Source organism: Hemiscyllium ocellatum, chromosome 8 (genome assembly GCF_020745735.1).
Source record: "Hemiscyllium ocellatum isolate sHemOce1 chromosome 8, sHemOce1.pat.X.cur, whole genome shotgun sequence".
Classification (NCBI taxonomy): domain Eukaryota; kingdom Metazoa; phylum Chordata; class Chondrichthyes; order Orectolobiformes; family Hemiscylliidae; genus Hemiscyllium; species Hemiscyllium ocellatum.
The window spans coordinates 35,239,335-35,383,513 of record NC_083408.1 but is presented as its reverse complement, the minus strand read 5'-3'; the positions used below and the strand labels follow the sequence as shown (position 1 = coordinate 35,383,513).

Here is a 144,179-nt window from a genome sequence, read left to right as displayed (position 1 = left end):
TAGGAAACTTTCCTTCCCTCTGAACTTCCTACTCACTCACTGGGGACACCGTAACTGCTCTCCTGCTTCTCTATCACAAAAGAGACCGGCACTATCTAACCTCAGCTCTACCTCCACCTCTGACGAGGAAGCCACTCATCCCTCAGAGGATGCACTGACAAGGCTTTGACCTGTTCCCTCCACCAGCTCAGAGACTTTCTCTTTCTAGATCAGACGTGGGAACACAGTTGAGTAAGCACGTCGTTGCCACATTTCTGCAGCTACTTCAGAAGGAAAATGCCCAGATCGCTGGCACTCTGAGAACTGCCATCAATCAGGCACCTGCTTAGCCCCAGGACAGGACTTGACCCATGGTCTCCACCATTAGTGACTTATTCAGAGCGCACAGAGAGTCATAGAGATGTACAGCCCAGCATGGCCATGCTGATCAGATATCCTAACCTAATCTAGTCCCATTTGCCAACACTTGGCTGATATTCCTCTAAACCCTTCCTATTCAAGGACTCGTCCAGCTGCCTTTTAAATGCTGTAATTGTACCAGCCTCCCCCACTTCCTCTGACAGCTCATTCCATACTTGCAATATCCTCTGTGTGAAAAAGTTGCCCCTTAGGTCACTTTTAAACCTTTCCCCTCTCACTTTAAACCTATGCCCTCTAGTTTTGGACTTCTCTCCTCTGGGAAAAAAAGACTTTGTCTATTTACCCTATCCATGCCCCCTCTAGATTTTATAAACCTCTAGAAGTTAACCCCTCAGCCTCTGTCACTCTAGGGGAAACAGTCCCAACCTATTCAGCCTCTCCCTATAGCTCAACCCTCCACATATCCTTGTAAATCCTTTCTTCACCCTTTAAAGTTTAACAACATATTTCCCGTAGCAGGAAGGGCAGAATTGACAATGGTATTCCAAAAGTGACCTACCAATGTTGTGTATAGCTGCGACATGACCTCCCAACTGGGTTCAGAAATATCAAGCAGGTTTCCATCGAGATGGTGAACTGGATTGAAGGATGGAAGAGCCCACTAGTGTCACTTGGCCTGTTGCATCCAAGAGAGAGCAAGATTGAACATAATTAGCGTCCGCTGGATATGCACAAAGACCTGCTCCAACCTGCTGAGCATCAACTGCAAGATGAGAGGGGGATAGGGGAGCTCATCTTCTATCTGTCTCTCTCTCTCTCTCTCTCTCTTTCTCTCTCTCGATCTATCTATCTCTCTGTCTCTGTCTCTCTTTCTCTATATGTCCCCCTTCCCAGGGAGATAGTGGAGCTGCCAGTAGGACAACAAATCCTTTCCCTCCCCCCACCAGAAGCTTCCTCCCAGGAAACTTGAGAGGGACCCAGAATCCTTCTTCAGTGCAAATAATCCAACACTTTTGGAGAAAGATGTTTACTCACACTCCTGCTCTAGTGTCTTTGAGTCACATCCATGAAAAAGATGCGAGCAGTTTCTTCATATGTCCCAAGGATCGAACAGGTTGCTATGGCCAAACATTGCTCACGTCTCACAAGCAACTGACTCCTTGATTGCGGATAGCATCAGAGTTGAAGAGTGTGGTGCTGGAAAGCATCTGCAGTTCTTACATTCTCCTCCTCATCTCCAGGATCTGCAGTCCTCACTTTCTCCTGATCTCGAGTATCTGCAGTCCACACTTTCTTCTGATCTCCAGTATCTGCAGTCCACACTTTCTCCTGATCTCCACCATCTGCAGTCCTCACTTTCCCCTCCTGATCTCCAGTATCTGCAGTCCTCACTTTCTTCTGATCTCCAGTATCTGCAGTCCACACTTTCTCCTGATCTCCAACATCTGCAGTCCTCACTTTCCCCTCCTGATCTCCAGCATCTGCAGTCCTCTCATTCTCCTGATGATCTGCAGTATCTGCAGTCCTCTCTTTCTCCCCGATGTCCACCAGCTGCAGTCCTCACTTGCTCCAGATTTCCAATATCTGCAGTCCTCACTTTCCCCTGATCGCCAGTATCTGCAGTCCACACATTCTCTGCCTGATCTCCAACATCTGGAGTTCTAACTTTCTCCTACTGATCTACAGTATCTGCAGTCCTCACACTCTCCTCCTGATGTCCAGTATCTGCAGTCCTTACTTTCTCTTGATCACCAGTATCTGTAGTTCTCACTTCGTTCTGATCTCCAACATCTGCAGTACACACTTTCACCTGATCTCCAGCATCTGCAGTCCTCACTTTCCCCTCATGATCTCCAGCAACTTCAGTCCTCATTTTCCCCTGGTCTACAGTATCTGCAGTCTTCACCTTCTCCTGATCTCCAGTATCTGCAGTCCTCACTTTCACCTGATCCCCTGTGTCTTCAATCCTCACTTTTTACTCCAGATCTCCAGCATCTGCTGTCCTCACTGTATCCTGATTTCCAACATCTGCAGTCCTCATGTTCTCCGGACCTCCAGTATCTGCAGTCCTCACTTATTACACCTGATCTCCAACATCTGCAGTCCTCACTTTCTCCTCCTTATCTCCAGTATCTGCAGTCATCACGTTCTACTCCTCATCTCCTATATCTGAAGTCCTCAGTTTCTCCTGATCTCCAGTATCTGCAGTCCTCACTTTCTCCTCCTGATCTCCAATATCTGCAGTCCTCACTTTCTCCTGATATCCAGTATCTGTAGTCTTCACTTTCTTCTGATCTCCAGTAACTGCAGTCCTCACATTCTCCTCCTGATGTCCAGTATCTGACAACCTCACTTTCTCCTCGTGATTTCCAGTATGTGCAGTCCTCACTTTCTCCTCCTGATCTCAGAAACTGCAGTCCTCACTTTATCCTGATCTCCAGTGTTTGCAGTCCACACTTTCTCCTGATCTCCAGTATCTACAGTCCACATTTTCTCCTGATCTCCAGTATCTGCCATCCTCACTTTCTCCTCGTGATTTCCAGTATCTGCAGTCCTCACTGTTTCCTCATCTCCAGCCACTGCATTTCACTTCCCCCGATCTCTAGCATCTGTAGCCCTGACTTCCTACTGTCCACCAGCATCTGCAGTCTTCTTCTTCTCCTGATCTCCAACATCTGCAGTCCTCACTTTCTCCTGATCTCCAGTATCTGCAATGATCACTTTCTCCTCCTCATCTCCAGCAACAGCAGTCCTCACTTTCTCCTCTTCATCTCCAGTATCTGCAGTCCTCACTATCTCCGGATCTCAATGTCTGCAGTCCTCACTTTCTGCGGATCTCCAACATCTGCAGTCCTGACGTTCTCCTCCTGATTTCCAGTGTCTGCAACCCTCACTTTCTCCTGATCTCCAACATCAGCAGTCCGCTGTTTCTCCTGATCCCCAGTATCTGCAGTCCTCACGATCTCCTCCTGATCTTCAGCAACTGCAGTCCTCACGTTCTCCTACTCCACAGTATCTGCAGTCCCCACTGTCTCCTCCTGATGTCCAGTATCTGCAGTTCTCACTTTCTCTTGATCACCCGTATCTGCAGTTCTCACTTCATTCTGATCTCCAATATCTGCAGTCCTCACTTTCTCCTCCTGATCTCCAATATCTGCAGTCCTCACTTTCTCCTGATCTCCAGTATCTACAGTCCTCACTTTCTCCTCATCTCCAGTATCTGCAGTCCACACATTCCCCTCGTGATCTCCAGTATCTGCAGTCCTCACTTTCTCCTGATCTCCAGCATTTGCAGTCCTCACTTTCTCCTCATGATTTTCAGTATCTGCAGTCCTCACTATCTCCTCTGGATCTCCAGCAGCTTCAGACTTCCCTTTCTCCTGATCTCCAGTATCTGCAATGATCACTTTCTCCTCCTCATCTCCAGCAACAGCAGTCCTCACTTTCTCCTCCTTAACTCCAGTATCTGCAGTCCTCACTATCTCCGGATCTCCAATGTCTGCAATGGTGACTTTCTCCTCCTGATTTCCAGTGTCTGCAGCCCTCACTTTCTCCGGATCTCCAATGTCTGCAGTCCTCACTTTTTCCTGATCTCCAACATCTGCAGTCCTCTCTTTCCCCTGATCCCCAGTATCTGCAGTCCTCACAATCTCCTCCTGATCTTCAGCAACTGCAGTCCTCACTTTCTCCTCCTCCCCAGTATCTGCAGTCCTCACTGTCTCCTGATCCCCAGCAAATGCAGTCCTCACTGTCTCCTCCTGATGTCCAGTATCTGCAGTCCTCACTTTCTCTTGATCACCAGTATCTGCAGTTCTTACTTTCACCTGATCTCCAGTGTCTTCAATCCTCACTTTCTACTCCAGCTCTCCAATATCTGCAGTCCTCACGTTTTCCTGACCTCCAGTATCTGCCGTCCTCACTTACTACACCTGATGTCCAACATCTGCAGTCCTCACTTTAACTTCCTGATCTCCAGTATCTGAGTCATCACTTTGTCCTGATCTCTTGTATCTGCAGTCCTCACTATCTCCGGATCTACAATATCTGCAGTCCTCAGTTTCTCCTCATTATCTCCAGCATCTGCAGTCATTACTTTCTAATCCTTATCTCCAGTATCTGCAATCATCACTTTCTCCTGATCTCCAACATCTGCAGTACTCACTTCCTCCTCCTGGTATCCAGTATCTGCAGTCCTCACTTTCTTCGGATCTCCAGCATCTGCAGTCCTTACTTTTTCCTCCTGATCTCCTGACTCTGTTGCGCTCACGTTCTCCTGATCTCCAGTATCTGCAGTCCACACATTCTCCTCCTGATCTCCAATATCTGCAGTCCTCACTTTCTCCTGATCTCCAGTATCTGCAATCCCCACGTTCTCCTGATCTCCAGTATCTGCAGTCCTCACTTTCTCCTCCTGATCTCCAATATCTGCACTCCTCACTTTCTCCTGATATCCAATATCTGCAGCCGTCACATTCTCCCCCAGTATTTGCAGTCCTTACTTTCTCCTGATCTCCAGTATCTACAGTCCTCACTTCCTCCTGATCTCCAGTATCTGCAGTCCTCACTTTCTCCTCCTGATGTCCAGCATTGGCAGGCCTCACTTCGTTCTGCTCTCCAATATGAGGACTGCAGATACTGGAGATCCGGACAAAGTGAGGACTGCAAATACTGGCAATCAGGAGAAAGAGAGGACTGCAGATATAGGAGATCAGGAAAACGTGAGGACTGCAGATGTTGGAGATCAGGTGAAAGTGAGAATTGCAGATACTGGAGATCCGGATACAGTGAGACAACAGATACTGAAGATCGGGGAAGAATGTGAGGACTGCAGATCCTGGAGAACAGGAGGAGAAAGTGAAGACTGCAGGTGCTGGAGATCAGGGGAAAGTGAGGACTGTGGATACTGGAGATCAGGTGAATGTCAGGGCTGCAGAATATTGGATATCAGAAGGAGAAAGTGTGCACTGCAGATGTTGGAGATCAGGGGGATGTGAGGATTGCAGTTGCTGGGCATCAGGAGAAAGTGTGGAATGCAGATGTTGGAGATCAGGTGAAAGTCAGGATTGCAGATTCTGAAGATCATGAGGAGAAAGTGAGGACTGCAGATTCTGGAGATCAGCAGAAAGTGAGCACAAGAGATGTTGGAGATCAGGAGTAAGTGAAGACTGCAGATACTGGAGACCAGGAGGAGAAAGTGAGGACTGCAGGTGTTGGAGATCAGGAGGATGTGAGTACTGCAATTGCTCGACATCAGGAGAAAGTGCGAACTGCAGATGCTGGAGATCAGGAGAAAGTGTGAAATGAAGATACTGGAGATCAGGAGAAGATGAAGACTACAGATGCTGGTGATCAGGAGAAAGTCAGGACTGCAGGTACTGTAGATCAGGAGAAAGAGAGGGCTGAAGTTGTGGGAGAATAGGGTAATGTGAGGACTGCAGATGCTGGCGATCAGGAGAAAGTGCATACTACAGATATTGGTGATCAGGACGAAATGTGGATTGCAGATACTGGTGATCAGGAGAAAGTGAGGAGTGCAGATACAGGAGATCAGGAGAAAGTGAGGGGTGCAGATACTGGAGATCAGTTGGAGACAGTGAGGACTGCAGTTGCTGGAGATCAGGAGAATACGCGTACTGCAGACATTGGAGATCAGGACGAAGTGATGCTTGCAGATACGGGTGATCAGGAGAAAGTGAGGACTGCAGATACTGGTGATCAGGAGGAGACAGTGAGGACTGCAGATGCAGGACATCAGAGGAGAAAGTGAGGACTGCAGGTGCTGGAGAACAGGAGGGGAATGTGAGGACTGCAGATGGTGAAGGTCAGGAAGTGAAAGTGTGGACTGCAGATGATGGAGATCAGGAGAAAGGGAGGACAGCAGATGTTGGAAATCAGGAGGAGAAAATGAGGATTGCAGATGTTGGTGATCAGGAGAAAGTGAGGACCGCAGATGTTGGAGATCAGGAGGAGACAGTGAGGACTGCAGTTGCTGGAGATCAGGAAAAAGTGAAGACTGCAGATATTGGAGATCAAGAGGAGAGAGTGAGGACTGCAGATGCTGAGATCAGGTGAAAGGGAGGACTGCAGATACTGGAGATCTGAAGAAGATGAAGACTACAGATGCCGGTGATCAGGAAAAACTGAGGTCTAAAGATACTGTAGATCAGAAGAAAGAGAGGGCTTAAGTTGCAGGAGATCAGGGGAAAGTGAGGATTGAAGATACTGGAGATCAGGAGAAAGTGAAGACTGCAGATGCTGGAGATCAGGAGGAGAAAGTGAAGACTGCAGATGCAGAAGATCTGGTGAATGTGAGGACTGCAGATACTGGAGATCAGGAAGAGAAAGTGAGGACTGCAGATGGAGGAGATCAGGAGTAAGTGAAGACTGCAGATACTGGAGATCATGAGGATAAAGTGAGGACTGCAGATTATGGAGATCAGGAGGAGAAAGTGAGGACTACAGATGTTGGAGATCAGGAGAAAGTGAGGACAGCAGCTACTGGAGATCAGGAAGAGAAAGTGTGGAATGCAGATGCCGGAGATCGGGGGAAGTGAGGACTGCAGATGGTGGAAATCAGGGGGAGAAACTGAGGACTCTGGGTGCTGGAGATCAGCAGAAAGTGAGCACAACAGATGTTGGAGATCTAAAGAAAGTGAGGACTGCAGATACTGGAGATCAGTACAAAGTGCAGACTGCAAATACTGGAGATCAGGAGTAAGTGAAGACTGCAGATACTGGAGATCAGGAGGAGAAAGTGAGGACTACAGATACTGGAGATCAGGAGGTGAAAGTGAGGGCTGCAGATGCTGGAGATCAGGAGAAAGTGAGGACTGCAGTTTCTGGAGATCAGGAGAAAGTGAGGACTGCAGATACTGGAGATATGGAGAAGATGAAGACTACAGATGCTGGTGATCAGGAGAGACTGAGGTCTGATGATACTGTAGATCAGAAGAAAGAGAGGACTTAAGTTGCTGGAGATCAGGGGAAAGTGAGGACTGCAGATACTGGAGATCAGGAGGAGAAAGTGAGGACTGCAGATGCTGGAGATCAGGAGGAGAAAGTGAAGACTGCAGATACTGGAGATCCGGAGAAAGAGAGAACTGCAGATGTTGGTGATCAGGAGAAAGTGTGGACTGCAGATTCTAGAGATCAGGAGGAGAAAGTGAGGACTGCAGGGGCTGGAGATCAGCAGAAAGTGAGGAGTACAGATGTTGGGGATCAGGACAAAGTGCAGACTGCAGATACTGGAGATCAGAAGGAGAACGTGTGCACTGCAGATGTTAGAGATCAGGGGGATGTGAGGATTGCAGTTGCTGGACATCAGGAGAAAGTGTGGAATGAAGATGTTGGAGATCAGTGGGAGAAAGTGAGGACTGTAGATACTGGAGATCAGGAGAAAGTGAGGGTTGCAGATACTGCAGCTCAGTAGGAGACAGTGAGGACTGCAGTTGCTGGAGATCAGATGGAGAAAGTGAGGACTGCAGATGCTAGAGATCAGGAGAAAATGCGTACTGCAGATATTGGACATCAGGACGAAGTGAGGATTGCAGGCACTGGCAATCAGGAGGAAGTGAGGAGTGCATTTACTGGAGATCAGGAGGAGACAGTGAGGACTGCAGTTGCTGGAGATCAGGAAAACGTGAAGACTGCAGATACTGGAGATCAGGAGGAGAAAGTGAGGACTCCAGATGCTGGAGGTCAGGTGAAAGGGAGGACTGCAGATACTGGAGATCTGGAGAAGATGAAGACTACAGATGCTGGTGATCAGGAGAAACTGAGGTCTGAAGATACTGTAGATCAGAAGAAAGAGAGGGCTTAAGTTGCGGGAGATCAGGAGAAAGTGAAGACTGCAGATGCTGGAGATCAGGAGGAGAAAGTGAGGACTGCAGGGGCTGTAGATCAGCAGAAAGTGAGGAGTACAGATGTTGGGGATCAGGAGAAAGTGAGGACTGCAGCTACTGGAGATCAGGACAAAGTGCAGACTGCAAATACTGGAGATCAGGAGTAAGTGAAGACTGCAGATTCTGGAGATTAGGAGGAGAAAGTGAGGACTGCAGATCAGGAGATCAGGAGGAGAAAGTGAGGACTGCAGGTGCTGGAGATCAGCAGAAAGTGAGGACTACAGATGTTGGTGATCAGGAGAAAGTGAGGACAGCAGCTACTGGAGATCAGGAAGAGAAAGTGTGCAATGCAGATGCTGGAGATCAGGGGGAAGTGAGGACTGCAGATGGTGGAAATGTGGGGGAGAAACTGAGGACTCCGGGTACTGGAGATCAGCAGAAAGTGAGCACAACAGATGTTGGAGATCTAAAGAAAGTGAGGACTGCAGATATTGGAGATCAGGACAAAGTGCGGACTGCAAATACTGGAGACCAGGAGGAGAAAGTGAGGACTGCAGATACTTGAGATCATGAGAAGAAAGTGAGGACTGCAGTTGCTGGAGATCAGGAGAAAGTGTGGACTGCAGATGTTGGAGGTCAGTATGAGAAAGTGAGGATTGCAGATGCTGAAGATCAGGAGGAGACAGTGAGGACTGCAGATGCTGTAGATCAGGAGAAAATGAGGACTAAAGATACTGGAGATCAGGAGAAAGGTAGGCTCACAGATACTGGAGATCAGGAGGAGAACGTGAGGATGGCAGAAAATGGACATCAGGAGGAAAAAGTGAGGACTGCAGATGTTGGAGATCAGGAGGAGAAAGTGAGCACTGCAGATGCTGCACCTCAGGAGAAAGTGAGGATTGCAGTTACTGGAGATCAGGAGAAAGTGAGAACGTCAGATACTGGAGATCAGGAAGAGAACGTGTGGACTGCAGATATTGGAGATCTGAAGAAAGTGAGGACTGCAGATGCTGGACATCAATAAAAATTGAAGACTACAGATACTGGAGATCAGTTGAAAGTGAGGACTGCAGATACTGGAGATCAGGAGAAGATGAAGACTACAGATGCTGGTGATCAGGAGAAAGTCAGGACTGCAAATACTGTAGATCAGGAGAAAGGGAGGGCTGACGTTGCTGGTGATTGGGGGAAAGAGATGACTGCAAATATTGGCGATCAGTAGAAGATGAAGACTACAGATGCTGGTGATCAGGAGAAAGTCGGGACTGCAGATTTTGGAGATCAGAAGAGGGTAAAGACTACAGATTCTGGCGATCAGGATAAAGTGAGTACTGCAGATGTCCGAGATCAGGAGAATGTGAGGACACAAGATATTGGAGATCAGGAGGAGAAAGTGAGGACTGCAGATACTGGAGAACAGGAGAAAGTGAGGACTTCAGATACTGGAGATCCGGATACAGTGAGGACAACAGATACTGAAGATCAGGAGGAGAAAGTGAGGACTGCAGATGCTGGAGTTCAGGAGAAATGGAGGGCTGATGTTGCTGGAGATCAAGGGAAAGGGAGGACTGCAGATACTGGAGATCAGGGAGAGAAAGTGAGGGCTGCACATGCTGGGGATCAGGAGGAAGTGAGGACTGCAGATACTGGAGATCAGGAACAAGTGCGGGCTGCACATGCTGGAGATCAGGAGAAAGGGAGGACAGCAGATGTTGGAGATCAGGAGGAGAAAATGAGGATGGCAAATGTTGGTGATCAGGAGAAAGTGAGTACTGCAGATACTGGAGATGAGGAGGAGACAGTGAGGACTGCAGTTGCTGGAGATCAAGAGGTGAAAGTGTGGACTGCAGATATTGGAGATCAGGACGACGTGAGGACTGCACATACTGGCAATCAGGAGAAAGTGAGGGCAGCGTTTATTGGAGATAAGGAGGAGAAAGTGAGGACTGCAGATAGTGGCGATCAGGAGGAAGTGAAGACTGCAGATACTGAAGATCAGGAGGAGAAAGTGAGGACTGCAGATGTTGGAGATCAGGTGAAAAGGAAGACTGCAGATACTGGTGATCAGGAGAAAGCCAGGACTGCAGATACTGGAGATCAGGTAAAAGTGAGGTGTGCAGGTTTTAGAGATCAGGAGAAAGTGAGGACTGCAGATACTGGAGATCAGGAGGAGAATGTGAGGACTGAAGATACTGGAGGACAGGAGACAGTGAGGACAACAGATACTGGAGATCAGGAGAATGTGAGGACTGCAGATGGTGAAGGTCAGGATGTGAAATTGTGGATTGCAGATGATGGAGACCAGGAGAAAGGGAGGACAGCAGATGTTGGAGATCAGGAGGAGACAGTGAGGACTGAAGATACTGGAGGACAGGAGAAAGTGAGGACTGCAGATTCTGGAGATCAGGAGAAGGTGAAGACTGCAGATACAGGAGATCCGGATACAGTGAGGACAACAGATACTGAAGATCAGGAGGAGATTTGAGTTCTGCAGATGCTGGAGAACAGTAGAAAGCGTGGACTGCAGATGCTGGAGATCAGGTGGGGAATGTGAGGACTGCAGATGCTGAAGGTCAGGAGGTGAAAGTGTGGACTGCAGACACTGGCAATCAGGAGAAAGTGAGGACTGCAGATACTGGAGATCAGGAGGAAATGTGAGGATTGCAGATACTGGACATCAGGAGGAGAAAGTGAGGATGGCAGATGTTGGTGATCAGGAGAAAGTGAGGACAGCAGATGTTGGAGATCAGGAAGAGAAAGTGTGGACTGCAGATGGGGAGGAAGTGAGGACTGCTGATGTTGGAGATCAGGAGAAAGTGAGGACTGCAGATACTGGAGATTAGGAGAAAGTGAGGACTGCAGAGGCTGGAGAACGGGAGAAAGTGTGGACTGCAGATGCTGGAGTTCAGGAGGGGAATGTGAGGACTGCAGATGGTGAAGGTCAGGAGGTGAAATTGTGGACTGCAGATGATGGAGACCAGGAGAAAGGGAGGACAGCAGATGTTGGAGATCAGGAGAAAGGGAGGACAGCAGATGTTGGAGATCAGGAGAAAGTGAGGACTGCAGATACTGGCAATCAGGAGAAAGTGAGCACAGCATTTACTGGAGATCAAGAGGAGACAGTGAGGACTGCAGATAGTGGAGATCAGGAGGAGACAGTGAGGACTGCAGATAGTGGAGATCAGGAGAAGATGAACACTACAGATGCTGGTGATCAGGAGAAAGTCAGGACTGCAGATACTGTAGAGCAGGCGAAAGAGAGGGTTGAAGTTGCTGGAGATCAGGGGAAAGTGAGGACTGCAGATACTGGAGATCAGGTAAAAGTAAGGTGTGCAGAATTTGGAGATCAGGGGAAAGTGAGGACGACAGATACTGGAGTTCAGGTGGAGAAAGTGAGGACTGCAGATACTGGAGATCGGGAGAAGGTGAAGACTGCAGATACAGGAGATCAGAATACCGTGAGGACGACAGATACTGGAGATCAGGAGGAGGATGTGAGTTCTAAAGATGCTGGAGAACAGTAAAAAGTGTCGACTGCAGATGCTGGAGTTCAGGAGGGGAATGTGAGGACTGCAGATGGTGAAGGTCAGGAGGTGAAAGTGAGGACTGCAGACGATGGAGATCAGGAGAAAGGGAGGACAGCAGATGTTGGAGATCAGGAGGAGAAACAGAGGATTGCAGATGTTGATGATCAGGAGAAAGTGAGGTCAGCAGATGTTGGAGATCTGGAGAAAATGAGGACTGCAGATACTGGAGATCAGGAGGAGACAGTGAGGACTGCAGTTGCTGGAGATCAGGAGAAAATGCATACTGAAGATATTGGAGATCAGGACAAAGTGAAGACTGACAGATACTGGCAATCAGGAGGAGAAAGTGAGGAGTGCATTTAGTTCAGATCAGGAGGAGACAGTGAAGACTGCAGATACTGAAGATCTGGAGAAGATAAAGATGACAGATGCTGGTGATCAGGAGAATGTGAGGTCTGCAGATACTGTAGATCAGAAGAAAGAGATGGCTTAAGTTGCTGGAGATCAGGGGAAAGTGAGGACTCCAAAAATTGGAGATCAGGAGGAGAAAGTGGACTATAGATACTGGAGATCAGGAGAAAGTGGAGACTGCAGATACTGGAGATCAGGAGGAAATGTGAGGATTGCAGATACTGGAGATCAGGAGGAGACAGTGAGGACTGCAGTTGCTGGAGATCAGGAGAAAATGCATACTGCAAATATTGGAGATCAGGACAAAGTGAGGACTGCAGATACTGGCAATCAGGAGGAGAAAGTGAGGAGTGCATTTAATTCAGATCAGGAGGAGACAGTGAGGACTGCAGATGCTGGAGACCTGGAGAAGATAAAGACGACAGATGCTGGTGATCAGGAGAATGTGAGGTCTGCAGATACTGTCGATCAGAAGAAAGAGATGGCTCAAGTTGCTGGAGATCAGGGGAAAGTGAGGACTCCAGATATTGGAGATCAGGAGGAGAATGTGAGGACTGCAGATACTGGAGATCAGGAGAAAGTGAAGATTGCAGATACAGGAGATCAGAATACAGTGATGACGACAGATATTGAAGATCAGGAGGAGAATGTGAGTTCTAAAGATGCTGGAGAACAGTAAAAAGTGTGGACTGCAGATGCTGGAGTTCAGGAGGGAAATGTGAGGACTGCAGATACTGGAGATCAGGAGGAGAAAGTGAGGATTGCAGATGTTGGAGATCTGGAGAAAGTGAGGACTGCAGATACTGGAGATTAGGAGGAGACAGTGAGGACTGCAGTTGCTGGAGATCAGGAGAAAATGCGTGCTGCAGATATTGGAGATCAGGACAAAGTGAGGACTGCAGATGCAGGCAATCAGGAGGAGAAAGTGAGGAGTGCATTTCATTCAGATCAGGAGGAGACAGTGAGGACTGCAGATGCTGGAGATCTGGAGAAGATGAAGACTACAGATGCTGGTGATCAGGAGAATGTGAGGTCTGCAGATACTGTAGATCAGAAGAAAGAGATGGCTTAAGTTGCTGGAGATCAGAGGAAAGTGAGGACTCCAAAAATTGGAGATCAGGAGGAGAAAGTGAGGATTGCAGATGCTGGAGATCAGGAGGAGAAAGTGAAGACTGCAGATACTGGAGATCAGGAGGAAATGTGAGGATTGCAGATACTGGAGATCAGGAGGAGAAAGTGTAGATGGCAGATACTGGCAATTAGGAGGAGAAAGTGAGGAGTGCATTTCATTCAGATCAGGAGGAGACAGTGAGGACTGCAGATGCTGGAGATCTGGAGAAGATGAAGACGACAGATGCTGGTGATCAGGAGAATGTGAGGTCTGCAGATACTGTAGATCAGAAGAAAGAGATGGCTTAAGTTGCTGGAGATCAGGGGAAAGTGAGGACTCCAAAAATTGGAGATCAGGAGGAGAAAGTGAGGACTGCAGATACAGGAGATCAGGAGAAAGTGAAGACTGCAGATACTGGAGATCAGGAGGAAATGTGAGGATTGCAGATACTGGAGAACAGGAGGAGAATGTGAGGACTGAAGATGCTGGTGATCAGGAGAAAGTGAGGACTGCAGATACTGGAGAACAGGAGGAGAAAGTGAGAACTGCTGATACTGAAGATCAGGAGAAAGTGAAGATTGCAGATATTGGAGATCAGGAGAAAGTGAGGACTGCAGATGCTGTAGATCAGGTGAAAGCGAGGACTGAAGATATTGGAGATCAGGAGAATATGAGGACTACAGATGCTTGTGATCAGGAGAATGTCAGGACTGCAGATACTGTAGATCAGGAGAAAGGGAGGGCTGATGTTGCTGGAGATCAGGGGAAAGGGAGGACTGCAGATACTGGAGATCAGGGAGAGAAAGTGTGGACTGCCGATGCTGGAGATCAGGAACAAGTGAGGGCTGCACATGCTGGCGATCAGGAGGCAGTGAGGACTGCAGATACTGGAGATCAGGAACAAGTGCGGGCTGCACATGCTGGAGATCAGGAGAAAGGGAGGACAGCAGATGTTGGATATCAGGAGGAGAAAATGAGGATGGCAAATGTTGGTGATCAGGAGAAAGTGAGGACTGCAGATGGTGGAGATCAGGAGAAAGTGAGTACTGCAGATACTGGAGATGAGGAGGAGACAGTGAAGACTGCAGTTGCTGGAGATCAAGAGGTGAAAGTGTGGACTGCAGATATTGGAGATCAGGACGACGTGAGGACTGCACATACTGGCAATCAGGAGAAAGTGAGGGCAGCGTTTATTGGAGATAAGGAGGAGAAAGTGAGGACTGCAGATAGTGGCGATCAGGAGGAAGTGAAGACCGCAGATACTGAAGATCAGGAGGAGAAAGTGAGGACTGCAGATGTTGGAGATCAGGTGATAAGGAGGACTGCAGATACTGGTGATCAGGAGAAAGTCAGGACTGCAGATACTGGAGATCAGGTAAAAGTGAGGTGTGCAGATTTTGGAGATCAGGAGAAAGTGAGGACTGCAGATACTGGAGATCAGGAGGAGAATATGAGGACTGAAGATACTGGAGGACAGGAGACAGTGAGGACAACAGATACTGGAGATCAGGAGAATGTGAGGACTGCAGATGGTGAAGATCAGGATGTGAAATTGTGGATTGCAGATGATGGAGACCAGGAGAAAGGGAGGACAGCAGATGTTGGAGATCAGGAGGAAGTGAGAACTGCATTTACTGGAGATCAGGAGGAGACAGTGAGGACTGCAGATAGTGAAGATCAGGAGGAGAATGTGAGGACTGAAGATACTGGAGGACAGGAGAAAGTGAGGACTGCAGATTCTGGAGATCAGGAGAAGGTGAAGACTGCAGATACTGGAGATCCGGATACAGTGAGGACAACAGATACTGAAGATCAGGAGGAGATTTGAGTTCTGCAGATGCTGGAGAACAGTAGAAAGCGTGGACTGCAGATGCTGGAGATCAGGTGGGGAATGTGAGGACTACAGATGCTGAAGGTCAGGAGGTGAAAGTGTGGACTGCAGACACTGGCAATCAGGAGAAAGTGAGGACTGCAGATACTGGAGATCAGGAGGAGCATGTGAGGACTGAAGATACTGGAGGAGAGGAGACAGTGAGGACGACAGATACTGGAGTTCAGGAGGAGAATGTGAGGACTGCAGATGCTGGAGATCAGGAGGTGAAAGTGTGGACTGCAGATGATGGAGATCAGGAGAAAGAGAGGACAGCATATGTTGGAGATCAGGAGGAGAAAATGAGGATTGCAGATGTTGGCGATCAGAAGAAAGTGAGGACGGCAGATACTGGTGATCAGGAGAAGATGAAGACGACAGATGCTGGTGATCAAGAGAAAGTGAGGTCTGAAGATACTGTAGATCAGAAGAAAGAGATGGCTTAAGTTGCTGGAGATCAGGGGAAAGTGAGGACTCCAGATATTGGAGATCAGGAGGAGAAAGTGAAGACTGCAGATACTGGAGATCAGGAGAAAATGCATACTGCAGATATTGGAGATTAGGACAAAGTGAGGACTGCAGATACTGGCAATCAGGAGGAGAAAGTGAGGAGTGCATTTAATTCAGATCAGGAGGAGACAGTGAGGACTGCAGATACTGGAGAACTGGAGAAGATATAGACGACAGATGCTGGTGATCAAGAGAATGTGAGGTCTGCAGATACTGTAGATCCGAAGAAAGAGATGGCTCAAGTTGCTGGAGATCAGGGGAAAGTGAGGACTGCAAAAATTGGAGATCAGGAGGAGAAAGTGGACTGCAGATTCTGGAGATCAGGAGAAAGTGAAGACTGCAGATACTGGAATCAGGAGGAAATGTGAGGATTGCAGATACTGGAGAACAGGAGAAGATGAAGATGACAGATGCTGGTGATCAGGAGAAAGTGAGGTCTGCAGATACTGTAGATCAGAAGAAAGAGATGGCTTAAGTTGCTGGAGATCAGGGGAAAGTGAGGACTCCAGATATTGGAGATCAGGAGGAGAAAGTGAGGACTGCTGATACTGGAGATCAGGTAAAAGTGAGGTGTGCAGATTTTAGAGATCAGGAGAAAGTGAGGACTGCAGATACTGGAGATCAGGAGGAGAATGTGAGGACTGAAGATACTGGAGGACAGGAGAAAGTGAGGACAACAGATACTGGAGATCGGGAGAAGGTGAAGACTGCAGATACAGGAGATCAGAATACAGTGAGGACGACAGATACTGAAGATCAGGAGGAGAATGAGAGTTCTAAAGATGCTGGAGAACAGTAAAAAGTGTCGACTGCAGATGCTGGAGTTCAGGAGGGGAATGTGAGGACTGCAGATGGTGAAGGTCAGGAGGTGAAAGTGAGGACTGCAGACGATGGAGATCAGGAGAAAGGGAGGACTGCAGATGTTGGAGATCAGGAGGAGAAACAGAGGATTGCAGATGTTGGAGATCAGGAGGAGAAAGTGAGGTCAGCAGATGTTGGAGATCTGGAGAAAGTGAGGACTGCAGATACCAGAGATCAGGAGGAGACAGTGAGGACTGCAGTTGCTGGAGATCAGGAGAAAATGCATACTGCAGATATTGGAGATCAGGACAAAGTGAGGACTGCAGATACTGGCAATCAGAAGGAGAAAGTGAGGAGTGCATTTAATTCAGATCAGGAGGAGACAGTGAGGACTGCCAATACTGGAGATCAGGAGGAGACAGTGAAGACTGCAGATACTGAAGATATGGAGAAGATAAAGATGACAGATGCTGGTGATCAGGAGAATGTGAGGTCTGCAGATACTGTAGATCCGAAGAAAGAGATGGCTTAAGTTGCTGGAGATCAGGGGAAAGTGAGGACTCCAAAAATTGGAGATCAGGAGGAGAAAGTGGACTGCAGATACTGGAGATCAGGAGAAAGTGAAGACTGCAGATACTGGAGATCAGGAGGAAATGTGAGGATTGCAGATATTGGAGATCAGGAGGAGAAAGTGAGGATTGCAGATGTTGGTGATCAGACGAAAGTGAGGACAGCAGATGTTGGAGATCTGGACAAAGTGAGGACTGCAGATACTGGAGATCAGGAGGAGACAGTGAGGACTGCAGTTGCTGGAGATCAGGAGAAAATGCGTACTGCAAATATTGGAGATCAGGACAAAGTGAGGACTGACAGATACTGGCAATCAGGAGGAGAAAGTGAGGAGTGCATTTAGTTCAGATCAGGAGGAGACAGTGAAGACTGCAGATGCTGGAGATCTGGAGAAGATGAAGATGACAGATGCTGGTGATCAGGAGAATGTGAGGTCTGCAGATACTGTAGATCAGAAGAAAGAGATGGCTTAAGTTGCTGGAGATCAGGGGAAAGTGAGGACTCCAGATATTGGAGATCAGGAGGAGAATGTGAGGACTGCAGATACTGGAGATCAGGAGAAAGTGAAGACTGCAGATACAGGAGATCAGAATACAGTGAGGACGACAGATATTGAAGATCAGGAGGAGAATGTGAGTTCTAAAGATGCTGGAGAACAGTAAAAAGTGTGGACTGCAGATGCTGGAGTTCAGGAGGGGAATGCGAGGACTGCAGATACTGGAGATCAGGAGGAGAAAGTGAGGATTGCAGATGTTGGAGATCAGGAGAAAGTGAGGACTGCAGATACTGGAGATCAGGAGGAGACAGTGAGGACTGCAGTTGCTGGAGATCAGGAGAAAATGCGTGCTACAGATATTGGAGATCAGGACAAAGTGAGGACTGCAGATATTGGCAATCAGGAGGAGAAAGTGAGCAGTGCATTTAATTCAGATCAGGAGGAGACAGTGAGGACTGTCGATACTAGAGATCAGGAGGAGACAGTGAGGATTGCAGATACTGGAGATCTGGAGAAGATGAAGACTACAGATGCTGGTGATCAGGAGAATGTGAGGTCTGCAGATACTGTAGATCAGAAGAAAGAGATGGCTTAAGTTGCTGGAGATCAGGGGAAAGTGAGGACTCCAAAAATTGGAGATCAGGAGGAGAAAGTGGACTGCAGATACTGGAGATCAGGAGAAAATGAAGACTGCACATACTGGAGATCAGGAGGAAATGTGAGGATTGCAGATGCTGGAGATCAGGAGGAGAATGTGAGGATTGCAGATACTGGAGATCAGGAGGATAAAGTGTGGATGGCAGATAATGGAAATCAGGAGGATAAAGTGAGGACTACAGATGTTGGAGACCAGGAGGCGAAAGTGAGTACTTGCAGGCGCTGCAGATCAGGAGAAAGTGAGGATTGCAGTTACTGGAGATCAGGTAAAAGTGAGGTGTGCAGATTTTGGAGATCAGGAGGAGAAAGTGAGGACTGCAGGTGCTGGAGAACAGGAGGGGAATGTGAGGACTGCAGATGGTGAAGGTCAGGAGGTGAAATTGTGGACTGCAGATGATGGAGATCAGGAGAAAGGGAGGACAGCAGATACTGGAGATCAGGAGGAGAAAATGAGGATTGCAGATGTTGGAGATCAGGAGAAAGTGAGGACAGCAGATACTGGTGATCTGGAGAAGATGAAGATGACAGATGCTGGTGATCAGGAGAAAATGAGGTCTGCAGATACTGTAGATCAGAAGAAAGAGATGGCTTTAGTTGCTGGAGATCAGGCGATTTGAAGACTCCAGATATTGGAGATCAGGAGGAGAAAGTGAGGAGTGCTGATACTGGAGATCAGGAGGAGAATGTGAGGACTGAAGATACTGGAGGACAGGAGAAAGTGAGGACTGCAGATACAGGAGATCAGAATACAGTGAGGACGACAGATACTGAAGATCAGGAGGAGAATGTGAGTTCTAAACATGGTGGAGAACAGTAAAAAGTGTGGACTGCAGATGCTAGAGTTCAGGAGGGGAATGTAAGGACTGCAGATGGTGAAGGTCAGGAGTTGAAAATGTGGACTGCAAACGATGGAGATCAGGAGAAAGGGAGGACAGCAGATGTTGGAGATCAGGAGGAGAAACTGAGGATTGCAGATGTTGGTGATCAGGAGAAAGTGAGGACAGCAGATACTGGAGATCAGGAGGAGACAGTGAGGACTGCAGTTGCTGGAGATCAGGAGAAAATGCATACTGCAGATATTGGAGTTCCGGACAAAGTGAGGACTGCAGATGCAGGCAATCAGGAGGAGAAAGTGAGGAGTGCATTTAATTCAGATCAGGAGGAGACAGTGAGGACTGCAGATACTGGAGATCTGCAGAAGATAAAGACGACAGATGCTGGTGATCAGGAGAATGTGAGGTCTGCAGATACTGTAGATCAGAAGAAAGAGATGGCTTAAGTTGCTGGAGATCAGGAGAAAGTGAGGACTCCAGATATTGGAGATCAGGAGGAGAAAGTGGACTGCAGATACTGGAGATCAGGAGAAAATGAAGACTGCAGATACTGGAGATCAGGAGGAGAATGTGAGGATTGCAGATACTGGAGATCAGGAGGATAAAGTGAGGATTGCAGATGTTGGAGACCAGGAGGAGAAAGTGAGTACTGAAGGTGCTGCAGATCAGGAGAAAGTGAGGATTGCAGTTACTGGAGATCACGTAAAAGTGAGGTGTGCAGATTTTGAAGGTCAGGAGGAGAATGTGAGGACTGAAGATACTGGAGGACAGTAGACAGTGAGGATGACAGATAATGGATATCAGGAGCAGAATGTGAGGACTCAAGATGCTGTAGAACAGGAGAAAGTGAGCACTGCAGATACTGGAGATCAGAAGAAAGAGATGACTTAAGTTGCTGGAGATCAGGCGAAAGTGAGGACTCCAGATATTGGAGATCAGGAGGAGAAACTAAGGATTGCAGATGTTGGTGATCAGAAGAAAGCGAGGACAGCAGATGTTGGAGATCAGGAGAAGGTGAAGACTGCAGATACAGGAGATCAGAATACAGTGAGGACGACAGATACTGAAGATCAGGAGGAGAATGAGAGTTCTAAAGATGCTGGAGAACAGTAAAATGTGTGGACTGCAGATGCTGGAGTTCAGGAGGGGAATGTGAGGACATCAGATGGTGAACGTCAGGAGTTGAAAGTGTGCACTGCAGACGATGGAGATCAGGAGAAAGGGAGGACAGCAGATGTTGGAGATCAGGAGGAGAAACTGAGGATTGCAGATGTTGGTGATCAGACGAAAGTGAGGACAGCAGATGTTGGAGATCTGGAGAAAGTGAGGACTGCAGATACTGGAGATCAGGAGGAGACAGTGAGGACTGCAGTTGCTGGAGATCAGGAGAAAATGCATACTGCAGATATTGGAGATCAGGACAAAGTGAGGACTGACAGATACTGGCAATCAGGAGGAGAAAGTGAGGAGTGCATTTAATTCAGATCAGGAGGAGACAGTGAGGACTGCTGATACTGAAGATATGGAGAAGATAAAGATGACAGATGCTGGTGATCAGGAGAATGTGAGGTCTGCAGATACTGTAGATCAGAAGAAAGAGATGGCTTAAGTTGCTGGTGATCAGGGGAAAGTGAGGACTCCAAAAATTGGAGATCAGGAGGAGAAAGTGGACTGCAGATACTGGAGATCAGGAGGAAATGAAGACTGCAGATACTGGAGATCAGGAGGAAATGTGAGGATTGCAGATGCTGGAGATTAGGAGGAGAAAGTGTGGATGGCAGATAATGGAAATCAGGAGGATAAAGTGAGGACTACAGATGTTGGAGACCAGGAGGCGAAAGTGAGTACTTGCAGGTGCTGCAGATCAGGAGAAAGTGAGGATTGCAGTTACTGGAGATCAGGTAAAAGTGAGGTGTGCAGATTTTGGAGATCAGGAGGAGAAAGTGAGGACTGCAGGTGCTGGAGAACAGGAGGGGAATGTCAGGACTGCAGTTGGTGAAGGTCAGGAGGTGAAATTGTGGACTGCAGATGATGGAGATCAGGAGAAAGGGAGGACAGCAGATACTGGAGATCAGGAGGAGAAAATGAGGATTGCAGATGTTGGAGATCAGGAGAAAGTGAGGACAGCAGATACTGGTGATCTGGAGAAGATGAAGATGACAGATGCTGGTGATCAGGAGAAAATGAGGTCTGCAGATACTGTAGATCAGAAGAAAGAGATGGCTTTAGTTGCTGGAGATCAGGCGATTTGAAGACTCCAGATATTGGAGATCAGGAGGAGAAAGTGAGGGCAGCATTTATTGGAGATAAGGAGGAGAAAGTGAGGAGTGCTGATACTGGAGATCAGGAGGAGAATGTGAGGACTGAAGATACTGGAGGACAGGAGAAAGCGAGGACTGCAGATACTGGAGATCGGGAGAAGGTGAAGACTGCAGATACAGGAGATCAGAATACAGTGAGGACGACAGATACTGAAGATCAGGAGGAGAATGTGAGTTCTAAAGATGCTGGAGAACAGTAGAAAGTGTGGACTGCAGATGCTGGAGTACAGGAGGGGAATGTGAGGACTGCAGATGGTGTAGGTCAGGAGGTGAAAGTGTGGACTGCAGATGATGGAGATCAGGAGAAAGGGAGGACAGCGGATGTTGGAGATCAGGAGGAGAAACTGAGGATTGCAGATGTTGGTGATCAGTAGAAAGTGAGGACAGCAGATGTTGGAGATCTGGAGAAAGTGAGGACTGCAGATACTGGAGATCAGGGGGTGACAGGGAGGACTGCAGTTGCTGGAGATCAGGAGAAAATGCATACTGCAGATATTGGAGATCAGGACAAAGTGAGGACTGACAGATACTGGCAATCAGGAGGAGAAAATGAGGAGTGCATTTCATTCAGATCAGGAGGAGACAGTGAGGACTGCAGATGCTGGAGATCTGGAGAAGATGAAGACGACAGATGCTGGTGATCAGGAGAATGTGAGGTCTGCAGATACTGTAGATCAGAAGAAAGAGATGGCTTAAGTTGCTGGAGATCAGTTGAAAGTGAGGACTCCAAAAATTGGAGATCAGGAGGAGAAAGTGAGGGCTGCAGATACAGGAGATCAGGAGAAAGTGAAGACTGCAGATACTGGAGATCAGGAGGAAATGTGAGGATTGCAGATACTGGAGAACAGGAGGAGAATGTGAGGACTGAAGATGCTGGTGATCAGGAGAAAGTGAGGTCTGCAGATACTGTAGATCAGAAGAAAGAGATGGCTTAAGTTGCTGGAGATCAGGGGAAAGTGAGGACTCCAGATATTGGAGATCAGGAGGAGAAAGTGAGGACTGAAGATACTGGAGGGCAGGCGAAAGTGAGGACTGCAGATACAGGAGGTCAGGAGGAGAATGTGAGGACTGAAGATACTGGAGGACAGGAGAAAGTGAGGACTGCAGATACAGGAGATCAGAATACAGTGAGGACGACAGATACTGAAGATCAGGAGGAGAATGTGAGTTCTAAACATGGTGGAGAACAGTAAAAAGTGTGGACTGCAGATGCTAGAGTTCAGGAGGGGAATGTAAGGACTGCAGATGGTGAAGGTCAGGAGTTGAAAATGTGGACTGCAAACGATGGAGATCAGGAGAAAGGGAGGACAGCAGATGTTGGAGATCAGGAGGAGAAACTGAGGATTGCAGATGTTGGTGATCAGGAGAAAGTGAGGACAGCAGATACTGGAGATCAGGAGGAGACAGTGAGGACTGCAGTTGCTGGAGATCAGGAGAAAATGCATACTGCAGATATTGGAGTTCCGGACAAAGTGAGGACTGCAGATGCATGCAATCAGGAGGAGAAAGTGAGGAGTGCATTTAATTCAGATCAGGAGGAGACAGTGAGGACTGCCAATACTGGAGATCAGGAGGAGACAGTGAGGATTGCAGATACTGGAGATCTGGAGAAGGTAAAGACGACAGATGCTGGTGATCAGGAGAATGTGAGGTCTGCAGATACTGTAGATCAGAAGAAAGAGATGGCTTAAGTTGCTGGAGATCAGGAGAAAGTGAGGACTCCAGATATTGGAGATCAGGAGGAGAAAGTGGACTGCAGATACTGGAGATCAGGAGAAAATGAAGACTGCAGATACTGGAGATCAGGATGAAATGTGAGGATGGCAGATAAAGGAAATCAGGAGGATAAAGTGAGGACTGCAGATGTTGGAGACCAGGAGGCGAAAGTGAGTACTGAAGGTGCTGCAGATCAGGAGAAAGTGAGGATTGCAGTTACTGGAGATCAGGTAAAAGTGAGGTGTGCAGATTTTGAAGATCAGGAGGAGAATGTGAGGACTGAAGATACTGGAGGACAGTAGACAGTGAGGATGACAGATAATGGATATCAGGAGCAGAATGTGAGGACTCAAGATGCTGTAGAACAGGAGAATGTGAAGTCTGCAGATACTGTAGATCAGAAGAAAGAGATGGCTTAAGTTGCTGGAGATCAGGCGAAAGTGAGGACTCCAGATATTGGAGATCAGGAGGAGAAACTAAGGATTGCAGATGTTGGTGATCAGAAGAAAGCGAGGACAGCAGATGTTGGAGATCAGGAGAAGGTGAAGACTGCAGATACAGGAGATCAGAATACAGTGAGGACGACAGATACTGAAGATCAGGAGGAGAATGTGAGTTCTAAAGATGCTGGAGAACAGTAGAAAGTGTGGACTGCAGATGCTGGAGTTCAGGAGGGGAATGTGAGGACATCAGATGGTGAACGTCAGGAGTTGAAAGTGTGCACTGCAGACGATGGAGATCAGGAGAAAGGGAGGACAGCAGATGTTGGAGATCAGGAGGAGAAACTGAGGATTGCAGATGTTGGTGATCAGACGAAAGTGAGGACAGCAGATGTTGGAGATCTGGAGAAAGTGAGGACTGCAGATACTGGAGATCAGGGGGTGACAGTGAGGACTGCAGTTGCTGGAGATCAGGAGAAAATGCGTACTGCAAATATTGGAGATCAGGACAAAGTGAGGACTGACAAATACTGGCAATCAGGAGGAGAAAGTGAGGAGTGCATTTAATTCAGATCAGGAGGAGACAGTGAGGACTGCCGATACTGGAGATCAGGAGGAGAAAGTGAGGTCTGTAGATACTGTAGATCAGAAGAAAGAGATGGCTTAAGTGCTGGAGATCAGGGGAAAGTGAGGACTCCAAAAATTGGAGATCAGGAGGAGAAAGTCAGGACTCCAAAAATTGGAGATCAGGAGGAGAATGTGACGACTGCAGATACTGGAGAACAGGAGAAAGTGTGAACTGCAGATGCTGGAGATCAGGAACAAGTGAGGGCTGCAGATGCTGGAGATCAGGAGGAAGTGAGGACTGTAGATACTGGAGATCAGGAGAAAGTGAGGGCTGCAGATACTCGAGATCAGGAGGAGAAAGTGAGGACTGCAGATTATGGACATCAGGATACAGTGAGAACTGCAGACGCTGGACCTCAATAAAAAGTGAAGACTGCAGATGATGGAGATCGAGAAAGTGAAGACGTCAGATACTGGAGATCAGGAGGAGAAAGTGAGGACTGCAGAAATTTCAGATCAGGATACAGTGAGGACTGCAGATACTGGAGATCAGGAGGAGAAAGTGAGGACTGCAGATACTGGAGATCAGGAGGAGAAAGTGAGGATGGCAGATAATGGAAATCAGGAGGAAAAAGTGAGGACTGCAGATGTTGGAGATCAGGATACAGTGAGGACTGCACATTCTGGAGATCAGGAGGCGAAAGTGAGCCCTGCAGATGCTGCAGGTCAGGCAAAAGTGAGGACTGCAGTTACTGGAGATCAGGAGAAAGTGAGAACATCAGATACTGGCGATACGGAGGAGAAAGTGTGGACAGCAGATGTTGGGGATCATGAGAAAGTGAGGACTGCAGATACTAGAGATCAACAGGAGAAAGTGAGGACTGCAGATGCTGGAGATTGGGGGAAGTGAGTACTGCAATTGGTGGAGATCAGGAAGAGAACGTGAGTACAGCAGATGTTGGAGATCAGGAGGAGAATGTGAGGACTGCCGATGGTGGAGGTCAGGAGGAGAAAGTTGGACTGCAGATGATGGAGACCTGGAGAAAGTGAAGACTACAGATACTGGAGATCAGGAGAAAGTGAGGACTGCAGATACTGGAGATCACGAGAAAGTGAGGACTGCAGATGCTGGACATCAATAAAAATTGAAGACTACAGATACTGGAGATCAGTTGAAAGCAAGGACTGCAGATACTAGAGATCAGGAGAAGATGAAGACTACAGATGCTGGAGATCAGGAGAAAGTGCGTACTGCAGATGCCCGAGATCAGGAGAATGTGAGTACACAAGATAATGGAGATCAGGAGGAGAAAGTGAGGACTGCAGATACTGGAGAAAAGGAGAAAGTGAGGACTGCAGATGCTGGAGATCAGGAGGGGAATGTGAGGACCGCAGATGGTGAAGGTCAGGAAGTGAAAGTGTGGACTGCAAATGATGGAGATCAGGAGAAAGGGAGGACGGCAGATGTTGGAAACCTGGAGGAGAAAATGAGGATTGCAGATATTGGTGATCAGGAGAAAGTGAGGACGGCAGATGTTGGAGATCAGGAGGATACAGTGAGGTCTGCATTGCTGGACATGAGGTGAAAATGCGTACTGCAGATATTGGAGATCAACGAAGTGAGGACTGCAGACACTGGCAGTCAGGAGAAAGTGAGGACTGCATTTACTGGAGATCAGGAGGAGTCAGTGAGGACTGCAGATACTGGTGATCAGGTGAAAGGGAAGACTGCAGATACTGGAGATCTGGAGAAGATGAAGACTACAGATGCTGGTGATCAGGAAAAACTGAGGTCTGATGATACTGTAGATCAGAAGAAAGAGGCTGAAGTTGCTGGAGATCAGGGGAAAGTGAGGAGAGCAAATATTGGAGATCAGGAGGAGAAAGTGAGGACTGCAGATACTGGAGATCAGGGGGATGTGAGGACTGCGGATGTGGGAGACCAGGAGAAAGAGAGGACTGCAGATACTGGAGATCAGAAGAAAGTGAGGACTGAAGCTACTGGAGATCAGGAGAAGATGAAGACTTCAGATGCTGGTGATCACGAGAAAGTAATGACTGCAGATACTTGAGATCAGGAGAAAGTGAGGACTGCAGCTACTGGCCATCAGGAGGAGAGAAAGACGACAGATGCTGGTGATCAGGAGAAAGTCAGGACGAACAGATACTGTAGATCAGGAGAAAGAGAGGGCTGAATTTGTCGGAGATCAGGGGAAAGTGAGGACTGCAGATACTGGAGATCAGGAGAAAGTGAGGACTGCAGATACTGGAGATCAGGAGGAGAAAGTGAGAACTGCTGATACTGAAGATCAGGAGAAAGTGAAGATTGCAGATATTGGAGATCAGGAGGAGACAGTGAGGACTGCAGATGCTGGAGATCAGGTGAAAGCGAGGACTGCAGATATTGGAGATCGGGAGAGTATGAAGACTACAGATGATGGTGATCAGGAGAATGTCAGGACTGCAGATACTGTAGATCAGGAGAAAGGGAGGGCTGATGTTGCAGGAGATCGGGGGAAAGGGAGGACTACAGATACTGGCGATCAGTGGAAGACGAAGACCACAGACGCTAGTGATCAGGAGAAAGTCAGGATTGCAGATTCTGGAGATCAGGAGAAAGTGAGTACTCCAGATATTGGAGATCAGGAGGAGAAAGTGAGGACTGCAGATACTGGAGATCAGGAGGAGAATATGAGGACTGAAGTTACTGAAGTTCAGGAGAAGGTGAAAATTGCAGATGCTGGAAATCAGGAGGGGAATGTGAGGACTGCAGATGGTGAAGGTCAGGAGGTGAAAGTGTGGACTGCAGATGATGGAGATCAGGAGAAAGGGAGGACAGCAGATGTTGGAAACCAGGAGGAGAAAATGAGGATTGCAGATGTTGGTGATCAGGAGAAAGTGAAGACTGCAGATCGTGGAGATCAGGAGAAGAAAGTGAGGACTGCAGATAATGGAGATCAGGGGAAGTGAGGACTGCAGATACTGGAGATTTGAGGAGAATGTGTGGACTGCAGACAGTGGAGATCAAAAGAAAGTGAGGACTACAGAGACTGGAGATCGGGGAAGTGAGTACCACAATTGTTGGAGATCAGGAGGAGAAAGTGATGATTGCAAATGCTGGAGATCAAGAGAAAGTGACGACTGCAGATACTGGAGACCATGAGAAAGTGAGGACTACTGGTACTGGAGATCAGGAGAAAGACAGGACTGCAGATACTGACGATCAGCAGAACGAGAGGGCTGAAGTTGTGGAACATCAAGGGAAAGTGAGGACTGCAGATAATGGAGATCAGGAGGAGAAGTGAGGACTGCAGTTGCTGGAGATCAGGAGAAAGTCAGGAATGTGGATACTGGAGATCAAGAGGACAAGGTGAGGACGGCAGATGTTGGAGATCAGGAGAAAGTGAAAACGTCAGATACTGGAGATCAGGAGAAAGTGAGGACGGCAGATTCTGGAGATCAGGAGGAGAAAGTGAGGACTGCAGCTGTTGGAGATCACGAGGAGAAAGTGAGGATGGCAGATACTGGAGATCAGGAGAAAGCGAGGACTCCAGATACTGGAGATCAGGAGGAGAAAGTGAGGACTGCAGATACTGGAGATCAGGGGAAGTGCGGACTGCAGATACTGGAGATTTGAGGAGAATGTGTGGACTGCAGACAGTGGAGATCAAAAGAAAGTGAGGACTACAGAGACTGGAGATCGGGGAAGTGAGTACCGCAATTGTTGGAGATCAGGAGGAGAAAGTGATGATTGCAAATGCTGGAGATCAAGAGAAAGTGACGACTGCAGATACTGGAGACCATGAGAAAGTGAGGACTACTGGTACTGGAGATCAGGAGAAAGACAGGACTGCAGATACTGACGATCAGCAGAACGAGAGGGCTGAAGTTGTGGAACATCCAGGGAAAGTGAGGACTGCAGATAATGGAGATCAGGAGGAGAAGTGAGGACTGCAGTTGCTGGAGATCAGGAGAAAGTCAGGAATGTGGATACTGGAGATCAAGAGGACAAGGTGAGGACGGCAGATGTTGGAGATCAGGAGAAAGTGAAAACGTCAGATACTGGAGATCAGGAGAAAGTGAGGACGGCAGATTCTGGAGATCAGGAGGAGAAAGTGAGGACTGCAGCTGTTGGAGATCACGAGGAGAAAGTGAGGATGGCAGATACTGGAGATCCGGAGAAAGCGAGGACAACAGATATTGCAGATTAGGATACAGTGATGACTCCAGATACTGGAGATCAGGAGGAGAAAGTGAGGACTGCAGATACTGGAGATCAGGAGGAAAAAGTGGGGACTGCAGATACTGGAGATCAGGAGGAAATGTGAGGATTGCAGATACTGAAGATCCGGAGAAAGTGAAGACTGCAGATACTGGAGATCAGGAGGAGAAAGTGAGGACTGCAGATGTTGGAGACCAGGAGGAGAAAGTGAGTACTGCAGATGCTGCAGATTAGGAGAAAGTGAGGACTGCAGGTGTTGGAGATCAGGAAGGGAAAGTGAGAACATCAGATACTGGAGATAAGGAGGTGCAAATGAGGACTGCAGATGTTGGGAATCAGGAGAAAGTGTGAACTGCAGATACCGGAGATCAGGACAAAGTGAGGACTGCAGATACAGGAGATAAGGAAGGGAAAGTGTGGACTGCAGATGCTGGAGATCAGGGGGAAATGAGGACTGCAGATACTGGAGATATGGAGAAAGTGAGGACTGCAGATGCTGGACATCAATAAAAAGTGAAGACTACAGATACTGGAGATCAGTGGGAAAAGTGAGGACTGCAGATGTTGGAGATCAGGATACAGTGAGGACTGCACTTCCTGGAGATCAGGAGGTGAAAATGAGCACTGCAGATGCTGCAGGTCAGGCAAAAGTGAGGACTGCAGTTACTGGAGATCAGGAGAAAGTGAGAACATCAGATACTGGAGATAAGGAGGAGAAAGCGTGGACAGCAGATGTTGGAGATCATGAGAAAGTGAGGACTGCTGATACTGGAGATCAGGACGAGAAAGTGAGGACTGCACATACTGATACCATTAGAAAGTGAGGACTGTGGATACTGGAGATCAGCAGGAGAAAGTGAGGACTGCAGATGGTGGAGATTGGGGGAAGTCAGTACTGCAATTGGTGGAGATCAGGAGGAGAAAGTGAGTACAGCAGAAGTTGGAGATCAGGAGGAGAATGTGAGGACAGCCGATGGTGGAGGTCAGGAGGAGAACGTTGGACTGCAGATGATGGAGATCCGAAGAAAGGGAGGATGACAGATGATAGAGATCAGGAGGAGAAAATGAGGACTGCAGATGTTGGAGATCAGGAGAAAGTGAAGGCTGCAGATACTGGCGATCAGGAGAAGAAAGTGAGGACTGCAGATACTGGAGATCAGGGGGAAGTGCGGACTGCAGATACTGGAGATTGGAGGAGAATGTGCGGACTGCAGACACTGGAGATCAAAAGAAAGTGAGGACTACAGAGACTGGAGATCGGGGAAGTGAGTACTGCAATTGTTGGAGATCAGGAGGAGAAAGTGAGGACTGCAAATGCTGGAGATCAAGAGAAAGTGACGGCTGCAGATACTGGAGACCATGAGAAAGTGAGGACTGCTGGTACTGGAGATCAGGAGAAAGACAGGACTGCAGATACTGTAGATCAGCAGTACGAGAGGGCTGACATTGTGGGACATCCAGGGAAAGTGAGGACTGCAGATAATGGAGATCAGGAGGAGAAGTGAGGACTGCAGTTGCTGGAGATCAGGAGAAAACCAGGAATGTGGATATTGGAGATCAGGAGGAGAAGGTGAGGACTGCAGATGTTGGAGATCACGAGGAGAAAGTGAGGACGGCAGATACTGGAAATCAGGAGGGGAAAGTGAGGACAGCAGATGTTGGAGATCAGGAGGAGAAAGTGAGGATTGGCAGATACTGGAGATCAGGAGGAGAAGGTGAGGACTGCAGATGTTGGAGATCAGGAGGAGAAAGTGAGGATTGGCAGATACTGGAGTTCAGGAGAAAGCGAGGACAACAGATATTGGAGATCAGGATACAGTGATGACTCCAGATACTGGCAATATGGAGGAGAAAGTGAGGACTGCGGATACTAGAGATCAGGAGGAAAAAGTGGGGACTGCAGATTCTGGATATCAGGAGGAAATGTGAGGATTGCAGGTACGGGAGATCCGGAGAAAGTGAAGACTGCAGATACTGGAGATCAGGAAGAGAAAGTGTGGACTTCAGATGCTGGAAATCAGGGGGACGTGAGGACTGCAGATACTGGAGATCAGGAGGAGAAAGTGAGGATGGCAGATAATGGAAATCAGGAGGAGAAAGTGAGTACTGCAGATGCTGCAGATCAGGAGAAATTGAGGATTGCCGTTACTGGAGATCAGGAGAAAGTGAGAACATCAGATACCGGAGATAAGGAGGTGAAAATGAGGACTGCAGATGTTGGGGATCAGGAGAAAGTGAGGACTGCAGATACTGGAGATCAGGGGGGAAATGAGGACTGCAGATACGGGAGATCAGGAAGGGAAAGTGTGGACTGCAGATGCTGGAGATCAGGGGAGAAATGAGGACTGCAGATACTGGAGACAAGGAGAAAGTGAGGGCTGCAGATATTGGAGATGTGGAGAAAGTGAGGACTGCAGATGCTGGACATCAATAAAAAGTGAAGACTACAGATACTGGAGATCAGGAAGAGAAAGGGTGGACTGCAGATCGGGAGGAAGTGAGGACTGATGATGTTGGAGATCAGGAGAAAGTGAGGACTGCAGATACTGGAGATCAGGAGGAGAAAGTGAGGACTGCAGATACTGGAGATCAGGAGGAGAAAGTGAGGATGGCAGATACTGGAGATCAGGAGAAAGCGAGGACTCCAGATACTGGAGATCAGGAGGAGAAAGTGAGAACTGCAGATACTGGAGATCAGGGGAAGTGCGGACTGCAGATACTGGAGATTTGAGGAGAATGTGTGGACTGCAGACAGTGGAGATCAAAAGAAAGTGAGGACTACAGAGACTGGAGATCGGGGAAGTGAGTACCGCAATTGTTGGAGATCAGGAGGAGAAAGTGATGATTGCAAATGCTGGAGATCAAGAGAAAGTGACGACTGCAGATACTGGAGACCATGAGAAAGTGAGGACTACTGGTGCTGGAGATCAGGAGAAAGACAGGACTGCAGATACTGACGATCAGCAGAACGAGAGGGCTGAAGTTGTGGAACATCCAGGGAAAGTGAGGACTGCAGATAATGGAGATCAGGAGGAGAAGTGAGGACTGCAGTTGCTGGAGATCAGGAGAAAACCAGGAATGTGGATATTGGAGATCAGGAGGAGAAGGTGAGGACTGCAGATGTTGGAGATCACGAGGAGAAAGTGAGGACGGCAGATACTGGAAATCAGGAGGGGAAAGTGAGGACAGCAGATGTTGGAGATCAGGAGGAGAAAGTGAGGATTGGCAGATACTGGAGATCAGGAGGAGAAGGTGAGGACTGCAGATGTTGGAGATCAGGAGGAGAAAGTGAGGATTGGCAGATACTGGAGTTCAGGAGAAAGCGAGGACAACAGATATTGGAGATCAGGATACAGTGATGACTCCAGATACTGGCAATATGGAGGAGAAAGTGAGGACTGCGGATACTAGAGATCAGGAGGAAAAAGTGGGGACTGCAGATTCTGGATATCAGGAGGAAATGTGAGGATTGCAGGTACGGGAGATCCGGAGAAAGTGAAGACTGCAGATACTGGAGATCAGGAAGAGAAAGTGTGGACTTCAGATGCTGGAAATCAGGGGGACGTGAGGACTGCAGATACTGGAGATCAGGAGGAGAAAGTGAGGATGGCAGATAATGGAAATCAGGAGGAGAAAGTGAGTACTGCAGATGCTGCAGATCAGGAGAAATTGAGGATTGCCGTTACTGGAGATCAGGAGAAAGTGAGAACATCAGATACCGGAGATAAGGAGGTGAAAATGAGGACTGCAGATGTTGGGGATCAGGAGAAAGTGAGGACTGCAGATACTGGAGATCAGGGGGGAAATGAGGACTGCAGATACGGGAGATCAGGAAGGGAAAGTGTGGACTGCAGATGCTGGAGATCAGGGGAGAAATGAGGACTGCAGATACTGGAGACAAGGAGAAAGTGAGGGCTGCAGATATTGGAGATGTGGAGAAAGTGAGGACTGCAGATGCTGGACATCAATAAAAAGTGAAGACTACAGATACTGGAGATCAGGAAGAGAAAGGGTGGACTGCAGATCGGGAGGAAGTGAGGACTGATGATGTTGGAGATCAGGAGAAAGTGAGGACTGCAGATACTGGAGATCAGGAGGAGAAAGTGAGGACTGCAGATACTGGAGATCAGGAGGAGAAAGTGAGGATGGCAGATACTGGAGATCAGGAGAAAGCGAGGACTCCAGATACTGGAGATCAGGAGGAGAAAGTGAGAACTGCAGATACTGGAGATCAGGGGAAGTGCGGACTGCAGATACTGGAGATTTGAGGAGAATGTGTGGACTGCAGACAGTGGAGATCAAAAGAAAGTGAGGACTACAGAGACTGGAGATCGGGGAAGTGAGTACCGCAATTGTTGGAGATCAGGAGGAGAAAGTGATGATTGCAAATGCTGGAGATCAAGAGAAAGTGACGACTGCAGATACTGGAGACCATGAGAAAGTGAGGACTACTGGTACTGGAGATCAGGAGAAAGACAGGACTGCAGATACTGACGATCAGCAGAACGAGAGGGCTGAAGTTGTGGAACATCCAGGGAAAGTGAGGACTGCAGATAATGGAGATCAGGAGGAGAAGTGAGGACTGCAGTTGCTGGAGATCAGGAGAAAACCAGGAATGTGGATATTGGAGATCAGGAGGAGAAGGTGAGGACTGCAGATGTTGGAGATCACGAGGAGAAAGTGAGGACGGCAGATACTGGAAATCAGGAGGGGAAAGTGAGGACAGCAGATGTTGGAGATCAGGAGGAGAAAGTGAGGATTGGCAGATACTGGAGATCAGGAGGAGAAGGTGAGGACTGCAGATGTTGGAGATCAGGAGGAGAAAGTGAGGATTGGCAGATACTGGAGTTCAGGAGAAAGCGAGGACAACAGATATTGGAGATCAGGATACAGTGATGACTCCAGATACTGGCAATATGGAGGAGAAAGTGAGGACTGCGGATACTAGAGATCAGGAGGAAAAAGTGGGGACTGCAGATTCTGGATATCAGGAGGAAATGTGAGGATTGCAGGTACGGGAGATCCGGAGAAAGTGAAGACTGCAGATACTGGAGATCAGGAAGAGAAAGTGTGGACTTCAGATGCTGGAAATCAGGGGGACGTGAGGACTGCAGATACTGGAGATCAGGAGGAGAAAGTGAGGATGGCAGATAATGGAAATCAGGAGGAGAAAGTGAGTACTGCAGATGCTGCAGATCAGGAGAAATTGAGGATTGCCGTTACTGGAGATCAGGAGAAAGTGAGAACATCAGATACCGGAGATAAGGAGGTGAAAATGAGGACTGCAGATGTTGGGGATCAGGAGAAAGTGAGGACTGCAGATACTGGAGATCAGGGGGGAAATGAGGACTGCAGATACGGGAGATCAGGAAGGGAAAGTGTGGACTGCAGATGCTGGAGATCAGGGGAGAAATGAGGACTGCAGATACTGGAGACAAGGAGAAAGTGAGGGCTGCAGATATTGGAGATGTGGAGAAAGTGAGGACTGCAGATGCTGGACATCAATAAAAAGTGAAGACTACAGATACTGGAGATCAGGAAGAGAAAGGGTGGACTGCAGATCGGGAGGAAGTGAGGACTGATGATGTTGGAGATCAGGAGAAAGTGAGGACTGCAGATACTGGAGATCAGGAGGAGAAAGTGAGGACTGCAGATACTGGAGATCAGGAGGAGAAAGTGAGGATGGCAGATACTGGAGATCAGGAGAAAGCGAGGACTCCAGATACTGGAGATCAGGAGGAGAAAGTGAGAACTGCAGATACTGGAGATCAGGGGAAGTGCGGACTGCAGATACTGGAGATTTGAGGAGAATGTGTGGACTGCAGACAGTGGAGATCAAAAGAAAGTGAGGACTACAGAGACTGGAGATCGGGGAAGTGAGTACCGCAATTGTTGGAGATCAGGAGGAGAAAGTGATGATTGCAAATGCTGGAGATCAAGAGAAAGTGACGACTGCAGATACTGGAGACCATGAGAAAGTGAGGACTACTGGTACTGGAGATCAGGAGAAAGACAGGACTGCAGATACTGACGATCAGCAGAACGAGAGGGCTGAAGTTGTGGAACATCCAGGGAAAGTGAGGACTGCAGATAATGGAGATCAGGAGGAGAAGTGAGGACTGCAGTTGCTGGAGATCAGGAGAAAACCAGGAATGTGGATATTGGAGATCAGGAGGAGAAGGTGAGGACTGCAGATGTTGGAGATCACGAGGAGAAAGTGAGGACGGCAGATACTGGAAATCAGGAGGGGAAAGTGAGGACAGCAGATGTTGGAGATCAGGAGGAGAAAGTGAGGATTGGCAGATACTGGAGATCAGGAGGAGAAGGTGAGGACTGCAGATGTTGGAGATCAGGAGGAGAAAGTGAGGATTGGCAGATACTGGAGTTCAGGAGAAAGCGAGGACAACAGATATTGGAGATCAGGATACAGTGATGACTCCAGATACTGGCAATATGGAGGAGAAAGTGAGGACTGTGGATACTAGAGATCAGGAGGAAAAAGTGGGGACTGCAGATTCTGGATATCAGGTGGAAATGTGAGGATTGCAGGTACGGGAGATCCGGAGAAAGTGAAGACTGCAGATACTGGAGATCAGGAAGAGAAAGTGTGGACTTCAGATGCTGGAAATCAGGGGGACGTGAGGACTGCAGATACTGGAGATCAGGAGGAGAAAGTGAGGATGGCAGATAATGGAAATCAGGAGGAGAAAGTGAGTACTGCAGATGCTGCAGATCAGGAGAAATTGAGGATTGCCGTTACTGGAGATCAGGAGAAAGTGAGAACATCAGATACCGGAGATAAGGAGGTGAAAATGAGGACTGCAGATGTTGGGGATCAGGAGAAAGTGAGGACTGCAGATACTGGAGATCAGGGGGGAAATGAGGACTGCAGATACGGGAGATCAGGAAGGGAAAGTGTGGACTGCAGATGCTGGAGATCAGGGGAGAAATGAGGACTGCAGATACTGGAGACAAGGAGAAAGTGAGGGCTGCAGATATTGGAGATGTGGAGAAAGTGAGGACTGCAGATGCTGGACATCAATAAAAAGTGAAGACTACAGATACTGGAGATCAGGAAGAGAAAGGGTGGACTGCAGATCGGGAGGAAGTGAGGACTGATGATGTTGGAGATCAGGAGAAAGTGAGGACTGCAGATACTGGAGATCAGGAGGAGAAAGTGAGGACTGCAGATACTGGAGATCAGGAGGAGAAAGTGAGGATGGCAGATACTGGAGATCAGGAGAAAGCGAGGACTCCAGATACTGGAGATCAGGAGGAGAAAGTGAGAACTGCAGATACTGGAGATCAGGGGAAGTGCGGACTGCAGATACTGGAGATTTGAGGAGAATGTGTGGACTGCAGACAGTGGAGATCAAAAGAAAGTGAGGACTACAGAGACTGGAGATCGGGGAAGTGAGTACCGCAATTGTTGGAGATCAGGAGGAGAAAGTGATGATTGCAAATGCTGGAGATCAAGAGAAAGTGACGACTGCAGATACTGGAGACCATGAGAAAGTGAGGACTACTGGTACTGGAGATCAGGAGAAAGACAGGACTGCAGATACTGACGATCAGCAGAACGAGAGGGCTGAAGTTGTGGAACATCCAGGGAAAGTGAGGACAGCAGATAATGGAGATCAGGAGGAGAAGTGAGGACTGCAGTTGCTGGAGATCAGGAGAAAGTCAGGAATGTGGATACTGGAGATCAGGAGGAGAAGGTGAGGACTGCAGATGTTGGAGATCAGGAGAAAGTGAAGACGTCAGATACTGGAGATCAGTCGAAAGTGAGGACTGCAGATTCTGTAGATCAGGAGGAGAAAGTGAGAACTGCAGGTGTTGGAAATCACGAGGAGAAAGTGAGGATGGCAGATACTGGAGATCCGGAGAAAGCGAAGACAACAGATATTGCAGATCAGGATACAGTGATGACTCCAGATACTGGCGATCAGGAGGAGAAAGTGAGGACTGCAGATACTGGAGATCAGGAGGAAATGTGAGGATTGCAGATACTGAAGATCCGGAGAAAGTGAAGACTGCAGATACTGGAGACCAGGAGGAGAAAGTGAGGACTGCAGATGCTGCAGATTAGGAGAAAGTGAGGACTGCAGGTGTTGGAGATCAGGAAGGGTAAGTGAGAACATCAGATACTGGAGATAAGGAGGTGAAAATGAGGACTGCAGATGTTGGGAATCAGGAGAAAGTGAGGACTGCTGATACCGGAGATCAGGACAAAGTGAGGACTGGAGATACAGGAGATCAGGAAGGGAAAGTGTGGACTGCAGATGCTGGAGATCAGGGGGGAAATGAGGACTGCAGATACTGGAGATATGGAGAAAGTGAGGACTTCAGATGCTGGACATCAATAAAAAGTAAAGACTACAGATACTGGCAATCAGGAGGAGAATGTGAGGACAGCCGATGGTGGAGGTCAGGAGGAGAAAGTTGGACTGCAGATGATGGAGATCCGAAGAAAGGGAGGATGACAGATGATAGAGATCAGGAGGAGAAAATGAGGACTGCAGATGTTGGAGATCAGGAGAAAGTGAAGGCTGCAGATACTGGCGATCAGGAGAAGAAAGTGAGGACTGCAGATACTGGAGATCAGGGGGAAGTGAGGACTGCAGATACTGGAGATTGGAGGAGAATGTGTGGACTGCAGACACTGGAGATCAAAAGAAAGTGAGGACTACAGAGACTGGAGATCGGGGAAGTGAGTACTGCAATTGTTGGAGATCAGGAGGAGAAAGTGAGGACTGCAAATGCTGGAGATCAAGAGAAATTGACGACTGCAGATACTGGAGACCATGAGAAAGTGAGGACTGCTGGTACTGGAGATCAGGAGAAAGACAGGACTGCAGATACTGTAGATCAGCAGTACGAGAGGGCTGACATTGTGGGACATCCAGGGGAAGTGAGGACTGCAGATAATGGAGATCAGGAGAAAGTGAAGACTGCAGACACTGGAGTTCAGTAGAAGATGAAGACTGCAGATGTTGGTGATCAGGAGAAAGTCAGGATTGTGGATACTGGAGATCAGGAGGAGAAGGTGAGGACTGCAGATTCTGCAGATTAGGGGCAAGTGAGGACTGCAGTTACTGGAGATCAAGAGAAAGTGTGGACTGCAGATACTGGAGATCAGGAGGAGAAAGTGAGGACAGCAGCTAATGGAGATCAGGGGAAAGTGAGGACTGCAGATACTGGAGATCAGGAGGAGAAAGTGAGGACAGCAGATACTGGAGATCAAGAGGAGAAAGTGAAGACAGCAGCTAATGGAGATCAGGAGAAAGTGAGGACTGCAGAAATTGGAGACCAGGATACAGTGGGGACTGCAGATCCGGGAGATAAGGAGGACAACGTGAGTACCACAGATGCTGCAGATCAGGAGAAAGTGAGAACTGCAGATGTTGGAGATCAGGAAGGGAAAGTGAGAACGTCAGATACTGGAGATAAGGAGGTGAATGTGAGGACTGCAGATGCTGGTGATCAGGAGAAAGTGAGGACTGCAGGTACAGGAGATCAGGAAGGGAAAGTGTGGACTGCAGATACTGGAGATCAGAGGGATGTGAGGACTGCAGATGCTGGAGATCAGGAGAAATGAGGGCTGCAGATACTGGAGATCAGCAGAAAGTGAGGACTGCACATGTTGGAGATCAGGAGGAGATAGTGAGAACTGCAGATACTGGAAATCAGGTGAAAGGGAAGACTGCAGTTACCGGAGGTCAAGAGAAGATAAAGACGACAGATGCTGGTGATCAGGAGAAAGTGAGGTCTGCAGATACTGTAGATCAGAAGAAAGAGATGGCTTAAGTTACTGGAGATCGTGGGGAAGTGAGGACTCCAGATATTGGAGATCAGGAGGTGAACTTGAGGACTGCAGATACTGGAGATCAGGAGAAAGTGAAGACTGCAGATATTGGAGATCAGGATACAGTGGGGATTGCAGATCCGGGGGATAAGGAGGACAAAGTGAGTACCACAGATACTGCAGATCAGGAGAAAGTGAGGACTGCAGATACTGGAGATCAGGAAGAGAAAGTGTGGACTGTAGATGCTGGAGATCAGGAGAAAGTGAGGACTGCAGATACTGGAGATCAGAAGAAATTCAGGACTGCAAATGTTGGAGATCAGGAGAAAGTGAGGGATGCAGATACTGGAGATCAGGAGAAAGTGAGGACTGCTGATACTGGAGAACAGGAGAATGTGAGAACTGCAGATCCTGGACATCAATAAAAAGTGAATACTGCAGATACTGGAGATCAGGGGGAAAAGTGGGGAGTGCAGATGTTGAAGATCAAGTTAAGGTGAGGACTGCAGATATTTGAGATCAGGAGAAAGTGAGTACTGCAGATGCTGGAGATCAGGAGCAGAATGCGAGGACTGCAGATGATGGAGATCAGGAGAAAGGGAGAACTACAGATTTTGGGAATCCGGAGAAAGTGAGGACTGCAGATACTGGAGATCAGGAGAAAGTGAGGACTGCAGATAATGGTGATCAGGAGGAGAAAGTGAAGACTGCAGATACTGGAGATCAGGAGAATGTGAGGACTGCAGATACTGGACATCACTTAAAAGTGAAGACTGCACATACTGGAGATCAGGGAGAAAAGTGAGGACTGCAGATGTTGAAGATCAAGATACGGTGAGGACTGCAGATGGTGGAGATCAGGAGAAAGTGAGGACTGCAGATACTGGAGATCAGGAAAAATTGAGGATTGCAGATACTGGCGATCAAGAGAAAGTGAGTACTGCAGGTGCTGCAGATCAGGAGAAATTGAGGATTGCAGATACTGGAGATTAGGGGCAAGTGAGGACTGCAGATATTGGAGAACAGGAGAATGTGAGGACTGCAGATACTGGACATCACTAAAAAGTGAAGACTGCACGTATTGGAGATCAGGGAGAAAAGTGAGGATGGCAGATGCTGGAGATCTGGAGCAAGTGAAGACTGCAGACACTTGCGTTCAGGAGAAGATGAAGACTGCAGTTGCTGGTGATCAGGAGAAAGTCAGGACTGTGGATACTGGAGATCAGGAGGAGAAGGTGAGGACTGCAGATGCTGGAGATCAGGAGAAAGTGAAGACGTCAGATACTGGAGATCAGGAGGAGAAAGTGAGACTGTAGATGTTGGAGGTCAGGAGGGGAAAGTGAGGACTGCAGAAATGGGAGACGTGGATACTTGGAGAACTGCAGATACTGGAGATCCGGAGGAGAAAGTGAGGACTCCAGATACTGGACATCAGGAGGAGAATGTGAGAACTGCCGATGTTGCAGATCGGGAGGAGAAAGTGAGGTCTGCAGATACTGCAGACCAAGAGAAAGTGAGGACTGCAGATACTGGAGATCAGGAGAAGAAAGTGATTACTGCAGATGCTGGAGATCAGCGGGATGTGAGCACTGCAGATGCTGGAGAACAGGAGATAGTGAGGACTACAGATGTTGGAGATCAGGAAGGGAAAGTGAGGACTGCAGATTTTGGAGATCAGGAGAAAGTGCGGACTGCAGATACTGGAGATCAGCAGTCCTCGCTTTTTCCTGGTCTCCAGCATCTGCAGTCCTCACTTTCTCCTGATCTCCAACATCTGCAGTCCTCACTTTCTCCTCCTGATCCCCAACATTAGATTGAGGCCAGGCCTGCCCTGCACAGAACATCCATACATCCACCTGTTCCGTGACTGATGAGCCTTCACATCTCCGCAGGCAATGGCCCAGTCTGTCTCTCAAAGATGCACGTGGCCATTCCACATGGGAAGTGGGGAGTTCATTCCTCCACTCTCACTCACGGCTCAGTCACTTGCTGACAGAAGCTGCGCTAAACACTGCCTCTCTCAGGTTAAACACAGTGCTCCAGTATTTCAGGGCAAATCAGTAATCTACCCGAGGTCTCTATTGTTAAAGGTTAACTGATGATGGAGGTGCCTCAGGATTATTCTCAGCTGCCTACGTGTCATGAGAGATCTCCCTACTCAACACTCAAACACCATATACTGACTGTAGCCTTAAAGCACCTAATGTTAGCATCATACAATGTCAGAGTTCTCCTCTTCTACTTTCTCCCATATAGTGAGGAAGATCTGTAACCTGTAAAATGCACATTTTTTAAGATGAAATCAGCTGAAGATAGCATGTACTCATTGAAATAGATGATACACCTCCTATTAGATGGTCTGAAGGTACACAGTCTATTGGATGTCTCTCCTGCTTAATGTCCTGATCCTCATTCTCATAGGAACGCTATCAATTTTATCTGCATCCAGGGCATCACCATTTTGTTGAGTTGTGAAGGGAACAGCATTCCACAATCCTTTCTGATCACTGTGATCCCCCCTCTACAACTCTCTGAGGGAGAGAATTCCGAACACTCACAACTCTCTGGGGGAAGATATTTCATCGCATCTCTGTTTTAAATGAGTGTTCCCTTATTCTGTAACTATGTCGCCCAGTCCAAGATGTCCTTACTAGTGGAAACATCTTCTCAACATCTTCCCTGTCAAGTCTCCTCAGAATCTTGTATGTTTGACTAAGACCACCCCTCATTCTTCAAAATTCTAATAAATAAAGGACTAACCTGTTTAGTCATTCATGACAAGTCAATCTCTTCATCACAGGGATCATTCTAGCAAATTCCTTCTTAATTACCTCTGACATTGCCACATCCTTTCTTAAATACAGCAACCAAAGCTGTATACAGCATTCCAGGTGTGGCCTCACTTCTACAGCTACACCAAGAACTTACTGTTTGCAAACTCCAGCCTGTCGACAAGAGACGACAAAATGCCACTTTCCTTCTTAATTACTTGCTGCAGCTGCATGCTAATCTTGTCATGTTTTGGGTATGAGAAGACCTAGATGTGTGCAGGTGCTATATGAATTCAACGTGTTGTGGTTGGGACTCAACATAGCTAAAAGCTAAGGAGCAGATCATTCACATTGGGAAGTGGGTCTGGGAGCTGTATAAAAATGGCTTTCTACTTGCAGTGAGGAGGCGTGAGTCAGTATTGGATACAAGAGAACCATATTGGATGCTTCCCTGGAGTGCCAGAAAAATTGTACTGAGTTAAGAACTTTGCTCCAAGTGGGCACTCCATTATATTGGTTTCTCACATACTCTGCTAGATGACACCCTGAGAGCGATAAAGGTCAGGAATGTTGATAAGAGATTCACCTCCATGAGACAGAAACCAGAAGTAAGATTAGATCAGTTATGGCAACCCACTGAATTTAAACATATTACTAAGTGGAGGAAAATAAGCTAACTACTCTTGTAGCTCTATGCAAAATTCAGAAGCAACATTAACCTTGAAATCGATGGCAATTGAGCAGTTAAATTTCACCGGTCACACTTCAATCGATTGAATGATTTAACATCCTGAGCTGTGCAGCTATTACAGATTGCTTTAGAAAATTGTAATTTTTAAAAAAAGTTTAATTTTAGTTTTCTAAAAAAGCAGACACATCATTTTGCTCATGATTACTGGATTGTCTTTTCCAGGTTTGTTTGACCTACAGCTCCATTTAATTGACGAAAACATTTCATTGTTTGTATAAAGGTAATTATTTTATTGGGAAGATAAATTTTGCAAGTCAGAATGGACAGTTAATACTTTTAATTCCTAATTTTGTTTTGCAGTGGCCCAAGGAGGTCTTGCACTTGACTCTGTCAGGGTGAGACCACATACAACTCATCAGCAACTTGCATTCCTATGGTGCCTGTCTTGAAAATTGGATCATTCTCTGAAGAGAATGAAAAATCTTGCAGGGTTGCAGGGAATTTAATTGAGTTGCTCTTGCAGAGATCTGGAACAGTGATGATGGGCTGAATGGTCCCGTATTGCACAGTAATCATTCTAGGATCCCATGTGAAACATCCCAAGCTGTTTCACTGGAACACTCGCAAATTGACATGGAGCCAAAGTTGGAGATATTAGGACTAATAATATTTGTTGTTACGTACCTAAGCACAGTGAAATGTTTTGTTTTATGTGCAGTAAAGGCAGATCATTCCATACAGCGTACATTAGGGTAATGGAACAGAACAAGGAATACAAAGTTACAGCTGTGAAAAAGGTGCACAAAGAGCAAGATCAACATTTAACTTTAAAATCCACCCAGAAGTCTGACAACAGTGCAGTAGAAGCTGTTCATAAATCTGTTGGTACATGTGTTTACGCTTTTGTATCTTCTGCCTGTCAGATTATAACCAGGGTTGAAGGGGTCTTTGATTATGTTAGCTGCCTTCCCAAGCAAGAAGTATAGATGGAGTCAATGGCAGGTTGGTTTGTGTGATGGACTGGGCTGCGTTCACAACTCTCTGTAGTTTCTTAAGGCCCCGTGCAGAGCAGTTGCCATATCAAACTTCTGTGTAGAATCCTTTCTATCGTGCATCTATAAAACTTGGTGAGAGTCTTTACAGACATGCCAAATTTCCTCAGCCTCCTAAGGAAATAAAGGCATTGTTGTGACTACTTGACCATAACATCAACGTGGGTGAACCAGATTGTCAGTGAACATCATTTGTAGGAACTTGATGCTTTCAACCAAGTCTGTCTCACCACCATCAATAGGGGTGTGCCCTCCACTCTGATTCGTGAAGTTAATGACCAGATTTTTCATCTTGCTGATTTTGAGGAAGAGATGATCATCTTTGTATTGTGTCACCAAACGCACCACCTCTTTCCTGTATTCTGTCTTGTCATTGTTTGAGACGTGGCCGACAATGGTCATGTCATCAGTGAACTTGTAGATAGAGTTAGGACTCATCATGAATTAAATACAGAAAATCCAGTCTGAGAGAGGAAATTAGAATTTATACTGCATGGGAAGAATGTGCTGATTGATTGGATTCTGCTTGATCAGAAAGTGCAGCCAGGAACTGCTAACTGTCAATTTTAGTTCCCTGATCCTATTTAAATCAGTCAAATTGACTTTGATTGGTCAGGAGAAAGTGGGGACTGCAGATGCTGGAGATCAGAGCTGAAAATGTGTTGCTGGAAAAGCGCAGCAGGTCAGGCAGCATCCAAAGAGCAGGATGCTCTTTGGATGCTGCCTGACCTGCTGCACTTTTCCAGCAACACATTTGATTGGTCAGAGTACTATTCTGGAAAGGTAGCAAGAATTGTCTGTCACCATAGCCTTTCTCTTATTGATAAAGGTGCAATGTATGGCCATATTCCTTTGCCTCACATAAAAGAGGACTAGCTGTATGAATACTTGATGCTTTTAGCATCTCTCAAGCCTGACTCAAGCCTCTCTTAAATAAGTTTGGAGTGGCATTAACAGCACAGTCGGGATTGTTTACTAAATGCTGTCCATTAGCAGAATTACATATGGATCAATTCCCTCATGTAGTGAAATGGCAGATCTCACGTGGAATGGCAGAAAAGATGGCTCAACCTCCTGGACAAGGAAGGAAATTTTAAATAATGAAATAAGCGATGCTACTGGCTTCCACCAAGGAGAGAATGTCTCTGAATTCCAGCTGGGAAAATAAAGTCATTGAGATGTACAGCACAGAAATAGACCATTCGCTCTATCTTGTCCATGCTGACCAGATCGAAATTAATCTAGTCCCGTTTGCCAGCACTTGGCCCCTATCCCTCTAAACCCTTCTTATTCATGCACCCATCCAGATGCCTTTTAAATGTTGAAATTGTACGAGCCTTCACCACTTCCTCTGGCAGCTCAACCCACATATGCACCATCCTCTGGGTGAAAAGGTTACCCTTTAGGCCTGAACATGACATCCCAACCCTTATACTCAATGCAAATACAGAACCGGCTAAAACCAGGCATGAGGCCTTCAGATCAGGAGATCCATTCAAATATAAGGAATCCAAGTATGACCTTCGCAGAGCCATTAAGACAGCCAAGGACCAATATTGATCCAAACTAGTCACCCAAACAAACACCCGGCGACTATGGCAAGGACTGAATGACATCACAGGTTCTAAAAAGTGCAAGATAGCAGACAAGGACACATTCCTCCCAGATCATCCCAATGGTTCTATGATTGTATTGAGCAGAATTTCAGCGGAGAGGTAACACCTATTCCGACAAGTCCTGATGAACCTATCCCAACAATCACTGCACAATAGGTCAGACAGTTTTCCTTCATGTGAATCCAAGGAAAACAATGGGACCAGATGAAGTATCAGGCCGTGCACTCAGAGCATGCGTAGACCAACTGGCATCTTCAACCTCTCCCTGCAGCAGATCACTGTCCCTGCCTGTTTCAAGCGGGCCTACATCATCCCTGTGCCTAAGAAGGCTCATGCAGCATGTCTCAATGACTGCAGCACAGTGGCCCTAACTTCAGTGGTCATGAAGTGCTTTGAAAGGCTGGTCATGGCATTGATCGACTCCAGTCTCCCCACTCCTTGACCCACTCCAATTTGCCTATTGGACCAACAGATCTATGTCAGATGCCATATCACTTGCCCTTCACTCCTCCCTAGAACATCTTGTCACCAAGAATCCTACTCATTGACTACAGTTCAGATTCAACACTATTATCCCCTCGAGACTGATTACTAAACTTAATGATCTCAGACTAAGCCCTACTCTCTGCAACTGGATCCTCAGTTTCCTGACCCACAGGCCACAATCAGTGAAGATTGGGGACAATATTTCATCCTTACTAATACTCAACACTGGAGCCCCCCAGGGGTGAGTATCCAGCCCCTTACTGTACTCACTGGAGAGCCGTGACTGCGTCGCCAAATACCTGACTAATGCCATTTACATGTTCGCTGATGACACCACCATAGTCAATCGAATCTCAGATGGCGGTGAAACAGGCTACAGATGGGAGGTGGAAGACCTGGAAAAATGGTGCACTGAGAACAACCTAGCTCTCAATGCTGGCAAAACCAAATAACTCATTATTGACTTTCGGCAGGATGTTACTCATGTCTCCCTACATATAACAGCACAGAGGTGGATCAAGTGGAAAGTGTCAAGCTCCTGGGAGTGGTCATCCACAACAAGCTTTTTTGGACTCTTCATGTGAACACACTGGTTACAAAGGTCCAACAATGTTTCTTCTTCCTCAGGCATCTGAGGAAATTTGGCGTGACGGCAAATATCCTTACCAACTTTTATAGGTGCGCCATTGAGAGCATTCTGTCTGGATGTATCACTACCTGGTATGGCAACTGTACCATTCAAGATCGGTGACGGTTACAGAGAGTGGTGAACTCGGCCCAGACAATCACAAAGGCCAACCTCCCATCTATCAGGCCCACTGTCAAGGAAAGGCCGCCAGCATTCTCAAAGATCCAACCCACCCTGGCAATGCTTTTCTTCAACCACTACCATCCGGGAGAAGGTACAGAAGCCTGAACACATGCACCAGCCGGTTTCGAAACAGTTTCTACCCTATTGTTGTTAGAATATTGAATGGATTCACAAACTCTGAACATTTGCCTGTACCTACGTTTTTGTTTTTGCCACTGTTTACTTATTATTTACTTATCTATGCTGCTTAACTCTGTGATCTGCCTGTAATGCTCACAAAACAAAGCTTTTTAGTGTACCTCAGTACACGTGACAATAAATTCAATTCAATTCAATTCAATGCAAATGATTGAGCTCCCTGAGTGAATGGTTTGCTTACACTCATTTCTGAATTCAGGCAAAGAGAGTTTAAACTAGGTACCTGGAAAAGCACTACGCAAAAGTGAGGACTGCAGATGCTGGAAACCAGAGTTTAGATCAACGTGGTGCTGGAAAAGTGAGCCTCCTCCACCGCCGATCCCTCACCACCCGACGCCTGGAGGAAGAACGCCTCATCTTCCACCTCAGAACACTTCAACCCTGGGCATCTATGTGGACTTCATCAGTTTCCTCATTTCCCCTTCCCCTACCTTACCTCAGTTCCAACCTTCCAGCTCAGCACTGCCCCATGACCTGTTCTACCTGCCAATCTCCCTTCCCACCTATCGACTCCACCCTTCCCTCTGACCTATCGCCTCCATTCCCAATCCCATTCACCTATTGTACTCTTTGCTACCTTCTCCCACCCCTCTCTCTGACCTATCACCTCCATCTCCACCCTTAATTCACCTATTGTACTCTTTGCTACCTTCTCCTCAGCCCCCACCCCTTCCCATTTATCCCTCTATTGCTGGTGAAGGGCCTTTGCCCGAAACGTTGATTTTCCTGCTCCTGGAAAAGCACAGCAGATCAGGCAGCATCAGAGGGGCAGGAGAATTGACGTTTCAAGTATAAGCCGTTCATCAGGAATCCTTGTAGAGGGAGGAGCAGAGTCTCTTCAAGGTATGCATCCTATATTTTGGAGACAACTATGGAATTGTACACAACGGTGTGCTGCAACCTTGAAGAGAGAGAGAGAATAATGGAAGAGCAGATCAATTAGAATTATCAACCTACATGAGCTGGCAGACAGCTGCAGTTTCATTGCATAGATGTCAATCTCTCCAGGTCTTAGCCTAATGGGTCTGTGCGTTCCTGACCTGAAAGGTAAGGTTTGTGGAATATCCTGTCTACTCTGAATGCTTTCATCATCATGATGACGGTTATTGGTTGCTCAGCCAAACTTACTAGTGTCAGCTACAGCTCCCCACCTCGCAATTAAAGGCACCGCTCCACAAAATCCAGGCTGCCCCTCTGGGCCATAGGGGAAGCTGTCCTCTGGATGACTTAACAAAGCAAGTGTCTGCCCTTTTGTGAAATATCCCAGAGCACCCTTCATCAGAGAGCATGGACATTCTGCATGGTGTACCCTCAATCAAAATCAGCCAAAGAGATGTTCATATTGCTGTACACAGAAACTTGCTGTGCACAGCTTGTTTCCCATCTTGCAACGGTTGCCACATTTGCTTTTCATTGGCTGCAGAGTGTGGAATAGTCTTCAGTGTAGCATTGCTGAGCCATGGAACCTACAAGAAGTTGTGATGGAGTCGGTATTTTCTGGATGATTGAGCTATGAGCAGCTAGCTAGCGTTCCCCGTCTCCATCTCGCCTTCATCTAACACTTTGGAAGTGTCTGAGAGCTGGAAGTAATGCCATGCCGTAGACTTTTCTCAGCCTCACGAACACTCTTGGCCTCTGAAACAGAAGAAAAGAGGCTCAAACACCACAAAATTAGCCAACGGTTTCCTCCCACAGTCCAAAGATGTGTGGGTTGGCTGGATTGGCCATGCAATGGAATTAGAAATGCAGGGTTACAGGGGGAGGGTAAAGGGGTGGCGCTGAGTGGGATGCTGTTTGGAGGGTCGCTGGGCTTGATGGGCTGAGTGGCGTGCTTCCACTCTGTAGGGATTCTATGATTAGCATAGACTATTTACATCTGTGAGCGATGCAAAAAGGACGCTAATATTTATGTGTTTAACAGATTTCATTTGCTGCTTTAAAATGTCTGCTCCATGTGCACATCTCCAGCTGCAGGCATCTTCTATAATTCATATATTTTGCTTCACACTCGAACCTACTGAGAGTCAATAGTGAACAGCCTCACATAGTTAAACACGGTGCAGTCAAACACTGTAGTCCTGAAGTGGTGAAAATGTATGTCATTGTGATTCCTGCTGGAAAATATATGTGTAAGGGTGATATGTATGGAGGCCTAGATGAATCTCAACTTTATTTGCAGACACCTGAATGGCTGATGCACTGGAGAGCAATGGACAGCTCCATGTAGGGGCCAAAGGAACCTACGGCCACAACAAAAACATTGCGCAAAAAAAACGGAAGAACTGCAGAAGCTGGAAATCTGAAACAAAAATGGAAATCACTAGGATGTCTCAGTCGGTCTGGAAGCATCTGAGAAGAGAAATCAGAGTTAGCGTTTGGAGTCCAGAGACCCTTCTCCAGAACTGATAGTAGCTAGGAAAAGGACGATTTTTATGTAGAAGACAGAGTGGAAAGAGATAGAGCAGAAAGAAAGACAAAAACAGCTGGACAGACAAAAGAGTGGATTAAGGTCAGCCTGGGTGAATGAATAGCTGCTACAGGGGACAATTAGTGGCTAATAATGGGTTGTGTGTAATAGAACATTTGATAACAAGTCCAGACGTGTGGGGTTTAGAGTAAAGACATGGGAAAGCTCAAATCTTAGAGTTGGTGGACTCGATGTTGAGTCCAGAAGGCTGTAGATTATTCAAGTGGAAGAGGAGCTGTTCTTCCAGATTGCACTGAGCTGCACTGGAGCATTGCAGCAAGCCTGAGACAGAGGTGTTGGCCAGGGATCAGGGTGGTGCATTGAAGAGGCAGGCAATTGGAAGCACAGGGTCATTTTTGTGGGCAGAACGTAAGTGTTCTGCAACGTGGCCACTCAGTCTACGCTTTGTTTCCCCAGTGGAGAGGAGACCACACTGTGAGCAGCGAATGCAGTAGACCAGATTGTGGGAAGTGCAGGTAAAGCTCTGCTTCACCTGGAAGGCCTGGTTTGGGCGCTTGGATACTGAGGAGGGAGGAACTAAACGGGCAGGTGTGACACTTTCTGCTGTAGCGGGGGAAGGTGCCGTGGGGGTTTGGTGTTGTGGGGGACATGTTGAGGAGGAGTGGACCAGGGTGTCCTGTCCTTGCAGAAGGCTGACTAGGGAAGGGAGGGGAACATGTGTCACATGGTGACAGCTGGAGGGGGCGGAAATGGTAGCTAATGATCCTCTGAATGTGGATGCTGGTGTGATAATGAGGACAAGGGGGACCGTATCAATGTGGCAGGAGGGAAAATAAGGGGTGAGGGCTGAAGTGCAAGAGATGGGTCAGACCCAGCTGAGTGCCCTGTTAACTATGGCACTGGGGAATCATTGGTTGAGGAAGAAGGTGGACATTTCGGATGGTCCCTTGTCGAAGGTCTTTTCATCAGAACAGATGCGATGGAGATGGAGGAACTGGGAAAATGGAATAGAGTCTTTACAGGAAGCAGGGTTCAATGATGTATAATCAAGGTAACTGTGGGAGTCAATGGGTTTGTCGTGGATGTTAGTGACCAGTCTATCTCCAGAAATGAAAACAGATGTCGAGGAAGGGAAGGGAGTACTCAGAGATGAAGGTGAGAGCTGGGTGGAAATTGAAAGTGAAATAGATACATTTTTCCAATTCCAGATGAGAGAGGGAAGCAGCACCAATGATATATCAGAGAAAGATGTGTGTGAATGCAGGGCTGGAGTAGGAATGGAAAAACGAATGTTTTACGTATACCCCGCAAAGAGACAGGCATAACTGGGGCCCATTGTGGCATTTCTACAGTGATTTTAACATAGTAAGTTACGTCGTCCTTCACAGAAATGTTATGAAACAAAATCAATATCAAGTCACATAAGGAGGTGATCAATGAGGTGTCTTAACGTTGGGGAAGAGGTGTCTTGGAAATCTCTAAAGCATGAATGTAGAATCCTGGAGACCTTCTCTGTAAGGTGAATAAAATCAGAGCTGCACAAGAGGACAGAATTGGAGGCGGACGGTGTTGTTGGAGAGTGTTGGGGCTCGAGGAGGTTCCAAAGATAGAAAGGGAGAAAAGAGTTTGATGGATTGAAAACCAATGACGAGAATTTTAAAATTGAGGCTTTGCCAACCAAGAGGGAATGCGACTCTGTAGGCACAGGGTTGGTGAGTGACAGGATTTTGTGCATGCTGGGACAAGGGCAGCTAAGGTCTGGATAACCTCAGGATATTGTTTCGAGTGCAAGGTTGGAGGGCCTGCGGGAGAGGAGAGAGAAAAGCGAGCACTGTGCTTAAACGTGATGGAGCAGAGTACTTCGATGGAACTGACGGGGTTAACTGTGCCTGTCAGATAAACGGAAAATTCTGCTGCTGTTATTTTTAGCGATAGAGGGTCCCTAATGATTAATGAAGGAATGAAGTACAAGGCCTGCATTGTTTTCTCTGTCTGTCTACACGTGTCCTGCCCCTGGGCCTGAAACCTAATCCCCAGCTGCAGCTTGACCTTTGTATGAGCTGAGGTCAGCAGAATATAGAGATATGCCTAGACTCCTCAACTTCACTTTAACCCTTCAGATACTCAGCTTACTAATGGAGCTCTGAAGAGCAGCCAAAGAACTGGTGTTAAGGAAGTAACAACATTTATCAACCGATCTAGTTTTTGAAAAGTTATTTGCTCCTGGGATAAATGTATTTATTACCAAGTGACATCAACTATATCATGGGTGAGAAACAGAGTTTTATCGCCAATTTCATCACCATGACAATGAGCCTTGAAACTCCCTCCCAACTTTTCTGGTTCTCTACTTCCTTCTCCTCTATGACACACCATTCGATGAAAAGCAAATGTGGATTTATATGGTGTGTTTCATGAGCTCATGAAGCAAATTACTTCAGAACAAATAGTGAAGTATAGTTGCTGTTACAATGTAGAAAATGTAGCAGCTAATTTGCACACAGCAACTCCCCACATACAAGAATGTGATATGAGTATATATATAATCTGGCCGACAGTGGCAATGTCACTGGTACGAGTAACACAAGTGGTTTCAAATCCACTGTGGTCGCTGGTGGAATTTAAGTTCAAGGGATAGTAACCCTGTCAAATGTAATGATTATTGTTAATTATAATACACTGATTGTTGTAAGAAACAGTCTCATTCACTGATGCCCTTTCGGGAAGGAAATCTGCAGACCGTATGTGGTGCGGCCTACACGTGACTCCAAACCTACAGCAATTTAACTGCCTTCTGAAATGGCTTAGGAAGACAATTAGGGGGTGGGCAACAAATGCTGGCCCTGCCCATGACACCCACATCCCCTGGACGAATTAGTCACGCACTCCTGCGAAAGCGGCGAAGGCCCTACTAATTGCCAGGACAGCACGGAGAGAGAAATCGACGGCTCTTCAGGTCATGGGGAGGGCAGATGGGTGTAATATTAGATTAGATTAGATTACTTACAGTGTGGAAACAGGCCCTTCGGCCCAACAAGTCCACACCGGCCCGCCGAAGCACAACCCATCCGGACCCATTCCCCTATATTTACCCCTTGTCAGAGAGGGCAGTGCAGCACTCCCTCAGCGCCCCCATTGGGAACCGCCGGCCCAGATTCTGTGCCACCCTGAGTGAGACTGAAACACACAATCTTCTGGACTGGGAGGCTGACTGTATCGGCCGGACTGAGTCAGGGTGAGAAGAATCTCCGTCTGCTCCTTTTAAAAAATAAATCCGATGCCGCCTTCCGGCGTGTGTCCCCTCCTCCTCTGCAGGCATCGCTAACCCACATTGAGATTATTCACCCTCTAGTGCCTCGTCTCCGTGAGTCTAGCTAGGTGGGCTGTTTGGCAAGGGGGTGAGCAAGCTTATTAGCCCTGCCTTCTATCCATGGCTTAGTTGTCTGTCACCGCTTGCAAACTTGGCTTGTTTGTCAAAGAAGGGCTACACGTCTGTGGTGGCGCAAAACCAGTGGAGTCGGATTCCAAGAAAGGAGAGAGAAAGTTTAAAAAAAAACTCAGGGCAAAACAATAACAACCAGTCCCATTAATGTCCAAGAATTAGCAGTGCACGTATCCCTGACAGCAGCTGTGTACTGGCTCTGTGAGAGAGTGTAGAATTGGCCCATTGAGCTCCTCGAGGTTTAAGACTGCTGCACAGCACTAGCTAAAACCGTGCTATCAAGTTGCATAAATTGTCAAGCCAGACACAGAAGTCATTTTCCACCCTGCTTCCATTCAGCATTGGTTGAGGTGCAGGTGGCAGTCTGTGAGTTCTCAAACTGGTCAACACTGTCCCCTGTTGGACTCTTGTTGCAAGAGCAACTCATTCAGCATGGAATAGGCCATTCAGTCCCTTGAGTCTGTGATTCATTACGATCATTTTTTTTAGATTAGATTAGACTTACAGTGTGGAAACAGGCCCTTCGGCCCAACAAGTCCACACCGACCCGCCGAAGCGCAACCCACCCATACCCCTACCCCTACCCCTACATTTACCCCTTACCTAACACTACGGGCAATTTAGCTTGGCCAATTCACCTGACCCGCACATCTTTGTGACTGTGGGAGGAAACCGGAGCACCCGGAGGAAACCCACGCAGACACGGGGAGAACGTGCAAACTCCACACAGTCAGTCGCCTGAGTCGGGAATTGAACCCGGGTCTACAGGCGCTGTGAGGCAGCAGTGCTAACCACTGTGCCACCGTGCCGCCCTCTAATGGTTTATCTGTTCATGGCTTTAAACCCACTTTTACTGCGTGTACTCCATGACCCCTGACACCCTTGTCAATCCCAGAGATGAGAAACATTGATAGCTGGATGAGTGAAGCAACTGGACAGAGGCCGGTATCCTATCACCAAGTCACCCTTTATTTACTTGTGCACAGTACACTGGAAGAGGTACACAGTTTCCTGGAGGGGAAATTAACATGAACACCACAAGAGGGAAAGAGAACATCTCCAATTTTGTTCTCTTCAATAACCAAGAGCATTGGCTCCACACTGGCTGCAGGGTTGCACAGCACTTGTCCATCATGTACTTATAACTGTCACATGCTTGCTAGTACAGCTGTAATCCATGAAGAGGGATTTACAAAACCATATCGAATTATGAAGGGAATAATTCATAATTATTGAATTATTCATAAGCAGTGAGATTATTTCCACTGGTGGGTGAAACTAGAACTAGCAGGGATAGCCTCAAAAGAAGGGAGAGCAGATTTAAGACTGAGTTGACAAGCAACTTCTTCACCCAAAGGAATGTGAATTCCCTGCTCAGTGAAGCAGTTGAGGCTATCTTATTGAAGGTTTTTAAGGCAAAGGTGGATAGATTTTTGAACTGTGAAGGAATTAAGGTTATGGAGTGAGGGCAGGTAAGTGGAGCTGAGTCCACAAAAAGATCAGCCATGGTCTTAAGGAATGGCAGAGTACGTTCAAGGGGCCAAACTGCAGCTAGTTTGCAAATCTCTGCACTGAGGAAGCTATTGTTGTAATGTAGGAAATGTGGCATGCAATTTGGGTGCAGTGAGATCCCAGAAACCTAAGTTGATAACGAACAGATCGATTACAATTGTTACACGCAGTTGCAAAACCAAAAGCTAAATTTGCGGCTCAGGATCTATGGGTTTTTTGGATTTGGTGGGGAGGACTGTGTTGGGGGGTGGGGTGAATGGGAAACTGTTGCATTTTTCGAATAGCGACTTGACCTAGTCCAGGAGGGTGACAATTTATCTGCAGAACTCCACTGGTGCATTGTTTTGAAGCCAAGATATTTGTATTTGACGGCATTCCCAGGCTGTACCCATTTCCGTAAAATTTGACAAAGAATACTTGGATGATTTGAATGGGGAGCATAACCACCAGCGGGAACCTGTTGACCTGTTCTGGGACGTTTGTCAGGTAAGTCTTGGTAATAGAGAAGCTGAATTAGGAAGGAAAGGTTGTTCTTGTGTGGACAAGTAGAGTGGGAAGGACAGGGTGCAAATTACTTCGAAATGTTGTGACCTACACCTCTTATCCTGACATCTATGGGCAGGAAAGACCACTGCCTTCCTACTGAAGTTAAATGGGAATCATTCAGTTTTCGGACCCTCCTGGTGTCTTGTTTTATACAAGTGGGGGATGCCTTTGATTTGTTTGTTGGATAGGGTTAAATTCCAACGTTTGCTTGTTTTTTCTCATATACCATTGTATCAAACTGTGTTTGTGACTTTGTATACATAAATATAAAGAGATTTTTAATGAATAGAGTATATTATTGAAAATAAAAGAACCCATAACCGGAGGGCTTGCCTTGCAGCATAACCACAACAGAATTAAGCCCTTCCCCAAATCCAGCCTGCAGGCATTCAGTTAACACCACTAACATCTTCCCATAGAATTTCAGTTTCTCCTGAGTGAGAAGTTAAATCAAGATCATTTTACCCAGCTTTAATATTTGTGATCCCACTTTGAGGAAAAGACCCGAGACTTCTTGGGGTGATACGTAAATCAAATGCATGGAAACACTCAGCATCCTAATTTGCAACTATAGAGAGAAAGTCAAGTGTTGGTGTTTCAGGTGTGGGACCAGACATCAGATGGCCTGCCCAGGAATCCCAGCACTTACTGTTTTTATTTCAGATCTCCAGAATCAGCAGCAGATTGTCACTGACCCACACAAGCGGTTTCACTCATAACAAATCAACATGGTTGAAACGCTTTGAGATATATTAATACAGTAAAGCTCAAGATAAAGGTTTGAGCCAATATTGCCCTCTGCTGGAAGAGGGAAAGACCTGTTGAAAAGAGATACTACAAAGAGTGGTGTGCTTCATATGATTACTTTGAATGGTGTAAAAGTTGTGTAAAATCGGGAAATGGTCAGTGACTATTTTGGCCACTTTTATGGATACTGGGAGAGGATGGCTACCCATCCCCTCATGTTACAGGTCCCATTCCAGTAGCAAGCTTCATTTTGACAGTCTCCTGGGATATCCCAGTCTGCAGCTGCACTGAGAGAGAGTGAGGTTGGAGATCCGAGTCGGAGACTGTGACGCTGGAAGAGCACAGCCGGTCAGGCAGCATCTAAGGAGCAGGAGGGTCGACAGTTCAAGCATAAGCGCTTCAGCAGGAATGAGGGTGTGGCGCAAGGGGGCTGAGAGATAAATGGGAGGGTGGGGGTGGCTGGGGGTAGGGCTGGGGGGAAGGTAGCTGGGAATACGATAGGTAGATGAAGGTGGGGGTGAAGGTCAGAGAGGAGGGTGGAGCAGATAGGTGGGAAAGAAGATGGACAGGATGGACAGTTCAAGAGGGTGGTGTCATGTTGGGATAAGGTGAGGTGAGGGGAAATGAGGAAACTAGTGAATTGATCCCATGTGGTTGGAGGGTCCCAAAGTGGAAGATGAGGTGTTCTTCCTCCAGGAGTCAGGTGGCTAGGGTTTGGCAGTGGAGGAGGCCAGGTCTTGCATGTCCTTAGCGGAATGGGAGGGTGAGGGGTTAAAGTGTTCGGCCACAGGGCGGTGGATATGTTTAGTGTGGGTGTCCCAGAAATGTTCTCTGCAATGTTCCACAAGTTGGCGTCCTGTCTCCTCAATTGAGAAGAGACCACATCGAGGGAAACGGACACAGTAGATGACATGTGTGGAAGTACAGGTAAATCTCTGTTGGATGTGGAAAGAACCTTTGGGGCCTTGGATGGGGGTGAAGAGCCAAGTGTGGGCTTAGGTTTTGCACTTCTTGATTTGGCAGGGGAAGGTGCCGGAAGTGGAAGGTGGGCTGGTGTGGGGCATGGATCTAACAAGGGAGTCGCGGAGGGAATGGTCTCTGCGGAATGCAGACAGGGGTGGGGAAGGAAATATATCCCTGGTGGTGGGTTCTGTTTGTAGATGGTGGAAATGGAGCTGCACTGAGTCTTGCTCATAGAGTCATAGATCATATATCATAGGTCGCTTAGCACAGAAACAGAGTCCTCAGTTCCTTTGCCGAACATAATCCCAAACTAAATTAATCCCAACAGGCTTCTGTTGGCCCATATCCCTCCAAACCTTTCACATTAATGTACTTATCCAAATGACTTTTAAATGTTGTAATTATACCCATACCCATCACGTCCTCAGGAAATTCATGCCACACACAAACCATCCTCCTTATAAAATGTTTGTCCCTCATGCCACTTTTGTATCTCTCTCCCCTCACCTTAAAAATATGTTCCCTAGTCTTGAAATCTAGAAGAAATGGCACTGACAACTTGCTTTTAGGAGTTGGTGATCACATAATAGGGTAGGGGAATGGGTCTGGGTGGGATGCTGTTTGAAGGGTCGGTGTGTACTTGTTGGCCCGAATGGCCTGTTTCCACACTGTAGGAATTCTATGATCACATTTAGGCAATATTTTGAAGTAATATAGGTCATGAGTTTGTGAAGAAGCGATAGTTTAGATATGAGACATTAGTTAGATAAAGTATACATCAGTGACACCTGGGGATGGTTCACTGGACCCAAATGGGCAGTTGGCGAGGAATATTTCGATCATGTTAAAGTGGTGGGGGCAACATCCTGTTCTCCAACTGAAATGTTAGGAAACCTTTCCCTTGATATTCCACCTCTCTTTCTGGTCTGTCTTCCATCTGTCTGATGAAGATTGCTCTCTGGGGAAACTGTCCCTCCAGCCCTGAGTCTACTTCATCATTGGTCCCTGTGCAGATTCTCCACTGTGGATTTGTACCCAGCCCCTGTGTGGTTACTCCATCATGGAATCTGGCTCCTGAACTCTCTTGGTTTCTGCACTACTCTTGCGTGCAGATGTGGCTTCTCTATCTTGTTGGTCCCAGCACAGGTCTCCCAGGTCATTTTCAGCCTGCAGAAGCTTTGAGGAAATGTCATTGAGAGCAATATTTTGTGGACCTCCTGTAACCTCCTGCACATGCTGGCAGAACCATCAGCTCTAAGCTCTTCATTTGGAAACTGTGTGGCACCTACTAGAATTTGGCCCAGGGGTTGCTGGTGCATCTTTTGCTGCTCAGTCTCTCCATACCTTTGTTGCATATTTGCCCATATATATTGTCATTGATAATGCCCCCTTGACTTCGAGAGAGCTGACTCCCAAGGACTGATTGTGGTTCACCTCCTCCTCCAACATTCCCCCCTCTCCAAACCAACTTGGGCAGATAGCCCCAATTAATATGCGACCAGACTCCTGACTGATCTGTGCGCAGCACCCTGACTGAATTACTCAGAATCTCAATGCAGATTAAAATGGATATAGAGGGCTGAAGATGGTCTAACCCTGAAATGCAATGATTTAAACCCCCTTGACCCTGCTGAGGATCACTCCCCTTAGACTTTGAGACATGATCATTCAGTTTAAATGCGTGCAGGATGTTTTCCATGTACGCTGCTGGCATGTAGCACAGAGCAGTACAAAAACATGTTAACTCCCTTGACTGATTGCTGCTGATAATCATGAAAAGCTGCCTGACTTTCTGTCTGCACCGAAAGGCGAGGCAAGACACAAGTACTGTGAGCCGGTAAGGTCTAGCTGAGGGAGCAAAGCACAAAATGGCAAGGCATGACAAAGATGCTGTGAACATCCAAACAGATACAAAGTGGGTAAGGGCTAAAAGAGCAAAGTGAGGAACTCTGACATGCATCCTGTTCTAAACCCTGAAATGCAGCCCATTCCAAACTCTGACATGCACCCAGTTCCAAATCAAGTTCGATTCTTGCTCCTGCTGGCAAAGTGCCCTGACACCAGCTTTTCAATGAGAGGTGCCAATGCCCTGCAGTGTTGAATTGCAGAACTGGACTGTGAGTTGGGGATGTGACATGAAGATACATTGAGACTGGTGGTTGTCTGATGGTATTGTCTGTGGACAGGGGACTGGGGTTGGGGAGGTTGCATGCTCTGTGATGTTGCTGATGGGGGTTGCAGGGTGTTGCATACCATGGAATATTGCTGCTTGGTGTCCAAACAAGTCTCTGGAATCTCTAAGTTACCGCTCTGACATTCATGTTGGGAATTGTTTGTTGCTGTCTAGTTTCTAACAGGCAGATGGGAGAACGGAAAACTGCATTAACAATGAAATGACATTAGCTAAAAATGAGACGCTCATGCAAGCTAATGGTTGCATGTTAAGTCTCCTGCTACTCACTTGGTTAGAGAATCAGATATTTTAATTCTAGAAGTCAGGAATCACATTTCTGTGAATTTCTCCACGATTTCCCAAATTTCACATCAAGTGCCCTTTCATCAGAACTGAAAGCAGCTGGGAAATGTTAGTATTTAAGCTGATGGCAGGAGGTGGAAATGGGGGGCAGTGAGGGGTGAATTGAATTGTTGGAGACAATGCCCTTAAAAGGAAAATAAAAGAAGCAAAGGGACTGCTAATGAAAGCTAGCAGAGATACATACTGAATGGGTGCAAACAGGAAGCTTGAATAGTTGAAACCACGGAGCATCCCATATAGATCAGGACCTGGCAGTGGATAATGAACGTGGAGGAGGATGTTCGTGCTCTGAAATAGTTAAAAAGATACCTAGGCAGATGATGAGGTGCAGTTCCTTCAGCTTCGCTGGAGCAATCTGGCCTAAGACAGAAACATTGATATAGTAAGACGGAAGCTTGGGGTTATTTTTACAGATCTGAAAAGCGGTCACCCAATCCATGTTTTATCTTCTCATTGAAGAGGAGACCACATTGTGAACATTGAATACTGTAGACTAGGTTAAATGAAGTGCAGGTAAATCACTGCTTTACCTAGAAGGTGTGTCTGAGGTAATGGATAGGCAAGAGGGAGAAAGTAAACGAGCAAATGTTGCACCTTCGGAAAATGCATGGGAAGGTGTTGACAGCAGAGGAGGCATTGTCCCTGCAAAATGCTGGCAAGGTTCAAAGCTAAAAATCACACATCAGGCTATAGACGAACAAGTTTATTTGGAAGTACAAGCTTTCAGAATGCTGCTCCTCGGTTGTGTGATTTTTAACTATGTCCAACCCAGTCCAACACTGGCACTTCCACATCAAGATTCAAAGTGAAGAGTGTGCAGCAAGCGAGCTAAAGGAACAGCAGCCCCTCAATCACATGAAAACAAAATATGGTGGATGTTAGGAATCTGAACCAAACGCAGAAACTCAGCAGGTCTGACAGCATGTGTGCGTGCGTAAAGTGAGAAAAACAAAGTTCAAATTGCTGCAGGTACTACCCTCCTTGAGGAGTCAATCCCTGCAACCACCTGGAGGGCATGGGGGAAACAAACTACATCTACCAGAATGCACCGCGCCGTTAGCCCCGCCTTTCCTCAGCAGCAGCCAATCAGAGGCAGGAAAAGCAAAGAGGGCGGAAAGTGGCAATTTACAACAGGAGTTGTAAAGTCGGAGAGCAGGTAGGATTGAGAATTGAGTGTTGGATGGTGCGCGTAAAATATATTTTTTTTTTAAAAAAAGAAAGAATTGGTTTGGTGTCAGGGTGGGTAGGGCTGGAGGGAAAGTCTAATCCAATCAGAGAAGAGGATACTGGCGGGTGAGTGACGGTTGGGTTTTGAATTGTCGGCGCGAGCGGCTCGGACACACAGAGAGAACACATAGACAAACATACACAGAGAGGCAGAAGGACAGGGTAAGGGGACCGAGACAGCGGAAAGGCAGGTGTGCAGGAAGGTGGGCGAAGTGTTCGTGGCCGAGCGGGGTCGGGTCGGGGCTGGGCTGGGAGGGGAGGTGAGGTGGGTGTGTTTGTGGGGTAGGGGTGCCTGGGAGAGAGTGTGTTGTGGGGGTGTGCTAAGGAAGAGCGGGGGGGTGTGTGCCAGGGAGGGAGCAGGGTGGCGTGGGTGCGTTCCTGAGAGGTGGGGTGCGGGGGGGGGGGGTGACGTCTGTGAGCGAGTGGGATTGGGGGGAGCTGGGTGTGCGCCAGGGAGGGGTGTGTGTGGCTGGGTGTGTGCCAGGGAGGGAGGGAGGGAGCGGGGGGTTGGGTGTGCGCCAGGGAGGGAGCGGGGGGGGGGGGGGTTGGGTGTGCGCCAGGGAGGGGGAGAGGGGGGGGGGGGTTGGGTGTGCGCCAGGGGGGGGGGGGGGGGGGGGGTTGGGTGTGCGCCAGGGAGGGGGAGGGGGGGGGGTTGGGTGTGCGCCAGGGAGGGAGGGGGGGGTGGGTGCTACAACTGATGTGTTTGTAACCTCATGGATCACAATATGTTAATTTGTATATACTGGTAGATAATAGCTAGGGCAGTTGCTTTTAGAATATAAAAGTTGTCCATCTGGAGGATCCACATTGCATTTGATATATATTGTGCCTATGCATGTAAAGTCAAATAGGTTACAAGCAGATGGCTTATCATATGTGGGCAGTACTAGTTTCTTGAAGACCCAGCAATGGTACTTGTCTTGGCACCAATATTGATCTTGGCATTTGAGATCATCATGTAGAGGTAGTAGGCTTATTTGGCCCATTGTGTCTGCTCTGTCATTCAGTGAGATCATTGCTAATCTGATAATCACCTCCACGTCAACTTCTTTCCAGTACTAAGGAAACGTCCTTAACTTGGTACTGGGCTGGCCACATAGTCTTTGAGGCTTGCAATCAAGTTTGGATGGAACAATATCTATCTTGCTAATTACACTGTCTGCTGTCTTCCATATGGCTTTAAAATCTGAACTACATGTAGATTCTTTGAGTTGGATCTTCCACATCAGCTGGGAGGACAGGTGTACTAATATTGACATGCTCAAAGTAATCAGTACCACCAGCATTGAGGGCATAATCATTCAAAATCAATTCTGCTGTGCCGACCTCCTATTAGGATGCCTGAGTTCCAACTGCCAAAGCAAATCATCTTTACCCAACTCAACGAAGACATTTGAATAAGAGGAGTACAAAGGGAGCATTTGAAAGGCTCCCCTCGAAATGCAAAAAGAATGTCAACATGTGGGAAACCCTTGTTGAGAAGAAACTGATTTGGAGGAAGCTCCTGTATGAACAAGGCAATTCTTCAAAACTTGTCAACAAGAGTGCAGAAAAGGAACCAGATAAAGGAATACCAGCAAATTCAAGGCCAAGGACCAATTCCACACTCGGGAAACATCTGCCAGATGTGTCAGTGATGCAGCTCCAGGACTAGGATAATCAGCCACTCAAGGATCTACAGAATCCATGACCAGTGATCCGGAGTTTCCCAAAGTGGGCATTCATACATTTTAATGAGTGATTGCTGATGACTGTCTCATAAGACCCAGCATATATTCCAATTTCCTCTCCACATAATTGACTTCCTGTACCACAGTGCTGCAAGCTGTTTGCTCATCTTTCCCACAGCTCCCACTTTCATCCACACAGCTTGCAAGAACCTTCCATAGTTAATGGGCAATTGCAGGGGCTGAAAATCCTCGAGCACTACCCTAAGGTGTTCATGCTTGCCTTAACTATTGTCATATCCACCTGGAGCAAAGTGTAAATATAACATACCCCCTATCTGAGGTGGTGCAATGTCTTCAGCTTGTTAACTTTTTATCCAAAGTTCCTCAGGCTGCAAACAGTGCAGATATATTCATTATGGATCACCATGTCCAGCAACAACACGACTTGTCCACATCCTGACCTATTTAATCTAGTCATTGCTCTTTACAATGCATATTTCTTTCTGGGGCATGTCACTTGGATATAGGTAAAGTCTTTCAGCTTTCTGACTGCTTCTATGTGGTGTGTCAATTTCAGACATGTCTGATTCCAGTCTGTAAGCTGTTATTGCTATTTCCCTTTGCCATGCAACAATGTTGACTGTTCATAGACAAAAATTTGGAAGTTTATTAAGCACTGTTCTTTGGTCAGATCTTTGCATTTTTGTGGAACATTGTATTTATTTTGGATTTTTCCAGATGGTTAGACTTCACAGTTTAGAAGCTTTTTCCTCTTTTGGAAACACAGCTCTCATAGGTCATGAAATGCTGGAGACTGTCTCGCCCACAAACTACAACTCGTACAAGATTTGGATGTTTGAACCTGTTAAAGGCCATGATAGTTTTTCCAGGGTCAAACACTTGCAGATGCTTCTGACTTCACTTGGCTTCAGGATTTGTTTTCCAAGACACTTCAGTCATAAATTGCAAACTATTGTTTAACTTGTAAAAATGTAATATTCTCATTAACCAGTTTCTGTATATCCGTGAGTATGATTTGAGATTTTTTTAGGATGTGTGAGAGAATAAGTAATCCTCTTTATTTTTAACCCATGAGAATGTTGTCAATTATTCAATTGTCCCCACACTGTAGGCTTAAGATTCCTGGACCACTTCATTTTCCAAAACACATTGGAAACAGATGTTTGTTTTTCTCCCATCATTGTCTATAACAGTGTAGAATCTGTTTCCACAAGCCTTTTGAAACATGGATCCCAGATAATAACAGCTTGGTCTGTTAAAAGCCCTTCCATTTGTAAGTGAAAAGTTACGGTTGTTAGTGTGGTCTCTTGTAGTGATGTAACTGTAATCAAAAGATTAATTTTGTAACTGGATATATATTTTTGGCATTAACGAAAATTGAATTTAATAATTCAAGGTCTGACATTTAAATTGTATAATTACACCAACTTTCTGACTCTCAGGCTATTGGTGTGTCATGACATTTTCAGTAATTTCTCTCTATCTATTACCCTACTAATCCTTCATAAATTTATCTTAATTATTTAAATGCGTATGTTGTGCTTTTAATTTTCAAGGTTCTGCTGTTAACACTGTCTAACGTGATAAGATGGCAGAGGCAGACTGGGAACTGAGTAAGGAGAATGTCCAGCCTTTGAAACAAGGCCGGGATGTGAATACACTGAAGGATGTGCTTGCACAGCATGAAGCTTTAAGTCATATCAGTATTCAAGAGCAGAAGCAGTGAGTAATGCTGTTTTGCTATTTATTTGATTTTTGTTTACAGGGTAATTTTGATAGTAGGGAACAGGAAACTGGGCTGGAGTAGAAGCACTGCATTATTCAAACTTCAGAATAGTTCTACTTATAGAAGAGAACAAGCCACTTTTATACATTTTGTGACAAATGATATTCTCAAAGAGAACTAAGTAGATCACATTTCGACCATGCACTGTGCAATATTACTGTCATTACACTGCTCTATTCATGTTTCTCTTACCTTTTTTTACACCAGATATCTTGTTAAGTGCTTTCACCTGAGGAGACATTGGGTCAACCACGTTCAAAGAACCTGCTGTGAAAACCATGCTCTCTTTTTGACAACTGATATATTTCACAGCAGCCAAAATTCTAAAACAATCAAACATTGCTTTAAAACAAGTTACAACAAATTGTTCATCTCCCAATGTTAAGGGATTTTTTTTTTGTTTTTAAAAAAAAGGTTCTAGATGTTGTTCATAGTTTAGTTTTAAATGCTTTTCCCTACTTCCCGGTAGAAAGAAAAGCTGCCTTACTTCATAGTAATTGCTTGTACAATTAAGTTGCTTGCAAGCCAATCCAGGTGGCACTGAAAGTGATCCTTGCTTGGTGGGTTGTGGTTACATCTTGCCCATGATGAGCGGGATTTGCAGATTCCTTTTTGTTAGACATCAGCACATAAGTCATGGCCTAGATAGAAGCTGACAGTTTTTGTAGTCATTTTGCATGGCATCAATCAACAAGTTAGCAGATTTCAAGAAATCAGTTTCACAATTTAGCATGGTGAGATTTGAATTAATGACTTAGCTAGTTGCTAATGGGAAAAAAAAAGACTGGCAACATTTTGTCAAATATTAATTTCCTATCCATGTTCAATAAATCAGACTATCCAGTCTGCTCTGAAAGTGGAATATTGTCCATATTTGCTACTTAATTCATCCTTGTAACCAATTGTTTTGTATTGAATTGCCTAACAAGGAGATAGCTTTGGCAATCTAATCAATCATCTGGATGAGCACCATCTGATTTAAATGAAAGAACACTGCTTAAGAAATGGGAACAGGCAGATTGACATCTTGGGGGTGGGAGGCCAAGTTCCTTACCAAATTCAGCCCTGATAGGAGCAGTCCTATTTAATACGAGTGAGGAACGATAGTGGGTTGTTTGGACTTTTGAGTCTGTAATGCCATTTGATTAATATCATGACTAATCTGATTTTAACCTCCACTCTATATTCCTGCATACCCCTGACTAATCTTTCACACTTTTTATAATTACTTCTGCCTTAAGTATTTAAAGATTTCTATGTCCACTGCCTTTTGAGGAAAGATTCCAAAGGCCTCCATTTCCACTCTACACATGCCATTCACAATCTTATAAACTTCTATCAGGTCTTCCCTCCAAATAGCTGCATTCCAGTGAAAACAACCCCAGTCTATCCAAACTTCCTTCATAGCTAAAGTCCCCCATACCAGGCAACATCCTGGTAAACCTTTTCTGTACCCTCTCCGAAGCATCCACACCCCTCTGGTAGTGTGGTAACCAGAACTGTATGCAATATTCCATGTGAGGCCTAACTAAAGAGACCTTGGCGTGCAGGTTCATAGCTCCTTGAAAGTGGAGTCGCAGGTAGATAGGATAGCGAAGAAGGCGTTTGGTATGCTTTCCTTTATTGGTCAGTATTGAGTACAGGAGTTGGGAGGTCATGTTGGGGCTGTACAGGACATTTGTTAGGCCACTGTTGGAATATTGTGTGCAATTCTGGTCTCCTTCCTATCAGAAAGATGTTGCAAAACTTGAAAGGGTTCAGAAAAGATTTACAAGGATGTTGCCAGGGTTGGAGGATCTGAGCTACAGGGAAAAGCTGAACAGGCTGGGGTTGTTTTCCCTGGAGCATTGGAGGCTGACGGGTGACCTTAGAGGTTTACAAAATGATGAGGGGCATGGATAGGATAAATAGACAAAGTCTTTTCCCTGGGGTCGGGGAGTCCAGAACTAGAGGACATAGGTTTGGGGTGAGAGGGGAAAGATATAAAAGAGACCTAAGGGGCAACCTTTTCACGCAGAGGTTGGTACGTGTATGGAATGAGCTGCCAGAGGATGTGGTGGAGGCTGGTACAATTGCAACATTGAAGAGGCATTTGGATGGGTATATGATTAGGAAGGGTTTGGAGGGATATGGGCAGGGTGCCGGCAGGTAGGACTAGATTGGGTTGGGATAGCTGGTCGGCATGGACGAGTTGGACCGAAGGGTCTGTTTCCATGCTGTACATCTCTGACTCTAAAGTTCTGTAAAGCTGTAGCATAACTTGCCTATCCTTATACTCAATGCCCCTTCCAAAGAATTCAAATAAATGAAACAGTTCCCTTTGACAAAGCCATGTTGGCTTTGGCAGAATACAGAATCACAGAATTGTTAGAGTAGGAGGTAATCATTTGGCCCATCCTATTGATCTGGTTCTATTCCCTTGTGCCAATTTCCTGTCCAAATAAAGATCCTCTACTTTCTTGACTGCCTCCAGTTGAATGTGCCTCCTCTGTTTCCTGGTAGTGATTTCCATGTACTAATTACTCACTGAAAAAGTTGTTTTCCTCACATAACTGAGCATGTCGCTTTAAATCTGCCCTTGTTCTTTTTTTATGACTGGGGACAGCTCCCTAGCTACTCTATTCAACTCACTCATGATCTTGAAACTTCTACTAAATCTCCTTTTCGGGTGCCGCCTTTTCAAGAAAACCAGTCCCAATTTCTTCAATCTTTCCTCAATCCTGGAACTATTCTTGTAAATCGCTTTTGCATTCACATTTCTGTATAATGTGGGGCCCTCAACTGTGCACAGTATCCAGCTGAAGTCTAACAGTTGTCTGTCTGTCTGTCTCTGTCTCTTCTACCTCCAAAAAAGGATCCTTCCCCAACTGTAATGGATTTTGAAAAATTAAGATTGACGCATCAACTATACCACTTGTTTCTTTTTAAGGATCTAAATCCATCAGGATCCACAGACATGCCAACACATTGTTTTACATCTCGAGTTGAGGACACATCTGGAATGTGTGTTATCCACCTGAAGATGCTGATTGACCTGTTTGTGTTCTCAGCTTTTTCTAGCTTCAGCATTTGTAGTATTTTGTAATTCCTGTTCAGAGGTTGCAGTGATGTATTTGATCACTATCCCTATTCCCTTTGTTTGTTAGATTTTCTTTTGGCAGGGTTGAATGCTTTCACAAGATAAGTCTTCAAACAACTGCATAGATGTGGCATAAAACCAATCATTGTGTTGAAGGCCCTTTTAAATTGGAGGAGTTAAGTCACGATTGGCTCTCTCAAATTCTAGATTTGTGATACTATTTGGAATTGGAAGCTCCATGGATGAAAAATTAACACTGGAATCTTGTTAGTTTTTCAAATGATTATGATGCTTCACTTTTGACAACCTGGCCTTGAAACTCCCTCAAGACCTACTCCGATGTTGGCAGCCTCAGTGACTGCTCAAGTTCTCATAGTTCACCTTTTTCTTTCCTGGAGCTTAACTCCCTTGAATTTGTAAACTGTACTTGTACAGTGTTCGCAGACTGCTGGTTTCACAAAACTGGATATTTTTTCAAGCTGGATGAGATACACTAAGCACTTGCTGCTTGTGAGTTTTTAACTCCTGTTCTGAGTCATTAATTATAAAAAGCCTGGTTTTTGTGCCCAAACTCTTAACACTTAGCTACCTACTAACTCCCAGATCATCTGCCTGAGTTCTGAATGCATAGAGCTCTCCAACTATTCTTGATTCTCACTGACTCTGGGTAGACCTCTTTTATGGCCTTTTCAGCTGTCCAGCTCAATAGTTCTTTTGTACATGACACTTCATGCCATGTTATCTGCTTCTCTAATTAACTGACTGTGTGTGATCTGAGACTGGTCTTCAATGACCCATGAACACTCCTTTTTTTTTCAGTTTGTTGAAAGTTTTGCAACAAGGACTATCCTTAAGCAATATTGAATATAATTAATTTTGGAACAGTCAGCTGTAGGAACACCTTTGAACTGTCTGAATCTTGAATGTTATGATATACAGTGTGCTGGCCCCAATAACGTAAAATGCATATTTTTTAAAACAAAAATAATTTTTCACATTCTACTGACTCTCTGAGCTAACTTTAAATCAGCTGTCTCTGGATATTTGTTAGTATGCATAAAATATTTTGTCATCTTGGTTCTAGTGGCAGTTGTCATGCTAAAATATATTTAAAATTTATTCATGATACTTGTGTTGCTGGCACAGCCTGACTTGCACACTTCAAACATGGTGTTTCTAAACCACTTCTTGAGCCATTGCATTCTGTATAATTTTAATCCATCAGCAATTTTAAAAAAAACAATGATGCATCTCCAGGTCAGAATGGCATCTGACTTGGAGGATAACTTGAAGTGTTTTTATGCTGTGACTACCCTTGTCCTAAATGGGTGAAACTTGATGGTGCTGGAGGTTTGTTTACAGGCTATATTAAATTATTCAGGACCTTGCTTTGAATAAGCAATGATTCTTATTGGCTAACTCAGCACATTGTTAATATCATGCAGAGCAGTAAGAAATCTAGTTGCGTTATAGTTTTCGACATCTGGATTGTCAAACTTGCAGTTCTCTCACAGTGCTTAAGTAGTCACATCATATGCAGATGGGTGTCGATGCTCATCTTAGTTAAGTGTTGTTTCATTGTAAGTACCTTTTTCTGGAGATTGAATCTGGCGGCAGTCTGAACAGTCTGCTGTGTTGAGCTCTGTGCCATACCCCAGGCAAGGTGGGCTCCTACCACCACCAGCCCCTCCAAATTAGTCACCCCTGAGGAAAGTCTGGAGTTTCAAATAAGTACAATACCTAGAGTCACATTTAAATCAGGTTTGAGTTCAGGAGCTGATATGAAGACATCAAAGGGAAAAGGTTTAGGAGAGAGCAGCGAGCAGGCACACCCGAGGCCGTTACATTGACCCTGTGGCAGTGCCCTTGAGTTCAATGGAGCAACAGCAGTTATTAACTGAGTTTACAAACCTCTGTGAAAAAATCGAGGGAGCGCTGGAACCAATCACTGCCATACTGGCAAAGCATGAGTAGGATATCCAGACCTTGGATCAGCGCGTAGAGGCTGTGGAACAAAGGCCCATGGCCTCTGAGGCCATGACGGAAGGTCAGACGGCAGGTCCAAACCTTGGAAGCCAGGTTCGGACCCTGCAGGAACAAGTAGATGACTTCAAATCGAGGTCTGAGATAAAAATTTACGGATCTTGGGTTTACATGAATGTGAAGGTGAAAATCCTGCTGTCATCTTCGAGGGATGGCTTCGAGTTGTTTGGCCTGGATATAGTCAGGCAGGTGAGTATGGAGTGGGCCTCCCGGATCACAATGTGCGAGTCTGGGCCAGCCCAGCAGCCCCCACCCGCTCAAATCTTAAGGAAAAGGTTGACATCTGACTGATGGGGAGCACTTGAAGTTACAGCAGAGAGGATACAATAGGGTATTCTTATCCTTCCTGAGCTCCAAAAGCAGAGGGTTGGCCATACTGGTACGAAAGAACCTCCCATTTTGTGTGACAGATCAAATCAAGGATGAATATAGACTGTTCATCATTCTCAAGGTGCTAATATGCTGAGAAGGGTATTTACTGTCCCCTGGCATGCACCTTCAAATTTTTACTTGATACAGTTTCTAAGTTAATGGCTCTTGGGGTGCGCTGTACACTTATAGGAGGAGACTTTAATTGTCTCAGACTCTGAGGTAGACTGGATGCCAAGATGGCTGTCTGGTACATCTCTGCAGTCTAGACAATTAGTGGAGTTCTGAGAGGAGCTGGGGCTAGTGGATGTGTGGAGGTGCTTCCACCCAAATGCAAGGGATTTTGCCTACTACTCCAAGTGCCACACAAGAATTGATATGTTCTTTGTTCCACCAGTTTGTTTGGATTTGGTGTTTAGTCTGCAGAATTGGGAGCATAACTTACGGCAGTATGTTTAGATGTTAAGACCGCTCGTATTGTAAGTGGTATATGGATCCGTTTCTTGAAGGATGACAACTTTTGTTCAGTATACCACAAGGGAATTCGGGCTTTTTGGGACATCGATTGGGATACAGCCAGCAATCCATCAGTGCTCTGGGAGACCGCCAAACCATTCTTAAGGGGAATGATTGTCTCCTCCTTGTTGCTGAGTATGAAATAGAGGAGAGCAGCAGCAGATGCTTGAGGCCTGGTTGAAGAGCCTCGGCATATTACGCCAGACTCTGGTCAAATTACACCGAGTCACTGCTCTCTGGACTTAGCGCGCGCACACGAGTGGCAAAGAGAGGGGTTTCCTTTGCAAAGCAAAGGCTGTTTGAATATGGGGCTAAGCCAGGTAGATACCTGGCTAGGAAGAAAAGTGCTCCATAGTGTCTATCAGGGAGAGAACTGGCAATGTCACTCATGAACTGAGGAAGATCAATGCCAGATTCCGGGAGTTTTATACAGTGTTATACCAATTGGAGGGATATAGGATTGGAAATGCAAGAATGGAATCCTTTTTGGAAAACTTGGATCTCCCTGATATAAATGCCGATCAGGCCTCCCTTTTAAATGCACCTCCAACAGTACAGGTGGTGCAGGAAGTAGTAAGGCAGCTCCAAAGTGATAAAGTACCCGGTCCAGATGGATCCACAAGTGAATTTTGCGAGGAGTTTGTGCACATGTTGCCTGAACCACTACTAGAGATGTATAGTCACTCATATAACCGGAACTGTCTTCTGCCCTCCTCTTAAGGAGGCTAATATCTCCCTTATTTTAAAGAACAGGGAAAGACCCCCAAGGATTGTGTATCATACAGACCCATCTCATTGTTGAATGTGGATTTTAAAGTTTTGTAAAAGGTATTGGCTACGAAACTGCAGAGGATGCTCCCCATTATTATATATTAAAAAAGAAGGACCAGACTGGTTTTATCAAGGACCACAGCTCCTCAAATAATATTCGACGGGTGTTGAATATTGTGCAAATATGTCAACTGAGAGCGATTTCCAAGTTTGGTGGTCTCCCTGGATGCAGAAAAGGCTTTTGATTGGGTGGAATGGTCGTATCTCTTTCCTGTTTTAGATCATTTTGGTCTGGGAGGGGCCTTTCCCAGATGAATGGCAGTGTTATATAAAAGACCCTAAGGCGGCAGTTGTTATGAATGGGGTTAAATTGAGTAATTTTGATGTAGAGAGGGGCGGCTGACAGGGATGTCCCTTGTCACTGCTACTATTCACCTTGGTACTTGAACTGCTAGTGGAGGCTATCTGAAAAGACCCTGAAATAATGGCACTGGAAGTGAGAATTGGGGCTCACAAAATTAGTCTCTATGCGGACAATGTCCTTTTGTTTTTAGCTAAAACCCCCAAAAAAATCCATACCTCTGGTTAATACAAAAATATTAAATTATTTGGTAGCTTTTCAGGATTAAGATAAATTTTACAAAATCAGAGGTCATGCCCTTTTTGGGGGTGGGAGGGATGGGATTTGATGAAGTATCAAATAGGCACTCTTGTCATGAGTAGGCAAATGGATACACAATGACCCAAAATCGATATGACTTTACGTGGAGGCCTCTCGGGCAAAATGTGCCCTTGTAAATTACCGTTCATGGATAAGGTGAGATTGGTGGTTGAACACACAGTTCAATTTATGATAAGTATGGTAAAAACGTGGAAGGTGATGCAGCAGCGTGAGGACAATTTGTTTAAGAATCCACCGTTTACCCGGTTAGTGGGAGCACCAGAATTTGGGCTAGAGTCAATGGGCTCCGGCCTCAAAGCTTGGGAGGATAAAGGAATCTTCTTTCTGGGAGATTTATTTGGAGGGGGGGGCAGGGGGGTCTTGATGCCTTTTAGCCGGTTAGGTTAGAAATACAGAATCCCTAATAGGGACCATTTCTGATACTTCCAAGTTGGGGATTATATACAGAAAACCACACTCTTGACTCAGCCCTACAAGTCAGATATAGAATGTAGAGTGCTCTGATGTGGTACCATATACCATCTGCAGAGAGGGAATGCCTTGGGGGATATGGAGAGACATCATGAGATTTGGAATCAGGAGTTGGGGGAGGAAATCTCATTGGAAATGTGGAAGGATATATGGAGGAATGTAAAGATTTCAATATATAATAGGGTGCAAGCAATGCAACTGAAGATCCTCCACAGGGCCCATATGGTGCCAGAGAGATTAGCAAAATTTAAGAAAGGAACCTTCCCGAAATGTCCCAAATGTGTAAACAATATTGGCACATTTTATACATTGTTTCAAGGTCAGCGGATACTGGGGGGCAATAGTTAATGACCTGGAGAGGAATCTGGGCATGGAAGCTGGGGGGAACTGGTGTCCCTCTCCTTGGGACTACCGAACCATCCCACTCTAGATGAGCACGGGAACAGGTTGTTAAATATCCTGACTAACTGTGCGAGGAAGAACATCCGAAGGAACTAGATATCAGGAAAACCTTCAGGCCTCGCAGGGAGGCATAGACTAGTGACGGAGCATGTCACTCAGGATCACTTGACAATGGTGCACTGTGGAATGGAGCATAAGACATGTCAGCCCTTTCTAATTTATATAGACATGGATCTGTCTGCCAAATTGATTAGGGCCTGGGCAGTTGGGGAGTGGCCTAGTAAATACGGGTACAATTACTGTGGACGGGAGCCTTGATGGAGGTGTGACAAGTGGAGCAATGTAATATAATACATTATAAAGTGATGTAATTTAATTTCTGTGTATTGTAATTTAATTTAGTGGTATCTCATTTAATTTGAGTTTGTGCTAATTTGGTTTGAGTTAAGTAAATTTGAGTCGACTGTATCTTGGACAATAGTCTGCAGTTAATGTTACTGTAATGACATATATCATTTTGACTTTTCTGTATTTTTGTACTTTTATTATTTTGTATTTTCTTCTGGTTTGTGTTTTTGTTTTAAGGAAAAACTTTTTCACTAAATAACAAAAAAAATACCTTTTTTGTTTTCCCAGAGCCTTTGAGACAGAAATCCGATTTTATTCTGGTAATGACCCTCTGGATGTCTGGGACAGGTAAGCGGTTAGATTTTCGATCCATTGTTTCATTGGAAAGAATTTGAGATGCCAGATTATCCGAGATTATATTTTCTGTAAGATCTGTTTCTTTCAATAATGTGCCAAAAGTGAATACATAATTAAATTATCAAATGCTAGTGTATATTTCATTTATTTTTGAACATAAATACAAGCCAAGATTATTTGTGACTTGAACCTCATTGAGGCAATATGAAAATTGTCGTGAATTTATTAAAGGAAAATAGTGTTAATGAACTTCAGTTCTTTTGCACTATGGCAGATTATTTGTGGATTCGTGGATTTCAAAAGATATTTGACTAACTATCGCAGTAGTTCGCAAAATAAGTCCCATGGACATGTGGTTACGAATTTGGGTAAGGAGCACAAATCTGTCACAAAAATATTCTTTTGGTGATGGAAGGAGAAAATCAAATGGCGTTACCCAGAGGCTCATCGTAGGATTAATGTATTTTTGTGTTATTGCGTAATTTCAAAATTTACTGATTTGACTTTTAAGTCCCATACAACCGAGGACAACCTGTGAAATGTGCAGCCATGTAGCAGATGATGTTTAACAGAGAAATGTCAAATGATGAGAAGAAAAAGAAAATATAGTATGCTTAAACCAAAAATATTTAAAAGGGGTTGACGAGCAGAGCTCTGAATTTGTATTGGAACATATGGACACAAAGTCATTCAACCTGCTTTGCCATTTGATTGATCATAGGTAATTATTTACATCATTGCCGCATTACTGCTCTTTTTTTCCATGTCCATTTGTGTAATTATATCTTGAAATCTCTAACGTACTCAATGACACGGTCTCCACAGACCTCCAAGGATTCACCACTTTGTGAAGAAATTACTCCTCATTTCAGACCAAGAACACTTGTGTCCCTCACTTTCAAGTTGATCAGCCAGGGGATATTTGTACATACATCTCCGAAGATGGCAGGGATTGTGAAAGCTTTTACTTTAACAAAGATGGAATACAAAATCAAGGAAGTTGTGCAAAATTTTACTAAAAACTGTTTCGGACTTATCAGACCATTGTTCAGTTTGGTTTTTTCCATTTTGCTTCATCAAGGACTTCTAGAACTTCTTAAAAAGTCTAGATGTTTGCCAGAACTGTTCTGGGGATGAGGAACCTCTGCTGGAGTACTGTCCAGTTCTGATCATCCGGTTATAGGATAGATATTAAGTTGGAGAGAGTTCAGAAGGGATTTACCAAGATGTTGACAGGAATGGAGGCTTTGAGCTATGGGCATAGGCTAGAACTTTTTTTTTTAACCTGGAGCATAGGAGGTTGAGAGGTGACCTTCTAAAGGTTTATAAGATTGAGGGTTATAGATAAGGTGAGTGGCAGACTTCTTTTCCCCAGGGTGGGGGAATTCGAGACTAGGGGCATGTTTTTAAGGTGAGAGGAGAAAAATATTTGAAATAACATGAGGGGTAACTTTTAAATGTGGTTTGTGTGTAGAATAAACATCCAGAGGAAGTGGTGCATGCAGGTACGGTTACAATATTTAAAAGACACTTTGATAAGCACATGAGTAAAAAATGTTTGGAGGGATATGGATCAAACATAGGGAGGTGGTTTGACTTAGTTTGGGACTGTGGACTGGTTGGGCCAAAGGTCTGTTTCCTGCTGTATGAATCTGATTATTAAAAGAATATAGAGAGGCTGTAGTATAGTGAGTAGTGAAGGTCATCAAAATCATGTAGGCTTTAAATGTGGTTTTCAGTGGCAGAAGGATCAGTAATCAGAGGATACAAAGTTCACGTTATTGTTAAGAGTCAGAACTGACACAAACTGTTTTCTTCCTTTGAATCTGGAAATATGCTGAATTTTGTTTTGGATTTTGCTTCAAAAGAGATTTTCAAATTCTTGAAGGAGAAATAAACATGGGTCTCTGACAAAGATAAATAACCTTTAACTTGAGCAAAGTTTGTGCAGGCCAATTAGGCTAAATGGAGGTATAGGACCACTTGTGAACTGCCCTGTTCTGATTCTAAGAGCATTGTGCGAATTTTTGCATAGCACTGTGCAACTTTGTGATCCACAAACAAGTGCATCTAGCTGAATTGGCTGTTCAAGTAGTGATAGTTTCGAAACTATCTATTGCTTTGTTTGTTTTCAACAGATATATCAAATGGACGGAACAAACGTTTCCACATGGTGGAACAGATAGTAATCATTTAGCTCTTTTGGAAAGGGCTTTGAAACTCTTCCTGAAGGATGATAGATATTTCGGTGATCTACGGTACCTCGGTCATTGGTTAAAGTTTGTGAGTGTGCTTTTTGTTCAATGAATCTTGGGTGATCATTGCAGTCCTGTTCTTTCAATATTTATTGCCTGTTTGTAATATATTAATATTAATATTTAATAATTTAACTGACTTTATTCAACTTTGAGGTGTTTTTGGATAACAACTTAAATTTCTCCCAATGCTTCACCTCATAATTTTGTGCTATGTTATGACCAAACACTGCTTGTCTAAATGACTTCAGATTATGCAATAAATATCACCTGAGACACTGATGCTAAAAATCAATCAGGCTCCTGTTGCTCACTATCAATGTAAAGTGAGAACCCTAGCTTTGATCAACCATCTCACTTCTGTCTCTTAACCACTGACTGCTTGCTCACCTTTATCCTTCGGCCACTGTGATAATTTCTCTAATGTAGGTTACATCCTCCATGAAGTATCCTAAATAAAACACTTCAATTATAAACATTAAAATAACTGGGAAGGTAATCCAATACCAAGGCTACAATGCTGAAATAGGAAGAATATTTATAAGCATTGTTTACAAAATTGCTAACCTCGCCTCACTGTACTACTACAGTAATCACAAGTTGGAATGACAAGTATCAAAATCCTTACACATTTTCTGTCTATAAAAATGAGCTTCCAGTTGTTTGCCACTTCAACACACTGCTATGTTCCTATGCCAGCATTTCTGTCACAGGCCTCCTGTGGTGTTCCAGCACAAGCTCAAAAAACAGTATCTCACATTCTGCCTGGGGACCTGGCAGCCTCTAAGTCTCTTCATTGAGATCAGTAACTTTAGAAGCTAATTCATTTCTGGTCCCGTCATGGCATGGTTTGCTTTTAGCGCAGCCAACACATTCTTACCACCCTCATTATCGCATTACATTGGTTGCTTTCAGCAATTTACTCCTTCCTCTCAGCTCTCGTTATCACTTTACTTTGTCTTCTGTCCTACTTTTCATAATCCCCTCAACTGCCTATCTCTTTCATATCTCTCACCTATCTGCTCATGTCTCTCTTCCACCAACCTATCCCAATTCCCACAACCCCACCATCTCATCTTCAGTATAAATACCTACTGGCTATTGGTTCTGATGAAAAGTCATTGGACTGAATGTTCACTCTGCTTTCTCAAAACCCCTACCCTACCTATTCAAACAGTTAGTTTATCTGTTAATTCACTGTACAGGAGTTGAACTTACAACTTGAAATTGCTATTTCCTATTCTCTCAACATTAATCGCTTCCAGGTTGACTACTGTACCGATCCACTAGAAATGTTCGACTTCTTAAACAGCAAAGGAATTGGTGTATCACACGCTGCTCTCTACGTTGCCTGGGCTGAACGGTTTGAGCTTCTAGGGAACAACAAAAAGGCAGAAGCTATTTTACAGGAAGGGATTAGGCTCAATGCTGAACCAGTGGAAAAACTACAGCACAATCTGAGGTAACTAGTATCTGCTACATCTAAGAAGGGTTTACTTTATTTTTGCTACCAATTGGGCAGAATTGCTGGCTAAAAGATAGAGTGCATAAAATTGCCTGTTTAAAGGTTAGGAATTGACTGTGGTATCTGGATTGAGATCTGTACGACTGTTTACCACTACAACCACAGGAAGTGGGCTTGCTGCTCAAGCAGTTGTTTCCCATGATATTTTTTAGAAATGTTTTGATTACACACCTCACCAGTAATCTCTCCCGCAGTTCTATCACCATATTTTAAATTTAAAAATCTGCCTGTTTCCATTGCCTTCAACTTGGATTTTTAATCTGCTTTGGATGCTGGTCGATCACTACGCCACTCCCACTTGCTGCCCCCTTACTGACCCCTCTCAATCATCCTGCTGTCAACATTTGAGACTCCACTGATTCAGCCATTGTCCCCCTCACTGTCCGATTGCTCGAGCAGTGCAGTGAAGGGGATCAGCAACAATGACTTCCTGTTCCAGTGTGGTGGCAAGAGATGCTCAACAGATGAGAGCATTTTGGTCAAGAGAAACTACTTAAAGTTTCATTAGAAATGGAAAAAAGTATTTAGGGATATGATTGCTTTTAAGCAAATTGGAGAGGTGATGAAAATAATCAAAGTAATTCTGTGATCAGTTGAAAGGCAGGAGAGATTTAATGATTGGGTCACTGGCATGAATTGATATGACCATGGTTAATCAGTCACTTTTAATTATGTATCTTTTCTTCCACGTTAAAGACTGAATTATCCATTAGCTACGTCAAGGAGTATCAGCTAGTGCATGGGTTTCTATGACTGAACAGAAGGATATTTCGTGCTATGGTGATCAAAGGCCAATGTAGTAATTGGTACCTACATTTTATTTTGTTCTCAGGCACTTCCAGTCCCGTGTATTTAAACAGGTTGTAGCCTCCATAGCTGAAGGAACAAATGAAAACTCCATTCTTGAGCCAACTCAACAAAGAACTAGTCTTGGAGATCTGAAACGGCGAGGACAAAAGAAAGCCATGGCGCCGGTCAAAAGAGTTGGCAGTGGAGTGCAGTGTAAGATTGTTTCTGTCTTTCTGCCTTATCCTCCCCCCTCCTTGTTCTCCCTACAAAGAAGAAAGAAAGGGCAGATGTCAAGGCTGAAAAAATAATCACAGGGTGCTGATGTCCCTGTAATTGGTTCATAATTTCTGAAATTTTCTACATCTTATTAATGCCCTTAGCATCCTTTCTAAAACCTGGTGCCCTGAACTGGACACTTCCGGCTGAGAATTAATTAGCAATGGTGGCCCAGTGGTTAGCACTGCTACCTCAGCACCAGGGATCTGGGTTTGACTCCAGCCTCCGGCAACTGTGTGGAGTTTGCACATTTTCCATGTGTCTGTGTGGATTTCCTCCAGGTGTTCTGGTTTCCTTCCACAGTCCAAAGATGTGCAAGTTAGGTGAATTGGCCATGCTAAATTGCCCATAGTGTTCAGCGATGCATAGGTTAGATGCATTGGTCAGGGGAATGGGTCTGGGTGCGATACTCTTCGGAGGATCGTTGTAGACTTGTTGGGCCAAATGGCCTGTTTCCACATATGATTCAATTAAGATTTATCTTAATTTACTTCCTTCAGTCTCCTTTTGACATTTCCATGCCCCCCTCCTCGAACTTCTGTTGAATTTCAAATGAGTGCTGGAGAAAACATTTTCTTATTGCATTAAAGTTGTAACTAAATTAGTGGTGAGCATGTCATGGTTATGGAGGGCAATTTCTTTTTTTTTTCTCCCTGTGGAGTTTTATTTATGGATGAATTGAAGTTTTTTGGTTATAGCACTAAACCAAGGTCTTGGCCACTATGTGGCTCCTGCTCAGGAGCAGTGTGGAACCTTTGAAGTGTTCAATGAAAATCGAATGGGCACCCAACCTGTAGAAGAGCTGAGATCAACAGAGAAGCAGTGGTCTACACTTCCTTCAACTTCTGCTAAAGAGAACGAAATTGTCCCAGGACCCTGGAATACATCTGGAATGCGGGTCAGTGGAGTGGGATGTTTTTAAACTGATAGTGGATTTTACTATTGTAGGATAGGTTGTGGGGAGGAGGCCTAAAATTGTGACCTCTGAGGGGTGCTGTAGTATTTTCCCTATCCTTTACTGGGAGTTTACCAGAATGGATGTGTTTATGGTGACCTGTCTATGCTATGACCTACTGCTTCAGCTGCTATTTGGTTAATGGCAGCATACCCATTGTATGGTATTCGCAGCCATGTTTATGTTTGGTGGTGGGTCACTCCTTTTATTTCCCCCAACTTCATTGGCCACCTATTATCATCTTCCAAGGGCCGTCATCTTCTGGGAATTGGGTATGACCCCAGTGAAGGCCACTGATCGTCTTTTGCTTCTGGGACTAGACTTGCTGGCCGCTTCATTAATCATGTGGCTGCAGGCAAATTCCAGCTGTCAAATCAGCTGAGATCTGGCGTATTCTGACACCCTAATTAGAAGCTTGAGTTGTGGTCCCACTTCAGGACCTTTTGGGTGCAAAGTGGCAGTTAACCCTGCAAAATTATAATATCTTTGCATATAGTGCAAACCAAAACTTTATTTGCCTGTTCAGATCAATGTTTACACTGACCAAGCAGATCCAGACTCTCTTTAAGTTGAAGAATCTCATGGAGTTCACCTAAGGTTTCACCATTCAATTCTCTCAACCAACCCCATCAAAACTTCATTTATGAGCCTTCCTGTATTGTTCAGTGGTTTCTGTATTTCTCTGCATAACAACATGCTGTACTTACTACAATTTGTCTTGATAAAGTACTATATATACGTGGTGATGAAAAAGCAGGACTCATTTGCAGCTAACTTAATTGATGAAATGGGAGGCAAACTTGACTCCTCAGTATGGTATGGCACATATGATCTATATCAAGTTTAGGTTTAAATGTCAAAACAAATGGGTTGTTGCAATATCGCCAGAAGCAAAATCAAAAGTAAACCACCTTGTGCCGATTAGTGAACTTACTTTGCTAATAAAGAAGTTGTAATTAATTGTTAACATTTTATTTTAACCCACTAAGTGTCTGAAAGTGAGTTTATTGTACAAAGTTACTTTGAGCTTTGTCCAACTTGTTTTTTTTTTGAGATATTTGTCAAAACTTAAGTGTTAAGGGCCTCTTTGCAAATGAAGTGAATTTTTGTCCCTCACTGTCATTCAAATGAGGGACAATTATAATTTATGTCAACAGCTAGAAAAACCCCTCCAGTCTTTCAAGTTGGCTTCCAAATGGATGTTGTAATGCCAGATGAAATTTTGAGCTTGAGCTCTGCAGCATTGACTACTGTGGAGCTTAGACTGCATGTTAATAGTCTTGAGGCTTCCTTAAATCCTCTCTCTTTTTTCTCTAAAGTTGTGAGAATGATAAAGACAGAACTAAGCAGGTTCTGAGGGATGAAATGAATGTCTTTAGTCATCATTTATCTGAAGGCTGAGATAGGAAGATAACAAATCATCCATAAACTGTCTGGGTAAAGAACACCAAAGTGTTGATATGTCTGAGGACAATCCCATTGATAAGCTTGTTTGCTTTCCCATCAGAGGTCTGGTGAACTTTTTCCACTTGGTTTTATTGCTACAATCAGAATCCTCATTTCCCTTGTAAGTTAGAAATTATCACTTTGTTGACAATGTTGTTGGTTTATAAGTTGTATAGCTGCTGCACCTAAACCAACTTATACAAATATAGTTAGGTAAATGAAAGTCCATTTAGTTTATCAAGTTGATTTATTTCATTTGTCAGGTGCCCCGGCGTTCCAGTGTCCATGCAGTTCCCTTCTCTACAGTCCTGTCAGCCAAGAAACCGGACTTCAAGCTTTATGAAGAGGAATCTTCACATGAAGAGACTATGTATGTATAAAATTAGTGACTGGCATTTGGATTATATTTCTCTTGACAAATGTAAACCATCTCCCCAAATATCCACAGGGAAAGAAGCATCACACTACTATATGGCGAGGCATGCTCTCTTGAGACAGAGCAAAACGATTAGACATTGGCTGGTTGTGGTTTGCTGATCTTGAAGCAATCCATCTTGAATTGGGAAGAGAGGGATCACCTGAAGTTCCATTACCTGGTGTTATTTTGTTTCCTCTTTCAACTTGATTTGCTCCATTTTCTTAAGGTTGGGGAAGTTCAACCAATGTTTCCTTATTTTGTAAACTAATTTACAGTTGATCTTGGCTACCAAAACAATTTTGAAGCTTTTTTTTTCCAATCCTGCTCATTGCTTTTAATCCTGTGATTCTGCTACAGTAGAAGCAGAAAGTTGAATCAGATTTTCTGTTCCAAGCAATACTAAAGGTAGATACAGTTTGACACAATTCACAACAACCAAGAGTGAGAATCCAGAAGGCTGTGTTGCATTCTCAATGCCAGGATTCGGGATACTTCCTCTGAGCTGGAGAGAGAGACATGCAATGGGAGGTGAAGGATCTAATTGTTCCAGTCTATGTAGGACTATGCAGGTGATTCTGCTTGGAGTATGATCAACTAAGAGTTAAACTTTTAAAAACAAGTTCTCAAGGATTGTACATTCTAGGTCATTACATGAACCACAAGCAAATTGGCATAGGGTATGTAAGATTACAGAATTGTACATGCATCTCAAAGTCAGTATGGGAGAAATGGGTTTTGATTCATGAAGTACTGGCATCAGCAACTGTAAGAAGCTGTACTATTCAAACTATATTCACCTGACATTTCATGGGCCCAGCATTCTTGCAAATCGTAGATATTAAACTAAATGAGTGAGGGCAGATATGTAAAATTTAAAGAAATAGACAAGACCATGAGAAAGCAATAAGGGATTAATAATAAATAATACGGCGTGACATGAAAAAAAATTAAGACTACACCAGCAGATTGAGCTAGAGATTGTTAAAAACTGTAGGAAGACAAGAGTAAGTGCTCTATCTGAATAAAGCAGCATTCAAAACACAACAGATGAATTGACACCTCAAATAGAAATAAACGAGAGCTGAGATACATGTTTGGAAGATTGCAAAAATATACTTAGTTATGTGACCTTTTAGAAGAATGGGAAGCTAGGAAAATTGTGGAGGGATAACTGTTAAAGATGACATCAGTTCAATAAAGTTGACCTTTCTTCTAAAGATCAAGATGTAGAATCCATTTGAGTAGAGGAGGAAGCAGTAAAGGGAGAACTCACTTGTGGATTATTAGGCCCCACCAGTAGGTGAGTGTTACAGGAAGAAAAAAGAACCTTGTGAGAAGGCTACATGAATAATCATAGTTGATCTTTCATTTTACATATAAATTAGACACACCAGATTGGTAAATGTAGCCTGGAAATTGAGTTCATTGTTCCTTTGGAACTGTTTCTTCTTTAAGTGTGGACAAGAGCCAACCAAAAACAGTCAGGGAATGTAATGAGATAATAGGATTAATTAATGACTGACTTATGAAGGTGCCCCTAAGTAGTGCTGATTGTAATGATTCAATCTTGCATTCATGTTGAGAAAAAGAAAAATGGGTCTGAAGTTGTTTTTTTGCTTGAGTAAGGACAATTGAAATAATGAAAACAGCTATCTAAAGAGATTGGGGAAGTTAGGCCAGGGCTTGGTCTGTAGCAGGGATAGACATTTAAGCAGATTTTTCTCAATACTCCATGCATTTCATGGAGTGAGAGACTCTAGGGAAAAGACTATAGACTGTCAATTTGAAAGAAAAAGTGTACATTTCCATTAGTGGCAGGTCAAACATTCTGTTCAATTATAAAGGCACATCTTGTTTTAAGAGAAATTAAAGTATGGGTAAAAGCTAGCTAGAAATTTTAAAATAATAATATTTTCTACAGAACTTTAAAAGGGAAAAGTAAATTGGATTTGCTCTTCAAAGGTAATAATGGATAAAGTAAATTAAGTATTTTTAGTTTAGACAAACTTATTCCTTCCAAATAGGAGCAAGTTGTAACCTTTTTAATTTTGCAATCTACAGCATTATGGAATGATTTATTCTAAAACTCTCTGACAACCTTTCAATCCATAAACAACTTCTCTAATCCTATTCAAGGAATTTTTTTTTAAAAAAGGAACATACTGCAAAACTTTTCGTCTTGCACTCATCAGGATATTGCAAGAATTCTAAATTGCAAAACATCTCAAATTTTACCGTGGGAGAAACGGATGTTGATAGTTAACAAGTCAACTCTGCAATGACACTTTCATGAAGAAAGAAATTGTGTTCCCCAGTAGTTTAAAGACGCAAGGCTTGGTTATGTCCTGTTTTCATTTGCAGAGAATAGGACTATGTTAACGTATATTGCTTCAAGCAAATGTAAATGAGCCTCATTATGAGCTCAATCTTTTCTTTATTTTCTTCTATAAAGACTCCCAGGATTGTTATGCAAATGCTGCTAATCATGGAATATATCTAATGACAAACGTTTTTTGTTTTGGTTTTTGCTATTGCAGACTGGTTGAGTATGCTTTGCACTCTGCCTATCACATACAATGGAAGGAGCATGGTGTTTGATTCAATTAGCTAATTGCTGGGGCACACCATCTCTACTTGACAGCACTGTCATTTGTCCAAAGGATGTGTGACCTCCCTTACAACTTACGAACCTTGTGTATAAATTTCTAAAGCCCTTTTCTCTTTTTAATTTTTTGAGTACAAATTTTGGTTTTTCTTTGCTGAGTGTAAGATGATAAGCTTTCACAACATATTACTTTTTTTAACAATTTGATTACAAGCGCTCCTTTTGGTTTTACCTGGCTGTGTAGTGTTATGGACCAGCCAGATCTCCCTGCAATATGTTGCAAGAAAGTAGTTTGGACCCTAACTTTGCTAGTTGTTTTAAGCAGGTGTAAAGCGGATTCCAGGAAAGAACCAGCCGTTCAAAGCATTTAATTTTAAACAAAATAGAATTTCTTTACAAGATTACTGAATGAAATGCAAACAACAGAATACTGAATAACTTATCTGAAAAGCCCAACAGATCATCCCAACTTAATGATGCTGTTCCAAATATTTGCGACAATCCCCATAAACACCACTTGACACCAAAAGGTAAAATCAAACAAGATCTTACAAGATAGACATCAGAGAATACCAGCCTGGACTTCACACTTTTTTAGATTACTTAGTGTGGAAACAGGTCCTTCGGCTCAACAAGTCCACACCGACCCGCCGAAGCGCAACCCACCCTATACCCCTTACCTGAACACTACGGGCAATTTAGCATGGCCAATTCACCTTACCCGCACATCTTTGGACTGTGGAGGAAACCGGAGCACCTGGAGGAAACCCACGCAGACACGGGGAGAACGTGCAAACTCCACGCAGTCAGTCGCCTGAGTCAGGAATTGAACCCGGATCTCGGGCGCTGTGAGGCAGCAGTGCTAACCACTGTGCCACCGTGCCGCCCACTGAATGTATGTCCCAGAGTAGTTCTGTTTAAGAAAAACAGAAAAGCTGAGCTGGGAGAACTGACCACACCCTTGTACAAGTGTTTTTTAACTTTAAAGCCTCTTCCTGAGGCAATGTCTGTTAGCTATTATCAAATTGGCCCTAAAACTATTCAACCTCCACACTTTTTGGAGTCTGTCATTTACAACCTCTCTGGGGGAAAAAAAAACAAGGATCGCGTAACCTTGTTAAGAGTAGCTTAGTCACAGTAGCCATTTCCATTTCAAGAAAAAAAAATCCACAGCCTAAAATGGATTCTAGTTGATTTGAATTTAATTAGATTGTGGAATTGTTGTACTACTCTGGGACATTCAGTTGAACAGCCTATAAGCAAGGGTGGGATATATTTAAGGTTTCCATTTTAAAAGTTACTTTTAAAATGTTTTGTTCAAAAATCATTTTCCTTCCATGAAGGAGTTAAAATCCAAATGTTGGTACAGTCAATCTTCTGGTTAAGAGAGTTCTTGAATCCATTCATGAGGCAGTTTGTAGACAAGTCAGAACATATTGTAAAGTAGCCATTTGTAAGTACACGAAATGTTAGTATGTCAGATCTTTAAAATTACATCTCTGTATGGGATAGTTTTGTAAGTCAGATGTTTGTAAATCAGCGACCTCCAATATAATATTTCCTTTTGATGTGTTGCAGGACACCTCGTAAAATTGAGCCCTTGTTTACCCCAGTGTTGAGTGCTCGGAAACCCAGTAAAGAATTGAATCCATTGACTAGAGTACAGGTTCAAAATTGCAATGAAAATAAGGAAGTATCTATGTATTCAAAAGACCAGATCTATGCTGGACTGCGTGAATTCTCTTTTGAAGAACTTAGAGCAGAAGAATTCAAAAAGAAATACAAAGCTCACATGAAAGGTACAGATGTTTTGACAGCCTTAATTCTCAATTTGCTGAACATATCAGAAAAAGAACTTGCACTAATCTAGTTGGTTCTATGCCATTGACAACCAGTTAATATACAAAGTATCTTAAGAGCAATAAGATTCAAGATCAGATACTATGTTGGTTGAGAGTTTCATGTCTTAGCTGAAAGTTGGCTCTGCTGACTAATGCAGTTGTGTTTCATTGGTGAATCAGTGCAGATTTTATGTTCAGTACTGAAGTGGAGCTTTAACCAGCTACCTGGTCGTTCAACTTAATCCAGGCAGAAATTCACCAAGACTTCTGGGACAGCACCTTCCAAATAAGACCACTACCATCAAGAAAGGCAAGGACATGTCTCTGTTCCAAACCACTCCTCATTCTGACTTGTAATTATATTGTTGTTCCTTCTGTGTCACTGACCCAAAATCTTGCAGCAGCTTACCAACAGCACTGAGCGGGGTGATGACAAATTGTGAAGCAGTTCATGAAGGCAGCTAATTTCCACCTCCTTGAAGGCAATTTGGGTTGGGCAATAAATGTTGACTCTCTCAGCAAAGCCTATATCTCATGAAGGAATAAAGAAATTGTGCAATAAAATAAAAAACATAGTATTTGTTCATTGTTAAGCATTTTGATCTAAATGGAAATTAACTTGCTGCAAAGTTATAACTATATAAATACTCTGCAATCACTAATTTTGTTGGAAAGAGATATTGTGTCTTCTTATTATGCTACTGATTTAGAATCAACACTTGACCATATACCTATTGGAATGATTGTTCCCTGTTCTATGATCAAGTTATAAAGTTTTTAAAATTATATGAATCATTTTTTTCTCAATCTGTTCTTTTAATGCCTGATGACTTTTGCCTGTTATTTTCTATATAGCTAACTCCTAATAATTCACCTTTTATTCCTACAAAGCCAATATGCAAGGAAATAGGTTGTGTTGGTGAAGAGGAGTGAGATGTGTGTTTGCTCATAGTTGTCAATATTTGGGTTTCTGTAGAATGTTAAACCACTTATTCATGGATTTCATTCTTGACAGCTGGTGTTGTCCGGCCATTTTAAATTTTCAGTTCTATCACTATTAACAAAGGAGAATATGATCATCAAGATTGATTAGTATCAAAGTGTAGCATTCTTCAGTGTCATTTATTTCATACACTTTAGAGAGACATAGTCATACAACATGGAAACAAACTACACGAATCTTGTTTTCCTACACGTGGTCCATAACCTATCATACCCACATTTAAGTGCAGTCAGATGCTGCTTAATTATTGCAATAGTAACCACTAACCTTTTTTTTTTGGAAATACATTTTTAAAAGTATGTAACTGAATTACTTGTGACTGCTATCTCTGTTTTGACAGTCTGACTGGGATCCTGTTTGTTAATTTTAAAATTGGTGGTCCTTCAGGTAACTTTGGATATTGTAGTCTCGTCAGTATAATGTGAAAAGCCTGATTTATATGGAGTCCGAACAACTTTAACCTTGCAATAACATGAAGAATTGGATACCACCAAAATTAGTGCCTACTAATTTGCTTACAACTTGAAAAATAACACTTGCTGCCTTTCCATCTGTTTGTGGACCTCAGTCCCTCTGGCTTAAACTTCAGTACTGTAACTGCATAAGACAACTTAATTGTGATTTTGTTCTAAGGCTTTGGAAGGAATTGAATGTGGCAGGTTCTGTCCCCACTTCTGTTGCATCAAGCCCAAATAATCAATCAATCGCATAACTCCGTACAACCTAATTTTGCAGTTTTTCAGATGAAAGGAATATGTTCTGACCTGGTCACTTTCCTTTTTGATGGTGTACTGAAATGCTTCTGAGAGTCAGACTTGGTTGCAGCCCTATAGTTGGCAGTAGAATAGTTGTGACTATGTTGTATGTTTTATACAGAACAAGAAGAGAAATTGTTGAAGTTAAAGCAAGAAAAGGAGGAGGTGGAGCAATTAATCCACATGGCAGAATTGAGAATGAAGGAGCAGCGGGAGCATAGCCAACCAGAAACCCTACAGGTCTGTTGACTGTAGAGATAGACATTTCCTGATTTTTAAGTTTTACTAATACATCCAGCTAATAACTAATTTGAATATCATTGAACATTAACTGGTGAATTAAAAGTTGAACTAACTAATCCAGTATGCTATTAATGGCAGAAAACATTGCATACTTGGCTTATAATGGATATACTCCTCAAGTACTATTAACAATCCAGTTTCAGCACTTTGATTGCAAGTAATTCTTTGTCAGTGACTGAAGGTTAATGTGGTAGCCATTTTGTACCAGGAACCACTGTCAAGTAGATAATGAGTTGGGTAAATGCTGATCAAGAAAAATGAGATTTAATTTGTGACCTTGTTTTTTTTTCAAAAAATTAATGTCATAGAACCAAATGCTTTGAGGTATGATAGACTTGTAACATTATATTCCCGCATTGTATTGTCAGGCGAGTGGCACAACCTGTGGAAAACCTAAATGAATAATACAAGACAAAACCACAACATTTCATTATGCTTCCCAGAATGCTTTTTGACATGGCATTTCCCATTATTTGTGTGAACAGTGAATGTCAGTATGATTGTTTACATCACTCAAGGCCCTACAAATCCCTAGATCACCCTACAAATTTTATTTTAAATTCATTTAAACCCTGTGCTCGCTTATGAGCAACAATTGTTAAGTTTTTGTTTGGTATCAAAAACAGAGGAAAATAAATATAGACTGCTTTATTTGCAATGGGATCCTGTTGCTCAGCTATGGGTCAGATTGGACACTACTTCTTCCGGATGTGTAACAGGCTTGCAATGGTCAAATTTCCTAGATGTATGTCTTCCTGAAGAGTTTAAACTATGTGCTTTCAAAAGAGGTAGGTTGTGGGTGTAAAAGTCTGTATATCTGTTTTTTTTAAACTGATAATGGAGAAACAATTTGGCATTTTGATAAACTAAAATAATTGGATCCACCCAAATGTGTCTGGTACTGTTTGTGAACCATACTATGGTGATGAATGTAGCAACGTTGGGAAGTCTGACTTATGATGCAGAGGTACTTATTCTTTAGTAAGAAAAGTTTCTCTTTACAACTGATATGTATCAATCTTTTTTTTTTGAAAGACAATGTGCACCAATTTGGACTATTGAAACATTTGATATAGCCTTGTGAATGCTTGCAAGATTGTGTCTCGTTGAACTCTCCACTCAACAATTGGCACTGCTGTCTGTGAAAAAGGAAGACTGTCTGGTCAGGGAAATTTATTAAGGGCTGCAGGGAAAAAACATGCAGCTCACATATACAAGTGACAATGATTTGCATAATGTATACCCTTGCTACACAACTGAAATAAGATGCAACTTTTAACTTGGCCAGATGTTCTTTAACTGGAAATTGCACTACATTGTCTAACTTTCCAATTTATTTGTGTAGAATTGTGTAAATTTAAGGTTTAACTCTGACTTCTTGCATGTCAGACAATATAAGCAATCTCTCAACCAATGGATCAGATCTAGGCTCTGCAGTCCTGTCAAATCCAGTTGTAAATTGTAGTGGACAACCAAACAATTCAACAGAGGAGGAGGTGCCATAAATATCCCCATCCTCCAATGGTGGAAGAGCCCAACACATTGCAAAAGAGAAGGCTGAACCATTTGCAGCACTCCTTAGCCAGGAGTGCCAAGTAGGTGGAAGGTGGCATCAACAGTGCCATCAAGTCTCATATGCTCAGCAATAGCCTGTTCATTGAATCCCAGTTTGGGTTCTGCCAGGCCATTTAGCTACTGACCTCATTATAGCCTTGATTCAAATATGGCCAAAACAGCTGGATTCCAGAGGTGAGTTAAGAGGGACAAACCTTAACATCAATGCCTCACTTAAGTGTGGCAAGAAGGAGCCCTAGCAAAATTGGAATCAGTGGGTATCGGGGGCAATTTCTCAGCTGGATGGAGTTATACTTGGCACATAAGTTGATTACGATTGGAGGTCAGTCATCCAGCTTAATATGTACGTTCACTTTGTTTGTAAAAGTACAAGTCCTACCTTTTATCGTAGACTCCTGGTAGTATATAGCCAAAACGCTGCTGTTGTGCTGGAAATTTTGAAAAGAGCAAAAAAATGCTGGCGAAACTCAACAGGTCTGGCAGGATCTGTAGAGAGAAAAAGATGCTGTTTTGAGTCTTGTAGGCTTCAGAATTCAAGTTTCCAGATTTTTCAGAACTACTTTATGAAAGAGTCATACCAGAATCAATATTAGCTCTTTCTCCCAGGTGCTGCTAGACCTGAATGTCTCCAGCATTGTATTTGCTTCTGGTATCAAATCTAGGTTGGCTACATAAGTGGTCTTAGTCCACAATAAAAATTGTTTGAAATATCCTGTTTATTCTTGCTTTCAGAATGAAGCAATTCATGACCCTCTGTCATGCTCAGTGATCACCACTAGGGAATTTGGCACAGACATCAATCTATCAGAAAGGAATGGTGAAGATTCTGATAGAAATGGGTAAATACTTTGCATTTTACGTTCCTTGTCATTTTTCTTACTGCAATTAATTTGTGAAGCAAGAATGGAATACCATTCCATTGCTGGAATTGTTTCTTCAATAGCTTCAGTAAAGTCTTGTCAAGATGATGGATGAGCTACCAATCCCGCACATTTAAACTGTCAATAAGATCATGCCAGCTTGAGCTTACTGCTTGTTGTTGTTTTCTTGCAATAGACCTTCTGTTTTTTGGTTTAGGTTTCCAAGAGTTATTATGAATCTCATCCTTACTTAGCTGATCCATTTCCTATTGCTTGACATTAGAAATAATTTGTAAAATTGTCACTGAATTACTTCTCACCTCACCTAGTTATCAACCAGCTTTGCAGTTGGTTCACCTGGAAAGTTTATGTATGATTTAACTAGAGTTCTATTCTTTACTCTAGCTCCACTAATATCTCATAATGCATAGATCCTGCTACTCAGTTTGAAGACTAGTAAATCTCTTGCGGTGTGGATGGAAACCATGTGCCTTTTCCCATCTTTTCCAAGTGTTCAGTCTGAGTAGTTTAAGACAGATTAATAGTTTTCTAGATACTAAAGGCATTAAGGAATATAGAAATAGCATGGGTAAATGGTTTTTGAAGTCCATGATTAACCATGGAATGACAGAGCTGATGGCTGCGACTCCTATTAGCGATTTTTAAGATTTTGTAGCTCAGGTTGATAAGTCAGTTCACTCAGCTTGAAGGTTTGTTTTCAGATGTTTTGTCACCATACAAAGTAACGTCAGTGAGAGTCTCTGGTGAAGCGCTAGTGGTATGTTCTGCCTCTCTATTTATTAGTCTTGGTTTCTTAAGGTGGACAATGTCATTGCTGGTTCTTTTTCACAAGGGAAGGTAGATAGGATCTAAGTCGATGTGATTATTAATTGAGTTCTGGTTAGAATGCCATACTTCTAAGAATTCTTGTACATGTCTTTGTTTCACTTATCCTAGGATGTATGTGTTGTCCCAGTAAGTGTCGTCCTTTGTCTGTACGTTTGGAAACTAGCGATAGCGGGTCATGTCTTTTGGTGGCCAAGGCGCGACATACCACCAGCGCTTCACCAGAGACTCTCTGATGATACCTAGTATGGTGACGAAACATCTGGAAATAAACCTTCAAGCTCAGTGAGCTAACTTACAGACTCCTATGTTCTGTCCCTTTATTTTCTGATGATATGTACATTCATTCCCCCTTGCTGCGAATTTGTCTGTGGAATTTTTTTCTCCAATTTCCTTTTACGTTTGTTAGTCTGGTTCTAGGTATGGAGGGATTTTCTTGTGCAAAGAGGTTAGTTTGTATCCATTAGAGTTTTAGAATAATGAGAGGGGACCTTTATTGAAACTTACATGATTCCTCAGGGCTCTTACAGTGTAGATGTGGAAAGGTTGTTTCTGGCTGTGGGAGGATCTAGGACCAGAGAATGCCATTTAAGATTGAGATGAGGAGAAATTGTTTCTTGAAGGATAATGAATATGTAGGCATTCCTTAATGTAGAAGACTGTGGAGACTAGGTGATTATGTATGTTCAAAGATGGGAGAGTAACTTTTGATCAGTGATGGAATCCAGGATTATAAAGATAAGGTGGGAAAGTGACTAACAATGGATGAATAAATATAATGTTCTAGTCAAGATTTAAATATATATACTATATTAGATGTAAACAACTGGATTTAAATGAATATTGAGCAGGTTAAAGAGTGTAGGGCATTCTTGGGAGAGAGATTAGGAAGACAGAGAATGAGAACCTTATTTGCCAAGGCTAAGATTAATCCCAATTAAATTCTACAAGTACATTTTAAGAGCAAGACGGCAACACTAGAGAGTAGGGCCCTTTTAAAGATCAAAGAGATCTTGTTGAACCTCAAGAGATGGGACAGATATTAAATTAATAATTTACATCAGTTTTTATTGTGGAGAAAGAAATAGAGGCTAGAGAACTCAAATAAATATTGATGTTTTGAGAATAGTTCCTATTACAGATGGGGAAGTGCTGGAAGTCTACAAAAATATAAACGTGGATAAATCTCTGGGACCTTTTATCTAATGTATCCCATGACTTTGTGCGAAGATAGGGAAGAAGTTGCAGGGTCCCATGCAGAAATACTTTATCACTTATAAATATACGTGAGGTGTCAAATGACTGGAGAGTGGCTAATGTGACTTTCAGAAGGGATGTAAGAAGCCTGGGAACTATAGACCTCTGACGCCAGTGGTGAATAAATTGTGGGAAATGATTCTGAAAGGCAGGTTTATATGCATTTGGAGAGGCAAAGAATGAATAGGGATAGTCAATCTAGTTTTGTATGAGCAAAATCATGTCTCTCAAATATGGAGTTTTTGAAATAAGCAAGAAGATTAATGAGTGGTAGACATTGTTCGCTTGGACTTTAATAAGCCTTTGACAAGGTTCCATATCTCAGACAAATTAGTAAAGTTAGATCACCTGAGATTTAGGATAAGCTTGCCAGTTGGATACAAAATTGGCTTAACTGTGTGAGACAGTGTGGTGGTGGAAGGTTATTTTTCAGACTGGAAACCTGTGACCAGCAGTGTTCCACAAGGATTGGTGCTGGGTCTGCTCTTGTTTGTCATTTTATACAAATTATTTTATGAGCATATGGAAAGCATGTTAAGTAAGTTAGATGACATCAAGGTTGATGATCTAGTGGACAATGAAGAAGGTTATCTAAGATTACAAATAGATCATGATGAATTGGGTCAATGGGCTGAAGAGTGACAAATGGAGTTTAATTTTGGTGAAATGTAAAGTACCACATTTTAATAAAACAAAGACCAAACTTGCATAATTTAAAAGTAGGGCCTTGGGCAGTGAGACAGAGTTTCAGGTACGTAATTCTTTCAAGTTTGCATGACATAGATCGGGTGGTTGAGGTGTTTAGCATACTTGCCTTCATTGCTTAATCATTGTATTGGGATGTCATTATTGAGGTTGTACAAGATGTTGGCAAGGCCTCTGAGGTAGTGTCCAGTCCTGGTTGCCCTGTAGTAAAGATATTCAGCTGGAGAGGATTCAAGAGAGATTTACCAGGATTTTGCCAGGATTGGTGGGTTTGAATTGTAAGGAGAGATTGGATACGCTGGGACTTTTTCACTGGAGTTTAGGGGGTTGCAGGGTGACCCTAAAGGTTTATAAAATGATGAAGGGGATAGACAGGTGAATGGCAGGTGTGTTTTTTCTTGGGTGGAGTATGTTTTTAAGGTGAGAGGAGCAAGACTTTTTTTTAAAAAAAAAATCATGAGGGGCATTTTTTAACATGAACTTCCAGAGGAAGTGGTGGATGCAGATACAGTTACACTGTTTAAATGACATTTAGGTAAGTACATGAATAAGAAATGTTTGAAAGGATACAGGCTGAATGCAGACAGGTGGGACTGGTTTAGTTTGGGAATATAGCCAGCATAGACTGGTTGGATTGAAGGGTCTGTTTCCATGCTGTATGATTATGATAGGCTAATTTCTAACTAATCCATATCTTCTCACATGCATATATATAATCACTCCCCATTCTTTCTAATAGCTTCACAGCACTGAGATTTAGACGGGCCTATAACTGTTTGATTTATCTCTCTCTTTCTTTTTTTTTAAAAATTGAGATGTTATCAGACCTCCCCTGGCTCGTCATTTAGCCAGAGAGGATTTGAAAACTTCTGCCACTGCCTCTGATATCTCCTTCCATGCCTCCCTCAATAGCTGGGATAAATATCATCTGTTCCCATGGATTCATCAACTTCAGGCTGTTAAACCCATTAGTATCTCCCCTTTTTTATTAATTTCTTCACAATGGAACAGGACTGGCACAGTATTCATTGTAGACTGTGCACCATCTTCCCGGTTTTCTCTCTCTAGTTATGTCTGTGGTTCCTCATGGTCCTTCATCTTCCCTGAGTTATTCCCTTGCTCATTCTATATTTAAAAACATTTTTGCATTTCTTAAGCTTCTCTAGGCCTTTATTGCCTTTTACTTTCTGTTTGCATCATTCTGTCTAAAGTCAAACCTATTTCTTTGAAAGAGTTTGACATCAGTGAAGTCTGAATTTTCTTGTAACACATATTACATGTATTGCTCAATTATAATTGGTTACTTATTACTTCTAGCATTTGCACAGAAATGCTATATGTTTGGACTCTGCTTTTTTTCCCCCAACAGTGTTATGTTTTTAAAAAGTTGAAGATTAAATTCCAAAATGAAGTGTACATGTTCTATTCTTTGTTTAAAAACTTCCAACTGTTTCAAATCTCAGATTTGAATTTAATAACTGATTTTGAATAACTGAATTTAAATGTCTGTTCTGTTAACTATAAATGCAATTTTGCTTAAGTTTATGTTGGCGATCTTTAAAACCAAAAATTCTTTCTCCTAATTTTAGTTCCTATTGTAGCAATCCTGAAACTGCTACATGTCCAGATTTTATTTCAAATTTATGAACTATGGTTTATTCCTTGCGGTTATGAACTTCCTGTACATAAGCTGCTTTTATGTTAAGTGGAATGGAGTCCTCCATGCTCTGAATTCATAGAGACCAGTTTGTTGTTGGGAGGCTTTTTCATTAACTTTGGTTTAGCTTTGGGCCGCAGCTGGCTATGTAGACAGTAATGAAACACTGGTATCAGCATTGCTATATCAAAAAGACGCAGAGGTCTTTGGCCCATGGAGTCTGCACCAGTTGAACACAACCACAGAAAAACCATTCTAATCCCATTTTCTAGCACTCTTCCCATAGCCTTGACGTTGCAAATGCGGATCGAAACACTACTAAAATGTTGTTCCAGTTTCTGTCTCTACCAACTGTACAGGTAGTGACTTCTAGGTTCCCAACACCGTTTGGCTTTAAACAAAGGTTCCTTGCACTTCCTGTAAACCACCTGCTCCTTACCTTTAAATCTATGGCTTCTGGTCATTTCATGTGGTATGAAAGTAGCAGTTGTCATTAGTGCCCAAGTCCCTTCCATTTCTCCTCTTCCAGAAACTGCTTTCTCTTGAGGATATCCTTAATTTTCATCTTGAACAAGTAGATAGATTCCATGTTCCCTATTTCCATTTTTTTGTTTTGACTGTTACATCCTGCAATGTTTAAATCCCAGTTCTGATTTTCCTGTAACCATGTTTCAGTTTTCCTCCTGTGCTTGGATTCCCCCATGCAAGATTTCCTGTAGTTCATGTTTTGTTAAGGACACCAAATTGCTGTTAAGATGTTTCAATTCAATTGATTTCCTCATTTATGTTTCAACGCCTTTTTGGGCTCCTGTACTGTAACATTTACATATTCCCATGTCATCAGTGTCTTCCTTTACCTTATTATTTGCTATATTCTCCAACCCTGCTTTGTTTATGTTTATGCTGCATGTGTTTCTTATAAATCTGTTCCTGACTATGTTTCTTGTTTTTAAAGTTGAAAATGTGTTACTGGTTAAAGCACAGCAGGTTTGGCAGCATCTCAGGAATAGGGAATTCGACGTTTCGAGCATAAGCCCTTCATCATCCATTCCTGTTGAAGGGCTTATGCTCGAAACGTCGAATTCCCTATTCCTGAGATGCTGCCTAACCTGCTGTGCTTTAACCAGCATCACATTTTCAGCTGTGATCTCCAGCATCTGCAGACCTCATTTTTTACTCTTGTTTTAAAGTAACTATTACAGCTGGATTTACCCTCTAACATTGCAAATTTCTTTCCAATTGCCATGTTATATCCGTTACCTTGATAATGCATGGGCAGCTCACCCTTGAGTCTGCTTGTTCTTGTCTGGGGAAGATACTATTATGTTGTAGGTGTGTTGTAGAGGTGCAGGTGTTGGACAGGGGTGTACAAAGTTAAATATCTCTCAATGCCAAGTTATAGTCTAACAGGTTTATTTGGAAGCACTACCTTTTGGAGCGCTACTCCTTTATCAGGTATTGAAGGAGCAGTGCTCTGAAAGCTATTGCTTCCAGACAAGCCAGTTAGATTATAACCTGGTGTTGTGTAATCTTATAGATGAGTGTACACTTACCACATAGCTCAAAAAACTGTCTGGGAAGGATAGCAATGGTCTGCATTGTAACTATCCTCCCTGTCGTCTTTCCTTGTTCTCAGAATAGCAAGTACAAATACCTGTTTGATAGAAAAAGAAATTTTGCAGATGCTGCAAGTGTATTTGCTTTACACAATGGCCCAATACTGACCACCTGCTCTACAGTTCTGACAACATTCCCAATTCTGCAGGTGGAGTTCTGTAAGACATTTAGTAAAGTCTCATCACATATAGTCTGAGTTGAAGGTAAATTATTGACCCAATTAGGGAGTTGGTGGAGTAGCAGCAGACAGAATAGAAATATTGGACAGATACTCCAGAATTAAATGTATGTCATCTTGCAATACAAGTTTACTAACCACTCGGATGCTGGAATAGAAAGCAGAGTTTCCAATTTGCTTGTATGGGCATCATCTGCAAATGTTCCAATTAAAGTTAAATAAATGGATTTCAAAGTCTTCAATTGCTAGGTCATGCACCTTTTGACCTAAAATGAGTTTTACAAGATAATCTAAACAATGAAGGTCCAAAGAAAAGAGCAAAATAATATGGATGGTAGAAATCTGAAATATGAGCATAACATTGTGGATGAACTCTGTCTGGCAGTAATGTTGGTGGAGAGAAATGAGAGTTAGCATTTTCAAGTCAATGGTCTTTTCAAACTGAAGAAGAACAAAAATGATTTTTTAAAACTGGGGATAGAGGGCACAAAGAACAAAGGAGAAGGCCTGTAATAGGGTGGAAGCTAGGTGTGATCAAATAATAAAAGATTTGATGCATCAACAGTGGCAGTAGATATTGCAAAGAAACAAAGCTTGTGTTTTAATTGAGGTGTGAATTAGTATGAGGGATTATACCAGTCAGTTTTTATTTCCTGAAATTGTTCCTCCTTGATCTTATTTTCACCCCATCTCTTTACCTGCTCTGCTTCCCTCTTTCAAATCTTGGTCTCTGTTTCTACTCCTTCCCACCATATTGTCTGTCTGCCTGCCTCTCTCCTTTTACTGCCCTCCACCCACCCACAAAGGTTGGTTTGTTTTCTGCAAAAATATTAGTTTTCCTGCTGCTGCTCTACCAAGGCACACTCACTAAGAATGTTGGGAAAATTATCCAACCTCATTACTCACCCCAAGTAATTATTAGATGTACATCTATCCATGGTGACCAAACTCTCCAAGCAAGTCTCTTTTAGAGACTTAGTGAAATTTATTTATTTACTTAATATTTGGAGTTACCAAGGTTTTGGCCTCATGACAGTAAATAAAAGGCAATTTAATCAAGACAGTTATAGCTTGAAGTGGTGTTAGCGAGTACCTGCAGTCCTTGACCTTCGGTGGCAGCTGTTGTAATCTAAACTGTGGTGTTTACGGTTTGCTGTGACTTGTCATTATCAAATGACATTTCTTCAAAAATTTTAGATGTGTTTGGGCTAGATATCCACTGACTTTCAAGCCAAGTTTGGAGTAGTGATAATAGCAATTTGCCAACTCTTCCTTTTTCCTTTCTTGAAACATGTTCACCTAATCATATTAGAAAGGTGCTGATTTTCTTTTCCTTAGGTTCTGGTGTTGTCTGTAAAAGTTGGAATTCACTTGATAACCCACTGTTTTTCAGATTGAATGAAATTGAGTCAAGACTGAAAAATGCGAATCTGTCAGATTGCACAGGTAACAAGTCATTGTTTTGTCTTATTACCTAGTCTTTGTATCAAATTACAATTTGCATACAAACTACTGACTTGTACAGAATAATGCTGAGGGGGACTTTGCAGCTTTTCATCTTATGCTAATCAGAACCATCGTAAGAATACCAACTTTCAAACTATTCACAACAGTTTATTTTGGGGGTGGGAAGGAGGGGGTTGTGAAAGGGTACTGATTACTCCTATCAGAGTAGACTTGCCAACCAAAGAGAATGCAATGGGTGACAATAGACACCTTGTGCTTCTGGACAATTCAAAAAGCAAAGGCACAGGCTGAACCTATTGCTTTTTGTTTGCAGAGAATGAGTCCTTGCATTGTACAAAATATCCTCACTGAGAATAGAGATTGCGTTCTTGAACACACTTTAAGTGAAATGATTTTGCAAATCAGTGATTAAATCTGGAACTATGTTCCAAAACTTGTATATGGATCTGATGGTGTCATTGCTGATTGAGTGCCATAAGAGCCACCTATTGTGGTGTCACATGGACTAGTTGAGAGTAACTAACGACCTTGAAGGAGTCAGACCTGGTCTTCCCAACAGTCTTGAATCATATGCATAACCTTGTAACAGGTAAATCACTCCAGAGATGCAGTCAACTATATTTTGCTTACCAAAGAGTCTTTTCCAGTTCGACCAGAAAGTGGCAATCCTCTCCACGCTACAGCACTTACATCCTGGAGAAGATATGACTGTAAGGTTGTCATGGCAACAGGTACAATAGCTTCCTTTGGACATCTCTGAACCTGAATAAAATGACAAGTTGAAGGATTGTACCATGTGTATGTGTGAAATGTGCATCGTAGCTGAGTGACTTGCAACAAAAAAAATCACTTATTTTAAACAAAATATTGTATAAATTAATTTTGGATACACGAGCAGGCTCTTGAGCAGTCCCTCTAGTTAAAAGATGACTTGCTGCTTCTCTGGCTCAATCCATTCTGAGATGGCTGATAAATCCACTGAGTAATCTGCAGACTCTGCCATATATCTGCAGATTTTCCTTGGGAGTTCAGGTAGTTCTGAGGTTTTTGCATTCGTCATTTTGACTTGCTTCTGCATGTTGCCGGTGAAATCTGTTTTCAGTACCTTCCCAAATATTCAATCTCCCATTTTGCTTAGTAACCATGAGTTGAATGGGTATTTTTGATCTTTGTGTATATGCTTAAGGTGTCTTCATGATGGTGCATATCAGTAGCTCATAGCTTTGATGCTAGGCATGTTAGCTTGAAGGAAGACCTGCTGTTATCTCCTATTCCACTAGAATTGAAGGCCATTTTGAAGAAACCAGTGGCAAATGGATGTGCCTGGTGATAACCTGATCTTAGTTTGAGATCCTGGTTCTCTTGAAGCTCAGTAATTAAAATTAGGAATTATCTTTTGTTTTGAATTGAAGGCAGCAGTCAACAACCAGTTCCTGGTGGAGTTAATGGAATGAAGGACCAGGTTCTTCATAACCTTCGTTTATCCAAACTGGGAACTTTCTTTTGCTGCTTCGTGATCTTTCTATGGCAGTTACATAGTTGATTCTACGGTTCATTTTGGTGTTGCATTCTTTGGGTCCTCCATATAAATTTCTATTGCCTGTCCCATGAGAGGTCGATGGGGAGGGTGGAGCAGATGGTTTGAAAGGAAGATAGCAGGTAGGACAGGTCAAGAGGGTAGTGCCAAGTTGAAGGTTTGGATCTGGGATGAGCTGGGGAGAGGAGAGATTTGAAAAATGTTGATTTGAATGCTATGATGAGCAAATGTTCCTTGGGGTAAGTAATCTTAGATTGATACACCATGGAAGGTTTAAACTTTAGATTCTTATGCAGCATTTCCATTAAGTAGAGCAGTAAGGTGATCTTTGGCAACTTTAAATCTGGATGCCCTCTTTCAACCGTGTTTTCTGTGGCAAATATTTCTAAACAAGTCCTGTCTTTTTACTATTAAACCTATGCTGGTAAGTAGCTTCCTTCAAGTAGGCAGAAAATCATCTGCTTCTGCAACAGGACTAGCTGCAGTTCATCAGATATTTTAACATCTCCGTACTGAAACTACCCTTAACTAGCATTGAAACTTTCTAACTGAACACTCAACTCCCTCATTCTGCAAGTCTTCCATTAGGTTTTTTTTATTTTTCTTGCTTCAAACTAATCAGGTGCTGATTTTGGCCTTCAATACAGGCTCAACCTGTTGGCACTCTAAATTGCTAGTTGCTTTTGGCCGCAGTGTTTTAAAACATAAAGTTTCTCACTTGCTACCTTTGCACAGCAGGCTCATACTACTACTTGCTGGGCCCTTCTGACTTGTGTTTAAAAGAGATTCCAGTGAATTGCAGCACCAAATCACAAATCTGAAATTAGGGTTTTTTTAACAAGGTCCTGCTTCTCAATGCAATCCAAGTGAGTCTCAATGCCCATAAGGAGGGATTTTTGACTTGGTCACAATGAAGGAATGCCAATATGTTTCCAAGTCAGAATGGTGAGTGGCTTGAAGGGGAATTTGCAGGTGCTGGTAATCCTATGTATCTGCTGCCCTTTTTCTTTCTAGATGGAGGTGATCATGGGTTCGGAAAATGCTCTTTCAGGATCTTTGAATTTCTACATCCTGTAGGTAATACACACTGCTTATGAGAATTGGTGGTGGTGGAGTGGAAGCTTGAGGATGTGGTGCCAGTCAAGTGGGCTACTCTGCCATAGATGGTGTCAAGCTTTGAGTGTTATTGGAGCTGCATCCATCCAGGCAAGTGGGGAGTATTTCATCACATTCCTGACTTAAGACTTGTAGATAGTGGTCAAACTTTGGGGAGTCAGCAGGAGGTGAGTTACTTGATGCAGTATTCCTAGCCAGTGATCAGTTGTTGAACCTGCATGTAAGTGGTGAGTCCTGTTGAGCTGCTGGTCAAAGGTAGACCCCCCACCCCCACCCCCAATACTTAGATAGTGGGAAGTTCAGTGATGGTTATACCATTTTGAATGTCATTGTCCATCTGTTATTTGAGATTGTCATCATTGGCATTTGTGTAGCATGAATGTTACTTGTCACTTGTCAGCCTGAAACTTGTCCAGATCTTGTTGCATTTGAACATGGGCTGCTTCAGTATCCAAGGAGTTATGAAAACTGCTGAACGTTGTGCAATCATTGGTGAACATCCACAATTCTGACCTTATGGTAGAGAGAGGCCATTGAAGCAGCATTGAAGGTCAGTGAAGATGTTTGAGCCTAGGGCTCTACCCTAATGAACTTGTACTGAGATTACTGACCTTCAGCAGCCACAGCCATCATTTTTTTGTGCCAGGTTTGACTCCAACCAGTGGAGAGCTTTACCCTGATTCCTAGATTCTGCAGCCAATGGGTCTATTGTGCCTGAGTTTCTTATGAAGTTAGGCATACATTGAGTCCATAGGGAAGTTCATTTGTATTTTACTGGCTTATTGAAATGTCTTTGAAATGTTTAGTCGACTTTAATGTAGCCTATTTACAATTGTCAGAAATGACATTGCATGCGAACAAAAGATGCATATTCTAACTTTGCTCTTTTCTGGAATTACCCCAGAGCTTGCAAGGCACATTCTTTTCTCCTTGACATACATTTTCCAATTAGCACCTGTGGCTCCTATAGTAGAAGTGAACATTGTTTGAAACTAAGTATTCTTGTTTTCTGATAAGTGTAAGATAAAAAGCTTTGGCAGTTAATCTCTTTCACTATTGTACTGGATTGGCCAATATCAGCTGTGCATCGGATTGAACATTCACTCTGATCAGGATTTGAATGTAGACCTATTTGAAACATCATCGTAATTTGCTGGATGCAAGGAGCTCATCTGAAAGCATTATTTTGTTCTTTGTGGGTATGAAATCATAAAATTACATTTTTATTAAAACGTTCAGTTCATTCCAGATCTGCAGGCTGGTTTTCAGATATTTATGTGGAGGTGATGAGCATGATGTCAGGTTGCTCCAAGAGTGGATGGAACTTTGTTTTCTAATCACACCCAGAGCAGGAATAAGAAAAATCACACTGGATCTTTAAATGGAAGAGATAATAATTCCCCTGATTAACACTAACACTAATCCTACAGCAAACTTTGTTATGACTGACACTCAATTAAACTGGCAAAAAGTATCTCCCTGAAATACCAGAAGTTTACTCTATTGTCGCGATCTCTTGAGTCGATTGAGGTTGAGAGTGTCGACTCTCTGGGAAGCTTTATTTAAGGCAAAGTTGCATTATTTAAGTGATTTTATGCTGTAAATAAAGTAAAACAGTATGTATACCACTCTCATTATGTTTCTGTTAATTAGTTTGTTTTTTTTTACATTGATCAACAGGTCCACATAATCAACACAATATTTGATCAGCCAATACACTCCTAGTCCCATAGGTAGTTAATAAGTTTGTTAAACATGAAACATTAAACTGTGTTGTTCATTTTATCATTCTCAGTATATTGATTTCTTTAATTAGTACAATGTTTTTTTTTACTGGAAATCTGTTGCTATGGTGCTCTCTGACATGGTAATGATAGAGAAAAACTTTCAATCTACCTCTTGATCCACATGCACTCACCATTTTCTGTATAATGCATTTACTATTCTGGGAGCAGGAGGGTACATAAGAAGCATTCGAATGGTTCAGTGGTGATGCAGAATTTGTTTAACCTCATTCATTTGCCTATATTGAAATTAATTTGACATTTTATGCTTCAATCTGCATTATTTAACATGTCCCCTGTTTAAGTCAATAGGAAGCTCTGATATGTTGGCTCTCTACTAATGCCTTAGTTGATCAAATAAATAAAATAAATATTTAAGGCTCGAGCAAAAATCCCTGGTTAAGATGCTGTTAGTTTTGTCCTGCCAATAAGTGGTTCTGTCTGTTATTCCAACTCTCTCTCCTTCCACTTAGTCAAAAAGTAAAGACCGAGGGAATACTGCCAGACCTTGCTGTGATTTCCAGTATCTGTGGAAAGAGAAGCTAAATTGACCTTTTGCCAAAGGACTGTTACCTTTCTTCAGAACTGGGAATCGTAATGTTTTTTTCTCTGGGTAGAGTGTAAAAAGAAAAAGAAAGGGCAAGTCTGTCATTGGGTTAAGAATGGGAGTGAATAAATGGAAATAAATTCATAATTGCCTAATCTGGGCAAAAATTTACCTTTCGTGCCATGGTCCTCTGTTTTAATAATTATTCTTTTAAGGGAAGGTCAATTTCACATGTCTGCTGGACATTCATACAAATAACACGCCTAGTTATTCTCCAGTCCAATATTTCAGTCACATATCAAAATTTGATCAGATATGACATCATTTTAAAATCCATGCTTGCTGTCTGGTCAACTGAAAACTGAAAGCCACTCAATTCTTATTTGTAGATCTTAATTGTCCACCACTAGATTAGATCATTGGTATTAGATAAACTTGTTCCATTCTACTTAAACAATCGAATGATATTCAATCTAAATAATATGGTTCACAATTGACAATTTTGGAGGGTTTTGCTTCTGGAATATTCTCACCTACCTTTAATATCTAGTCTTGGAAGCCATTTGGTACGGGGTTTTGTCAGTCATGCAGTCATTTTTGTCATTGCTGTTAACTTGCATTAATTAAGTCCCTACATGTGATTCAATACTAATTTCTTCTTGGATGTCTGACATGTGATCCTCTTCCCAATTAGAAATAATAACTTGCATCAATGATTTAAATTGTCATTTCTTTGTTTTCCTATCAATTATCATGGCTAACAAAGGAAGGTATGGTGTATAAAGTTGAAAGTAAAAACATATAAGGAGTCAAGTCAGTGAATACCCTGAAGACTGGGATAAGTTCAGTGTCAAGCAAAGGAGGTCTAAAAAGATAGTAAAGGCAGAGAAAATAAACTACGAGGGCAAGTTGGCAAGGAATATAAAAACTGACAAGCTTCTTTAAATATATAAAAAGGGACAAAGAAAGGTCAAAGTGAACATAGACTCCTTAGGACATGAATCTAGGAGATAGTTATGCAGAAAAAGAAATGGCAAGGAAGTCAAAGATATTTTGCTTTGGTTGTAATTTTCCAAAAATTCTTTGATTCTGGAGAAGTGCCCAGAGGATTAGAAAACTGCCAATGTAACACCCCTTTTTAAATAAGGGAGGAAGGTGAAAAGGAGGTATTTATAGGCTGATTAGCATAATATCAGTTGAAAAAAAGTTGGAGTGAGTTATTAAGGAAGTAATGACATTTGGAAAATGATGATCTAATCACGCAGCATAGCTTCATGAAAGGGAAATAATACCAGGCTAATTTTGAGTTTTTTGAAAAGGTCTCAGCAGAGTGGCAAGAGAGGAACCAATAGATATATTGTATTTGGACTTTCAGAAGGCATTTGACAAAGTGCCTCATCAAAGATTAAATCATAAGAGCCCATGGTGTTGAGGATGGTGTATTGGCATGGATAGAGAATTGGCTAATTGGCAGGAACAGAAAGTGGTGGTTCTTTCTCAAGTTAGTGACCAGTAAGCAGTGGGGTTCCACAGATCAGTGCTGGGACTGCAACTGATTACTATTGCATATCATTGTCTTCCGCCAAGACAATGATATGCATGTGCCATAGCCAAATTTTCAGGTGATACAAATATGGGTGGAAAAGCAAGTTGTAGGTGGATTACAAGCAGTTTAGAGAGAGATTGATAGGTTATGTAAGTGGACAAAAAATTGGCAAGCAAAGTACAATGTGCGAGAATGTAAAGTTGTTCCCTTTGAAAGAGAGAACAAAATATAAAGTTATTTAAATGTAAAACTGCAGAAAGTTGCAACACAAAGGGATTTGGGTATACTTGTGCATGAAACAAAGCTAGCACACAGGCACAGCAAGTAACCAGGGAAGACTAATGGATGTTGACATATAGGAGTAGGAAGTCTTACTAAAATTTTCCAAGATCTATGATGCTACATCTGAAGTGAGAGAAGTTTTGATTCCCTTTATGGAAAGATATCATTTCGTTGGAGGCAGTTCAGAAAGGTTCACTAGTGTGATCCCTTGTATGGAGGAATTGCTTTTGATCAAAGGCTAACAGGTTGGGATTCTGTTCACTGGAGTTTAGAAGAAAGAGAGGTGATCTTACAGAAACATATATCAGATTCTTAAGGGGCTTGACAGAGTGAATGCTGAGAGGATGTTTCCTCTCTCAGATGAGTAGTCCAGAGAATACAGTCTTGAAGTAAGAGTGCCTGTTTAAGACTCAGATAAGGAGGTATATCTTCTCAGGGTTGAGTGTCTTTGGAATCCCTTACCATATAAAGCTGTGGGGCCAGAATCCTTGTCTATGTTTAAAGCTGAAATCGATAAATTCTTAATCAGTGGAGGGATTGAGAGTTACAGGGAAAACTCAGTAAAGTGGACGTGACGAATGTTGGATCTGCCATGATCCTGTTGAATGATGGAGCCAGCTGGAGGGGCAGAACATCAACCCCTATATATGGTAAGGGGACCACATTGGTCTTATTTGACCTGAGTTAAAGTTGTAACTGTTCTTAAAACATGGAGAATTTGTTTACAGGAGGTGACCAATAGACTTGTATCTGTGGCATCTATGAATTTGTTCCTTATTTCTTTGATATCTCAATCTCTTTATTTTAATGCCTTTTCTTTGTGTTCTGCATGTTTTCTTGTCTGTCAGTGCCTCTTTGCTAATGCTCTTTGCTAATGCTCTTCCATCTTGGCATAAACCATTCTGTATTGTATTTAAAAATTTTCAAAAACAAAGTGGTATTTTTCTTTTGCTCATTAGAAATTTGCTGAGCTTGGTGTGGGCAGTGTCTGGCTCATTTTGCTAGTCACCCCAAAACAAGTTACAGCCAATGAATTGCTTTCTTTTCTGAAAGAAACAGATTGCTATTGGTTAAAAGTCCAAGGGTTCTTATTACAGCCACTATGATGGTTGTGACACCAAAGTTCATGTAGAAATAATACTCCGACTCTTATATTGTTGTATACAATATTTGGAAATCGCTGTAATTCAAAGGCTACAGCGTATTGAATTTACTTTGTTCAAACGCTACTTTTTCCAAATGTGAAACCTTTTAACTCAATAGCATTCCTACTTTCCTATTACAGATACCATAAATCACATGTCCTCAGACCTTGTTACTTGCTCCCAAATGAGTGATAAAAATCCATTCGATAATCTGGATTCGGGATCTCGTGATTGCAATAAGGAAGACCTGGAATATGAAGCACAGTTTATGAAATGTGGTAAGGGAGATGATTTGAGGTTTGCCCAATTTTAGTAATGATATGATTTTTCAGTGGTGCTGGACTGTAATCCATAAATTATCCTTTTAAATATGTCTGACCTGAAGTAATATGGGATGAGGATTTTGTTTTACCTTTTGGACCCCTCGTCGATTATAAATGGGCTCCATACTGGAGAATATTCTGTTTTGGAATAGGATGATGATACTTTTGACTCTTGGGATTCTCAACATTTATTTACATTAAAATTCAGATCTTGCATTGCTGATGATTGTATATGTCTTGCTGAACATATTGTTGAAGAACCTCTGGTGCCTTGGCTGTTGATTGTAGAATAGCATGTAGAATGTACCAATTAACCTGGTAATAGCATGTACCATACTGAAATGATTTATTTGTTTTCTAGCTGACAACAGCCATCTAAGTTCAGTCTCAGCCCTGATGCCCCCATTCTTGGGCTTGCCACCTGCATCAGCTGCTTTCAGCATTTTTGATGAGACTGCAGAAGCAGAAATCCAGAATAAGTGAGTCTGACTAGATGATATAGCAAAATTGTAATAGGAACTGTCATCTTCGCCTTTTAAAAGAAACTAGAGTGGCATATTTGCAGCTTATGTTTTAAACTCTTCCAGCACAGTTCTGACAGAGCACATTCACTGCTAACCTTTTATCGATGACAGCTGCTGAAAGTGAACTTTTGCTTGAGCAATGCCATAATGGTCAATTTTTTCCCAATCTTGATTTGTGTTCGGAGATGTCACAACTTAATTACACTTCCTAATAATTACCCATCTAATGGTGTCTCATTTTCTAAATCATTATTAGAGGCAAACATATTGCAAAATCACTTTACTTGGCACTAATGATCTTGTTTGTTGGAACCTCCCCACTTGCCACTTGTTTGGTGTAAGCAAGGAGGAGTGGATCAAGGGGAATGCTGAGCAAAGTGGTGCTTTTGTTTAAAGACCAATGCAAACTTACATGAGAAAAGAACCCTTTTAAAACCACGGTTTACAAATATTATTGCATTTTAAATGAAAACAACTTAATGCTCATTGTGAGCATTGTAACATCAGCTGTGGATTGCACCAGTAGTTACAGATGAAATGGAGCTGAAGGGTTGAACTTTGGCTGCTGGTAACAAGTAGCAAATTGGTTTGTTGATTAGTGACCAATTACCATTAACAAAGATCTTCTTTGCCTTTCTCTGCTGTAAAAGCCACTTGTAAGCTTGAAGAAAGGCAGTTTATTTTTCCTTCAGTTGCTATAAACTATGACTTTGAATATAAAATATGTCTGACTAATCAATTAAATCAGCAAACATGTGCCTCTTGGAAACCAGTGGAAGCTTCAATCTGACTAGTGCAGGAATCATCTCACCAATCCTATTGAACAATGAATATTGAACCTTTTTCTCAGTTCCCTCTGTCCATAATTACTTTCGCTGTTTGAAATATAAATCGGCACCCTGAATGTTGAAAGTATAGTATTTCACCTTGTTAACTTAATCTTTCTCATGTGGTGTTATCTTGTAATTCCAAGAAAGGCACGGGAGACTCTAACTTGCTCAAGTGGTCACTATTCATAGTGAACCTTGACAGTGACTGCAGATAGACTGTTATTTGCTTTGCATTGCACTGGAGACTCTGTCTTCAGCAGGAATTGTACGCAAATACTTTAGGTAGTTCCACCTCCTAATCCTCCCTAACCAAGAACACAAGGGAATTATAGCATTGCTACTGCCTTAGTGATTGAGATAAGCTGATCCATATAGATCAGGAATTTAAACTTGGACTTTTCTTCTTGGGGAACATTTTAATCATTAGAGAATTTCCTTTTGCATTTACTGAGCTGAAATGTGGATTGAAGCAATTAATTCAAATTATAGCTTTTGAATTTCCTCTACACAAACCTTTGTTTTGGATTGTTGGTCAGTTTTATTTTTTTTCCCCCCACCAAGGCCATCAGCAAGTTACTTAAAGCTCAATACTCAATGGCGACGTTCAGGAATTCTTGTACCATCACAGCATGTTCTGGCTGAAGGGATCTGTTCTGCTGCATGTGTAAGTTATAATCCTGTAGAAATTCTATATAAATTTGTAATTCACCATGTAAGAACTGAGTTTGCTATTAATGCAATCAGAAGAATAAGGGGCTGGAATTATTTGCAGAAGCTAGAACTGTTCTGTTGTTTGGAGCAGGGAAAGTTATTGGGTGTTTGAGCAGTTTAAATCACCAGAGGTCACAATTAAAGACAATTGGCAAAGGTCAGGAGAGAGCAATGTCTTAGATCAGACATGCAGTGTTTAAAAGGTTAGAGAAAGAAATTGTGTATTTTTCTCATAAGGAATTGATGTGCTTACAACCATTTGAGAGCGAGCAGGCTTTGATGCATTAGCCAGCTCTTTCAAAGAGGTAATACTGTGCACCAAATGACCTTCATTTTAGGCAGGATGATTCTATTATAACTTATACCTATGCTTTCTGTAGGTAGATCGGCTGAGTCCTGTTTTGTACTTTGCACTTTATGCTATAATCACCCATGAATGAACTCAGAACTTTGGAGTTTTGAAGATAGCTGTTTAGAAACACTTTTCCTGGTGAATTGAGACTGAAGCCTTTTTCAAAATTTTCTGAGAGTAATTGATTTGATACTGAGTGATTCATCCTTGCTTTGCTTTCCCTTTTTAAGAATTGTAATAGCTGGTACTGGTCTAAAACACGCAATAGTATTTTCTGTTGAAATTTGCATGTTTTTCTCTGTTTAACTACAGCTATTACTGTACCAAACTTAAATATTAATTTATAATTTCTCTGCACTTTTTTCGTGGCATAAATTAATATTCTGTTGGATGTGAATGTGGTTAAATAGTAAACTTGGCTGTGTCCTATTATGTTTTTAAGGATGATTTAGATGGGATTGAGCCCCTGAATGAAGATCACTTTGTGAGTAGTGATTACCCAAACAAGACCCTTGGCCCTTATCCCGAAAACACCTGTGACTTTAGCAGAGGGGCACATTTGGTCTCGACCCCTTTCCACAGAAATACACTAACTGATGACCAGGAGAACTCAATCAAGCAAAACTGTATAGATGGTAGTAAAAATGCTCTGAGTTCTCTATCTCCCATCAAGGAGTCCTTGTTTGACCAACCTCTACATACGAAGAAACTGAGGTAAGAAATTTTTGTGATAAATGATTTTTTGCTACCCTTTTGTTAGACTACATTGAAATTCTAATCCAAACAAGATCTGTGGAATATGTAGCCTTGTTATTCAAAAGTACCTGAGGGAAATCGGGAGGGCAAAAAGGTGACATAGCTTTGGCAAATAGGGTTAAGGAGAATCCAAAAGGATTTTATAAATATATTAAGGACAAAGGGGTAACTGGGAGAGAATAGAAACTCTTAAAGATCACCAACGCAGCCTCTGTGTGGAACCACAGGAGATGGGGTAAATACTAAACTAGTATTTTGCATCAGTGTTTATTGTGGAGAAGGACTTGGAAGATGTAGAATGTGGGGAAATAGATTACAGAGGATCTGGTGCTGAATTTCCTAAAATGCATAAAATTGGATAAATCTCCGGGACCTGATCAGGTGTACCCTAGGTCTCTGTGGGAAGTGAGGAAGTGTTTGCTGGGCCCAGCTGAGATATTTGTATCATAGTCACTGGTGAGGTGCCGGAAGACAGGAGGTTGGCTAACATGGTGCCACTATTTAAGAAAGATGGTAGGAAAAAGCCAGGGAATTTTAGACCAGTGAGCCTGACATCTGTGATGGGCAAGTTGTTTGAGGGAATCCTGAGGGGCAGGATTTACATGTATTTGGAAAGGTAAGGACTGATTAGGGATAGTCAGCATGGCTTTGTGCGCAGGAAATCCTGTCTCTCAAACTTGATTTTTTTGATGAAGTAATGAAGAGCATTGAGGCAGAATGGTGGATGTGATCTATATGGACTTCAGTAAGGCATTCAATAAGTCCTCATGGTAGACTGATTGGCAAGGTTTGATCTCGTTCACAGGAGGAACTAGCCATTTGGGTACAGAACAGGCTTGAAGGTAGAAGACAGTGTGGTAGTGGTGGAAGGTTGCTTTTCAGACTGGAGGGCTGTGACCAGTGGTATGCCACAACGATCGGTGCTGGTCCACAGCTTTTTGGCATTTATATAAATGATTTGGATGTGGACATAGGAGGTACAGTTAGTAAGTTTGCAGATGACACCAAAATTGGAGGTGCAGTGAACAGCGAAGGAGGTTTCTTCAGTATAACGAGATCTTGATTAGATGGGCCAATGAGCTGAGGAATGGCAGGTGAGCTTAATTCTGATAAATGTGAGGTACTGCATTTTCGAAAAATAAATCAGAGCAGAGCTTATACACTTAATGGGAAGGCCTAGGGAGTGTTGCTGAATAAAGAAACCTTGGGATGTAGGTTCATAATTCCTAGAAAGTAGAGTCACAGGTAGATAGGATAGTAAAGGCATTTTGTATACTTTCCTTAACTGAACAAAGCATTGAGTATAGGAGTTCGGAGGTCGTAGGAAGGGTTTAGAGGGATATGGGCCATGTGCTGAGACTAGATTAATTTCGGATATCTGGTCATTATGGATGAGCTTGTTCAAAGGGTCTGTTTCCATCCTGTACATCTGACTGTAGTCATAGATGTGTACAGCATGGAAATCGACCCTTCAGTCCAACTCGTCCATCCTGTCCTAATCTAGTCCCATTTGCCAGCACTTGGCCCATATCCCTTTGAATATTCCTATTCATATACCCATCAAGGTGCCTTTTTAAATGTTGCAATTGTACCAGCCTCCACCACTTCCTCTGGCAGCTCATTTCATACACACATCCCCTCCATGTGGAAAAAGTTGCCCTTTAGGACCCTTTTATATCTTTTCCCCCTCTTGCCCTACACCTATGTCCTCTAGTTCTGGACTCTTTCCCCACCCAGGGAAAAGACCTTATTTGTTTATCTTGTCCATGCCCCTCGTGATTTTATATACCTCTATAAGGTCACCCCTCGGTCTCCACTCCAGGAAAAACTATCCCAGCCTCTCCCTTTCGTTCAAATTCTCCAAGCTAGTCCCTTACTATATAAAAGAAGCTTTACTTTTACCATCCTCATTCAAGAACTAATTTTACTCGCAACTGAAAATCCCTCTCCAGTTTCCTGTTCTGCTTGTTCATGAGAATTGGGTACAGCCTTAAAATTAGAGGAGGTCAATTCAGAACAGAGATGTGGAGACATTTCTTCAGCCAGAGAGTGGTGGACCTGTGGAATTCATTGCCACAGAGTGCAGTGGAGGCCGGGACGCTAAATGTCTTCAAGGCAGAGATTGATAGATTCTTGATGTCACGAGGAATTAAGGGCTACGGGGAGAATGCAGGTAAGTGGAGTTGAAATGCCCATCAGCCATGATTGAATGGCGGAGTGGACTCGATGGGCCGAATGGCCTTACTTCCACTCCTGTGTCTTGTGGTCTTATGGTAATTGCTTATTGTACAAGGCAGCTGCTTGGAAACTAATGGGCTGAAATTTGGGATGAGCCAGAGAATCACTGTTAAAGGAAGTTCACATCAACTGACAATACACAGTTGAAGATGGAGCTTCTCTTTAACCCCCTTCTTACAGGAGTTATCATATTTTTAAAAGGCTTATTTGTTGAATTTATAAATTGCCAGTACTTCATATCTGGTTGATGTATTTTTAAATAACTGATTATCTTGATGCTTCACATTCTTTTTGGAGCTGCAAAAGAATGGGGAAAGATGATTTATATAAAAGAAATGTGCGTGAATTAAACAGATCATCTCAAACCTAGGAGTAGGTGATTGAAGACATGGAGAATAAATGAATTATAGAAATTGTAGGTGTGTGTAATTAGGACTATTGCTTTTGTGGAGGACAAGCACCAATATTGATTTGGGCCGTCAGAACTGTTGGATAGGAAATAAACATGCTTGAGTTGTGGGCTTTGTTGGCTAGACCAGAATTGAATGTCTGTTCTTAATTACCCTGAAAAAGGTGATGTGTGCTGTTTTTACTGATCTGCTGCAGTCCTTGGATATGTGGGCAGCCAAACTGCTGTTGGGAACTCTGTGGATTTTGACCTCAAAGCTGTGATGGGGTGGTGATATAATTCCAAGTCAGAATAGTGTGTGACTTGATTAAACTTCCAGGTCGTGGTGGTGGTGTTCTCCCGTATCCGTTGCCCTGGTTCTTTAGGTGGGAGGGATTGTGGTTATAGAAGGATCTGTGAAAAAGAACCTGAGCAAGTTGTTGCAGTACACTTTATAGATGGTGCTCACTGCCACTGGTGAAGGAGTGAATGTTGAAGATGGCAAATGAATGCCAATCAAGCAGGTTGATCTTTATCCCAGATTGTGTTGAGCTCCTTGAAATCTGGGGTGGCACACATTCAGACAAATGAAGAGGCTGCCATCACATTCCTGTCAATTATCTACCAGGCAGAAGTCAGGCATTTTGATAGGTGATGAGTTACTTGCCACATAGTACACCCTGCTGGTTTCTGATCTGTTATAGCCACAATATTTATATGGCTGGTCCAGTTCAGCTTTCGAATGGCAAGATGGCACTCCCAAGATGACAGTGGAGAGCTAAGCAGTGTTATTGAATGTCAAGGGGTGGCTTTTTTTTCATTTGAAGATGGTCATCATCTACAACTTACCACACCAACCCCAGATGTTATTTACCCCTTGCTACATTTGGATATGGACTCTTTCAGTATTTGAGTCTCAAATGGGTCTGAACATTGTGCAGTTTTTAGTGAATGTCCCCACTTCTGACCTTGTGGTGAAAGGAACGTTATTGATAAGATAACTGAAGATGTTTGGGTGTAGCTCATTATCCTAGGAAACTACTGTTGCAGTGATGTTCTGAGATTGAGATGATCATCCAATGACTGAGATCATCATTCTTTATTCTAGGTATGACTCCAGCAGTAGGGAGGTTTCTTCTTGACTCCCTTTGACTCCAGTTTTGATATGACTCCTGGATGTCATGTTAGGATCAATTAGGGTCGTAGATATATACAGCACGGAAAGAGACCATTTGGTCCATCTCATCCATGCTGACCGGATATCCTAAATTAATCTGATCCCATTTAGCCCATATCGCTCTCAACCCTTCCTATTTATATTCCCATCCAGATGCTTTTTAAATGTTGTAATTGTACCAGCCTCCACCATTTCCTCTTGGCAGCTCATTCCACACATGCACCACCTTCCTGAAAAGGTAGCTCCTTAGGTTCCTTTTAAATCTGTCCCCTCTCTCCCAAAACCTATGCCCTATTGTATGGACTTCCCCCATTCCAGTGAACCATTTCAGACTCAAATACTAAAGCAGTCCATATCCAAATGTAGCAAGGCCTAGACAATATCTAGGATTGGTGTGGTAAGTTGCAGATAATGACCATCTTCAATAAGGAAGAATCTCATTTTATAAACCTCCAAGGCCGCCCCTCAGTCTCTAAGGCTCCAGGGAAAACAGTCCCAGCCTTTCAATCTCTTCCTATAGCTCAAATCCTCTTCTGCCTTGAAGTCGGAGACAGTCACTGTCACCTCACCCAAGAAGTTCAGCTCTGTTGACCATGTAATAAGGTCAGGAATGGCCTGTGATCTTTGCTCTAGTCCCTTGTAGACAGGCAGTGAAGGCTTAATGGATCATCTTGTGAAGCTAGTGTATATCTCTCTAGAGAGTGGAGAGACAGCCGGTCTTGGGGTTGGTTTCAGAAATGGGGTGATGAGGGTAGGAAAAGAATGAGCATAGTTTGCCATACACTCAAAGAACAGTAGCACATGAACAGGCCCTTTGGCCCACTAAGACTGTGCCAACACATGACACCTTTCAAAACTTTTTTAAAAAAAGTCTTTTGCCTCTAAGCGTTCGGTATCTCTCTATTCCCTGCCTATTCGGATATCTGCATCTTAAGTGTTGCTGTTGTAACCACCTCATTCACCACCATCTCTGGCAACGCAACCCAGACACTTACCACCCGCTATTTAAAAAATACTTGTTGCCAGTAAACTTACCTTTTTTTAGAACCTTAAATCTACGGCTCCTAGAGTTAACTTTTTTCTACCCTGGGAAACAGACTTCGACTGTCCATTCTATTGATGCCTTTCATAATTTTGTTAGGTTGCCCCTCATCCTTTGAAATTCAAGTGAAAACCAACCAAGTTTGCCCAATCTCTCCTAATAGATACTATCCTCCAAAAAGGTCACATCCTGTTCATGTACCCCTTCCAAAGCTTCCTCATCACTCTGGCAGTATGGTAACCAGATCTTCCAAAATATGCTACCTTGCATTTGTCTGGATTAAATTCATCTGCTATTTCTCCACCCAAGCCTCTAATCTATCTATATCCTGTTATATCGTTTGGTTATTCTCACTTTCCGCAGCTCCCCCAATCTTTGTGTTGGCCACAATCTTAGTTAAATATGCTACAAACAAGAGGTTTCTGCACTGATCCATGCGGGACACCACTAGTTACAGATCTCCAGTCAGAAAAGCACCCCTGCACCGCTACTATCTACTATGACTAAATCAGTTTTGTATCCATCTTACCGGCTCACTCTGGAACTCGCGTGACTTCATCTGTTGTATTAGCCTGCCATGAGGGCCTTTTGTGATCTTTAGCAATGTCTTTAACATCCAGTGCCCTGCCTTCATTCACCATCTTTGTCACTTCCTCAAAAAAAACTCAATCAAGTTTGTGAGATGCAGCTTTCCATTGATAAAGCCATTCTGGCTGTTGCTAATAAGTCCAAACTTTTCCAGATGTGAGTAAATCTTTTCCCTAAGAATCTTCTCCAATAATTTCCTTACCACAGCCAAAAGATAGAGTGAGACAGGGGATCAGTATGGATTGGAATCAATATAATCCTACGTTTGTGAATTTTCATGAATGTTCTGTAATTAATCCCACTGTGGTAATGTTCCTTCACGTGTTTGATATGATTCTTATTTGAAACTTGACAGTTGAAATTTACATGTGCTGGGTAATTTTAGTCTTCTCTGTTGTAAATGATGGGACAATATTTGAGTATTAGTTTGTACCACAGTCCAATTCAGGAAGCAAGTGAAGATGGTCTGTCCTCTGCTGCTACCACCTCCTCTTCTGCGGTTTCCTCTTCTTCCATGGGAGGACTTGGAACTATGAGTGACTTGAATGTCTTGGAGAAACTTGAACTGGGCCACTTGAACTCTTGTGAGACCAACAGTATGAACTCCACCTCAGGTATGACTTGCTGTCTGTATTTAGTCTTTCATAGTTAGATATAACATAACCAAGTCAGCAAGACAACTGTTCAGTTACTATTCTTGACAGTGTGACTAAACTAGATTGACTTTTTGTGTTAATTGCTAAGGGTGGATTGTGATTTGGAGGATAGCTGGTGATGATTAGTGTTGAATCCAAGCAGGTACTACAAATACGATCTGATTATTTAAAGAGACATAGTATGAGGTGCTACAATTAACTATATAATTATAGTTTTGGAAATTTTCCATATATTATTTTTTGTATTTGGATGTTGTGACTATTTCTAAGACTTCCAAATATTTGTTTACAAAACAAAATAAATGATGTAATGAAAAGCATTATGCCCAGGAATGGATCACTTATTGAATTTTTTTTCTTGATGTCTGACTAGAAGGTAAGATTTTATTATTTTTTTGCTTTATTTTGTGGAGGTTAAGCACCTCAAGCTCGCTGATCCCTTAGCTCTGGCCAAGGCTGAGTGTTTACATTGTCTGCGACAATTATGCTTTGAGAACCTGTCACTGATTTGAAATTGATTTCAGTCAAGTCATTCAACTCAATAGGAATATGTTTTACAGCTATATTTATAATTAAAATGCAAGTCTGCTTTTAGAAAATCAGTGTCATTTATTGAAATCCTTTATTTCTCCCATTGTATTGCTTTGCAAACTTCATTATTCTATGTAGTTTGTAATTCACATCTATGAACCAATGATATATTTTTAGTAGTTAACAGCGCCCCACAGTGCTTGTTGATTAAATTCGATGTATGTGCTCTCCCAAAGTGGGTCTTGCTGAACAAGGCAGGTTGGGACCAGTATGTCCCTGGCCTCCAAATAGAGGTCAGACATAATACTTTTCCATTATTTCTGTTTTAATCTTACTAAAATCCCATGGATCCTGAAATATTTTGAGGCTCCTTTCTCAACAGAGTCCTGTGAACATTGACTGCAACCCACTTACCCACCCTTGCAATATAAATTCAACCTGGCAGATGATTCTATAGTCTGTAGCTATGTTCTTTGGCTTTCTTCAGCTTCCAGCTTGGAATCCTTTTGGAAGGCTCTGTGCCAAATGAGGCAACTGCAGGAGATATGGTTGACGTGTAGTTCTAGTTGCTTTAAATATGCAGTAATGTTTATTTTAATTGTATTTAATAATCAAAGCTGAGACAGACATTTGTGGGCTTGGCCAAAGTTTTGTTAGTATTATTCTTTCCACTGAAGTCAGATCACTTTGTTATTGTATGGGGTAAACTCTCCTGCTTAACTCCTCAGTTTCTTGGTCTTCCTTGGGCTTCTCCACAACATGGGGTGTTGTGGAAAAGCCCCGAAACATCGATATTCCTGCTCCTCGGATGCTGTCTTACCTGCTGTGCTTTTCCAGCTCCACTCTAATCTAGACTTTGATTTCTAGCATCTGCAGTACCCACTTCTGTCTAGTGTAGGATCTCCCCTTCTCCTAACTACGAACCCTCACAGGATGAAATTCTGGCCAGAAGCTCGTCTTATGCACCAATATGTACTCATCTGCTAATTCTGATGCTCTTCTCACTTCCTGAACTTTCTGTTGCTTCACATGAGTTCTTACCATCTCTTTCTAAACTCCTCCAGCAGATAAATATCTTAGAGCCTCAAAAGTCATCTATTTTCAAAGTGTGCACCCATTGATCAAAATGACTGTTTAATTCTTTCGAACTCAACTCAACATAAGGCTGACCTGGTTCCTCCTCTGTTTCTGAATCGCAGTCGATATGTTTCTGGTACCAATTCATAAGCATTTGTCATAGCATGTTTAACCTCCTTCATAATCTCTTGATACTTCATCTGACAGCGCAGCAAATACCTCACCTAGCTCTGCCTGCCAGCTCAGTCTGAACTAGCATTACCTATAAATCTTTGGACCATTCCATCTGCCTAGTCAATTTTTCAAATGAAATAACGAAAGCTTCGACATCTTTCTCACCAAAATGTGGCAGCGTTTTGATGTATATATATCTATCCTGTTACTTTACTTTAGTGCTGACTAAGTTACAACCTCTCGAGTTTAAATTCTTTGTCTCTCCCTTTCTTTTCTCTTCTCAGCTAAGAACCTTCTCTCTTTTTTTTTTCCCTCTCTCTCCCTCCCTCTCTATCATTGTACTCCATTTTCCTCAATTGCAATTTGTTTTACTACCTGTACTGCACTTGTCTGTTTCTCTGATGCACCTGGGTTTGAGTAACTCCCTTACAATTTTAGCTTTACTTTTGTCCTTAAACCCAAACCTAACATATTTACTAATTCTAAAAGTATGGCCTTTTTCGTTCCTTCTAAACTTTCTTGGCAAATTTGAGAATCTTCCTCCAATCCTAGAACATCTTTAGCAATTTTAAGAGCCATTTCTCTCATTTCTAATTTAATCTGCCACAGGACACCGAAACTAAACAATTTGCCTCATCTATGTTTTATTTAAAGATCTAGGACACTAACCTGCAAGTGTTTTAAATCTGGGAATTTTCATACCCTGAATCTATTCAAATCTGTCTAAACCAGTTCAAATCCCAGACTGGAGTCCTCAAACTGTTATGACGCAGAGTAAACTCTCCTGCTAAATTTAAAACCCTCAACATAGAGAAACTTTATCCCATGCAGTAATCTGTGGAAATTCGAGAGGCCAAGAACTTTTACTTTAAATAGTTAACAACTTTATTTCTTACCGTATAACAGAGAATAATTAACCAACAACCATTTATAACTCCGTCCTCTTAACCTATCTTTTACTTTCCCTTCTATAATACTAGTCTGATAAAACCCCTGATTAAGATTTACAAAACAAAACTACTTACTTCAAAACCAGGCAGCTTTCAGTTTTCTCTGTATTCCTGTCTTCCTTTTTCTTGGGGATTCTGTTTCACCGGTCACTGATCAATAAAGGTACCTTTTTAAGAGAGCTATTTTTCTGGGCAGTGTGCTGATGTCATTGGTTTGGCAGTTCTCCTCCCAATTGTTCCTTTTTTTTCCCCCTCTGGTCTTACACTCCCAAAACATCAGGTTGTGTCATTGGCTTTTAAGATTGTAAATAAACTCCATTCAAATTTGGTATTTTCAGGCTATAGTTTAAACAGGCCAAATTCAAATTTTTTTTTTGTCTCCTAGCAACTCAGCCAGTGCTATCTGTTCTGAACCAAATGTTACATTTTGTCTTATTGAGAACACTTGGTGCTGTCACTGCTAACTTTTAACTCTCTTAAAGGTACAGTACACCCACATCTTCAGAACAATTTTGCACATAACATATTCCAGAAACAGTTAATTTCTCTGATTTTGATTTAAGTATCAAATGAATAAAGCTCAAATTTGTCTTATCTGGCAGATGAGATCGACTTGCAGTTGTTATCTAGTGATCTTAAAATCAAGAATGTTGTGTTGCTTTAATACTCATCTAGTACTTTCTAGGCTTTAAGCTTGAACCATTGTTTTGATAGTATAAGTTCCTCTTCATTACAATAACCAGAGCCTCCAGTCTCCACTAGGACATGGCTGCCTATATTGCTTTGACGCTGGTACAGTTGCATTTTCTGTTTGAGTTGTAAATGTTAGTCTCCAAGTTGATGTAATTTGTCTATCCTGTTGTCTCCCAAATTAATGTTTAAATATTCAGTAAACATTACAGCGTACCCTTGGCTCTGAATTGCTGCACTATTATACAGATCCAAATATGCTTGTGTTCCTTGTTCCTGAAAGATCCGTTTTAATGAATTCCAGATAATCCATGGGATCTAGAAATCAGGAAACAATTGCTTTCGTCCCTACCCGTGCCATTGAGTTCGTTCCCAGAGTTCCATGTTCAGAATGGCCCAGTACCTACATTTGAAGATGGACTTGAGCTTACTCTAGGTAAGAAACCGTATATGTTGCTGCGTTCAAATCACCAGGTGGTACTTTGATACAAGTGGCTTGGAAAAGAAGCATAAATTTAATGAGTTCAAAATTGTAATGGGGCCAGTCTGACAAAAAGTGGTTTCACAGCTGATGTTGGGTAAGTGTTGGCTTTAGTCAAACAATTTTATGTTGGATGTCTGCAGAGAAAATTGGGAATTCCATGCAATGAATCTTCAATACTGTATTCACATCATTATATATAGCTAGTTGTGTTTATATTTTATTGGCTTTTAACTATAGATTTCGTCTTAGTCTGATTTGTAATGGGTAACCACTTGTTACTTGGAGTAGATGTTCTCATTTGTGCTACTGAAAGTTTTAAAAATTCTTCATTTTAGGATGAGTGAATGTGAGCTGAATTTTTCCAGGTACCAGTCTAGAGAAACTTTTAACTGCTATAAACCTTGGGCTAAGCTGTTAACTTTGCTCTCCAGAACTGTAGTCATGACAATGAAGGTTTCTATACTCATTTGCAACAAAACTCTAAAGGTGTGACACATCAGCTAGTGAGGATCCATGGAAGTGTAAATCTGAAAAATGAAGTAGAGTAGGTTAATAAGTAGAAGAAAGTGAGGACTGGAGATCAGAGCTTAAAACAAAGGAAGAAGGGCTTATGCCCGAAATGTCGAGTCTCCTGCTCCTTTGATGCTGCCTGACCTGCTGCGCTTTTCCAGCAACACATTTTTAGGTTAATAAGTATCCAAGTTGTTGTCATGCAACACGTGAGCTTTGTTAGAGTACATCAAAGGAACTGCAATGTCCTTGTCAGTGAATATCATTTATGTAGGTTCCCAGCAGTTCAGCACAAGACTTGAATTGTTGGACTTACTGCAACTGGTAGGTTTTCTTGTGTCCCCCAGCCTGGAACTTACATGGTACTGAAAGCCACCAGGTCATCGTAAAAGGATTTCAATATTTTGGTCTGCACACAACTATGATGGAAACCTTTGCAGCCAGCAACAGTAGCTTGTGCAATTTTGTTTACAGAGATCTGGGCTAGGATTTTCTTTGAAATAAACAACAAGTTTGTCTTTTATCTAACATTTTTTAATGGAATGAAGCATGAATGTAATCAAGCAAAATCTGTCACCTTAAGGTACCCCATCTAAATATTAAAATGTACCCTGCCCCTAACCTTTGGAGTGTCTTAATGAGCAGACGGGGGCAATGCAGAATGAGTTCCCACCCAACCTCCCTATGTCTGGTCCTGCTCCCTCACATACACTGGGAAGGGTTTGGACCAGTTAAGATAGCAATGCACCTCTTCTAATGCTTCATTTGCCCTGGTCTGTGCTGTTTGTATAAATGCAAGTCATAACCTCCCTGATGATCCCCTCAGGTTAGCCAACTCCTGTCCTTCTGCCCACAGGCTACATCTCATTTCTCTTTTCTCCTGCTTCTACTGAACACCATCACCACCAACTCCAGTAAGCCCATCAGTAGCAAATGCAGAAGAAAAGTGGCCCCTAGTATCCTTGCCAATTTTTCCAGTTTTATTTTACTGCATTTGAACAGCAGCTCAGTAGGCCACATTGGACTCCTTGGTAAGGTACATTGAGGTCTGTATGCTGCTGGCTGGACTAGCCTAGTTCAAAGCATTTTACTCTTTAAAATGATTTGTGTACTTATTTGTAAATTCTTAAGTATTTTAATTCTTGCTACTTCTGCATTGACAGGGTTACAAACCAGATTCCTTGTACTAGTTCATTTCATAGTAGTACTTCATACAACTTGAAAGCATTGCCCTTTTAATGGGGGAAATCAGAATGTATCTTGGTGTAATTAATGCAGTTATTGATTGTATGAAAATGGAACAAAGTTGTACCATCTTCAACCTCTTAAAATTTGCTGTTTAAATTATTTTTGGCTGAAGCTTGGTTTTTAACTTTTGGTCTAACGATTCTTTTAGTTTTTTAAGGAGAATTTTGTAGGTCACATTAAATATAATTGTTCCATTTTGAATGTGTTTCCTCCTTTGCTGTAATTTGTCAAAAATTATATTTAAATTCTGTCAAATGATATTATTGAAATATTGAGGAATAAGAGCAAAGGCTAACCCAAATCTCTAGTATTGAATGCTGCGGCAACATATCTCGTGTTTAATGGGCTTTTTGGCCAGCTGCCAAAGTGTTTTTTTTAATAAAGGTATTTGATTTAGTAATCCTAAATCAATGTACCTCCGTTACTATCTGTTTTACTTTTCCTGTTTGTTGTAACTCAAATGATGACACTCACCTGAGCCAAAAGCTAGTGGGTTCAAGTACCATTCAAGAGAAGGTAGTGCTGGAGTGTCAGCCTCTGTTAAATGTTGCACTGTCTGAAGCATCTGTTTTTAGATAGCTTGTTAAAACTCAGGCTTCATCTGCCAGTATGTTGACATAACTGATTACTTTTCATTGTTTTGGAGAAGAGCAGTAGTCTTCCCTGGGGCCCTAGCTAATCTTGATCCATCAACCAGCACCTCAAAACAAGTTCACTGATCGTGTACATCTGTGTTGTTTGTGCAAACTTGTATGTGAATTAGTAGCCATGTTGCCAATATTAAAAATACTTCATTAGTCATTTTTAAAAAAAGAAATGGCTCTTGAGATTGTGAATGGTACTATAGCCAGTAAATGCATTTTATTTCTACAGGTTCACAAACTTTTAATATCAAACTAGCAGCAGTACATGAGCAGTACCGTGTTTTCTATGGAACCAATCCAAGATTGAGCTTGTCCAGAGCTATTATTAAGGTAGGTATCTTGTCAATATATTAAAAACAACGTCCTTTCTTTCCAGCAGTGTCAGGTGTTTTGCAGGTTTGGGTAACAAAAATACCTGATACAAGCTGTTGCTGTTTAGTTTTGTTGTTGATCAGCACTAAAGTGTGGCCATTTTGGAAGCTCTTTTGCTGGAGAGGATCTTAATGGATATTAGAGATGAATGTTTGTGATCCATCTTTTTCAGTCTATACACTCAATTTAATACATCAATATTGATATATTGGAAATTCTTTAAAGACCTATTCTGGTAAAATGAAAACCTGCAACTGGTCCAGCAGTCCGTTTTTATTTGCTGTGTAAGTATGGATCATGGAGTCATATTAGACTTGCGCAGTGTTTGAAGTGGGAGCATTATCCTTTTTACTATAATTGGTTTGATGGAAGTGTATGCAAGCATCTTGGGGCTAAGCCCTCTTTAACAGCTGAGTCTGAGGATGTTGTCTAGTTAACCTAAAATTTGTATTTGTACAAAGCAAAACAATCCTGTGGTGCATTACCAACCAGTCTTAGGATGTGGATGCTCCCCAATCTACCTGTAGATCTCCGTTGAAGGTGATAAATGGGTCAAAATTCCAATGCCTGTCCTGTTGTATCAAATCTCTAGTTGCTGGGGAAAAAAATGTTCATTCAAATATGTAATAAATGTCTGAAATATTTCAATGCTTTTCTGATATTTGGCTGTCAATTGAAAACCGGGTCCTGCTGCACCCCTATTTAGCCTGTTTGCACTTGGCTATGCACAACAGAACATCAGAGGTGTGGAACACTTTCCATTTGTCTGAATGCGTGCACCTTGAACAATGCTTAGCTCAATACAGTTCAGGAAAAAGCTTAAGTTGTCCCCCATCATACTTTAAATATGCATTCACTCCTGCACACAGTGGCTACAGTACATGATTTACAAATTACATTCAACCAATTTGCAAAGCTGCTTCAATACACCTGTAACCACAACCACCTAGAAGGATGAGGTTAGCTTGCATGTGGCGATGCTGTGCAAATCTCTCCATGACACACAGCATCCTGGTTGAAAATATTGATGTTCCTTTGCTGACACAGGAAATCTTGGAACTCCCTTTCTGACAGTGCTGTGGGAATACCTACACCATAAACACTGCTGATTCAACAAGATACCACATCATACTCAATGAAATTGCATACTGATAGTAAGTGCTTCCCTTGCTAGTGACATAAACACTACATGAATGAGCCAAACTAATTGCCAGAAGGGTGAGATATTTGATATACTATAAATGGCTGGCTTTGGAATAACACCCCAATGTAGGAAATAAAATTAAAATTCCATTGAGTGGGTTTTTAAAATGTACTCCGAGGAATAAAGTCTGATTGCCAAAGTGAAGACTTTCAAGGTTTTGTTCCTTGAATCCTGCTTTAGTGTATGTACGCGTGACTTTTCCTGATGCTTGAAAAATGGTTATGGATTTTGTTGTCCTTCTCGTGACTTTACTGAGGGTCAGCTTGAGCTAACTTCACAGTAGCAAGACTGTCTCTGGCAACTTTCGGAAATCTGTGGCATTTTCACAAAACTGAAATTGGTGGAGAAACCATGCAGGTCTAGTGGCATCTGTGGAGAGAAAGCAAAATTAATGTTTTGGGGATCAGTTATCCTTTAGAATTGATATTTGAGCAGTTTGCAGAGGCTATCTTGAGGTTGCCAAGACTGAACAGCAGTAAAGATAATAGTGGACTATAGTTTCCATGAATGTTTTCAAAGGTTTTGAAAATGCAAATGTACAATAATCCTTTCCTTTAGCAGACAAAATTTTGTAAATCAATAGATTTATGACTGTGAACACACCTGACTAGTGATGGTAACGTAAGAGGTAGAGCTCTTCAACTGGAAAAGGCTTCTAAAGTGTACACCATGAGGCCTAGAATTTTAACAATGGAATTGGTGGATTTCAGCTAATTTGAGCTTGGCCAGGTTATGTGGGATTTTTGTGGGTGAGAGGAGAGGAAAAGAGGAGGAGGAGGATGGTATTTAGAATGAAGAAGGTATTAGTATTGGAAATATCTAGCTTGAGTACGCACATCCTGATTCAGTTCAAAAACAACATTCCCCTTTGCAACTTGAATTTATATAGGCCTTTTAAAGCAGAAGGTGCTCCTCGAGATTTCAGAGATATTAGATATGTTTGGGTCTCTAACTGATGGGCAGAAATCAAATTGCCACTACTGTTCCAATATTCCCAGATCTTTTCTAATCAACCTGTTATTGCTCACCTCTGGAGTAAGTGGGGCTTGAACCTGGGTATCAGGCACCACAAATGCCCTCATGATTGTACACCTGAGCCACATAAGGACTTAATGTGCTGGTGACCAAAAGCTTGGTTGACTTTAGGTTGGCTATAAGAATTATCTTAGGGGATTTGAGCTTGGGCTTTAAGCAACTGAACTTATGCTTTCGACTGGTGAAGTGAAGGAAGTCATGTATGCATAAACAGCGATTTAGAGGAGTGCAGAGATCTCTGTTATCTGGTAGGAACTGGTTGGCTATGAGATTATGGATGGAATTGAATACCCAGATAGGGTTTTGAAATCAGCATTGCTGATCAGAGTCTATAAGTGGGCAGGTAATAGGTGAGTGGGACATTGTGTACATTAGGAAAAGGACAAAGTTTTGGATAATTGCTGGAATTTTACAAGTCGCTCCTATTTGAAGTACTTATAATATTAGGCAGACATCTTCACTGACCCCTTATCATTTTCCCTCAAACAGGTGCATTCACATGCAGTGCCTTGGGACTTCTACATCAATCAGCAACTTAAGATGCGGCTCGGTTCCAAGTTTAATAATTACTTCAGTCAAAATCACAGCTGCTACTTGTTTGAGAATGGATGTGTGACAGTGGATCAGGGCAAGAACTGTGAAACTCTACAGGTGAGAAAAACACTGAGAAATATAAAACCTGTTGCATTGGGGTAGTGGTGAATAACTTGCTCCAGCTCATACTGGTTGTTCTTTCTTTAGCTATTTTCCCATCTTGCTTACCATCATTACTTTTAGAGAAATTAGAGGATATGATAACTGATTCATAGATCTCTCTTCATAGTGGAGAAAGCCAATGGGCTGTGTTCCTTTTGAACAATGTTGTTCAATGCAGATTTACAAAGATGATAACTGAAACCCTGAAGTCCAGGTATGAGGAGAGTTTGGACAAATTAGTCCTTTTATTCTTTAGCATTTATAAGGTTGAAGGAGGGTTCTGATCAAAGCATTCAGGATATTAAGGAAAAGACAGTAGACAAAGATAAATTATTTCCACCCTTTGAAGATTCTAGCCCTGGGGGCATAGTTTAAGAATTTAGGTTACTCAAGAGAGTTCTTGGAAAGCACTTTTACACTCTGTAATGGAGGTTTGGAACTCTCTCTCTTCCTTAAGCAGCTGTCAATCTGAAATCAGTTAAGTTTAATGCTGACATAGACAAATTTTTATTAAGCAGAGGTCTCTAGGGATAAAGACCAAAAGCAGGCTTATGAAGTAGGCCATAGATCAGCCATGATCACATTGAATGGCAGAGCAGGCTCCAGGGGCTGCATGACCTAATCCTGTTTATCTCTTCATAAAAAGTAATTATCTGACAACTGTGGTCAATGACTTAATCAGTACAACATCGGGGATGAATTCATTCATTGAGATGGTTGAGGAAGACCTGTCTAACTTTCACCGTCCTAGTGACGCAGCTATTATTGTAGCTTAATTGAGGTGGGACAGGAAAAGACGACTCTGACTGTCCAGTCCCAATCTGGTAACTCTCATTTCTAAATGTTTCGTGTAATAAATCAGAACAGTCCAAGGTTTGGTGGTTTCCATTTTCATGAGTATCCTGCATGAAAGCAGACCCATTGTCTGCTAATGCTTCATCCTGAAACTGATTTCCCTGGCATTTTTTGTCCATGGTGGTTTGCCTTCCAGTCTTGGGCAAGGTGAGGAGGCAAATCTCAAGCCCATCTCCGTCAGAATGCAAATTGAACCTGTGGGTCTAGGCATTATCCTTAAGCACATATCCATCTCACCAGTTGTGTTCTTGACATGACTGCAGCATATTTATTAATTTACTGTCTGAATGTTGGCTATTTAGGTAAGGAACTAACGGGCAGCCAGAACATCAGAACCATATGCTGATTTAACCTTTTTATATATTTTAAGTGGCAAGGAGAGAATGAAGACTTAATAGAAAATTCCAGTGATCCCTAGTTGTTTATCTATAGGACACAATAGAATGCAATTTGTTTTAGTACAATGGTTGCATGTTAGAGGTGACATTATAGTTTGTTACTGGTTAGCATTTTGGAATGTCACATTAGTGAATAGTAAGGTTGCTAGTATTTCTTGATTCTTTTTGTTCAAATTATTCTGGGGATTTTTTTTGAGTCTTTAACTCATAATGATAAAGCCTAATCCATACCAGTCAAGTCTTAATTGTCTTTGCATACCAGTAGCTGTTCACCTTTTGTTTTCCCTTTTTATAGGGTCTGTCTCAGATGTGGGAAACTGTGCCAGAAGCACTGGTGGTGTTTCTGACACTTGACTTACTGGCTTTAGTGGAACTGATGCACACAGCTGAAATTGTTCATGGGGGCATAGCACCAGAAACACTCCTCATGGATGACAGGTTAGTTTAAAATGATTTGCAAAGCTTTCAGCAGTAAATTGCCTTTCTTGCATGACCCTGGGATAATTTGAGCAATAGGTTGGAGCTAGTGTTCAATTTTCAGGAGTTTAGAATTGGAATTTTGCCTCAGTCTGTGCAAAGCATTATACCTGTCTAATGCTGAAATATGCCTAGTAAGAGTCAGCATAGATTGAGGCTTCGAACAATGAAGGAAACCACCACTACCATCTACTCTAATATCTCTACATTTTTCCATAATGGAAAAAAGGAATGAGACTTTGGTAATAGCAAAGAGTAAGCTGCCATTGTTGATCGAAGGACTGAATACCACAGAGAATTGCTTTTGAACTTTAAGTATAGTTGTTGTGCAATATATCTCCAGAGGATTATAATGCAGTGGTCAGTTCAGTTATGTTGAGATTCATTTGCAATTTCCTGTGTCAATAAACTAATGCTTCAGTCATCCATGGCATTTTCACAACTTTAGCCATTGTATTTGACCTTGCTGCTGTGTCCCATTAATTTAATATTGAGCATTGCTGGAATAAACCCATTTTGTAAATATGTTTTGTCTTGCACTCATTAAGGAAATTTGTAAGAATTTCAAGAGAAAACAATATGCTGTATGAGAGGAAATTGGTTGACAAAAGAACTTCTTTTAATATTCATATGAGGTCTGAGCATTGCTTGAGTGGGCCAGCATTTTTTTTTTGCCTGTCCCTAGTTGCCCTTGAAAATGGTGACCTGATTTCTTGAAACACTACAACTGTTCTAGGTAGACCCCAAATACAACGAGAGAGTAGTTTCAAATTTTTGAAACTAAAATAATAAGGAGCTGTGACATTTTTCCAAGTCAAAATAACATACAACTTGAAGGTAAACTTGTGGGTGGTGGTTTTCTTCTAAGTTTTTTTTTCTTCAAGTGGAACCAGTCAGAGGTTTGGAAGGTGATGTCTGAGTAACTTCGGTTAATTTCTGCAGTTCATCTTAAAGACGGTACACAGCTACAGAATATCAATGATGGTGGAGGGATAGATACGGTGCCAATCAAGCAGGCGCTGGAAAAGTAGAGCAGGTCAGGCAGCATCCGAGAAGTAGGAGAGTTGACGTTTTCGGGCATAAGCCCTTCATTCCAAATTTAAAGCTCACAAGTTGATTCTGATTGCCTAGAAAACCGAACCAGAGAATTACAGTTACTTTACATCTGCTTCAGCTCAAGAAGACATGTATCAGCTTCATTACATTACATTAATGAACAACCTCTATTATCTGAACAAGACGGCTGGGGTATTTTGTTCAGATAACCGATCGTAAACAAAAGAAGCCATACTGAACATAATTACATGAAAAAGCATGTTTACAGAGTTTTTTTATTTTATTCAATTGCTAAAATGTGTACAAACACTCTATGTTGCTCGAAGATTCATGATATTTTACAAATAAAATCACTTTTTGGCTAGAATTTTACTGCAGTCTGAAACTTTTTGCTGACATTTTCCTGTTTTATCCCAGTCCTCGACAGCAGCCAGCATCTTTTTGTTCAGTGCTGTCCCTCCGTCCAGACTAACCAAGTGTTACCCATCCCTTTTCAGTGACCACCAAACCCTTAAAGATGCAAAATACAGGGGAGCACGAGAGCGGGAGGATGATTTTTTTTCACTGACTTCAGTTTCTGTCCTGTCTCATCTATGTTTGTTTAGGGGCATAATGTCGTTCCCCCGTCCCCTTCAAGTTTTCCTCCTGTTTATTAGCAAATCACTACGGTTTGCTCTTCCCTCCTCAAATAAAAGTTACCTTACATTTTCTTGTCATCTGAAAGACTGAGCTACTTCTTGTTTGGGGAAAGAAAAGAGTTGTCATGCGATAATGGAAAGAAAAAGCAACAGAAGAAAAGTGCAAGCATGTTTTTTGACTTAACGCTCTGGAGACTGAGCTGAGGAAAATAAGTGTTGGGTTCGCAAAACGGTGCGAGTCATGTTGAGAGGGAATCTCGCTGCTAGAGCACGCAGCTCAGGCTTACACATATGATGTTCTTGTGTGTTCACGGTCACAAACCTTTGTCCTCAGGGAGAATAAGTATTGGAAAGCCTTTTTATAAAATGTGTAGACTTGACTCTAATGTCACGTCTTGAGTCTATATTTGAAGCTAATTATTTATTAAAGTATACTTGCATCTATAATTCCTTTTCAAATTTACAAAATGATGCATTAAATGGATGAGGAATAGAATTTTCCTACTTCAATTGCAATGCATTTACAGGGATCTTCGATCTTGTTCAAGTAATCTAAAATTCAGATAATTGACGATCGGATAACCGAGATTGTTCTGTATATGTGTTCTTTTGGTCTGTCTGTATGCAAAATACAAGGTTCTGTGTATTAATATGTAGCTTCTGGTATCTGCAAATGTGTCACCCTGCAACTTGACCAGTCATCTTAAATTGGTTGTCAGCAATGCACAAACTGAATAATGAAAGTAGACCAGCAACCAGCAAATCCCTGTCGGATTTCTCAACTAGGATATTGTAGAAAGGGGTTTCATATGTCGGCTCCGTTTCGAAGGTGAATTTGAGTGCAGCTTGAAGCCTATTAAGAATGGATGGAAACTTTAGATATGTAGCTGTAGATCCAAATATAGCAGGTAAATCATCTACATATTGAAAATTAGCATGGGGTGAAAGTTTAAACATCATTGCATCTAACCTTTTTTTTTAAATGAGCCCACCAAAGATATTTGCAAGATCAGGGCCTCATAGGGATTCAGTGACAACACCATCTATGTGAGCATATCGGGTGTTAAAATTAAACTCAACTGCATAGGTTGCTGGGTTCATAATTTTAGTGAATGTTGATTCTCGTATGATGTCAGGTCTAGATTGCTGCATCGCACTCTCCTTGAGTGGTACACTGGGGGATAGGCTAGCAATGTCAAATAAACACATAGACATTGTATTACTTTTGATGTAGTAATTTGCTGAGCTGTTAGGCCAGTTCCTGTTGAGCAGAGCCAGTTGTAGAAAAGATTGAGCGCATTACTTTTGTGTCTTGGGTATCCCGTTCGAATGTGGATTAAACTAATTTTGCCTGTGCTACTCAGCCTCTGAAGCTGGCCATGGTTATGATTACCTTTTGGGAAGAAAGTGAGGTCTGCAGATGCTGGAGATCAGAGCTGAAAATGTGTTGCTGGAAAAGCGCAGCAAGTCAGGCAGCATCCAAGGAACAGGAAATTCGATGTTTCGGGCATAAGCCCTTCTTCAGGAATCCTTTCATTCCTGAAGAAGGGCTTATGCCTGAAACATTGAATTTCCTGTTCCTTGGATGCTGCCTGACCTGCTGCGCTTTTCCAGCAACACATTTTCAGCTATGATTACCTTTTGGACATTTTAGTTTGAGAAGGCCAAGCCTGACGAAACAAACCTATGCACTCCAAATCTTTATTGTGCTGTTGTGCAAATTACTTGCACTGAACCCCTGATTTAATTGAGTGCTGAGTTTGTAATGCTAAGCTGATTGTATTAGTGTTGTTTGTCAAAATATAATGGTCTACGTTTCCATCCATCTCTTAATTAGTACATTGGGTTATTGACATACTACCCTTGGAAAAAGAGGAAGGTGACAATATAGAAAAGCAGCTCATAATCATCTACAGGTATTTAGAGTACAAAATGGAGTACTCCATTCTGTAAGGTTGACTAACCAACTGTTAATTTTTTTTTGGTAAAAGTAAGCTGTTAATGAATTCTAACTATATATCATTGTCATAATTAGATACAACAATGAGTGGAAAGGGAAAGAAAAAATTGCACAAAGCTTTGCGCTATATACAACCTTTTTGAGATTTGACCATTTAACTTGGTTCATCTGTCTTCATTCCTTAGGTTTTATGAAGGCTCTGCATGCCCCAGTGGTGACGGTTTAGTAAAGCTCACGGATTTTGCCCACAGCTTGGACCTGAAGCTGCAGTCTGGTGTCGTCACGTTTATGAAGTTTCCTACAATGCAATCGCTATCAAATAAAGAGCTCCTGTTTGGGTGCACTAATGCCTACCAGGTAAACTGCTATTCGGGCAGTAATTGAGATTGATCGAATACACAATGTATTACCACTTTCTCTGCTATTTAATAAACACTATCTGACTTGTACTGTCTAGTGCACAATGATTACCTTGCTCAGCAGGGTTGATCTGGTGTAGGTTTATTCTGCTTTGGAGTTAATACATGAGCTTTTTATTTTTTCACCAATGTTTTTCTTTCCTTTTCCACTCCTCAACTTCTAATGTGGCGGCACAGTGGTTAGCACTGCTGCCTCACAGTGCCAGAGACCCAGGTCCAATTCCTGCCTCAAGCAACTGTCTGTGTGGAGTTTGCACATTTCTCCCAGTGTCTGTGTGAGTTTCCTCCCACAGCCCAAAAATGTGCAGATTAGGTGAATTGGCCATGCTAAATTGCCCGTAGTGTTAGGTGAAGGGGTAAATGTATAGGAATGGGTCTGGGTGGACTTGTTGGGCCGAAGGGCCTGTTTCCACACTGTAAATAAGTAATCTAATCTATAATATAGTGATATACAGCGACAATTCATTAACAGCTTACTTTATCTAGCAAGCCACAAAGACCAATCAAGTTAAGTCAACTTTGATAAAATAGGGTACCCCATTTTGTACTCCAAATACCAGTAAATGGTGATTATGGACTGCTTTTCTACACTTTCACCTTTCTCTTTTTGAAAGGTTAATGTGTTGTTCCCGACTAGTGAAATGCTACTTGTTAAATTAAACCAGGGCACTTTACATCTGCATGACTAATTTATCATCCAGAAGCATTTGCTCAAACTCCATTTGAGTGGTAATAATTGAGTATCACTTGAAAAAGGGTAAATATTGAGCATTGCATTGCTGTTTGTATGTTTTTGTTGTGTGCATTTTGTTTGCTTCATTTCATACATTGCAAGGACTACAACTTATGGCACCATCACCTTCCCTAGGGTCAGTCATGATGGATGATCAACACTGGCCTTATGTATAGCATTTGCATTCTGTAAATGCATGAATGTTTTAAAAACTAAATTTTCCATGTATGGGCAATCCCTGATAGAAGGGGAGTGGCAGTGTAGTGGTTACACAGATGGGAAGACAAGTGGATATAGACAAGGTTAAGTGAGTGGGCAAAAATCTGGCAGATGGGAATATGTTGTGGGGAAAATGTTATGATGCTCTTTGACAGAAAAAAATAGAAGAGATGAATGTTAAATAGAGAAATCCTGTAGAAAGTACAATGCAGGGATATTCATACATTAAACTTGTAAACTAGTTTTTATTTTAATCAGGTAATTGCAAAAGGGATATGGAGCCCTTTTTATTGAGTATAAAAATGAGAACGCTTTGCTTAAACTATACAAGGTAGATTTGGGCTCCTTACCTAAGGAAAAATATACTCATTAGAGGCACTCCCAAAAATTTTCACTGGGTTAAAATGGGATATGGAGAAACTTTTAGGAGAGGTTGAGTAGATTGGGTCTGTACTGATTTGAAGTTTAGAAGAATAAGAGGTGATGGTATTGAAACATACACAATTCTTAGGGGACTTGATAGGGTAGAAGCAGAAAGATTGTTTCCTCCTCCTCGTGTGACATTGTGAGACCAGGGTGAGAGATTTTTAATTCGGAAGGAACTTGAAGGTTCTGAGGAAAAGGCATGAAAGTGGAATTGAGGGTTATCAGATCAGCCACGATCTCATTGAACGACAAGTAGACTTGATGGGTTGAATGGCCTATGTCTACAAGATCTTATGATCTTAAACTGCAGGATTGCCCTGAAAACCCATCTGGCTCACTCATGTTGTTAAAGGAGGAAACCTGCCAAACATACCCAGTTTGGCTTGTGACTCCAAATCTACTAATGTGGTTGATTTTTGGTATCCTCTGAAATGTCCTGGTAAGAAATTTCACAGACTCAAACCATCTCTAGCGACAAGTGACATTTCACCAGCCTACATAGCCTAAATTAGGCCTGGTGTGATCTGATAGAAACTGGCTTAGTCATTGCATTTTTCATAAGTGAAACTGTTGAAGCGTAACAATGTCATTATGTATATCTTTGTGTATTGTTCAATCTGGCTGAGGTTAACTAACCAGTGGTCTGTACAGCATTAAAAATGTCATGTTCACCAAGCTGGGAGGTCAATTTGCAGATCGATTTTGTTTTGGAGACTCCTGTAAAGCACTGCTGTACTGTCTTCTGGAATTTATTTGGTTCCGTTTCTGCTGCTTCCGATTGTCTGTTCCGGTTGTTCGTTGTAGTGGCCGGTCTATTGGATCTAGGTCAATGTGCTTGTCGATGGGGTCAGTGGCTGACTGCCATGCTGCTAGAAATTCTCTGGCTAACTTTTGTTTAGCTTATCCTATGATTGTTGTGTTGTCCCAGTCAAATATGTGGTCCTTGTCATCTGGATGTCTGGCTACTAGAGGCATAGGTCATGGCATTTAGTGGCTAGTTGTGTTCATGGATGCAGATTGCTAGATGGTTGTCTGTTTGCCCTGTATAGTGATTTGTGCAGTATATCAGCCACTACAACGAACAACTAGAAGCAGCAGAAATTGAACCAAATAAATTCTAGACGAGACAGTACAGCAGTGTCGCAGAGTGCTCCAAAGCACTGAAGATGTCACCTGGACGGGACAAAATGTCTGCAAATTAACTTCCCAGCTCTGTGAACGTACCCAGAACCACGATAACCCACATCTGAGCTACATATATTTACACAAATCTTGAGCATTAAAAATGTATCTGTTATCTAACAATATGTTAATATGCATTTATTTTAGAGATATAAATGACATTTGCCCAAGAGACCATCTTGGGAGTGAGCTCGGAGTCTTTACAGCCTTTGTAGCCAAAATGTGTGGAACACTCATTGATTTTTGCATGTTTTATTGACCATTTTAATTTTTTCACCTCTCACCTTTAAGTGTGACCCCTCATTATTGAAACCTTCACCCTGGGAAAAAGCTTATCTCTATCTACCCTATCTATACCCTTCATGATTTTGTAGACCTCAATCAGGTTTCCCCCTCAAACTCCTTTTTTCTAATGAAAACAATCCTAACCTACACAACTTCTCTTCATAGGTAGCACCTTCCATATCAGGCAACACCCTCGTAAACCTTCTCTGCACCCTCTCCAAAGTGTCCACATCCTTTTGTTAATGTGGCGACCAGAACTATATACAGTACTCTAAATGCGGCCAAACCAATGTCTTGTACAATTTTAATATGACTGGCCAGCTCTTATGCTCAATACCCCATCCAAAGAAGGCAAGCATACCATATGCCTCCTTGAACACTCTATTCACCTGTGCAGCAACCTTCAGGGTACAATGGATCTGCACTCCCAGATCTGTCTGCTCATCAACTTTTCCCAAGGCTCTTCTGTTTACTGTATAATTCGCTCTAGAATTAGACTTCCCAAAATTCATCACCTCCATATTTGCATGGATTGAATTCCATCTGCCACTTCTCCACCCAACTCTCCAGTCTATCTATACTCTCCTGTATTCTTTGACAGTCCCCTATGCTTTCTGCTACTTTAATCTTCGTGTCATCTGCAAACTTGCTGATCATACCAACAGTACCCTCTTCCAGATAACTTATGCATATTACAAACAACAGTGGCCCCAGCACTGATCCCTGTGGAACACCACTGGTCACCTTTTCTCCATTTTGAGAAACTCCCTTCAACTACTACTGTCTCCTGTTGCTCAACCAGTTCTTTATCCACCTAGCTAAACACCCTGCACACCATGTGGTTTTCCATAAGGTTTCCCTGGTAAACTAATCAAACGTCTTATTAAAGTTCATGTATATAACATCTACAGCTCTTCCTTCATTTATCAACTTAGTCACTTCCTCAAAGAACTCTGTCGGTAAGGCACGATCTCCCCTGCACAAAACCATGTTGCCTATCACTGATAAGCCCATTCTTTTCCAAATATAAAGAGATTTTTTTATCTCCGTATCTTTTTCAGCAACTCTTCCACCACTGACATCAGGTTCACTGGTCTGCAGTTACCCAGAATATGTGGGCGGCACGGTGGCACAGTGGTTAGCACTGCTGCCTCACAGCGCCAGAGACCCGGGTTCAATTCCCGCTTCAGGCGACTGACTGTGTGGAGTTTGCACGTTCTCCCCGTGTCCTTGTGGGTTTCCTCCGGGTGCTCCAGTTTCCTCCCACAGTCCAAAGATGTGCAGGTCAGGTGAATTGGCCATGCTAAATTGTCCGTAGTGTTAGGTAAGGGGCAAATGTAAGGGTAGGGGTATGGGTGGGTTTCGCTTTGGTGGGTCGGTGTGGACTTGTTGGGCCGAAGGGCCTGTTTCCACACTGTAAGTAATCTAATCTAATACCCCTATCACCCTTCTTGTACAGGCAACATGAGCAACCCTCCAATCCTCAAACATCTCACCTGTGTTTTGGATACAGTGATCCTCTTTTAGGACTGATTTATAGCTAACTATCTCCCACCTTCAGCATATTCCATCCTTTTCAAAGCTATAATCAGTTAAACTTGGTTTAAAGTTTAGTTGCATCATCATTAAATTTTAATACAGTTACTTGCTATTCATTCTTTAGTCTGGATCCATTTTGAACAGGGTGAGATGATGACTTCTCTGCCAAATACCGAAATTGAGAGTCTAGATGTAACTAATTGTCTTCAGACAGAGCGATCCAAATCTGTCCAATGTCTCTTTTATAGTTAATACACTCTCATTCGGGCAGCATCCTGGTAAATCCTGAGCCCTCTTGTAGCGCAGTGTTAAGAGTTCCCTACCGTGGGCCAAGAGGCCTGGATTCAAGTCCCACCTGCTTAAGAGGTGTAACAATATCTCTGAACAGATTGATTAGAAAAATAGATTAGTAAAATAAAATTAAAGTAAGAGCTTTTTTTTAAAAAAAAAGGAAGTGGGCTTTTGTAGGAGGTCCAGGTTCAAGACCCACCTGAAAAGTAGTGATTTGAATAATTAGCTAATTCTGTTCACAGGTGAAGAACCAGTCTCTTGGATAAGTTGCTCTGTGTAGTTTAATGCAAAAGTATTAAATTAGTGGTGAGATTAAAATAATTTTAACATTGACATCAGTCTCTGTGTCCAGACTCAGAAGAGATGGACTAATTGTACTAAAAGCTCTGATGCAAACTTTTGTGTTATCTACAGTAGCATGTAAATAAAAATTTTAATTGAAGTTGCGAATTGTCAGACAATAGTCAGACTTCAGGCGGAGACAAAGATGTTGCCTACTATTAGTGACGGTGTAGTTTAAGAGCAGCCTTGGTTCACGACCAAACACAGTGATTCAAACCTCATGGCATTATCAACAACATGGTGTCAGTTCCAACCACCTGAGAGCATCAACAACCCAAGATTGAAAATGTATCTGCAAAAAACTAGTTAGATAAAGCTGAATATCTTTATAGTAACTATAAGAGGTGTTTACTGATGCCTTAACTTTGCAGCTCAAAATAAATGCTTCAACTTATAGATGTAGAAACTAGGCAGCTACTTACAAACTGTCATTGTTAATAGCCAACTGTCTGGTCTATGCTCTAATTTCAATCCTCACATTGGCTATTGCAGGTTGATCTCCTTGGGATTGCAAACACTGTGCATTTTCTGTTGTTTGGAGGTGAGATAGATGCCAGCAAACAGGGTTCACTGTGGACTCTTGGACCTACATCCTCCAGGTATTTTAATTTTTTTGTACTGTACACTGTTTCTAAATGGAATGGAAAATAAAATGAGTTTAGTTTGTGTTGCTGGCAAGTTGAGTCTATTACTAATGACCTATAAATTGAGCAGTTCTAGTTTAAAATGGGCTGGGCATTTTGCTGCAAGCACTTTGTGGTCCATCTTTAGTTTTCTTTTGGTATGCTCTCATACCACCCTACACTCCAGGAATTCCTAATGCTACTTCTAACATTTGGATCAAATGGCCAAAGAGCTGACCTGATGCCTGCCAATGCAATTGCTCACAAGCTAAGTGTATAAGAAGCTTGGTGACTACTTGGCTAAAGCAGAAACACCAACCCTTCCCTTTAACACCTATATAACACAGGAATTTCAAGCACTGGGAATTTAAATCTTTTTTTTAACCCCTTCCACCACACCAATATGTGACATTCTTCATTGGTGATTTAAATTGTTTTAGCTCATGTTTGTTTAGCAGTCCATCCACTTTATTTGACAAATGGATGTAATTTTTAGCAGAGCTAATACCCTGTTCCTAGAAATACTTTAATGCAAAATGGTTTCAACTGAGTATTGCTTTCACCTCGTGAGGCAGAAGGTTATAGGTTAAAACCTTAATCTGTGCTGACACTGCAATGGAAAATAGAGCAGTACTACCTTTGTCTGAAGTGACACCTTTCTGATGAGATGCTAATCTGAAGTCCTGTGTGTTTCCTTAGGTGAATTTAATAAAAGTATTTCAAAAGAGTAGGGCAGTTCCCTCTTGCTATCCTAATATCTCGACCATTACCACTGAAACAGCTTGGCTAGTGATTAATTCAGTGGATCCCATATTTCTCTATCTTGCTCTTGTTCAAATACTTAACTGGCTTCAAAGCAGTTTAGAATGTGAAACTTGTGAAAGGTGATGTATTCATTGGAGTGTTTATATTTTTACAGAATGGAGTTGCTGTATCTGGAGTTATGGAACAATTTCTTTGAAAAGATTCTGAATACAGGAGATGCATCCTCTGTCTCTACACTGAGTGATCTGCGACAGACAGTGACAGAAGTCATTGAACCAGATTATGAAATTCTGTATAATGATGCTTTCACATTAATGCCCCATGATTAGTGAATGTAAGACTTTTTAAAATGCTACTGTTTCAGGATCCTATTTTTATTCTTGTTTTGAATAAAGGTGCCCATGTATGCTTTTAATTTTATTGTTGCAGTGATTACACCCAAGTGTATATTATATTAAATAAGTGTTTATGTTTCAACTAACGTTTTGCAAACTCTGGATTAAATCTCAGGACCTTTCAGGTCTGTGAAGTCCAGCTGCTTACTGCCAGAAGTTTACTGAGTTAATAAATCATACAACATTTTCCCCATTTCCTTGACCTTGGTAAATACATTGATCTGGTTTGTAACAATTCACTAACTTTCTATGTTTTTTTGATATCCTCACAAAATAATGGGTTAGATATTGCTATAAATACCAGACCATGATATTGATGCACCCTCTTTTCTTAATGTTCAAAGCAGCTAGTAAATTCAAGGGAATTTTTTAAAAATGCATTGCAAGTTCTGGAAATTCACACTTTTCAATTTATTCTCTCAAATGGGACCCCAACTTTGCCCTGCTTTTATAATTTGTGCATTAATTGACTTTTAAACAAGGTGTAATTAACAGTGTGGAAAAAGTGAGGACTGCAGATGCTGGAGATCAGAGCTGAAAAATGTGTTGCTGGAAAAGCGCAGCATCCAAGGAGCAGGACAATCGGCGTTTCGTGCATAAGCCCTCCTTCAGAAATGAGGAGGGTGTGCCAAGCAGGCTAAGATAAAAGGTAGGGAGGAGGGACCTGGGGGAGGGGCGTTGGGAATGCGATAGGTGGAAGGACGTTAAGGTGAGGGTGATAGGGTGGAGAGGTTGGGAAGAAGGTTGCAAGTCAAGAAGGTGGTGCTGAGTCCGGGGGTTGGAACTGAGATAAGGTGGGGGGAGGGGAAATGAGGAAGCTGGAGAAATCTGCATTCATCCCTTGTGGTTGGAGGGTTCCTAGGCGGAAGATGAGACGCTCTTCCTCCAGGCATCGTGTTGCCATGGTCTGGCAATGGAGGCGGCCAAGGACCTGCATGTCCTTGGTGGAATGAGAGGGGGAGTTAAAGTGTTCAGCCACAGAGCGGTTGGGTTGGTTGGTGAAGGTGTCCCAGAGGTGTTCTCTGAAACGTTCCGCAAGTAGGTGGCCTGTCTCCCCAATGCAGAGGAGGCCACATCGGGTGCAGTAAATGTGGAGGTGCAGATGAATTTTGACGGATATGGAAGGATCCCTTTGGGGTCTTGGAGGGAAATTAGAGGGGAGGTGTGGGCGCATGTTTTGCATTTCTTGCGGTTGCAGGGGAAGGTGCCGGGAGTGGAGGTTGGGTTGGTGGGGGGTGTGGACCTGACGAGGGAGTGGTCTTTCCGGAATGCTAATAGGGAGGGGAGGGAAATATATCCCTGGTGGTAGGGTCTGTTTGGAGGATTAACAGTGTGTCCTTTTAAACAATTGAAATTTGTTAATGACTTCCAATCTATTTTTAACACTGACATTTATGAAATCTTAATTATAGGTGGTATATTGTCAAAATTTTAAATGTTTTCCTGTGTCTCCTTTTATCCTCAATCTAGCTTTTTTGTCATTCATTTTTCTTTTTGCCTTTCCTTATTCCATCCTCTTCACCCTGCCCTCCTTGACACCAAACCACTCTTTATGATAGGTTCCACAGCCTCACCACTTAATGGGACCAATAAGGGTGATGCCGAGTTTCCCCCAGTGCCATCTAACAAAGACTAATAACAATGCTGTTTTTAAGGATTTCCAATTAATCTGAAATGAGCAACAGAGTCGTAGGGAGTTAGTGGATAGATTTCATGTCTGAGCCTGAAGTTCACAGTTGAAATCTCCAGAAACTTGAGCACATAATACAGAATTACAGTCCAGAGTAGGACAGAGAGCGTTCTGTGCTGTAAGATTGTTAACTTTCAGAATAAGATTTTCAACCAAGTTTGTCTAGTCTTGAATGAATGTAAAAGATGTCATGGTACTATTATTGAAGAGCAGTATATTTCCTGCTGCTGTTTGAACGGTATTAATTCCTTAACCAATGCACTTTAAAGATTGCTTGTTTTTGTTTCTCTTGTTTTCTCCCCCTCTTCCTTTTACTGCTTGTCTAGCTGTACTTTAAATGCAGCCATTGCAACTAGGACATATCATGGTACAAAAGCAGACAAGAGATATGTTTTGTCATTTAATTTCTCCTGTCCATTTTATTTCAGACCTTTTGCTGCTCTTGTCTCATCCACCCCACCTATATCTTTCACTTGCTCAAGACCCATTGGACTTTTAATCTTGATTAAACTCAAGACTGGAAATATGAAATTTCTCTCTCCACAGATGTCTGATCTGAGCTTTCCAGCATTTACATTTCAGATCTCTAGTGTTTGCATTAGTGTTTCTGCAGATGTGAAGATTAGTTGGACATATAATTTAATTGTGAACTGAGATGCACAAGATGCCTATTGTTTGTTAAAACAGTTCAAAATAAATTGGCTGTCAAACTCTACTTTTCAGATGTAGATTTTGCTGGCTGGGCCAGCATTCATCACCAATTTCTAGTTACCCTTGGTGAGTTGCCACTTTGAACTGCTGATGTCCATTAATGCAGTGTATCTACAGTGCTCTTAGGGAATTCCTAGATTTTGAGGGCATTCTGACTTTGTCAAGGGTATGATACAAATGCAAGTCTTTATCTGTCTACACCAAAGGTCTAATGGCCATCCATCTTGTGCATTCAACAGGCCTGTTTGAGACTGTCTAAAGCATTTCAGGTGTCCCGTGAGGCACTGAACATAGCAGATTTGTGAATCTTGGTGCTTTCTGATGCTATCGTATGCCCAGCAAAATCAAGGGGAGATGATGGAGTTGATTCCTCCATGCACCCTTGGCTGTGTTAATTGGGGTTCAGACTTCTGATATGTTTGTGCTTCACATGAGCTTTCTCTTTTAAGTGGTGTACTGTTAGGCTGAAAATACTTAACAGGTTCTTTAAGGTTTGATCAAATTGCTTACAAGAAGAAATGTGTTGCAGTGTATATATAGCTAATTTATTAGCTTAATCAACTTTGTTTTGCATGAACTGCATATCTAATGAGTGAAGCTATTGGCCAAACTATTCAGACATCTTTAACAAACGAGTCTCACTGTCTTCTGCTGTCGCAAACTCCTAGGTGACAGCTAATACTCCAAGCTCAATCTTAGATTCCATGGTATGAGTTGTGTGAACACCAGCCCGATAGTTTGAAGTCCATGGCTACGGTCTCTCAAATCCACTCCAATCCTGAAAGTCCAAGTGGAACTGAGGCCCTAATATTGATGATATTCTGGATATGTGCTGATTCCCATTTCATAATAACTTCAATACTTTTCCAGTCCTCAAATAGGTGGGAGACATGTCCAGGTAGCCCTATAAGATCGCATTAGTGGATGGTTCCCACTAATGGTCACGGTCAGGCAAATTTCCCCCCAGCCAAAACAGCTTGCATTAGGCCTACTTTTCGTGTACTTTTCAATTATTACTTCAATTGCTCATTGTCATGTCTACTTAACCCTGAAAGTTAAAAATCTCAACATCAGGTTATAGTCCAACAGGTTTAATTGGAAGCACACTAGCTTTCGGAGTGACATATCACCTGATGAAGGCTCCTAAAGCTATTGTGCTTCCAATTAAACCTGTTGGACTATAACCTGGTGTTGTGTGATTTTTAACTTTGTATACCCCAGTCCAACACCAGCATCTCCAAATCATAACCCTTAACAACTAGTCCTTTTTGGTGGTCTGGTTTGAAGATATTTTAAACCTAATAATACAACTAGATAAAAGCTGTCCACATTTATTCATACCTCCTACAGGCACCCTTTTTTTAATTTCTACTTTTTATATAAAGGAGCACTTAGTCTCAATCTCTCCTGTTATACTTCACTTACTCTAATTCTACTTGCATACCTTATTGCTTTCTTTCCCATGTACTTAACCAACTTTCCCTTGAATGCACGTATACAGTTTGCCTCCAGATTCTATGAAGTAGTATCTTTCAAATTCTCTCCACATCAGAGTACAGAATTCTCTACTGAATTTTTGGTCCCTATTAAGTCCAATATGGAGCACCTAAACTACCAAGACCCCATAATAAACATGAAAGACCTTTCTGCTTTTTGTTTTAGAAAATAGCCTAGACTGTGTAGCTTTTCCTAATGCACATAAATTGTGAAAATGGAGGAGAAATGTTTTGATTTTATAGTACCTTTAGCAAAATGTTGCACTTAATTTATAGGCATGGGAGCAAATAAAGTTTACCCACTTTCTGTGACTTAATATCTCCTCCTTGTGTGTTTCAATATCGGATTCTAAGGAGACTGGAGAGGTGTGCAGGAAATTCCTGAATCTGGGTCTCAGATGGCAGTTGTGGCTTCAGCTCATGGTTATTTAAAATTTTGAGGATGCACAAGAGACCAGAATTGGTAGTGTGTAGGAATATGGTCTGTACAGAGATGGGATGTAATGTATATACACCTTTGTACACTGCTGACAACAGAGCAGTAGTCCTACAGGTCAGAAGTATCTATATAGCCTTCCAGTTACATTATTTGTTCTAGCATTATCATAATGCAGCAGTCAATATGATAGTGATTCACTTTTTAAAGGGAATAAGGCATTTTTGTATTGAAACTGTGTGTTAAGTAAAAACTCTTGGAACATCTGAGAATGAAGTAACCAAAAAATGTTTGATAAGGCAGATCACCTGATTTTGTAGAATTGAACAGCCTTTATTGTTATATATATTCAGAGTATAATGAAACATTTATACCTTGCCAATTAGAGTGCTGACTTAGATACAAAAGTACCAAGGCATTTGGTTAAAGATTTAGACAATACACAAATAAAAGTTCACTAGAACAGACAAGGCTGGCACCTAGCTTGCAGCCTGCGATGGTGACACACCATGCCAGAAGGTTACAGGAGGATCCTGTTGTACCACACTGGGTCAGGACGTGTCCAGTCCAACACCGGGAGGCTGCTCTGCCTGGGGAGGCCAGGAATTGTCACCGGAGCTGGGAGTCAGAAGTAGAAAATAAGAGAAAGCACAGGAAGATCAGAACGGCAGAGTGGATGAGCTCTAGGTGGAGTGTCCTATTCTGCTGCCACCTTTGTAATGACATTTATCATAATGCCTCTGGGAGACAGTGGCCTAGTGCTATCATCACTGACCTGTTAAGCCAGAGATCTGGATTTGAATCTATCATGGGAGACAGTGCTATTTGAATCCAATTTTTTAAAAAAATTCTGGAATTGAGTCTAATGACCATTAATTCATTACTGGTCATCAAGAAAAACTCACCTGGTTCACTAAGGTCCTTTAGGGAAGGAAATTACTATCCTGTGATTCCAGGCTCAGCAACATGGTTGACTCTTAACTACCCTCTGAGCAATAGTAAATGCTGGACTAGTCAAAGACACCCTTGTCCTGTGAATGAATAAAAGAACTCAACCACATACTCTTATATCAACATAATGACTGAAAATGAGTCTGGTAATTTAACTTTTTAGATATGGGCACTCTTTAAAGCATTGCCAGGTCCACAAGTGCTAGTCGCAAAATGAACTGCTGTGATCTCCCATTTGAGGTAGAGTCCATTGTTTCAGCTGAATCAGGCTCTGCCCACAGAAAATACAATGTAAAACACTACTCATTTACACTCATGCTTCTGTAGTGTTGAAAAGCAAACTTAAATTTCCCAAACTGTTCAGCTAGTTCATCTGATTCAGTTTGGATTGCATGGATAAGTAACAGATACTGGACTGGGCTTTTAAAACAGCGGGGGGGCTTTGATTGCTGGTAACAGGATCGTTTTCCTTTTGTAGTAATGACCAGAACAGGTAAGAGATCAGTGGTAAATATGGGAAAGTAACAGTAATAATGTCAACATGCCACAGCGAAAATGATAGTGCTGATAACTGATGCACAAATTTGCCCTTATTAAATCATATTTTGGGATGTTTCATTAACATCTTTTATCATGAGTATCAATCATACAATGTCTTGTGTAACTACAAAGTGCACTCTTCTAATTATCTATTCTCATTCATTTGATCATTTTCCTCCATTTCTTTCCATCCTCATGACACCCTACTCCCTCTACAACTTGACTATTGTCCTTTGAGAAGGAAATGAACCATCCTTATCTGGTCTGGCTTTCATGTGGTTACAGACCCACAGTAATGTGATTGACTTTTAATTAGGGGTGGGCAATAAAAAAATTAAACAATTGATCATCAAACCACTTAGAGTAAATTTATTTAGAAATGCAGTTATATACATAAGACAATTAAACTTAAATTAACTTTGTACAAATATTAAAATACTATCTTCACACCAATTGCAATATACAGGATTCCAAATAAACGTGAAAGCAAAAGCCAAAGATGCACAGGTTGAGTGACCCTGACATATTCCACAGCTCCATTCAAAATTATACTAACAGCCAAGTCACAAGAAACCATGCTCTTGCGTCTGCATCAACAGCAGGATGGCTGTACAACAGCATCCCATTCCTCACTTAGGAAACACCAGAGAAATTCTTTTATTTACAATGAAAAAGGGTGAAATCTAATCATTGACACACACTTCCCCACTACAGCCAAGCCCAAGAAACAGTGATTACAAAAAAAAAGCACTGGCTAATCCAAGTACACCATTTGGAATACATTCACACAACATCTTAGCATGGGCACACACAGTCTCTCAGCTGCAAGGATAGGAAGGTAGAAACACCAGGAATCTGGTTATGTCGTGCTGCTGCTGAGAATCAATAGTTGTGGATCTGATTGTTAGCTTGCAGCAGGGGTGGATTCATTTCACATCAGAGCTCAGCTAGAAAGTGGCACTCAACACCACAGGGTTGGTTAAGGCAAAGCCAGAAGTGTGAGACAGAAAAGAATTGGAAGTTATGTTGGAGAAGTGGTTCATATGGAGCACTAACCTACTCAAGGTGGACTTACAGCTGTAACTTGTATGCTATTTCTAGGTCAACATAGCTTTTTTTTTTCTTTTTAAGAATCCACTTCTGGTTAGGGTATCCAGGCTGGTCCTCACCCATGAGATCTCCTGGGGGTTTGAGAGAAAAGTTTTCCAGATTTTTCTGCTTTGTTCCAGTTTTTAAATCTGGTTCTGGCTCTCCCAGAATGTCAAGTGGTTTTGAGCTGGGGTGGAATATGCCTGCATTGCAGCACACAATGCCTCAGGGTTGTTTGGGACAGGCCTTTTCAACAGTTTTCATATGCTTAGTTAGCCCTCTTATGTTCAGTTATACTAAATGTAACCGAGTTGGGGAGCATTTAGGAATAAGGACAGGCATTGGTCCTCACTTGGACAGTTCAGGCCAAGGAACAAAACCTGGGAAATACCCAACTCACCTCCAGCGTTCAAGCAGCCTGTATTACTGGCTCACTAATGTAAAATCAGAGTGTATACAGTTAGTGTTGCCAGCATGCATGGGATACCTCACATGAGTGTTTTGGGCTCCATATGTTCCAATTTATCTAGCCCTAGCCTTTTGGGTTTTATCAATGTGCTTGCAATGCTTGGATGTTAAAATTCATTTCTTTGTGTTCAAACCTGTTTAAAACCAACACTCCTCTTGATTTCTGCACTTTCCAGCTGTGTTTCTATCCTCTAATGCACCCCAATCTAACGAAGCTCAAGTATCAAAGTGTCTTTGATCATTTTACTGTGATAGTTCAGTAATTTAAAAAGCTTTAAAAATGAAAGTGCTGTTGATTTGAATTTGGCCAAGCCTAGTTTTCACTTTGTTTGGAAATATAGCTACACAATCTAGTCACTGAAGCCGTACCCTGGAATTGCACATTTCCAGGCCTGTCAATAAAATAGGTGAAAACAGGAAAATACACATATACACACACACACACTCAAAACACACCCCCAACCAAAGTTTGTGAGAAGATTTGTAGCTCGGGTGCTCATTGTTGTGGTTCTGTTTGCCAAGCTGGGAATTTGTGTTGCAGATGTTTTGCCCCCTGTCTAGGTGACATCCTCAGTGCTTGGGAGCCTCCTGTGAAGGCAAACAGAACCACAACAAGATCCATTACTCATATCAGCAAGGCAAAAAGAGAAAAAAGATTTCCATTTAGCCTTTCTGAAGTTTAGGTCAAGGAAGAGAATAGCCACCACGATTTGGTATTCCAGCTGTGGAGGACTGCAAGCGTTACAGGGTGAACTTTAGATGTAAAGATTGTGACTTTCTACTACCAGCTTAAGTGAACAGATTTTACAGAATCAGGGGCACTTACTCACTGGTTGTGATGTATTGGAAAGGCCACAATGACTATCAAGGGAGCCCAGACACGATGACTAACCTTTTGTCACTAAGCCACCACTGACCCATAATGAGCCAAATCCAGAAGGTTATGAATTCAAGCACCCCTTCTGACAATTGAATACAAATTCTTACTAGCACTGAGTGCGCAGCACTCCTTTGGTACTGCATTGTACTATCAGAGGTTCTGGCATACAAATGCGACCTTAAACTGACCCTCCCTGGTGGATGTGAAAGATCCCATGGCACTTTTT

At 42.6% G+C, this 144,179-nt stretch overlaps 1 protein-coding gene across 3 annotated transcripts; it reads left to right on the top strand.

The window, feature by feature from the left end:
- Positions 1-59,169: 59,169 nt before the first annotated feature.
- On the top strand, positions 59,170-135,865 carry bub1bb (BUB1 mitotic checkpoint serine/threonine kinase Bb). Of its 3 annotated transcripts, none has more exons than XM_060828327.1 (24): positions 59,170-59,246; positions 62,332-62,497; positions 71,531-71,590; positions 73,738-73,882; positions 75,120-75,316; positions 76,212-76,381; positions 77,143-77,342; positions 79,109-79,215; positions 83,447-83,667; positions 85,589-85,707; positions 88,078-88,184; positions 95,859-95,911; positions 104,030-104,167; positions 104,574-104,691; positions 106,128-106,230; positions 107,072-107,343; positions 113,257-113,432; positions 117,201-117,332; positions 120,012-120,112; positions 122,883-123,044; positions 124,638-124,780; positions 128,659-128,830; positions 134,402-134,508; positions 135,452-135,865. In XM_060828327.1, exons 2-24 carry the CDS (start codon positions 62,364-62,366, stop codon positions 135,624-135,626), a joined length of 3,312 nt encoding a protein of 1,103 aa, XP_060684310.1. In that variant the 5' UTR covers positions 59,170-59,246; positions 62,332-62,363; the 3' UTR covers positions 135,627-135,865. The 3 variants fall into 3 exon arrangements, with proteins under 3 accessions (XP_060684310.1, XP_060684312.1, XP_060684311.1); XM_060828329.1 differs by having other exon boundaries at positions 59,187-59,275; XM_060828328.1 differs by having other exon boundaries at positions 59,196-59,287.
- The last annotated feature ends 8,314 nt before the right edge of the window (positions 135,866-144,179 follow it).

Excerpts from the sequence above, each read along its gene's own strand:
- bub1bb (XM_060828327.1), top strand. The coding sequence starts at position 62,364 with ATGGCAGAGGCAGACTGGGAACTGAGTAAGGAGAATGTCCAGCCTTTG. Across the intron at positions 123,045-124,637 it reads AGAACTGTGAAACTCTACAG|GGTCTGTCTCAGATGTGGGA; the intron begins GTGAGAAAAACA and ends CCCTTTTTATAG. Across the intron at positions 124,781-128,658 it reads ACACTCCTCATGGATGACAG|GTTTTATGAAGGCTCTGCAT; the intron begins GTTAGTTTAAAA and ends TTCATTCCTTAG.